This window comes from Micromys minutus (assembly GCF_963924665.1).
Source record: "Micromys minutus genome assembly, chromosome: 2".
Taxonomy (NCBI): domain Eukaryota; kingdom Metazoa; phylum Chordata; class Mammalia; order Rodentia; family Muridae; genus Micromys; species Micromys minutus.
In genome coordinates, this window is record NC_137971.1 from 63365593 (window position 1) to 63509771 (window position 144179).

General features: G+C 45.9%; 2 protein-coding genes and 1 pseudogene across 3 annotated transcripts; 1 reads left to right on the top strand and 2 right to left on the bottom strand.

Moving 5' to 3' along the window:
- Positions 1-5321: 5321 nt before the first annotated feature.
- Positions 5322-31208, top strand: MKI67 (marker of proliferation Ki-67; the record flags this gene model as incomplete). The annotated part of the gene is made up of 16 exons (XM_080912984.1): positions 5322-5413; positions 7105-7183; positions 7272-7387; positions 9954-10020; positions 12484-12529; positions 12904-13863; positions 15509-15684; positions 16503-16764; positions 16851-16969; positions 17071-17242; positions 19130-19285; positions 19967-20914; positions 21275-22771; positions 24716-27138; positions 28782-28961; positions 31137-31208. The coding sequence occupies 16 exons, from the start codon at positions 5322-5324 to the stop codon at positions 31206-31208; spliced, it is 7365 nt and encodes a 2454-aa protein (XP_080769110.1).
- A 3601-nt stretch (positions 31209-34809) lies between these two features.
- PTPRE (protein tyrosine phosphatase receptor type E) lies at positions 34810-116142 on the bottom strand. Its single transcript, XM_080912745.1, has 20 exons — positions 116049-116142; positions 75842-75960; positions 68414-68507; positions 68102-68175; positions 66155-66291; positions 60978-61068; positions 56981-57057; positions 56265-56301; positions 55020-55117; positions 52440-52559; positions 50917-51080; positions 50219-50354; positions 49206-49355; positions 48868-48961; positions 47392-47468; positions 46036-46170; positions 42333-42458; positions 41409-41575; positions 39303-39438; positions 34810-37565 (listed from the first exon to the last, which is right to left on the bottom strand). The coding sequence occupies exons 1-20, from the start codon at positions 116105-116107 to the stop codon at positions 37491-37493; spliced, it is 2166 nt and encodes a 721-aa protein (XP_080768871.1). The 5' UTR covers positions 116108-116142; the 3' UTR covers positions 34810-37490.
- Positions 116143-131874: 15732 nt separating this feature from the next.
- On the bottom strand, positions 131875-133883 carry LOC308416449 (heat shock protein HSP 90-beta-like; annotated as a pseudogene). Its single transcript has one exon. The product of its transcript is annotated as a heat shock protein HSP 90-beta-like (transcript).
- Between the last annotated feature and the right edge of the window lie 10296 nt (positions 133884-144179).

A 144179-nucleotide genomic window follows, 5' to 3' on the forward strand; every position in this document is an offset into this window, starting at 1 on the left:
TGGAGCCAGCAGGAGATTCAAACCACACCCCACACCAGCTGCTCTGGTACAACCCCAGCCCACTGTCCTCCTCTACTGCCCACTCCCCTCCAGTCTAAGCAGACCTGCCTGGGAGGAGAAAACCTAGGAAACAGCAAACCTTTCCCTCTCCAACTTATGAACACCCACAGGGTGGGGACCTTTTCTGCCTTCCCACTGGACTCACAAGGTCCGTCACTTCCTTAAGTTTAGGCTGATATTCTTTTTCCTTGGGGTGAAGAAGGAAGTTCCCATTTACGATGTTCACATCATACTTCACACCCCATAATGATGCAGAGATTCAAAACAGTGTTATCTATATAGTGCTTCCGACAGAATTATCGAAAACCGATTACGTTTTTCAGGGTATTTTTGCTTTAGGAAATACCAGGTCCCTAGTAGACATGCCATTCAATATGCTTTGAATCACTTTGGTTCTCCAGGCAGCCAGTGGCTATACTGATGCCGCCTCCACGGTTTTGTTTTAATTTCTAATGTCAAGATCTTCATTTTCTTTCCTTTATTTAGTACAAATAACATAATGTAATTTATTTTTGGTATATTCATTTAACATCTATTTGTATATTTTGTAAGCATTCATATGGTTTGAAAGTCAAATCAGCATGCACCACATATAACACACACACACACACACACACACACCAGCAAAATAAATTTAAGAAAAATGACCATTTCCTAACTTTGATGTTTCAAGGTAAAAACATCTGATAGGATGATAATGAGAAATTTTGCCAATGTCAATAATAAAGCTAAGTCCTTCTCATGATAATGGAAAATGAGTTGTGGAGCATGTCCAAAGTTGTTGAGGTGAAAGAAAGCATGGTCTGGAAAGATCTGTCTGAGCTACTTGTTAGATGCTGATCATGATTGCTGAAGACCAAGATTGCTAAGGATGGCAAATATCCACACACACCCTCAGGGAGTCTCCTGTTTATTTTGTCAGAATCTAAAGGGTCTGAGGTCTGTTTTCCAAAGGAGATGCTGCAGTGTACCTACCTCATTATATACCTCGTGGAGCGGGGCAGTGTTCGAGCTGCTCCTTACACACCCCTGTGCCGGAACTGCTCTCTACTAGTGACTTTTCTTGTTGCTGGAACCCAATAGCAGACAAGAAGCAACCTAAGAGACAGGGTGTTATTTTGGCTCATCCTCTGAAATTTGCTTAAAGAGCTAGCAAGATTCCAATCCTTGAGCATATCTTCCCTAGGTTGCCAACAAAGTCGTTCTCACTAATCTTCATTCTTCTGACTGACCCATTACATATTTCTAGCAACTCTACAGAACCAAGATGTATGTGTTTCTTAGACAAACCTGCCAGAAGAGCTTTGAGTCAGCAACAGATTACTAGGCAATGACACAGAAGTCTGACTGATGAGACATTTAAACATGTAAGGGTGGGTTTTCAAACAATGTTAATTTGAACAGATCAAATCAAAATTATTCTCCTTTTGGGACAAACTAATTAGCAGGACATTTTAAATGCTAATGAAGAAAAGATCTGGTATAAAGCAGGTGTTCTCAAGCATTGAACTTGGTGGAGAGACTGTGACAGTCCTTCTGGGAAGACAGCAGTTTGGTGATTGAAGTACGTTCTGCGTGATAAAAGACTAGATTTTGGAAGCTCTAAGGTCTGCATATCAAAACAAGATTGTGTCTCAGTATGTTTATCAAAGCATTGATTAGAATAATAAAATATTAGGGAAAACCATCAGTGCTCAAATAGAGGGAAGCAGAATTATCAATGTAACATTTATCTATAATAAACTGTTTTTAATACTAAATGAAAAATAAGTTTTTGTTTGTTTATATATATTTGTTTATTTATTGTGTATATGAAGGGTATATATGTATGTTTGCATGGATCAAGGCACACTGTGTGTGCAGGTGCACGTACACATGGGTATGGAGGCTGAAAGATGACATCGAACCCTAACCCTAACCTGAACCACCTTCTGGAGATATCTCTGACTTCTTGCTCCAGAGGTGGGCTGCCCAGTTTGAGAACTCAACTGCTTTTCTCGATAGAGAGAAAAGAGGAGCAGACATGTCTGCTCTGAGCAGCAGAGTGCTTAGAACCTGCCAGCAGGGAGAATTTAGGGGCTGAGCATTCAGAATTTCAGAATCGCCTGAGCATTCAGAATTCAGAGGACAAGGAAACAGGGGGCCCAGGAACATGTGTGGCCTCGGAGCCTGGCTGGACTCTGAGTCTTTCCTGATAACAATCAGAAGCTCTAAAGGAAGGAGCTGGGTAGGTAGAGGGTCAGGTGACCTGGCTCAGTCTGGAGTGATGATGGCCCTACAGCAGAGTCCTTGCACTGAGTTCTAGAGGTCACATTGAATCACATCCTGTTCAGTGCTGAGACAAAACAAGTGGGAAAATGGTAACAGAATTTGAGAGATGCGAGGATCATGGTCCCATCTGTGCTTTGGGAAGGTTGCCCTAATGGGAGCCCCATTTCCCAAAGAGCCACATGCAAGTTCAGGGGACCGAATACTGCTGGAGTTAGTGAGGAGCACTGCAGACCTGGTGAGGACCTGTGGGGTGGGCACCAGTCCTCCTGTGGCCCAACAGGCAGATACCATGACCCCTCCCTCCACCTTACTTTCACAGTAAAATCTTTTGTCTGTATTGGGAAGAGAAACTGAAGGGAGCCCAGTGACAGTGGTGGGGAATGAGGTAGGGCACCACATGCAGACAGAGCCCACCAGTGCCACTCAGGGTCCGCTTTCTTTGGTGATGTTGCTGGAAAAAACTCGGGGACGAGCCAGAGCAAGGCAAAGCAAAAGAGTTGAAGACCAGTGAGAATATATGCTTTAAGGTGAGCAATGAGGAAGAGAGTGTGGGGTGTTTTTACAAGCTTTACAAAGGCTTCTTATATGATCCCATGGGTGGGGCCTTCAGTGACATGGTCCTTACAGGCTCACATATTTGAATGCTTGATTCCCAATTGGTAGAACTGTTGGAGAAGTATTAGGAGCTGTGGCTCTGTTGGAGGAAGTATGTCACTGGGGATGGGCGTTGAGGCTTACATTATCCACACCATCCTGGGTGTTCTCTCCCTCTCTCCCTCTCCTTCCCCCTCCCTCTCTCCATCCTATGTGCCTTGCTCTTGTGGATCAGATGTAAGCTCTCAGCCACTCCTTCAGGGCCATGCCTAGCTGCCTGCCTGCATGTTCCCCACCATGATGGTCTCTAACCCTCTGGAACTGTGAGCCCCAAGTTAAATGTTTTTCTTATGAGTTGTCTTGGTCATGGTGTTTTGTCACAGCCAGGGAAAAGTGACAAAGACACCGTGGCTCTTAAAGTTACATCCCCCAAGGCTATAATTTAAAACAAAGCATAAAGCTTAAATTTTAAGCACATTAAAGAAAAACACAATTAGAAACATATGAATTGAGGGCTGGAGAGATGGCACAGTGGTTACGAGGTCTCGCTGCTCTTGCAGAAAAACAAAGTTCAGGCCTCATTAGCTGCTTCAGTGGCTCACAACTGCCTGCAAGTGCAGGAGATGCCATGCTCTCTACTGATGTACAGAGGTACTTGTACTCATATACACATGGTCAGACACAGACATACACATTCATTCACATACTCATGATAAAGTAACAATCATACGTGTATGAGTGTATGAACTGATTTGATACATATATGTATATATATATGCTAATTTGCTTTTTAAAAATCTAAATTGCATTTGGTAAATAAAATCGTGAGATGCCCTTATTAGGTGCATTGCTAAGAGGGTAATGCCCAAGTAGCTAGCTTGGATTCTGACAGCCCTAACAAGGCAGGTTGGACCACCCATCCTCAATAGGCTAATTAAAGAGCAGGTAACAGTGAAAGCCACAGAAAGGGGATGTATTTAGTGTGGTCCCATTGTAAGTAGGAACAAAAAGGCCCAGTGGTGCCCTAAATATATCTTTGAAGTCCTGACCAGATGTTTAGGTTTAGAAGCCAAGAGGTATGCTGTAACTAGCCTGATTCAGGGTAGTCTAACACACTGGTTCCCCAGGGTAAAATTTGGTGGCTTCATACTTCAGGCTTGTCCTTGAGACCTTTAGGAGAGGGTAGACATTGGTCATATTGCCCTAGGAGTGGAATTTTCACAACACCCTACTGGAAGAATACTGATCCAGAAATATGAGGGAGCATGGAGAAAAAAAAAAAAAAAAGGACAGCAAAACATGGGTACTCAATATTCATCTGACTGGCACCCAGCCTCAGAAAACCCCCTCTGGTGCCCCAGGATCCCTATCTTAGGATCTGCAGGTGTAGTCTTGTACAGGTTATTTCAATTGGCATTTTCTCCTGAAACAGCAAAGCATTGCAAACTGTGCTGAACAATAACTCTTAAGTTATGGTTTCGGAAAAACCATGCCACTAAGCAGGATAAGCAGGACTGTAAGATAAATGTTAATGATGTCCCTCACATTTTAAAGGACAGTTTGTGGGACACTGAAAAGGCAGGAGAAACAACCTCAGGTTACTTTTGAGGTTATGCAGAAACTACAGAGGAAGGGTTTTCATTTTAAAAATATAAAAGCTTCTAGCGCTGAGCAAGACCCGGCGTTGCTGGTTTTTGATTTCAGGAGAGGGAGCCTATAGGTAGCTTTTTACAGATCGGCCTTGTTTGTTTCCCTGACGCTGAAAAGCTGGGACGCTCTGCCCCGCCCGCCAGAACGGTGGGGGCCTGCCCAACAGCCCCACCCCGCCCTCCTTCTCCACCGCACCGGTCGGGTTCCGCTTCGTTGGCCAGCTCCTGGCCCAGCTCCGCCTACCGGGCTGGCCCCTCCCACTCATCCGGTTCCGCCCCGCCGCCTGGCCCACATCCTGGCTCCACCTCTGGACTGCCCCAATCCTCTGTCGCCATTTCCATTGGTCTCTCGCGGGCCGTCTGGCCCAATCACAGCACTTAGCGCCAGAATTTGAACCGCCGTTTTCGTTTGAATCGGGCGGGAGCGGCGGGCTACCTTGGCGCGGAACTTCCTTAGAGGACTCTCGGGACCGGGCGTGCGGGCGGCGGGCGGCGGGCACCCGGGTCGCGGGCGGCGGGAGTGCGGGTCGGGGCGGAGCGAAGGCCCCGGGTGGCCGTGGTCGGACCTCCGCGGCTGAGGAGCCGAGGGCTCTGACGCGGGCTGCACCCGCTGAGCGGCGGGAAGAGCTAACTTTCTCTGACTGGATCAGCTGAGGAGCGGCTTGGCGGCGGGACGGCGAGCTTCGCCGAGAGGCTGCTCCGCCTTCGGTCGCAGTCGCTGGCTCCGGACTGAGGCCCGGGCGCACCATGGCGTCCTCGGCTCGCCTGGTCACCATCAAGCGGAGCGGCGAGGACGGCGCACACTTCCCGCTGAGCCTCAGCTCCTGCCTATTTGGAAGGTGAGTGCGTGCAGTGGCCGAGGTGACCCTGGGCTGCGACCCCGCGGCCCTGCTGTCCTTTGGGTTGACAGGGCTGTCCCTGTAGCGTGTTCGGAAGTCACGCTCATGCATTGGGAGCTTCCCAAATAGTTGCGAGGCAGCCGGCTGTGGCTCTGGATGTTTCTGGAAACACGAATAGGGGAGAGCCCTGCTCCGGCGCTCTGGGAGAATTCTCCCTTTCTGTCCCCCTTCTGCCGGATGACAACCTTCCCTGAGGCCTTCTAGGCAGTTGCTTGCGTTGCCACTTTCGCAATCTTTGATCTTTATGGTACTTTCTGCCACTTTTGAAATGTTACCTGAGGTGCTTTAAAGAGAGCTTGTCTTCTCTAACACCATGCAAGTTGGTGACTAGGTTTCAGATTTTTGTTTGTCTCCCAGTAGACTAAAATTCCAGGGCAAGAGCTGCCGAGTTAGTGATTACATTCCCAAGGTCCCATATGGCACCTGACACTTAAGATTAGTCAGTGTGCCATACAGGGTGAGTGTCCAGTAGGAAGTTGGAGTTCAGATAAGAATGGTAATTCTCAGACATTTGGTAAAGTCTGGTGACAGATTTTCATGTCACCCTGAGAGGTGTCTGCCACTAGTATTGCTAGTGAGAAAGGACGGAGACTTGGTGTATTTGACAGCGAGCAGGAATTATCTGGTCCAGAATAACTGTGCTGTTCTGTATAGTATGGATTGTGGTGACATATGGTCCCTCTGCCTGGTGTTTTGATACCCAAAGCCTCTATTTTCTTGGCAGTAAGGAAGCTGTAAGACTAAGGAACTTTCTATAGTTATTGTTTTAAAAAAAAAGAACGTAAATATTCTTGTCACAAGTGTCATTCGTTTTGATTATTCTGCAGTATTAAATATTATTTTTAACAAGTTTAAAAAATTTAAAAGCAGTTTGCATGTGGTTGTGTGGTATTTGTAGTAAGAGATATGCCTAGACTTCAGAGGTTCATAGGAAAACAGACAGTATATAGAATATGTTCTGGCTTTTAATGTTCACAATGGAGCTGTCAGTGAAACTCCTGGTTTGTGGCTGGGTTAGAATCGACCCTTCTGTGCTGCACCACCACAGTGCTAGCTTTCTAAAAAGACATTCTAATCTAGATACTGTTTGTGATTTAGGGTTTGTATTGTGAGGACATCTGAGTCTGTCAACCCTCACATGGATTAACTGTGCCACACATACAAGTGCCACACAACTGTAGCTGAGTAGCAACACAGGTGCTGGTATAGACCTCTCTGCATATGAAGAAACTGAGGCATTGCTTACCCACAGCACATTTCATGCTAGTACCTTCCTTGTTCTTAAACACCCATATTGTTATAAACACATTAGAAAGTTCTCCTAAACTGACAGAAAGTTCTCTTGATTTGACCTGTAGTTAAAACTACTTGTATGACAATTAACTGGTTGTGTGTTCTAGTATTTTCTAATGTAGTTATTTTGAAGTACCAGAAGTCTCAGGGCTCGTCTATGGCTTCTTTGGCAGTACTTGTGAACGTTGTTTGCACTGCCTATGATACCTTGTCAGCCCTAGTGTCATTGCACTTACAGTCTAAACACACTAGTCAAATTCTGTTGACATTTTGAAAATTTGAGCATTTCTTCTTTTTTTAGTGGCATACCCTCACAAATCCCCCTTTTTTGTATTAAGGAGTATTGAATGTGACATTCGTATCCAGCTGCCTGTCGTGTCAAAAAACCATTGCAAAATTGAAGTCAAAGAGAAGGAGGTAAGTTGGCTTTGGAAAGCAACTCTTAAAGCTTTTGAGGTTGACTTGAAGCACGTCCTTAGTGTTTGCCTCTCCTCTCTCCTTGTAGGCAATATTATATAATTTCAGTTCCACCAATCCAACGCAAGTAAATGGGGCTACTATAGATGAGCCAGTGCAGCTGAGACATGGAGACATAATAACAATCATTGACCGCTCCTTTAGGTGGGTGAAAACTGGGTTAATTCTGAACACTGTGCTTTCCTTGTTCACACACAAGTACCACCATTGTTGATCCTTCTTTGGTGTTGATGGAAGTTGGAAATGTCTCACAGGGTGTGTGTGTGTGTGTGTGAGCACACTCAAGTGTGCAGTGCTTGGACCTGTATGGAGAATAGAGGATAACCTTAGGTGTGGTCCTGAGGATTTGGGTCAGTTTTTCTCTCCTTTTTTGAAACAGGGTCTCGAACTGGCCTAGGATTCACCAAGTAGATTAGATTGGCTAGACAGCCAAGCCAGGTGTCCCATCATTGCTTTCCTGGTGTTGTTGATGGCACACCTTAAAGTTCCTAGCTCCTAGTCCCTTAGAGAGTATGTTTGGCCCTTAAAGCACAGTTTTGTTAAACTGAGGCAATTGAGCTTTCTCTTAACCCGGGACTGGGAAAGATAAGCACACAGGGGAACAAGGGCACTGAGGGGAAGTGCTGTGAAGAGGCAGGAAGAGGGCTGCCAGTTCAGGAGGCCCAGAGGAACCATTCCTACAGATGCTTTGGACTTGGACTTCCAGCCAGAACTGTGAGCAGCAAATTTCTGTTATTTAAGGTACTCCGTCTGTGTTTTAATTGTGGGCGTTCTAGCTGACTAATACACCACAGCCAAGTAACAAGGGAAACTTCTACACCTTTGTGTGTGTGTGTGTGTGTGTGTTCTCTAATCACAACTTTTTCTCTTAGTAAGCCACTGTGGTGGCTGTAAGAGCGGTATTTTTGGACTCTTGCCACCTGTTTGTGGGTGTTATTAGTAGCATTTTAATAAGCGTGTTGCTGTGTTTTTCTTTTAACCCGGCTAGCTCCCAAATAATTGAGACTGGACTATTATATTTATTTAACAAGCTTTAAGGGTGCAACAACTGAGCAATATTACTCTATTTTAATTCTCTATACTAATCTGACTACCTCCCAAGTCAAAATCCCAGTGGTATTTGCATTGTAGTACGTATTGACTGAACTCTCTGGGTTTCTGGTGTTTCTCATGATGCCTCTTAGACTCTCAGGTTGCCTAATCCTCACCTGTCCCTTCTTTCTCCCCTCCCCCCTTCCCCTATCTTTCCTCCCCTGGCTGGATGGAAGCCCAGCCCTATTCTCTCCCCTTCTCAGTCACTAGCTGATAAGCTAGCATTGTTGACTAATCAAAGCATAATTGGAGAACAATGCTTACACAACACAGAGGCAGGAGATTCTTAGAATAAGGTTTGCAACCAGAAATGGGGGCACAGAAATCAGCATTGGAATAATACAACGATAATCTTTACACAGGGCACAATAACATTACACCTATATGTGGGACTCTAAATACTATCATTAGCATAAAATTTTATGTGTTTGTGTCTGACTAATGTTATTGTGTGTGTGGTTTATAGCATGTTGGATGTCTTTGGCTTGTTTTTTCTCACAGTGTAGGTATTTCATTAACATAGCACAGTATATATGTGTGTGTGTATATATATATATATATACATATGTAAATAAAAATACATATGTATAGTAACATGTAAGAGTATTCACAATTTATTCATTCTTGATTGAGAATTTGAGTGATTTCAAGTAGAAATCTGTCAAGACTTTCTTTGTGATCAAATGCCCTCCCCCATTTCCTGTATTTGAAAATGGTATTCTATCACTACTGAATGCAGTGTTGTATCTGTAAACCTGTTAAATTCTCTATTTTTAATAATTTTATTATTTCCATGCTTAATAGTCTAAGAGACATCCTGAAATCATTCATTGAGGATTTGCTTTTTTTTTTTAAATTTATTTTTCCTATTACATTTTGTTTTGTATTTTTTGATACACCCTGATAATGGTTGTGGACTCCTGGACCTAATTCTAAATTTTTTGTCATTTGAAATATCTCTTACTTGTAGTCACATCTTTTGCCTTAGTGATTCCTTTGGGTGATAAATATAAATACATTAATTTGTTATGCTTATATAGTATAGCTTTCAATTCTATAATTCTTAAGGCTTTTGTTATATCTAGAGACCTGATGTTGCATGGTTTAACTTAAATAGACTTTTTTTTAGATATAATATGTTAATGGATTTGCGTTTAAATCTTTATAAAATGAACTTTACCTCTTTGAACAACTTGAAGGACTAGATTTTGATTGACTAGACGCTTTGAAAGAGAGCTGGTTTAGCACTGTGATAGCTTGAAGAAAGGTTTCAGATGCTACCTGCTTCAGATCTTACATAGACAACATCTAAATTCAAGTTAAGCCACTTCCCTGAGGTACCAAAGTTTGTGTTGTCCACAGTAAAGGATCTCAGCTATGAATTGATCACCAAGATCTGTTGTGATTCTAGTGCCGTCTTACTATGTACTGTCCTTGAGAGAGTGAAGAGAGTGGTCATAATTCTGGAATGTAGCTTTGTAATTTTCCTTTATATAAGTTTTTAGTATTAGAAACCTTTATGTAAGCTAAGATTCTGAGCAAAGCCTAGAGTTTGATTTAGTTTGATACAACACTTGAATCTGGATGTTCACATTTTTCACCTGACTCTGCACTGAAGGTATGAAGATGGAAGCCGTGAGGATGAAAGCAGGTCAGCAGAGTTTCCAGGAAAGTCACTGGGAAAGGTGAGGGAAATACTCAGGTTTGACCTTCTTGTGTCCTGATGGGAACTAATACTTTTAACAAGTGATTTATCACTTTTAAACTGGTGACCAGGAATGGCTTTCTGATTATAGCAGAAAAATTTAAGTAATATGATAGGAGAATAAGTTGACCATAAGCACAGTAAAGTAACTGAAAACCATATTTCTTTTTGCTGTTCAAAAACAGAGTGCTAGCTTGGTTTTACACTCTACTATCCTGTCTTGTGATCTTACAAGCCCATGTTAGAATAGCCTGAATATATAGAAACTGTATGAAAAATAAAAAAAATTTATAAAAAGGAAGGTCATGACTGCTAGGTGTGGTAGAGAAGGCTTATTATAGATTGGAGAACATGGATAGAAACAGTCATCTGGGATTATACTGAGGGAACATGGCCTTGAGGTGGGCCATATGAGGGGGAGGGGAAAGAAGAGAAGAACCACTGATCAAGAGGGGCAGCCTGGGTCAAGAGACTGGCTAGCCAAGATGGTTGAGTTATATAGAGGCCAGAGGAGCTGGGGGAGGGCATGCCAGCCAGGAGACAAGTTAGCATGTGACAACCATCGTCCACTTGGATATGTTAATGGGTACCTCAGTTGGCCATTTGTCCCAGGTTTGAGACCTAACAAGTTAGAGACATCTGATGAGTTATTTTGTCTCCTATTCCTTGTTCCTGTCAGTTTCTGTATGTCTAAAGTAATTACATTGTGTGTACTGAAAAAGCTTCCTAGTTAAGTGAGTCTAGTGCTTCTCAGGTGAGGGGATCCTGTCATTTGACAGTATCAGCCACTGGTATCATTTACTAAAGTACAATTCTGTACACAAGGTTAGAGGCTCGGTGGGATTTAGTAACTTTAGGGTAAGTCCTAAGAGTCTTTGTCTCTCCTTTTAGAATGGTAGTCAAGCATGTACCATGAAGTAGCTGCAGTAATCCTTGGATTAGGAGCTTTAGGGTTTATCTACATTTAACAACAGGCACTCTTCCTTCAAGATTTAAATCTTTAAATAGTCATATCCATATTAAATATTGCCTCATCTTTAAGGAGCCCAGCACTCTTCGACCTCTGGTGGAAGCTAGTTTTTGAGGTATCCCACCCATTAGTCACCATTTAACCTGTTAATAGGTGCAAGAAAATATTCATAGTTGTAGATCTCTGGGATAGATAAGTATGACTTAATAGTCAATAAACTATTTGGTTATTAGTCTATAATAAAATTAAGCATTAAAATTCAATACAAATAAGTGTGATTAATAGGATTGATAGTAATTAATAGGAATTTTATGCCCTTTAATATAATCATGCAAAAATTACAGGACTGGGAATATATAAAATGCTTCTTCTGTAAGCATATGCACCTGAGTTTGATCCCCTAGAACCCATGTAAAACACTTTTGGGTATGGTAGCATATACCTGTAATTCCAGTCACTGAGAAGGCTGAGACTGGAGGGTGCCTGGTGTTTGGTGGCCAGCTAATTTAGACAAATTGGTGAGGTTCAGGTTTAGTTCCCTGTCCCTAGAAATAAGATGATAAGCATCTGAGAGAGATATTCAACATCAATTTTGCACACAAAACACATATTTTTCACCTCCAGAATAGTTCCATATTCTTTAATATGTATACACTGTCTATTGGTTCAGAGCATGTTGAATTTGATGTGCAAGCTCTGAAGTTAGAGTGCACATTGTTGTGCTGTCCTGGTTCTTAACTCCCTGTTCTCTGCTACACAACAAATACCTGCTAGGGATAAGAGAACAGGTGCTATCGGAACTGCAGTTTGGCACATTCCGAGTCCATTTCTGCTAAAACTTATGTTATCTATGGTTTGTGCCTGTGGTGAGTGAACAGACGGAAGAACTTATTTTTAATTTTGCTTCTTCCTTCATGTGATGTTGAAAGAAGTTCTAGAAAACTTACTGGGAGACAGAGGCCTGGAGAGAGGGCTCAGTGGTTAATAGCACTGACTGCTTTTCCAGAGTTTCTGAGTTGAATTACCAGCAATAACATGGTGGCTCACAACCATCTGTAATGGGATCTGATGCCATCTTGTGTGTCTGAAGACAGCAACAGTGTACTCATAAATAAATCTTTAAAGAAAAAGTTTGCTGCTCTTCTAGAGGACCCAAGTTCAGTTCCTGGCACCCTCATTGGGCAGCTCATAATCACCTGGAGTTACCTACACAAATGTGTCTAGATACATGCACATATACAAACATACAAAAATAAACCTTAAAGGAAAGAAAAGGAAGTTCTAAGTCAGCTAAGAAGTGCTAAAGTCATGACCACCAGCTTTCAAGTCACATGGCTGTATTTCTCAAGCTTCTAAATGTCATAAAGAAGCAATTTGACAAAGAATGTAATAAATGAAAAGTTTTTATTTTGTTTAAAAATGACCACACTAAATGAGGCACTTAAATTCCTATTCTTATCTTTTGATGTGTAGGAACCACCGCGGCGAGCCTCAAGAGATAGCTCCTGTGCTGATCCTGGTTGGTATTGGTTGGGTTCTATACTGGTACCCTTAGCATCAGGCTGCTATGACAGTGGCAAGGGTGAGATCATGGGAAAATACTAAACCAAATCAGAGAGTTGGGTAATTTGTTTCCTAGTGCTTGCTTTTTTAATTACCCAGTTAATCTTGAGCTGTTTAGTGGGATATATTACATCACTGGTTATTCAAAGCTAATGTGCTTTATCAAAATGAAAATAGCATAGTAAGAAAATTGTAAGGAATTAGTTAATTTGTGAGCTAAACGAAAAGCTGGGATCCAAGGCAATTTAAAATATGGTGCAAGATTCCAGAAATTTTAAATCACTGAGAAAATGTTGAACTTCTGTTTCTTATTTCATATTTATGGCCAAGATGGGAAAGGTCAAGATACCAAAGCTTCAAGAATGACTGCTTCAAGAAGATCTTTTGTGCATGCCAAGGGGCTCTCTGCAGTTAGTCCTGCCTCAGATGGCTCAAAGGACAGTGTTACCCAAGATTCAGCAGGGCATGTAGAAGAACACAGTCGCAAAAATACAGGAGAGCACACTTCTGGGGATCTCTTTAAGACGTCCAGGGCTACAGGGAGAAGTTATAGGGAACTGAAGTCTTCTGCACAGAGCCTTAGCAATATCAACAAAAATGAATCTCCCTTCGAGAAACTTTATCAATCAATGAAGGAAGAGTTGGATGTAAAATCACAAAAATCTTGTAGAAAATCAGAACCCCAATCTGACCATGCAGCAGAAGAATCATGTGAGACACAGCTGTCGGTGTCACGAAAGGCAAGACCAAAGTCTAGTGGAAGCATTCCTGTTACAGCAACCCCTTCACCCAAAGTAGGAAAGATCTTGACTGCAACACAGAGTGGTGGTATGGGGCCTGTTCAGACTTCCACAGAGACAGCCAAAATGAAGACCCCTGTGCGCAAGTCACAGCAGCTTAAGGATGAAGACTCTAGTGTTACTGGCAGAAGAAATTCTGTGAATCAAGATGAAAGTGAATGTGCCCAGGCAGTTCATAAAATAGTCACTCCTGGGAAACTGGTAACTAGAAATCAGACTGTGGTGAAAGTGAGGGATGTTGCCAACCCTGCTAATACACCAGAAAATTCCTCTTCCAAAAAGAGAAGAAGTATGCCTACAAAGGTAGAGGTTCCATCTGCAGAGACACAAAAGCGGCTCTCTTTAACTCAGTGCATTGCTCCAGCTGAAAAGAAAAGTCCCAAGGATTCCTTCAGCAAGCCTGAGAAACTGGCCACAGCAGCTGAACAGACGTGCTCAGAGATACATGGTCTTAGTTCCGTTGATATCAGCAACTTTAGTGATTCCATCAGTAAGTTATTTAATGTGTATCTGTATGATGGGCTAGTGAAGTGTTTGTTTAGTGTGACTAGCTGTGTGCTAAAGAACCCACTAAGTACTCTGATACAGTAAGAGGCAAGCTTTATCTGATATATGGGCACTGAAGACTTTGCCATTTATTGAAGCGTAATAGAGGAGGTGCAACTGGTTCGGGAGGGAGCCATATCACAGAAACTACTTCAGGAAAAACTGTTTTTTTTTTTTTTTTTTTTTTCTTTTACAAAATAAGGGGTATAATCATAATAGCTTTTTTGAATACCAATTATATCTTATGGGATTAGTTCTTGGGACTAAATCATGGTCAGTCCTTTGATCCATCAATGAACAATAGTAGCTTCTGGGTGTTCAAATTCTGTTCTCGGTCTCCCTCTTTCTTTTCTTTCTTTCTTTCTTTCTTTCTTTCTTTCTTTCTTTCTTGATTTCTTTCTTTCTCTTTCTTCCTTCCTTCCTTCCTTCCTTCCTTCCTTCCTTCCTTTCTTTCTTTCTGTGTGCGTGTTTTGTTTTTCAAGACAGAGTTTCTCTGTAGCCTTGGCTGTCCTGGAACTAGTTCTATAGACCAGGCTGGCCTCTGTCTCCCAAGTGCTGGGGTTAAAGGTGTGTGCCACCATTACTTGGTTTGTTCTCAGTTTCTTACTAGCACTTTATTGTAGACACTGAACTGGACTCAAGTTTCTACAATAGTCAAGTTCTGCATGCTTCCAAAGCATCAACATTTATTTTTTATTTTTGTATATGTGGGAAAGGGAACATAAGCATTTGCCATGGTGCTCACGCAGGAGTCTAAGGACAACTTGTAGGGGTCAGTTCTCTCCTTCCACCATGTGCCATCTTGGTTCCAGGGATTGACCTCAGGTCCCTAGGCTTGACAGCAAAGCACCCTTACCTGTTGGGCCATCTCACTACCTATAGAAAGCTTTCTCTTTATCTCTCTTTACAAACATGAAATGACCACCCAAGGCTACATCTTGAGCAGCCTCCTACTTGTTTCATGCTGGCTTAAAAGAAAGGAAAGCTCCCCAGGCTCCAATGCAAATAACCTTTATATCAGGCATAGCTTCTGTTGGTGACCTATTGGTATGGCTTTTTGTCAGTGACACTTGCACCCATCAGCTAGTGTTTGGTTGTGCCTCACAGTGAAGTGCCAGTCCTGGACAAGGAGTTTCTGTAGACTATTCAGGAAGTTGTATAATGGGCTTGGGTTGCATGAACTTCCACAAGCACAACCTGAGATATTTTGTTGCAGTTTACTCATAAGGTAGATCTGGGTCTGGCCCCTGTATGTGTGTCTTTTATCAAATTCCCCACTGGTCAGGTTCTGCCTCTGCTGGAGAGTGACACCTGCTGCTGTGGGCAGATAACTTTCTTAAGCTAAGTCACATGCAATTTTCAGTTTTAAGGAGAACCTTCATTCTCTCCAGCTGAGTGAAATGCATCTGGTTTCTCTTGAGATCTTTTAGGAAGTCCTGAGGCTGCTCTGGTTTCAGTTTTATGAATAAAGGTACCATATTTCAGTGCCTTTGAAATGTGCTACTTTTTCATGCTATTTTGATATAAAGCCTAAGTCCTGGCATGGCGTTTACATTGCTCTTTTCATGTGTTTGCATTCCTTACTTCAGACAAGAGTGAGGCAGTGCCTTTGAAGAGAAGACGTGTATCCTTTGGTGGTCATCTAAGACCTGAATTATTTGATGAAAACTTGCCTCCTAATACACCACTCAAAAGAGGAGAAACACCAACCAAGAGGAAGTCTCTTGGCATTCATAGTCCAGCTGTCTTGAAGAAAATCATCAAGGTTAGTTGGACAGTCAACATTGTGTTTGTACCTAATATTTTACAGATGGTTCACATTCCATCTAAAACTAGGCAGAGATAAAAGGTAACTGAGATCTTATTTCTCTACCACTTGTCTCATGCCCAGTAACAACCATATGGGCTCGCAGGTAGTTCTGGGAGGTGAGGCGGGACACTGGGCACTTTCCCTTAGAAGACCCTGACACATACAGGGCTATATGATTCCCTGGGGCACACTCGCATATTTTAAAAGAATCCGAGGACAGCAGCACTTAAGACCACAGGATTGCTTTGTTTTTTTGTTTTGTTTTGTTTTGTTTTTTTTTGGGGGGGGGCGCAGTACAAATGCATTGAGACTGAGGAGGAGGAAAAACTTGGTAAAGCATCTGTCTTCTGCATATGTAGCTCCTTAGGCTTTTAGCCCTTTGTCGCCATTCTGTTGCTTTTCCTTGGTGTGGCTCAGTTTCTTAAAAGGGCCCTGGAAAGCTTTAGTCTTTTAGTACCTAAAAGACTTGGAAGCATACCTAATACCTTTGTACCTTGTCCCACCTCCCAGAAGTGACCCCAGGGCTGGTGTTGGTAATGCCTTCTTCCACTGAGTAGTGTCTCTGTCTCTACCAGAAATAGACTCCACTGGTGCATATGTTCCCTTCCTCTGCTTAGGACAACTGACCCCTTTCTTTCTTATCCTTGAAAGATAGAGCCACTGGTGTTTTAGGATTTAAAAACTACATGGCTTGTTATAAAGGTTTTTAATAGGCTTCACAGAGATGTTAACCTCCTTAGTCAGGTTTTTCATAATTGGTTCTGCCTTGTCAGGAACAGCCTCAGTCTCCAGGGAAACAAGAGTCTCTTGGAATAACTCCACCAAGGACAAATGATCAGAAACAAAGATCAGGCAGGACTTCACTTGCTTCCAGTGGAAACAAGTTCTTCTCTGAGACAGACGTTCCCAAGAAAGCAGGTAGGAAGAGCGGCAACCTGCCTGCGAAGAGAGCATCCATCAGCAGAAGTCAGCATGGCATTCTACAGATGATTTGCTCCAAAAGAAGGAGTGGTGCTTCTGAAGCCAATCTGATTGGTTAGTGCTATTTTGGGGAGAAGGAGTTCAAATTCAACTTTCTTATGTTGGGTTTTAAAAAGTTCACCGTCTTTTTCTTTTGACAGTTGCAAAATCATGGGCTGATGTGGTAAAACTTGGCGTGAAACAAACACAAATGAAAGTTGTGAAACAAGTCCCTCAAAAGCAGACTAGCAAAAGACAAAGAAGACCCAGTACTCCAAAGGTACAGAGCTTCAGCCATAAACTGCTTTTATTTTCAGTTGTCTTAGGCATGTATTGATTGTTCATGCTGTGATCTTTTATCTGTCTTGCTTTTGTCTGCAGAAACCTACAAGCAGCCTTCATAATCAATTTACTACAGGCCATGCAAACTCGCCCTGCACCATTGTAATAGGGAGAGCACAGATGGAAAAAGTAAGCATGCCTGCCCGACCCTACAGAATGCTGAACAATTTGATGCTAAACCAAAAAGTGGACTTTAGTGAAGATCTGTCAGGTAAATGTCACATTTACAAGGCCTATAGTCACAGTCTTCTTGATCTTTCCGTTTGACTTTCTTGATGCTTTTTTCCTCCATCCCATGCCCCCTCTTACAACCTTAGAACCCCAGCTGGGAGCCCAGTAGCAGTGAATGACTACAGAGTAACCCATCAGGCCAGATTTCTGGTGTCATTGAAAGATGAAGTTATTGGGAGTAGAGGACAGGTCTCAGTCAATTTGGGGGAAGCTGTATTCTACAGGATGCAGGGATGGATGTCTCAAGTGCATGGCCTCTGGTGAGCAGTATGTGAACAGAAAATGGAAAGGTGCATTGTGGTGTGAGGATGATGGGTGTTACTCTTTTTTGGGCAGTTGCACTGATGGCTGTCCCAGGGAATAAGTTGATTTAGAGCAATACTAATGCTTCTCTAAGATTCACTTTTTTTTCCCCTAGGGAACTTAACTGCTTTCTGAGAGGAAGCTCTGTAAAAAAGGTTTTTCTGAGCTATTGATAATAGCTTTAATAATTGTTTTCACTGTCCTGAGTATCAGTGAAGGTGTAACTGGCTGGCTTAGACTTACTCTCAAGAAAGCAGATTTGTTTCATGTCACTCAATATGTGATAGTTTCTGGAAGAAAATTACGATTTGAACTGAGTAGGTAGAATCTTATTTTTATTTATTGCAGATTAGGGATTGAAAATGACCAAATACTTCAGAGTATAATGAAATTACTCCTAAAAGAACTGCATTTTGGATTAATTCATTTATCTTTATAAAAATAACAAAAGATAAAAACAAAAAATGAATCAAGTGTATGTATGTGATTGTAAATTGAGAACTATATATATATATGTGTACACACACACACACACACACACACACACACACATATATATATATATATATTCAAAAACTCAAAGGTAAATAAGATTTTAAATCTGAGACAGTGAATTGTCTTGAGTGTTTCTTCCTTCACTCATTCTTGGAATTTAGACAATTCTCATCTCTTGGTGTAGGCAGCTCCAATATACACACTTTTTTTTTCTTGAGATAGTTTTACTACTCAGGTTAACTTAAAACATAAAGAGATCTGCCTGCCCCTACTTTCTTGGGGCTACCATGCCTGACCTGGCAGCTTTCATTTTAAAGCATTAGAAGATAAACCCTTCAAGTAACCAAGTAAGGCCCGAAAGGCTATGGAAGGAGACTTACTGAATAAGCTAGTGTTGCTAGACACTTCAACAGTTTCCAGACCCATTCTGTAGTGATTGCGAGGAAGTTCTCATTCTGTGAAGTCAACAAGTCAGAAGCATGGCACATGAGCTTTTCAGGAAGCTTAATCATACATATGGAGTTATGTTACTACGGCCTTTTTGATGTTAAAGTGTGTGTGTGTGTGTGTGTGTGTGTGTGTGTGTGTGTGTGTGTGTGTGTGTGTGTGCGTGTGCATGCGTGTTCTTGATAGGACTGGAAATGGTCAGTGTTTTGTCAGTATTCCAAACTGTATAAACATACTATTTGTACTTAGGATTTAGATCTGAGAAATCTAAGACTTCTTGAGGACATAACAAGGCTTCTCGGTCATGGATTTCCAGATATCAATATTGTAGGGAGATGTACCCATGCCTACCTATTGTCCCCTTGTTGGGGCTTATATTTTGGGAAGTAGTTTAGAAAATTACAGAGGTCAACTAAATCACTGGATTTTCTTTCCCATAGGAGAGACTTAGAAATTGGATATATGTGGCTTTTTAAAATTAATTTTTTGAGTATATTAACAAAAGTTATTTTAATGAGATGATGTATACCTGGAATCTGAAAGCTTCTTTGTCATCTACATTGTTTTGCATGAGGAATGAGATAATAATGTAAGCCATGTTTCTAATATTTTCCTTTATCAGGATTAACTGAAATGTTCAAGACTCCAGTGAAGGACAGGCAGCAGCAGACAACTGACATGGGCTCCATTCTTTCCAAGTCAGAGGATTTGTCTGAAGGACAGTTACAAGTAACTAACTCAGGAGACACGCCCCTGCCCATCACCTCAGAGATTTTGGGTTTGTCTTTTTTGCTGTTAAACTTTAGAATGAAGACTTAAAGATAGCTTTTTTCTTTATATACAATACTAGGTTCATTCTCTACAGTAGCTTTTCCTGGTAAAATGCCATTTCCACCATCTCTGTTCTGTTTTCAAGCAGTTTTTGCAATTTTTCTGAACGTTAATCACTGACCTAGCTTGGTAGGTGGTATTATTCACTCATACGTCTAAATGATGTCCCTATACTTTTGGCTTCTTTGTTATAAGGGGATAGAGGTACAAACAGTACACTTGTGCTTCCATATATATGTATAGATTACACTAAATACATAAAAAATTTGATTTGGACCCTAGGTATGCACAACAGAACCTTTTACTTCATTACTGAATCAAGATAATAACTGTTTCAAATGTTTCAGAGCAAAAGTTGCCTGTATTTCAGGTACATGTCACACATCTTGGCATGCTTTAGAAGACCCTTCTTAGGATTCTTTACAATGGCTCTTCCCTGTTACCAAGTAACACTTACATTTAATAGATCTTAAATAGGTCAGGGTTGAGAAAATCTAGTAACTGCTTGGTAGAAAAAAAAAAGCTAAATTATTTGTTCTTAATATTCTTCCTAAAGATAAAATGCTAAGCTGGTATTAGGTGGTAAAAATGATACTTTTTTTTATGTACATATTTTTGTTTCTCATAGAAGAGAAAATGCTCTCCAGTACTCAGAGTGCAGGAAAGCAGCAATCTGATAGATATTCTGCAAGTCCTACCTTAAGACGACGGAGCATCAAACATGAAAACACAATGGAAACTCCTAAGAATGTCTATAACATTACACACCTTGAGAAGAAGACTCTAGACTCTGAGACAGAGCCTCTAAAGACAGCATCCAGTATGAGCAAGTTAAGGAGATCTAGAGAGCTCAGACATACCCTTGTTGAAAATCTGAATGAAGAAACAGAAGCAGTCCTTACTGACAGCATCACTGGAAGACATTTAAGGAAGATATCTCAAGGAAAAGAAGTAGATCAAGAGGTGCAGGACAGTGAAAATTCTTCACAAAGATGCAAAGAAAATGGTGAATTAAATGAAGGCTCAGAAAAGACATCCACTAGGAGATCAAGTATCAGGAAACAGAAGCCAACAAAAGACTTAGGAAGTCAGATTGTCATCCAAACAGCAAACTGTTCTGAGGAACTACTTAGTCAAGAACAAGGAACCATACAAAACCTAGAGGAATCCATGCACATGCAAAACACATCAACAAAAATTAAAGTTCAGTGCAAATCCCCACAACCCACAACAGAGAACATCAAAACAAGCATAAAGTCACTGACCAGCACATCTGGGAGTAAAGTAGAAATGAAGGAAGAACTTTCTGCCCTGACAAAGTTTACACATATGTCAGGGGAAACCAGGCATACTCTCAAAGTTCTAGGACTTGAGCATGGGGATATCAAAACTTTGAAGCAATCTGAAAATGAAATGCTGGCCACGATAGTAACTGGACACAATAGGCCTTTAGAAATAGCAAAGAAAAAGGCTCAGCCCCTGGAAGACCTGGCTGATTTCAAGGAGCTCTTTCTATCACCAGTCCCTGGTGACAAAATAGCCAAAATGCCTAGCAAATCTCCACTCACAGAACCAGGCAGAACCCGAACAAGCACAGTGAGAGTCTCCAAGACAAAGCTCAGTAAGGAGGATGTGAGAGAAGTTTCTTCAACACTTGGGAAACGAACAAAGTCACCAGGCAGAGCAGCAAGAACACCAGGACCAGTGCAGAAAGCAGATGACACCCCGACCTTCATAGAAACTCCGAAGCAGAAACTGGACTTCACAGGAAATTCAACAGGACATAAGAGAAAGTCACAAACACCTAATAGGACTCAGCCCCTAAAAGACCAGGATGGCTTCCAAAAACTCTTCCAAACACCTGCTGGTGTCAGTGACTCAGTGACTGTTGAGGAGAGTGCAGAGATGTCTTTGGAATCTTCACAACAACAACCAGTCAGAACCCCAGCAAGCACAAAGAGAGTCTCCAAAACAGGGCTCAGTAAGGTGGATGTGAGAGAAGTTTCTTCAACACTTGGGAAACGAACAAAGTCACCAGGCAGAGCTGCAAGTGCACCAGGACTGGGCCATGAAGAAGATGACACCATGGCCTTCATGGAAACTCCAAAGCAGAAACTAGATTTTACAGGTAATTCAGTTGGTAGCAGTAGAAGGTCACGGACATCTAAGAACAGGTCTCAGTCCCTGGAAAATCTGGATGGCTTCCAAGAACTCTTCCAAACACCTGCTGGTGTCAGTGACTCAGTGACTGTTGAGGAAAGTGCAAAGATGTCTTTGGAGTCTTCACAACAACAACCAGTCAGAACCCCAGCAAGCACAAAGAGAGTCTCCAAGACCGGGCTCAGTAAGGAGGATGTGAGAGAAGTTCCTTCAACACTTGGGAAACAAACAAAGTCACCAGGCAGAGCAGCAAGCTCACCAGCACCAGTGCAGGAAGAAGATGACATCGAATCCTCCATGGAAACCCCAAAGCAAAAACTGGATTTCATAGGAAATTCAACAGGACATAAGAGAAGTTCACGGACACCTAAAAGTAGGGCTCAGCCCGTAGAAGACCAGGATGGGATCCAAGAACTCTTCCAAACACCTGCTGGTGTCAGTGACTCAGTGACTGTTAAAGAGAGTGCAGAGATGTCTTTGGAATCTTCACAACAACAACCAGTCAGAACCCCAGCCAGCACAAAGAGAGTCTCCAAGACAGGGCTCAGTAAGGAGGATGTGAGAGAAGTTCGTTCAACACTTGGGAAAGGAAAAAAATCACCAGGCAGAGCTGCAAGTGCACCAGGACTGGGCCATGAAGAAGATGACACAACGGCCTTCATGGAAACTCCAAAGCAGAAACTAGATTTTACAGGTAATTCAGTTGGTAGCAGTAGAAGGTCACGGACATCTAAGAACAGGTCTCAGTCCCTGGAAAACCTGGATGGCTTCCAAGAACTCTTCCAAACACCTGCTGGTGTCAGTGACTCAGTGACTGTTGAGGAAAGTGCAAAGATGTCTTTGGAGTCTTCACAACAACAACCAGTCAGAACCCCAGCCAGCACAAAGAGAGTCTCCAAGACCGGGCTCAGTAAGGAGGATGTGAGAGAAGTTCCTTCAACACTTGGGAAACGAACAAAGTCACCAGGCAGAGCAGCAAGCTCACCAGCACCAGTGCAGGAAGAAGATGACATCGAATCCTCCATGGAAACCCCAAAGCAAAAACTGGATTTCATAGGAAATTCAACAGGACATAAGAGAAGGTCACAGACACCTAAGAATAGGGCTCAGCCCCTAGAAGACCAGGATGGGATCCAAGAACTCTTCCAAACACCTGCTGGTATCAGTGACTCAGTGACTGTTGAGGAGAGTGTAGAGATGTCTTTGGAATCTTCACAACAACAACCAGTCACAACCCCAGCCAGCACAAAGAGAGTCTCCAAGACAGGGCTCAGTAAGGATGTGAGAGAAGTTCCGTCAACACTTGGGAAACAAACAAAGTCACCAGGCAGAGCAGCAAGCACACAAGCATTAGTCCATGCAGAAGATGACACCATGGCCTTCATGGAAACTCCAAAGCAGAAACTAGATTTTACAGGTAATTCAGCTGGTAGCAGTAGAAGGTCACGGACATCTAAGAACAGGTCTCAGTCCCTGGAAAACCTGGATGGCTTCCAAGAACTCTTCCAAACACCTGCTGGTGTCAGTGACTCAGTGACTGTTGAGGAAAGTGCAAAGATGTCTTTGGAGTCTTCACAACAACAACCAGTCAGAACCCCAGCAAGCACAAAGAGAGTCTCCAAGACAGGGCTCAGTAAGGAGGATGTGAGAGAAGTTTCTTCAACACTTGGGAAACGAACAAAGTCACCAGGCAGAGCAGCAAGCTCACCAGCACCAGTGCAGGAAGAAGATGACATCGAATCCTCCATGGAAACCCCAAAGCAAAAACTGGATTTCATAGGAAATTCAACAGGACATAAGAGAAGGATACAGACACCTAAGAATAGGGCTCAGCCCCTAGAAGACCAGGATGGGATCCAAGAACTCTTCCAAACACCTGCTGGTATCAGTGACTCAGTGACTGTTGAGGAGAGTGTAGAGATGTCTTTGGAATCTTCACAACAACAACCAGTCACAACCCCAGCCAGCACAAAGAGAGTCTCCAAGACAGGGCTCAGTAAGGATGTGAGAGAAGTTTCTTTAACACTTAGGAAACGAACAAAGTCACCAGGCAGAGCAGCAAGTTTACCAGCACCAGTGCAGGAAGAAGATGACATCGAATGCTCCATGGAAACCCCAAAGCAAAAACTGGAGCTTGCATGGCATTTATTAGGGAGTAGGAGAAGGTCACAGACACCTAAGAACAGGACTCAGCCCCTAGAAGACCTGGATGGTTTCCAAGAACTCTTCCAAACACCTGCTGGTGTCAGTGACTCAGTGACTGTTGAGGAGAGTGCAAAGATGTCTTTGGAATCTTCACAACAACAACCAGTCAGAACCCCAGCAAGCAGAAAGAGAGTCTCCAAGACAGGGCTCAGTAAGGATGTGAGAGAAGTTCCTTCAACACTTGGGAAAAGAACAAAGTCACCAGGCAGAGCAGCAAGCTCACCAGCACTAGTCCATGAAGAAAATGACACCACAGCTTTCATGGAAACTCCAAAGCAGAAACTGGAGCTTGCAGGAAGTTTAGTAGGGAGTAGGAGAAGCTCATGGACATCTAAGAACAGGTCTCAGCCCCTAGAAGACCTAGATGGCTTTCAAGAACTCTTCCAAACACCTGCTGGTGTCAGTGACTCAGTGACTGTTGAGGAAAGTGCAAAGATGTCTTTGAAATCTTCACAACAACAACCAGTCAGAACCCCAGCAAGCAGAAAGAGAGTCTCCAAGACAGGGCTCAGTAAGGTGGATGTGAGAGAAGTTCCTTCAACACCTGGGAAAGAAACAAAATCACCAGGCAGAGCAGCAAGAGCACCAGCACTAGTCCATGAAGATGACACCATAGCCTTTATGGAAACTCCAAAGCAGAAACTTGAGTCTACAGGAGAGTTAACAGGACTTTGGAAACAGTCCAGAACACCTAAAGCAAAGGCCCAATGTTTAGAAGACATCACTAGTTTCCAGGAGCTATTCCAAACACCAGAGCACTCTGATAGCCCATTAGCTGTTGGCAAAACCAAAAACATATCTTTTAATTCTTCACAACCAAAGAGTGTCATAATCCCAAAGAGCATAGAGCGACAGTCTAGGGCAAGTATGAGTAAAATGGATGTTAAAGAAGAATTTTTAGAGGAACACCTCCAATTAGAAGAAGGCATTGATACACTTCAAGTACCCAACAACAACAACAAAGTCATTAGATCATCTAGGAAAGCTACTAAGCGTAAATTGGATCCAACAGCTAGATTGCCTGGCAGCAAGAGGATGCGACGTTCCTCAAAGGATAACACACCATTCCTGGAAGACAGGAGTGGCTTCCAACAGCTTTTCCAAATGCCCGTCTATGCTAAGGACTCTTTGAACATTGAAACCTCAACAATGCTTACAAAATCACCGCAGTCAGGACTAGTTGGAACCCAAATCCACAGAAAGAGTATGCCCAAGATCTGCCTGAGAAAAGTGGATATGACAGAAGAACTTTCAATTCTCTGGAACCAGTCACCAGGCACAGCCCCCACAGCACCAGTGCAGGAGAACAATGGGATCAAATCTACTATGGAGACTCCAAAGGGATCACTGCAAACTGCAGTGAATGTAACTGGGCTTACCAGACAGCCACAAACACCTAAGGAAAAAGTCCAACCCCTGGAAGATTATGGTGGTTTCCAAGAACTCTTCCAAACACCACCCTTCAGCTCTGATCCATTAATTGGTACCAAAAGAAAAAGAATGTCTTTAAAATCACAATCAGGACATATCAAGACCCCAGCAAGCACAAAGACACTGTCCAATACGAGTCTCATGAAAGTAGATGAGCTAGAACTTTCCATACATGAGAAACAAACACAGTCACCAGGCAGAGCAGCAAGAACACCAGCACCAATGCAGGAAGATGACACCATGGCCATCATGGAAACTCCAAAGCAGAAAGTGGATTTTGTAGAAAATTCAACAGGACATAAGAGAAGGTCACAGACACCTAAGAACAGGGCTCAACCCCTAGAAGACCTAGATGGCTTCCAAGAACTCTTCCAAACACCTGCTGATGTCAGTGACTCAGTGACTGTTGAGGAAAGTGCAAAGATGTCTTTGGAGTCTTCACAACAACAACCAGTCAGAACCCCAGCAAGCACAAAGAGAGTCTCCAAAACAGGGCTCAGTAAGGAGGATGTGAGAGAAGTTCCTTCAACACTTGGGAAACGAACAAAGTCACCAGGCAGAGCAGCAAGCTCACCAGCACCAGTGCAGGAAGAAGATGACATCGAATCCTCCATGGAAACCCCAAAGCAAAAACTGGATTTCATAGGAAATTCAACAGGACATAAGAGAAGGTCACAGACACCTAAGAATAGGGCTCAGCCCCTAGAAGACCTGGATGGCTTCCAAGAACTCTTCCAAACACCTGCTGGTGTCAGTGACTCAGTGACTGTTGAGGAGAGTGCAGAGATGTCTTTGGAATCTTCACAACAACCAGTTAGAACCCCAGCAAGCACAAAGAGAGTCTCCAAGACAGGGCTCAGTAAGGTGAATAAGCCTATGTATGTATCACAGAAAGTTGTTCACACACCCAAACTTTCAGAAGATCATGGCAAAGGGACCAAAGATGTGAAGATATCATCAGCTCCAATATTGGACCCAGCAGTACATGTCACTCGGGGCAAGAGGGAACAAGGGTTATGTAAGAAAAGGTCCGAGTCCCCAGAGGACCTATTTGGCTTTCAGGAGCTTTTCCAAATATCAGGCCATAAGAAGGACCCTGTGACATTGGACAATCTTCCTAAAATGCCCAGTAGGTCTCCACCACCAGAGCCAATAGACACTTTAATAACCTCACGGAGACATCCCAGAACTCGTATGAGGAAAGTTAATGTGAAAAATGAACTGTCAGAAGACAGAATGCATTCACAAATGTCAGAGGAAATTGTGGATTTATCTAGAGTACCAGAAGGTGAAGACAAAGTCATTAAAACAAGGAAGCAATCGGTAAAGCGGAAATTAGACACAGCAGTCAATGTCCCTGGCAGCAAGAGGCCAAGAATTGCAGGAACAGAAAATCCACAGACACTAGAGCATCTTCCTATCTTCCAAGAGCTCTGCCAAGCTCCAAGCTTGGTAATGGACTCAGAAACTGTTGAGAAAACCACTAAGATGCCTGGCAAATCTCCAGAACCTGTGGATACAACTTCAGAAACACAGCCAAGAAGAAGACCTAGGAGACTGGGTGTGACTGAAGAGCCCAAACCACAAAGAAAGACTACAAGAGTGTTAAGGCAAACCAGAAACACACACAAAGAGCCCGTAGGTGTCGATGAGTTTAAGGGATCTTCAACACAGAAACAAGACCCAGTCATAAGTTTAGCTGTCAGGAGGAACCAACCAAGGACAGTTAAGAAGACCCAACCCTTGGAAGAACTGGCTAGTTTCCAAGAGGAAACTGCCACAAGAATGTCTTGCAAATCTCCACAACCAGAAGAGAAGACAACCGTAGCAGACTTAAGGAAGCAGCTTAGAATACAACTATTCAAAGTGGGTGTAAAAGAAGAGCCCACAGCACAGCGAAAGCAACCAGCCAGAGAAACCAGGAACACACTAAAAGAGCCTGTGGGTGACAGTATAAATGTTGAAGAGCTTAAGAAGTCTACAAAACGGAAAATTGATCCAGAAGTAAGTGTGCCTGTCAGCAAGAGGCCCCAAAGGGTACCCAAGGCAAAGGCACAGACCCTAGAATTGGCTGGTCTCAAAGGACCAATTCAAACCCTAGGTCACACTGAGGAGTCAGCAAGTGATAAAGGACCTACACAGGTGCCCTGTAATTCTCTACAACCAGAGCAAGTTGATAGCCCCCAAATGTCATCAAGACGTTCCAGAACAAGACATGGAAAAGTAAAGGCAGATGAAGAGCCTTCAGCAGTAAGAAAGACAGTGCCAACATCAAGGCAAACTATGCGATCCCACAAGGTCCGTGAAAATGATGAAAATAGTACCCAACCTTCAAAGGTGCCTGTAAAGCAGACATTAGACACAGTAGCCGAAGTAGCTGGCAGCAGGAGGCAGCTAAGGACACGTAAGGATGGAGTTCAACCTCTTGAAGTCCTGGGTGACTCCAAAGAAATAACCCAAATATCAGACCACTCTGAGAAACTAAGACATGGCACTAATATCCTTAAGAGCACTCTTCAGCAAAAGCCAGACTCAGCAAAACCTCTGAGAACATGTCGAAGAGTGCTGAGGGCCTCTAACGAGGACCCCAAGGAAGTGTTGGTGGATACCAGTAACCTCGCAGCATTACAAAGCAAAAGCAACTCTTTCCAGTCCCCCCAAAAGTCTGCAAGAGATAGAAGCATTTTGAAAACCAGGGCTTCGCGTTCTGTAACACCAAAGCAGGAAGCAACAGATGAGAAGCCTGTACATAAGAAACAAAGGGCTGCTCCTACCAAGAGGCATGTATCACCTGAGCCTGTGAAGATGAAACACCCGAGAATCATGTCAAACAAACTTGGAAGTGTGGAAGAGCAGATTAGCACCATTAAGAAAACAGAAGAAATGGAAGCCAAAAAAGAAAACCCTGTCGCTCCAGATCAGGTGATGTGGGTGGACATAGTGTTTGTCAGAGAGGGTGTGTTTTGATGCAGTTGTGTGTGTATAGCTGGGAGTTTGTTGACATACAAATATTCATTTCCTTACAGTTTTATTTATTACCATTAATAGCTGTAGCTAGTGATCCCTTGGGGATTTGCACAAGGAATAGACTAACTCCTAAATGTTTTCCTCTCTGGAAAAGAGCTGATCAAAAAGTGGCTGTAGTTGCTCTCAGGAAGTGAATGAATTGAATGTATCTTTAGTTTGAAGAGTTAATCAGAACACAGGTGGTCAGTGTAGCTCTGTGTATGTGGCAGTATTCTATTAAGGACTTGGGTGCTAAGGTTTATATATGCTTGAGAAGGAATGAATCAGGGAGGTCATCATGGCATTCCTCAAAAACTGCAGGGCCTTGTACCTTAGTATCTTTAAAGGACCAGCAGTTCATTTACTGCCTTTATAATGGGCATTCTTCAGTAGTATGAACTAGAGTGGTTTTGATGTGTATTATGATTGATATGACATCCTGAATTTATAATTTATTAGTAGAGATTATTAGTTTTCCATAGGAACAGAGTACCAAGGCATTGCCTTGAATATCATAGATGACTCTTAGTAAATTAATCAATATAAAATTTGTGACTTTCTTTTTTTATATTTTTGCTTTTATTTTTCTGATGGATCTTTTAGATTTAACTAATCTTGTGGCTGTTTTCTCATTTCCTTAGAAAACACCCCAGAGCTCTAGGAACCAAAAGAAAACCAATGAAAAACAGCCAAGATCCAAGTTTGATATATCTGCAGAGAAGGTTGCGATAAAGAAAAACGAGAAGACTATGAGGACCTCCCAGGAGACAGAGCTGCAGAATACAGATAACAGAGCCAAGAAGTCTTCATCTCGGGGCAAAGTCAGTGGGGAAAGAACGTGCTTGAGGTCTAGAAAACAGACTGAGATTCCCAAGCCTTGTGAAGCAGAAGAGAAAACAAACAAATCAGGTGCAGAAAGGTTGATAAAGACTCAGAAAGAGAAAGGAATCTCTGGAGATTCAGATGTCAGGTGTTTGAGATCCAGAAAAACTAGAGTCACTTTGGATAGTGAACCTAAGCCAAGAGTAATTCGAGGTGCCACGAAAGATACAAAAACTTCAAAGAAGGTAAAGGCCCTTGCTGTCTTATATTTTATGAGACCCAGAACATTCTAACATTTATACCCAGATTGCAAAGGCAAATAAGGATATGTTAGCAGCTCCTGCCATGCTAGTGGGAGAAGCACTGTTTTCAGAGGAGTTAGGCATGATTCCTAAGACTCACATGACTCCAGTGCTAGGGGATCTGATGTTCTCATCTGACCTCCTTAAGCACCAAGTAGGCATGGGGTGCAAATACATAGGTGAAGGCAAATAATATAAAATTGAAAGGAATAGATCTGATTTTAAAAATAAATAAAAAGGCAGAATAAGTCCAGGATCATCTGTCTCCTAAGCACATAAATGGAAGTTGGTAAAGTCTACTCAGTAGGAAGTGTTTCAGCACTCTAAGCTCACACTAGCTAAGCTAGAAGACTAAATGCTCATGTGTTGTCTGTGCTCTGTATCTTCCCAATGGCATTCTTACAGTAAGCAGTAGTCTAGGAAAAATTAAAGATAAGGTGGAAATGACACATATGTGCTCTTAGCATACAAGTTGAACCTAACAGTGATTGTCCTCTATCTGTGGGAAGTTTGCCTAGGATACTTAAGTTTTTATCTAGGCCACATTCAATTTTTCTGAACGATGTTTTCTAATTAATCAATTATGTACAGTGATGGAGAACTTTTGTGAAAGAGCACAGAGTCTTAAGTTTTAAAAACTAAGTAAGAAACCAGTTAGGAAGAAACAACCTTAAGGTAAGCATTGAAAAGTAATTTCTAACTTTAATTTTTCTTTTCAAAAACACTGTTTGTTTCTTAATGTATATTGTGTGTTCTGCTGTATGTATGTATGTGTCTATGTGTTATGTACCATGTAACTGTCTGCAGAGGTCAGTCAGAAGAGGGCATCTGATTCCCTGGATGGTTGTGAGCCACCATGGGAATTAAATTTAGGTCTTCTGTAAGTGCAGAAAGTACCCCTAGACACCAAGCCATCTCTCCAGCTCCTCAAAGTTAATTTATAGATGAGAGAGACCTGACACCTATTAAGGACAAGGGGTTCCTCTAGTTGAGCTGGTCACAAAAATTGTTCCTTTATATTATTTAGGAGTTGTGTTTTTCTTCCCAAACAGGATGAAGACATTGTATATACCAAGAAGTTAAGAACAAGAAGTCAAAAGTGAAACTATGTAGCAAAGACATTTAAGAAGGAGAAATAAATTTGGCTTAGTGATAAATTCCAGTGTGGTTTTTACCTCCAGTGTAAAGGTGAACTGTAAATAACACTGCTCGTTTTTAAGGAAGGAAGCTTTGAGCTTTCCTGGTCATACTCTCTTCAAACTCCAATGGAAATCATGAAGATCACCAGGGATCTCAGAGCAATAACAGTTTAAATGTCTGGGGTTAAGCAGGCCCTTTGTCTTACCCAATAAAGCTTTGTGAAATTCACTGCCTCCTATGGCCTCTGAGCAGCTGTGGCTGCTTGTATCACTGTCACAACAGAAGGGAGGGAGGTGTTCCTCCACTCACTAGACATTAGTTATGCAGTTATATCAGTAGTGCTTACGCAGGATAACTGATGGAGCATTTGGTTTGTAGACTATGACCATTAGACATTGATACATGTCAGCATGATCCTTTGGGCCTTTGACCTTTGATAGAAACATCTGACAAGGGTGGCTGATGAGCTCACCTTCAGTGGCACAGGTTGCTATGTTAAAGAGTAGTTGGTGCCTATGCTTTTCATTGGGCATCTGTATTGAACAAGTTGGCTGCCTTGCTTATGGAACCTTTGCTGTTGGATAGTATGCCGCTCTAGTCTCCTAGCTTCTGCTTTTACTATGTGCTTTTTCTGGCCTTTTGCCTGGCAGCATGAGGCCATCCTGGTGTCTGGTATGAGATGATTATCTTCCAGTTCTCACTCTAACCCTAGACTCCTCCTTTCTGTTTCAGACCATAGACATAATGTATTGGCACTATGCGTTTGCAAATGCAACTTTGTACCAGTGTTGGAAGAGAGGCTAGAGTGTACCCTGGTCAGCCATTGCCCTAATCTTCACTGCTCTATCCCCTGTCTGAGATATAGCTGAGTATACAGGTGAAAAACATTGAGTGAAGGCAGGGATTTAGCATTTTGGGTGAGTCTGGGAGTTCTGTGATTTCATCTACCTCAGGAACTCTGTAATCAAGGAATATTCATTAGGGGACAATTGAAGCTTCAGAGGGTGGGTGACTGGGGCTGGCAAAAGGGATTGTGCACATCAGAAGGCACAGGAAGGGATAACCTTTGTTACCTGTTAGAGGGTGTGAGGCATGAAAGTGCCCTTAATTGGCTTGAATCCTAAAGTCAAAGTCTTAGAAGTAACAGGAGCCTTGGCTATGAATTGTTCTGATGTGGAATCAGAAATGTCACATGTATGTGGGAAATTGTAGTCAACTGCATGCTAGTTGAATGAAGCACAGCAATGAGGGGAAAGCCTGTTACAGGAAATTCTGCCTGAGCTATGTCAGCACATTTTCTCACTGAGGTAGCTAATACTTCAAGAGCGTAAAAGGGTTAGGGGCTGGATTAGAAAAGTTCAGTCAGGACTGAGGCAATGGCTCAGTGAAGCAGCTGCTATGCATGCAAAAAGCAAGAGCAGATTAGCAGAAACTATATTAGAGCTGGGCCTGGTGACATAGGTCTGTAACCCCAGCACTGGATATGAAGACAGGTGAGTTTCTGAAGCTTGCTAGCCAGCCACGCTAGGCAAAGTGGATCCAATAGAAAGATGTCCCAAATCAACATTACACTTCCACATCTGTCTGCTTGCATGGGCTGATGTATACATGCACACATGTGCAGCCATCATTCTATGGTGTTACCATTGCTCAAGACATTCATAGAATATATCCTTTATCTTTGTGTGAACATCTGAGAAAGACCTATTTTGTTGGCTGATTGTAACAAATATCTACCCATTCCTAAGTGTTTAGCTATGGTCTCTAGCAATGTCAGTTTCCCAGCTGAAAGCATGATGGGAGATTCCCAAGAAAGGGATGCTGTATTTTTTGCCTCCTAGATCCACTGTGACTCTTCCTGTTTTGTTGTTACTTGCTCCTGCCCCTCTCACAAACAACTACTGCTTTCTCTGCTGGGAACTTGACCCACCCCTGCATTTTGTCAGTATTATTCATTGGAATGTTGAGTTTAACTCCAAAAAAATTTCCTGGCCTCTTCAGCCACTGTCCCAGGTTGGGGCAGGTCCTTAGTTGTCCGCAGCATCTAGGCACCTAGTAAGAATCAGCATCCTAAGTGCAATTTTCAGCTCCTTGACTAAACTGATTCAGTTTAATAGCATGTAATCCCAGCTTGCCTGCTCATTGAAATGTGACTTAGGGCAAATCTTTTTCACTTTAACAGGCAGTTTTCTGGTCTATAGAATGATGTTCTCAGCACTCCATCTCAGGGTAGTTCGGATTAACAGAATACTGATTGTAGCTCTTGTAGTTTAGCAGTTGCTAAAGTCGATCATCTTTAGAGGACCTATACCTCCAAGCTGTGTTATGAGAGGTTTCTCCACTGAAAAGGTAGAAGGAAAATTTGGAACACCAAAGTCTCAGCACTAGGTTTTATGCTATGTCCTGAACAGAGAAACTCTAGGCCAGGAATAATAGAAAAGATTACACCTCTTAATCAACTAATTTTTCAGCCCCAGCCAGTCATCCATTGTTCCAGTAAAAGTTTGTTTTAGTGGTGCTGGACTAATGTTAATCATAACATATTTCAATCCTAGCTGACCAGAAACTACATAGTCTTAATTGAAAATATACAAACAGCCCTGGTAGTCTTTGCTTCCCTCTAAATCTTGACAAGTCCAGCCTCCATTTAACATACCTCAACTTATCTTTCAAGTTCCCACAGAATAGTTCTCAGTGTATAGTCCTGACCGGCCTAGAACTCTCAGGTCTACCTACCTTGTCTCTTGAGTACTGGGGATTAAAAGCATGTGAAAGCAGGCCAGCACTGTGCTTTTTAAAAAAACAACAACAACAACAAAAAAAAAAAAAAAAACCAGGGCAGAAAGAACTTGCTTAACTAGTAAGAAACATTAGCATTCGTAAACATAAGAGGCAGCCGCTAAAATACTAGCCCTAGCAACCACCACTACTGATGAGGTTTAGAGAGAAAGACTTTCACAAATATACAGGGCCATTTGATTTATTAAATCAATGCAAGAGAACCTTCTATGTTCCACACTGGGCCCAGGGGGCTGGAGAGTAAGAGGCTGGGTATTATATTAGCTGCTTCTCTCACTGTTGTGACAGAATACCTGACAGGAAGTAAACTTAGACAAAGTTTGACTTACAGTTTGTGGGGATACAGTCTGTCATAATGAAGGCATGGTGGCAGGAACCGAAGGCTGGGCTATAAAACTTCGAGGCCCATCTCCAGTCACCTATTTTTCTTAAAGGGTCAACAACTTTCCCAAATAGTATCACTAGCTAGGGACCAAGTGTTCAGGCCTATGAGCCAATGGGACCGTTTTCTGGTCTATAGAATGATGTTCTCAGCACTCCCTCTCAGGGTAGTTAGGATTCACAAAATACTGCTTGTAGCTCTTGTAGCCTTTGGCAGTTCCTGAAGTCAAGTTAATTATCATCTTCAGAGGACCTATACCTCCAAGCTATGTTATGAGGGGTTTCTCCATTGAAAAGATAGAAGAATTCACTCAGACTACAATAATGGGAAAATGGAAGGGGAGTTTAGAGAGGTGAGGGTTATCAGAGGCATAAAGAAGAATCCAGGAGAGATGGCAGGGGAGGTGAAACAGTTCAAATTTTCTGATTCTATTTGTTATGGACATCAAAGATTGCTACTATATTCCCTGGAAATTCTAGGGCTCACCTTTTCAGGTTCAGTCTTCCCTGGACCCTGACAGGACTCCTTGCACTGGGTGTCAACATCTGTGCCTCTTGTACGACACCTGCCTACCATTGACCATTAAGATATAATGACTGGCTCCAGTGTTAACTCCCCTTAGAAGCTGTTTCTGGGCCAAGACAGACCTACATTTTAAAAGCCTACAGTGGGATTGGAATAGTTCATTTGGTAAAATGATTGGCCTGTGATCATGAAGACCAAGTTCAGTCCCCCAAGTCTACATAAAGAACATGGGTATAGTGTCACACTTCTGTAATCCCAGCACTGGAGAAGTTCAGATAAGAAAATCTTTATTGCTCACTGGCTGGCCAGCCTTACCTAGTTGGTCCAGCTGCAGGCCAGTGAAAGGCCTTAAAGAGGGTGGGCAGTATTCCTAAAGATGACACCCAACTTTATCCTCTGGTCTCCACATGTTCTGCACACTTGAGCACAAATGTTCTTCATGCACACTCGCACACACACACACACACACACTTAAATGTGAAGACAGAAGCACAGGTACAGACTGGTAGAGGTTTATTCTTGCATCAGGATGTGTTCGATCTTGTAGTTCACATGTCTCAAGAATTCAGTGATATTCACTGGCATAATCAGAGCAAGATCAAACAGTAAATGTAATCAAGAAATATATGAGAGTTGGAACCATAACACATACACATATTATAAAGTTGCACATAAATTAAACATGGCATGGTTACAAACGAAAATATATCACTAAGTATACATGGAAAAAACAAAAACCATCAACGTGGCCAAATGCTGAAACATAGGTATCAGGCTCATTTTACAAAGTTTTTTAAAAACACATAAAAATACCTTGGAAAACACAAGTGTGCATTCCTCATTCATCTAGCCCACACACAGAGAAAAGTAAAGCCAGTCACACAGTGACCAAGGGACACACCTGATCAGAACACTCAGCTCTGATTACTGTTTGGCAATGAACACAACTGCATGCAACAGAGGACTGAGAAGGTTGTCAGTCTGTTTACAGGTGTACACCGGACCTTTTTTGACTGAAGGAAGAAGGAAAGGACAAGCCAGGTACACAGAGAAGACGCTGAGACCCTTGACTATGGCATTAGCCAAGAGACTAGAGAGACTGGCCCCTCCAAAGCCAAGTGCAGCCCCAATTGTGCCCGCCCACAGGAGCGAGGCTTCCATTTCTCTCTGGAATGGACAAGCTGTTTAGAAACAGCCAGGGTTCCTGCAGGAGAACTTGGTGCAGCCCCGAGATGAGGAAAAACACACATTAGAACACTTTTCTAGACATCCTGAAAAGATCTCCCCTAAGGCATTTCTTGATACAAGAGATGCCAGGGATTCTAAGGACCAGTAACTAAGTTGGGGCGCCAAGACCCATGGCTGAACTTTGGCTTGGAACTGTGAGGTCACCTTCATTCTTGCGGGCTTACTGCCCTCTGTCCCACTTCAGCTAAATAAAGCAAGGCGTTGAGCTTGGGGTCTAAAATGGAGACTGACCAGGGAAAGCTTGCTCTTCCTTGTCTTCTGCCTATGCTCCTTGCCGCTCAGAGGAGGGGAGGCCCCACAAAGCACAGGCAGCCAGCCCTGGCTGCAGCTGGTGGTGACAATAGCAGCCACTGTCTGCTTTCACCCTGCATGCTGGGTGCCAGCTTGCACCCCTGGATGGAACTCACCTGAGAGAGGCTTGGTGACCTGTTCACCTGTGTGAAGCAGTGACAGACCCTGGGGTTGTTCCCCGTACATACTATAAAGGAACAAAGACAAACTAGGCATGATCAGTCCTCCATGGAGATTACAAATAAGGCTTTTATATTTTCATTTCTCTTTTTAAAAGTTTTTTTAAAAAAAGTACCCAAATTGTGCACATTCAAAGCCTTCAGTTAGACCAGATGCCTTTTTTTTTTTTTTTTTTTTTTTACATTTGTGCTCATTTGCTAGGTATCTAAATGCCATAGGAAGATCATTTTTATTGAAGTCAATGTTTCTACATTCGTCCTCCCCATCTCCATCCTTCTAACCTGCCCCTCTCTCAGGCAGTGTGCCCATCACTGCCACCTGGGCTAAAGAGGCCTCAGCAGCATTTCCACCAAGGATTCTCTCTCTCTCTCTCTCTCTCTCTCTCTCTCTCTCTCTCTCTCTCTCTCTCTCATTTTTTTAAAATTAAACACCAAGAGGTGGGACATTTAAGACCAACTGTACAAATCTAGATTTTTTTTTTTTAAAGAATTGTTTTCTTACAAACCATCTTAACTTTTTACAAAGAAAATCTGACATAGCAAAATGGCTGTCAGGAAATTGACAGTGCAATCGTTTGTGGCTGTTTCACCGTTCACGCGCACTCGTGTGTGTGTGTGTGTGTGTGTGTGTGTGTGTGTGTGTGTGTGTGTGTGAGTGTAAGACAATTTATTTCAATGTGGAAGGGAGGGACATATCTGTGTGTTGAGCCTGTAGGCCTAATTAAGGTCAGTACAGGGGGCTGTGCCAGTGAGCGGGACACTGGAAATGAGCTTGGGTGGACTGTGAGACAGGCACACAGGCAGATAGACAGCGAGTGTTTCCAGGAACACAGCTCTGATGGCTAGTTTGGAGGATTCTGGAGGCCTGTGGGAATAGATGGCTTGGTACCAATCTCTTTATCAAGTCTACAGTGGCATTACATAGCCTTTCAGAAAGAAATGCCTTTAAAAACTCGTGAGAAAGTCACCATCTACCCTTGTACATCTGAGACCTGGATTTGGGTTACAAAATCCTCTTGGTTTCTGTTTTGCTTTTGTTTTTGACAGAGTCTCACTGTTCAAGCTGGCCTGGTCTGAACACACTCCTTTTGCCTCAGCCTCTCAAGTGCTAGTAGATCAGCTAAGGGCTGCCATCCCTAGTCCCTTCTCTGATCTTTCAAATGTAAGATCACGGCTGAGACCTAGGACTCTACCAAAGCCCCCACGTACACCGTTTGCCACACCCTGATGCCCTGAAAGCTACAGTTGGTGGGGAGAGTAAATGTGATTTGATTCTGAGTCCTCAACTGTTTTCTCCACAAGGGATTTCAGGTTTAGTGTCTTTTCACAAACACAGTTGACATTGACAGATGCATGATGTGTGACACTGCATGACACAAGAGGTGAATGGAACAGAACTAAGATACTGGCTGATATTAGCAGAAATATATATCTTCCCAGATAGTACTTCACCTTAGCATGTTATTCCAATTTTTAAAAAGGGAATTTACAATTTAATAACCTTACAGCAGGTAGCCTTTAGAACATAACAAAATATATACAAAGGAATCAGGAAGGATATTAATATCCACTAGGAAATAAATTAACATGATCCTTTTTTTTTTTTTTTTTTTACAAAATATACTGACCATTAAATTAAAAAATATTTTAAGGCAGGAATCTTCATTTGAAATTAGCATAATCAGAAAATATATCGATAAAATCTTGTACCACTTTGTAGCAGAATTCATATTGCTCCTGAAAAGAGAACAAGAATGTAATAATAATGTTATTAATATGCTGCTTTACACATACTTGATGCATGTAATCAGAAGGTGCACTAGAAGTCCAGTTGCCAGGCGGTCTGTTGATGCATCAAAGTCTGTGGCTCCCTCCCACACATCAGTTTCTGTTACATGTGCCTTTAAGGCATGAGGCATGTTCTAAACCAAGTTGTTTGCCCATACAGAAAACATCGATTTTTCAGGTTCACACTAGTGTATTTTCAGAACGGTCTTAGGAAAATAACTCTGCTTTTCATATTGACATTGGAAAATATTTTTGTGTATGAGTACATATCTGCATGTGTACAAGTACAAATGTGTTAGCTTGCATGTGGATAATAGGGTTAACCTCAAGTGTCCTTCCTCAGGCACTGCAAGCCTGGTTTTTTGAGAAGCATTTCTCACTGACTCAGAAACTGCCAAATAGGTTATGCTGGCTACCTGTGAGGCCCAGGAAGCCTGTCTCTACCTCCCAGGTGTGGGATCACAAGTACATGACATCAGATCCATTATTGTGTGTAGGGGTGGTTATTGTGTGTAGGGGTGGTTATTGTGTGTGTGTGTTTGTGTGTATGTATAAGGGTGGTTATTGTGTATGTGTGTGTGTGTGTGTGTGTGTGTGTAGGGGTGGTTATTGTGTGTGTGTGGAGGGGTGGTTATTGTGGGGGAGTGGTTACTGTGTGTGCATATGTGGAGGGGTGGTTAGTGTGTGTGTATTTGTGTGTGTGTGTGTGTGTGTGTGTGTGAGAGAGAGAGAGAGAGAGAGAGAGAGAGAGAGAGAGAGAGAGATGTTTGAAAGAGATGTTTGTTTTAAGAGTTTCATGTTGCTCATCCTAGCCTGAATTCCTACTGCAGCCTAAGATGACCTCAAACTCTTGATCTTCTTGTCTCTACCTCCCAAGTGTTGAGATTATAGGCATATGCCACCTGGAAGAAAACTATTTCTGAAGTGGAAAAAAGAAACTACCACAGTTCTAACACTGAAGAGTAAAGCTCACACTGCCTAAATTATAACTGCTAAGCAAATGAAAATCACATACTTTTATAATATAGATGTCATTAGGATTTGCAAGACTAAAGGTCTTAAGTCCACGTGGAGCCTTTCTACTGTCACCGCCACAGCCCACCTGTCTTTTGCACATAGGCCAGGCTGCCTGTCAAGAGCATGTAGAGAAACAGCAGGTGGGAAAGAAGTCCTCATTAGGAGGCTCTGGGAAATGACGGACTCAGCCTTTAAGACTGCACTTGCCCCTTCAACACGAAACATTTTGCAATTCGGTACAGACTCCCTCTAACCAGGAAGTGTGCACTGGCTAATGAAAGAGAAAATGTAGAGCGATCGGCTGTTAGGAGACACGCCCCTCCACCCCTCACAGGATCCTTGGAGGGGCCTGGAGTTGAGGGAGACCTTCCAAGGCAAACAGTGGAACATGGAAGGTGACAAGCACCCAGGCTTTGAACTCCAGGGCTGCTTCTGAACTCTAGAACTGTGATTCTAAATGGAAATACAATTTATGCACAAGCTCCTCCTCTTGAGTCTTGCTGGGAAGACTTAAGACTGGGGAGGGCTTTACTGTGAAAGGCTGCAGCTGGCTCAGGCACTCTGGGCCAAGAACCCTCCCAACCCTCCCTTACACGGGCGCTCCTTTTAATGAAACTGACATCAAACACATGAAACAATTCTGGAACATCAGCCCGATCAGATTCTTACCAGGGTTTGCACCATGTGTGGTCTCTGAAGTCTTAAGCTCTTCACAGCTTGAAACACATCTAGGAGTCCCTCGGCTTTCACTCGTTCCAAAATGTTACTGAGTGCTATGAAGGTACCTGTCCGCCCTGCTCCCGCGCTGTGGAGGGCACACTGCTTAGTGAGAGTGAAGCAAGCAAGACACACACAGGGAAGAGACCTGGGCACTTACTCCCCAACCCCAGGGGAGAGCTGAGGTATCAGTCACCGAAAGGCAGTCGAGTCTGCCTGCATCTTTGTGTGTGGTGCTGTGAATGTCCCAATGTGTGTGCATGTACGTGTGCTTGCATGCATGTAGAAGCCAGAGGTCCATGTGTGTTGCCTTCCCTTATTGCTTTGCATTTTCTTTTTTGACAGGCTCTTTCACTGCACCTAGAGCTTGTTGCATCTTGGCTCGGCTGGCTGGTTACTAGGCCCCCAGGGACTGGGTAAAGATGATCATACAGCCAAACACTATATTGGCTGAGCCATCTCCTAAGCCCCTTGACTGTGGCTTAAAGGATCACTTATATACACAATCCAACAAGATCTAGCACACAGAACACTGCTTCTGTCTCTAAGCTTAATGGTCAGAAAAGGATGGGGCCAACTTAGATGCTTTAAATTAGTGGTCACAAATAGTCACCCTTGACTGACTGTCAGCTCTGCATTGCCTAGGATGCATTAGAGATGCAAATCTTTTCTTTTAGGTACAGGGAGAAGAGACCCTGGCAAGTGCCAAAGCCTGGATTCTGGTGTATTGACACAACAAGGCTCTGGGATAGCATAGTAAGATGCCTCTGCTAGCAACAGTGGGTTCTCCTGAAGATGGCACTTGGCCTGATGAGCCAGAACTCACAGAAGGGGGCTGGGAGAGGCTAAAGGAGATTCGAGGCCAGTCTTTTCTAGTATCCTCTTGGGGGGGGGGTCGGGGAGTGGGGGTTGTCACCTGTCCTTGGGTCTCTTGGAATACAAATGGGCCTACTCTGAAGTTCAGGACTTATTGTGGTTCATCCCATGACTGCCACTTGGTGCCCCAGTCTTTCAGAACTCCTCTCCTCCTGTTTTGCAGAACAAAGAGCCACTCAGCTCTTTTCTAGTTCATTCTCAGGAAGCTCTGGAAAGGCCTCCGGGACTGAAAAACCAAGGTGTGATTGCCACCTGCAGGCCAGGCATAGACTACATTAGGTGGGTTATCCACACAGGGAGAGCATCCATCTCTCTTATTAAACAGGGGCTCCTTAGACACAACAGATAGGATAGTGGGTAGAAACAGAGGGCGTTCCAAACCGGGAGTCAAATGTTTAAGAAATAAAACAGCCACAGATCTGGCAGCTAGTGGGAATCGCCCGAGAATAAAATCATTCTAAACTGCTGCTTGCCAGGGATGGTGGGGAGCTGCCTGTCTGTCATACATTCACTCTTTCTCCACATGCTGGGCATGGTAGTGAATGCTTGTAATTCCAGGGCCAGAGCAGTAAAGACTAGGAGGATCCCTGGAGCTAGCTGGTTACCCACCACAGCTTAACCAGCAAATATGGAACCAAGTGAATGGCTTACACCTGAAGAACCACACCTGAACCTGACCTCTGACCTTTATGGGTTACATTCATGTAATCTCATAATCACTCACACAGAGATACCAGGCTAGAGCTGTTTTTGTGATGTCCTCATATTCCATCCAGTGCGTTTGTTCAGCTGCACTGAATGTTTTCAAAGCAAGGGGGAGAGGGCAGGGGAGGGGCAGCCAGAGTTAGAGCTGTCTTTCAGAGTGGACACAGGTAAGCCGAAGTTCAAGGGGCTTTGCCTGGGAAGTTTGTGTTACTTCAACGGGATACAGTCCCCCGTGTCTACTCTGCCTCAAATGTATGTACATTCTGCTCTTGAGCCCACCTGTGAAGTTGTGTGTGTGTATGTGTATGTGTGTGTGTGTGGTGTGTGATTGAAAGGGAAGGTAACAGGCAGTCTAGGTAAGCAGTCCTGGGAGAGCAGCTATCCAGTTCTCCCTAGTTGCAGAGTAAGTCTCTAGAAACCTCTGGCCTGCGTTTGCTGTCCAGCCAGGCCAGGACCCCGTTGGGGAGGGCAGCTCACCTGCAGTGCACGGTGATGGGGTGGTTGCCGGTCTGCTGCTGCTGCTTCTGCACAGCGGCAATTAGGTCAATCATGCCTTTGCCCTCAGCGGGGATTCCAACCTCAGGCCAACCGTGGAAATGGAACTGTCTCACCATGCGGACCTGCTCTTCCTGGCGGGCCAGGGGCTGCAGATGACAGAGAAATCTCAGAAGACTGCTCACATCCTGCCAGGGATCTGCCTGCCTTGCCCATGGCTCCTTCTGGGTCTTGAAGCCCCTCCTAGACAGTCCAGGGGCCTGGCTCGTGACTGTGCTTCCTTCTGGACCCCTGTTAAGCTCTGCCCAGCCCGGTCAGGAGTCTTGGTGGCTTTATTCAAAGATAAGACTCATGTTTATGGGAAGTGAGGTTCTGAGTTCCCATCAGGGGGTAGAGGCAAGTCTGGTGGCTCAGGCAGTCTACTACTGGGCAGGAGGGAGCAGGTAACAGCTTTCCTGAAATGACTGTCTTCACCTCAGAACTGACCCAGCGTGTGACCTCTTGTATTGCTCACTGAGCCAAACAGCCCAGACTTTGTGTGGTCAGAGGTCAAGGCCCAGTGTGGACAGGGACAGTGAGAGGTTCTGGAAGGCGCCCAGGAGGCCTCTCTACCTTCCTTCAAATCCATTCTTTCTCCATTCCCAGCTAAGGTCACTCTCTCCAGTGACTGCACGACTCAGGAAACAAATCTCTTAGCCATTGAACTCATTCCCAGCAGGAGGCAGGCGGCCACAGAAGCCATAATTCATAGGATGCCTACCACCAGATGCTTCACTGGCCTCTCATGGTTCCCTGGAACTTAGGTGGGTGGTGACAAGTTTAAGGCCTACCCTGGTACATCCTAAGCACAGTCCAAGGGTCGATGCCTCAGGCTCACTAGGGTTTGAGGGATCACAGCCATAATACCTGTTTGAAAGTAACCAGAAAGTCTCGTATGCTGATTGCTTCAGACAGGGTGTCACTCTTTATTTCTATAGTTATATCTCCATGAGTCACTGAGCCTTCAGTTGGCCAATACTGGTAGCATTTATCCTAGGGGGAAAAAATAAAATGTTTGGTTGTTGCCACTTAGGGTGCAGAAGTGATGTCGGGCCATTTCATGTGACCAGAAACTTGTATGTGAATAGGGATAGATGTCCTGTATCTGTTGACCATGAGTGGAGAACAGGTCTGGAAAGACCCTGATATTTAGAATGTTGATCCATGAGAGAAAGGAGAATTTATTCAATGGATGTAACTGGAAGATGAATTTGAATCTCAGAATCACTGGGCAACACAAATGCCACAGCTTCGCCTAGAATGGGGCCAGTAAACAAATCTCACTACCCTATATCGTAATCTTAACCTTGAATATTCTTTTACTTTGAAGAATACTTTTTGAGTCTTACAAAAACAAACAAACAAACAAACAAAAAAACAAAACAAACTGAAGGCATAAAAGACCAGGGCATCCCTAAGACAAAAGACAGAAATACCAGACTGCAATGAAGTTCACGTTCCTGTCACTAAAAGAGTAAAACAGAGGCTGCCGACTGAAGGGAGATGTGAGCCACATGAAAACAGCACAGATGAGCACCCACCATATGTAAAGAACTCTTAAAGCAACAAGAGGACAAAGAGCTCAGTGGAAAAACGTGGTTGATCTTGATTGACACATGGCTGGGATTTAGAATCACCTCAGGGATATACCTACCCTGTTCTGAGGGGTTCCAGAGAGATTCAACTGACTGCTGGTGGTACCACCCTGGGGCTAGAGCCTTGGCGTGAACAAACGGGAGGAAGCAAGAGAATCGAATCTGCCCAGCTGTCTGCTTCTTGACTGCTGATACAGTGGGGTCAGATGCCCTGTGCTCTGATTGCCATGACAGACTTACACTCCAATTATGAGCCAAAATAAACCTTTCCTTCCTTAAGCTGTGAGAAAGGCAACAGGTAAAGAGCAAGGGAAAGAATTTTATACAAGAAAGAAGACGTCCATAGGTATGTAAGGTGGTGCTTCACCTTGAAGGAACGAGAGAAATGCCAACCAAGGCCACAGAAAGCTAAATGAACACCCTCGTAGCAAGGATCAGGGTGCCTGGGGAACTCTAGACACTCCCAAAACACTGGGCAGACCGATGAATATCTTACTCACTTTAAAAACCACTTTGGACAGCAACCAGAAATCCTCACTCTTGGACCAACTCTGCAATCTCACAGTTTGTCCACTTGGCACCTGCTAACCCCTGGCAGCAAGAAGCCTGCCATCAGCAATTGTCATGCAACAGGTTGGGATTGGCACCATGGTCAAGGGTGGAAGAAGGGCTGAATACATGGACGAAAGATGTGTGTTCTGTGGAGTGGACTATAGTGGAAAGGGGGGTGGAGCCACAGTCACAAACAAAAGCATGGAAAAACAGCAAAGCCGATATTCTATCTGGAAAAACCACAGCCCGGAGGACTGCACCCAATCAAAGATTGCACCCAATCAAAAGCTTTATATAATAAGTTGGCAATGCAAGCAAAATAAGGTCTATTTATTTTGCAAGTATGGCTATTTTGCCTGCCCTCCCCCAAGGCATAGAGGCTAAGGCATAAGCTTTTTCAGCGGAGTCTACCATGAACATGTCTGGTTTCATGGATCCTCTGGAACTGGAGTTACAGGCATTTATAAACTGCCACGTGGGTGCTGGGAATGGAACCCAGGTCCTCTAGAGGAGCATCCAGTGCTCTTAACCTCTGAGCCATTTCTCCAGCTGCACATACCTGCTGCCTCTCCCCAAGTGCTGAAATTATACGTGGTGCACCATGTCCAGTGGATTTAATGCCCACCCTCAACAAAACAAATAACATAGCCACTGGGATAGCTTTAGTCAAGGGCACAAAACACCAGCGCTGTCAGGAATATGGAGAACCAGAGACCCTGAACGCTGAAACTGGGAATGAAAATAGGGGTGGGGAATCAGAGGCTAAGAGCAGGTGCCACTTTTTTTTTCCAGAGGACCAGAATTTGGTTCTCAGCACCCATGTCAGGCAACTGCGAGTTTAGGCGCTCTGGCTCCTTCTGCTGGTCTTTGTGTGCAGCTGCACCCCTGTGAACCCCCCTCCAAGTACATAATTTAAAAAATAATCTCGAAAGTATTGAATGATCAAAGCTCACGACTTAAGAGTTTATATTACAGAACAGTGATTATAAGGAAGCGATTTCACTCGTAGGTTTGTAGGTGAGGAACACAGAAGCTATTCCTGCACAATAACCAATGTCCACAGCAACAGCATCAAAACAGCCCCGGAGTAGGAACAGCACATGTGCCCATCAGCTGATGAACTGGGAAGTACGAACTGCACAACCATTCACATGAACAACAACAAAAATGACGTCTGCATTCAGCGCTCAGCCCTTAATGGGAAATCTGTATCAACCTCTGGCCCCATCCCAGCCTCATGAAGGCTCAGGGAAGGAGCATCACAGAAGCTGGGGCAGAAATACAAGCTGCGGAGGAGGGCTGTGAAATGCTGACTTCCAGACACGGCGTGGCCACTGTAGTCAATGAACGCACTGCAGCCATAATACTGGCTCTAGACCCACCCAAGAGCAAGCTAAGAAAACCAGTCAGCACCCTCACAGGCAGCACCAGTCAGGACTCAGTGGCTTACAAGGAAAAGGACAGAAGAGGAGAGGAGACGGGGACATGCCCTGTGGTACCTGAGGGAAGAGGGAGGGAAACTGGGGGGTGGGGTATGGCTAAGATACATTATTTACACATGTTAAGTTGCTAAGGGAAAGGATGAACTTTCGGTTTATGCTTTGAGGACATGATGGTAAATGAGCATTCACTCCTGAAACAGCACACGCTGCATTTATACAAGTGTCCAGAAAAGCAAGTCAGAGTCAGGAAGCTGAACAGTGGTTGTCTGGGGCTGGTGGGAGAGGGGATGTGGTGACTGTTAATGGAACAGAGTTTCATTTTGAGGTGGTGACCATGACTGGAGTTAGACAGAAGACATATTTGCCCAACGCTATGAGCACATTAAATCCTAACAAACTGTTCCCTTCAAAAAAATGGATTGCTTTCTTGGGTGAAGCACAACTCAATAAAGTTTTGTTTTTTAAAGCAAAAAAACCAAACCATAGATTCAGGGTTGTGGCCATGTCTTGGGGTAACACTTAGAGAGATGCTCTGTACTGGTAAAGCACATTTTTCTGAGTTTGTGACATTACTAGGCCATGCCTGGATCTCTGGGAAAATGAAAATCTGGAAGTCATCTAATTCATTAGGAGAGCAACCAGGGACATAGATCAATGCCGCCTTTACATCTAGCAAAAAGTAATCAAATACCCTTTGCATTCACAGGCTGTGACCTTGACATTAAAAAAAATCGGTGGGACATCAAGGCAACAGTAAAGATAGCCAAGGCCAGGACTATTAAGGGCCAACTACCCTTCCACCCATCTGAAGCAAGGATGAAGTATGATCTCAGGCGTTCCAACCCCCCTCTCTCCGTCTCTTCTTCCCCAGTTCTCCTGGCTTGGCCTCGCCCGCGTGTTCTCAGGCCCCACACTGCTGAGGCATCATGTCATTAGCTATCTTACACCAGGACTCGGAGGGCCCCTTCCCAGCCTGCTCACCTGCTCCCGCTCCTGCACCTCGGTCAGCATGACGATGGTGTGTGATTTCCACTCCCACACCATCCTCCAGAAGTCCTCGACGGTGTGAGCCAGAGGCCCCTGTGTGGCCATAAAGTAGTCCTTCTGCCTGTAGCCCTTGAGGGAAGTAGAAGTTAGGGGTTGGCTATTTGTCACCAGAGCCACCACCTCCACAGGCACTCAGGACAGCCCTAGGCTGACGTCAGCAATTCCAACGTTCCACAGCTGGAACAGCAGGCCTGCCATCACAGGTGCATGTCCTACCCTATGGATACACCCAGGAAGCAGGAACTGCCTCTTTATCAGGGTGTTCTATATATCTGGCCTCCGTGGCTGAGGTCATCTCTAAGAGCTATCAGAGGCCCAAGGTTACTAGGATAGCACTTAGTAGCCTTGATTCTAAGGGGTTCTGTGCCCCTAGCTAGATTCCCATCACAGTGGTGCTGAGGGCCTGCATGTGAAGCTAGAGCAGGGGCTTCCTGTATCAACATGTCTGTTAGTTCCCTCCAGCACAGAATTGCTAATAGCCACTTGGCCACAAAGTTCCTTCTTGTCCCTTTCTCTGCCAACTTCACTGTCCACTCTGTTGACCCGGCTATGTGCCAGACAGATAATTGCTCAGTCTATGTGGGTTCAAGTCACAGACATCACTCAACAGTGAACACTTGCTCTTCGTGTATATCTGTGGTGTCACCATATGCAAATGCAGAGAACTTCTCATTGTCGTGTGGAAGCAGCGAGTTCCAAAGTTCGTTATTTATTGACTTTTTTTTGTCTTTGTAAAGGTGTTTTTTAATTTTTTTGCTCTTTAATTTTATGTGTCTGTTTGCCTGCATGTATGTATGTGTACCACGTACATGCCTTGTGCCTGTGGAGACGAAAGTAGAGCTTTGGCTTCCTTGAAACTGGAGTTCCAGCAGTTATGAACCATTATGTGGGTGCTGAGGACAAAACCTAGGTTCTCTGCAAGAGCAGCAAGTGTTCTTAGTTGATAAAGTCATCTTTCCCTTATTGTGACTTTTTTGAAGCAAGACCTCATGAAGTGTAGGCTGGCTTCAAAGTCCCCGAATTACCCCAGGCTGAGGCTAGCTTTGAACTCCTAATATTCCTGCCTCTAAATCCCAACTGCTGGGATTACAGGTGTGCACTACCATACTCTGCTCACCATCTTTTGTTTTAAAAGCAAGTGCTTCTGCCAAGAAAATGGCTTCTTACTGTGTGGAAAGCAATGTTCACACTTAAGGGCACATACTTATACAGCAAGGAGTCACATGTCACAGTGAACACACACACACACACACACACACACACGCACACACACACAGCTGAGATACATACATCTATGAAGGATGCGTTGATGTAGTCCGTAAACTCTTGCCCTCTTTTCATGGACAGGATTACCCGATTGAAGTCATCTGCAAAGCAGGATTTTCTCTGTTAGTGCAGATCTGACCACGCCTTCTCAACTGTGATGTTCAAGGTTAATTGTGAACTTGATGAGATCTAGACTCACAGGGAGATGGGCCTCTGGGTAAACTGGTTGGGGATTATCCTGGTTACAGTAATTGATGTGAAGGCCCAACTTAATTGTGGGCAGGGCCATTCTTTGGCCAGGGAATCCTAGACTGTGTAAAATGGAGAAAGTGAGCTGAGCGGCAGCAGGTGTTCATTGCTCTCAGCTTCCAGACTGTGGATGTGATGGGACCAGGTGCCTCAAGCTCCCCCTGCCTTGACTTCTCCACTACAGTAGACTGTGCCCTTGAACCTTGAGCCAGAATCAACTCCGTCTTAGCTTGGTGTTTTGGTTGGGGTATTTTATCACAGTAGCAGGAAAAGGAATTAAGTCATAGACCGAGAATATTAATAAAGCCATTCCTTAAGGTAGTCTCTGTTATCAAACAGGTTCATAAAATGGTTCGGGGAAGGTCTGAAAACAATCCAATTATCATTTTCATGATTCAGCCATCAGTATAACGTATCCTCAAATACAAGCATGAAAAATATTGCATTTAGGAACAAGGGAAGCATAGCTAGATAGAACCTGCAGCTGCCAAGGAAGACACAGGTTACAGAGAAATAAGGGACGGAGGCTGGGGGTGAGTTATCTAGCCTCCTGAATCTCTGTTTCCAGAGAAAAGGTGGCCTGTTTACTTGGTGAGCAGTTGCTAAGCCTTGGCTGCATGGGGGACATGACAAAGCAGTGTGTGACATGAAATGCCTTCTCATGTGCTTCTCTAGTTGAGTTTGCCTGGTATCTATCTCCTCATGCCTTGCTTACTGTGGGCCTTTGCCTCAGTTATCCTGATCCTCAACAGCAAACTAGAGTTGATTATACCTCAGGCAAGTGTTATGAAATTCCCAAGGCAAGTTTTTTATGTTGTTTCTGGTTTGGTTTTGGTTTTTTTTTCCCCCCCTGAAGGGCTCAGCTGAATTCACCTTTGGTCTGATTCAGTATTTGACACGTGTATATTCTTGGCTATGTGATTCACTCCCCACTGTGTAAGTGGGGAGGGGCCTCCAGAGAGCGATAGTCACCAGGTCACATCTCAGGCAAGCTTTTTAGGTCCCAGGGAACCCTCCCTATACAGAAACTCCGGTGTCTTGCCTTTGAGCCAGGTTCTAGGTACCACTTGAGACCCTCAAGAGTCCATGGAGATCCCTCAGAGTGCCCCCCATACCCCAGGAGAGTCCTTTCCTTCTAGGATCGGACACAGCACCCAATCGCCCAGAACTGCATCCAGGGGCACCTGTCCCCTAGAATGATGAAGAAAAAGTGGGTAGTCCAGGGCGAGGCCCACATGCCCACTGCCTTACATGGGATGATCTGGATCACACGGGCCTTCTTCATGTTGGCAGGCAGGTTGCCCGTCCTCATGTTCTCCTTCATGATTCGCACGTTGGTCAGTTTCTGCAGCCAAGGAATGTAGTTAGAACAAAGCATGAAAACCTGCAGCAGGAGACCTGCTCAGAAGTTTGTCTCCATCCCAGAAGTTGCCTTGATGTTGGGAGTTTAAGTTATCCTAGGAGCCCACAGCCTGATACCCATCAAACTTTCTGAGCTCAAAAGGCTTCATTTAAGTAGATGCCCTTTTCCTTGGCTCCTCGGCTACCCCTGTCCCCTCGGGGCATGGAAGTTCCTTTGTAGCACTCACCCTGAACTCTTCCTCAAGCCCGATCTTGTCAAAATGGGTGGCTGTGCCATGTAGCGTCTGCAGGTGCCTCTCCAGGGAGGACACATCCAGTTCTGTGTCCCCATAGAGGTAGTATTCCAGTAAGGCTTGGTAGATGAATGTATACTGAACCTGCAAGGAGAAGGGATCACGCTGCTCAAGACTGCCCTGAGCTCAGAGGAGCTCTCACTTCTGCTTCTACTGGGGAGGTAAGGCTGAGGAGCAAGAGCCCATTAATGATCTTGTGGTCTGGTCACCTAGGGTAAGTAAGATGACAGGAACGGCCACTACCTCCGAGGGCTCCAGGGGCTACGTCAGCTGCTCAGAATCACCATCATGGCATATGAACATACTGAGGATCAGGGTCACCAGCCTTTGGGACTCCATGGGAGGTAATGACAGAGTGGAAGGCACACCAGGTCTGACAATGTGCATGCTCACAGGCTGTGGAGCCGGTGGTCACCTGCCTATTAAAACCAGACCTGGTGTTTTTTATACTGCAGACACTTGATGCACCAGGGTGGTGGGATTCGGGGGTGGGGGAGACACCCTCTCAGAGTTGAAGGGGAGGGGAGATGAGAGGAGGGACTCTGTGAGGGGGATTGGAGAGGGAGCATTTGGAAAAAAAAAAAAAAAAACAGTAACAACAAAAACTAGACCTGGTGGCACCAGTTTAAAATTCCAGTTATTTGGGAAGCTGAGACATAAAGATGACAGGTTCAAGGGCTGCCCAAACGACAGAGGCAGGTCAAAACCAGGCTGGGCTGCTCAGTAAGACCGAGTTTCAGGAAGTAAAGGGATGGCTGAGAGCACGGATCTGGGGTAGAGTGAATTCACATGACAGACCAGGTACAGTACCCGGTACTGTGAAAACAAACCAAACAGAACAAGAAAAAATGGCACCGAAAGTGCTTTTCAATGGGCCTGTGGAGCGGTGGGAAAGCACCCGAGTGCTCTGTGATGCCTAGGCCAGGGCAGGAAGACGCGCCACTCACATCTGTCTGGACCATCTGAGGGCGCTGATTGCGGATTCTAGACACAAACTCAAAGACGTCAACCTTCTGCTCCGAATGTATCATGTCCACCATGGCATCGATCACGATGAAGGTGCCAGTCCGACCCACGCCCGCGCTTCAGGGAGGAGAAAGATGCCACCTCGTGAGTCACATTCCCCTGAAGTAAATGGCAAGCTTGGGAAGATGCCTGAACCTGGGGGACAAAGGACACAGCCTAGGGCAAAATTAAGTAGGGTACAACTTGGAAGAATCAGAAGCGAATCTATAAATGGCCACCAGAGGGCACTGCTGCCTCTGGTAATTTATCTCAGTACTAGAGACATTGAAGGGGTGTGTGTGTTTCATTATCCCTACTCCCAAACACTGTCTTTGTGTTACCACTAATGTGTTTGTGTCTTAGTATGGGAATTGACCTGCCCAGAGCTCCCACAACAGCCATCAACCTGGGCCTGTCAGCCTTGAAGAGTTTTGCATATTGGGAGTTTGTTCAGACATCACTGGGGCAGGTACCCAGAGAGCAAGTGCGGCTAGAATTTCTGTCTCCACACACAGCTTTGGGTATAGCTGCTTCTAAACTCCACCCCCACTCCCACCCCCTCCCCAGCCCTAGCTCTGCCCACCCCACCATTGCCCCACTGGCTATTCCCCACATTGTAGCTGGTCCCTCCCTGACATACCTACAGTGGACCACAATGGGCCCAGCATGTGAGGGGTTGAGTGTCTTCACTTTCTTCAGGAACTTCAGCATTCCGATGGGGGTAAACGGCACCCCGAAGTCAGGCCAGCTGGTGAAATGCAACTGTGAGACCAGCCGTGGAGCTTTGCAGCTGTCGGGGAGTTGCTGTGAGGGATAAGGAAGAAGTGAGGTCGGGGGGTGGAGCCAGCCACCTTAACCTGACCAGTTAGTATCTCCTTCTGAAGGACAGCAGGGCTCATGCCAGTGTCTGCAAACACAGAGAACCCTGGAATGCAGGGCACCATACCAGATGTGATAATGTACAGCAAAGGGCTTGCACAGTTGGCTATAACCAGGCCAGGATCTCAGTAGCCACACATCCCAAAAGCTGGTCTTAATGCTCATATACTCCAGCTGAGAGGCGGGCCTGCCTGCTCTGTGTGCACAGTCCCACCTCCCTCCTGGGGACCTGAGTCATTGCCAGCATACTTAAGTCTCCAAGAATCAGTGTGGGAAGGAAGGACAAAGGGTCAGCCTACACACCGGAGACCTCCAGACCCTCCCTCAAAGATTTTCCTTTGCAGCATGGTTCTCCTGCCCCTGATGGTGGAAGATGACAATACCAGTATGTTTAGAAGTGTGTGTGTGTGTGTGTGTGTGTGTGCGCGCGCGCGCGCGTGCGCGCGTGCGCTTTGTATCCCAGCAAGGAATAACAATTTTGGAATGCCTCAGACATATGCTCTACCACTGAGTTAGACCCCCTTACCCCATCCTTTTGAAACCTTCTACAGTGGCTTCTAGAAACTTCTTTCAGATTTTTGCAACTTAATCACACCAATTGCTCTACATTTGATTCCTAATAAAACAATAGCCTGTCTGTGCAGTCTTCATTTTATCTGCTTTGTGCACGAGCATTTCAATTGCAGGCCGCCTTGAGATGAGCATAGGGAAACAGCAGGGAAATTCTGAACATAATTTTTGACAGCATTATAAAACGGTTCTGTCACCAGACATGGTGGCTCTTGTCTTTAATCCCAGACACTTGGGAGGCAGAGGCAGGTGGATCTCTGAAAATCTAAAGCCAGCGTGTTCTACACACACAGTTCCAGGCCGGCATGGGCCACATAGTGAGGCCTTGTCTCAAACAAGCAAGCAAGCGAACAAATGAACGATCTCGTTTCACAACGCAAGGGTAAAAGACTGGACCCTCAGTGGCATAGTGCCTGCTTGGTGCGGTGGGAAAGATCCACCATTGAATCCTCAACCTCTCTAGCTGGCTCACCCACCTTCTGGGGAGGCCCAGTACAGTTCCTGGGAGTCAAAGCGCCCAGCCCTTTGCAGATTCAGGTCCTTGATCCACTAACTCTGTTCCAGTCTGTCACATGCTCCAGCCCTGCAACCACAGCCTCTGTGAGAGCTCCTGCCGTGCTGTGAGTGGGTCAAGGTGGGGCAGCTGTTTACACTGTAACTGCCACACACCCCTGTCCTCTCTCCCAAGAAGCCCAACGAGACATTCGTGTGTACCGGATGAATGCAGAATTTGCGGATGGTGTAATCCACCAGGACCACGCAGTCCTCCACACACACCCGGATGTTTCCATAGGTCCAACAGCCCTGGTCTGGCCAATACTGGTAGCACTTCTCCTGTGAGGAACAAATGAAAGAAAAAGAGTTGAGACACAGTTCAGGACATGGTGTTCCACTGTCTTCATAAGGTCAAGTAACCAGTGTCAGCAGTCCGTGTATCATGAGCTGGGAGTATGAACCTGCATGAGCGTGTCTCTTATAAAGGGGAAAGAGAAGCCTCCAAGGTGGCAGATGTGGCTGTGGACCAACCAGAGTGGTTTCGGGGTAGGACACAGTAATATCTAATTTGCTCACCCCTCCATCTCTCATGGCCTATTACGCAAGCCATGGCTGTCCATGCTCTGAAGCCACTTTGGGAGCCTGACCCTAACGACCGTCTGGCTCAAGTGAGCTTTTTCTCCACACATTCAGGACTCCTTCCCTAGACATTTCCCTGGGGCCCAGCTCTCTGTTCTTTCTGGTCAGGCCACTCACTCTGTATGGCACAGTAACATGGACCCCTGAGGTGCTCCAGGCCACAGAGGCAGTTCTACAGAAGACAAGCCCCAGGTACCTGTGTTTCCTGAAGCCCCAGAGCTAATAGGCAGAAAGCGGTTCATCAGCACAGCCTATGAATGAACAGCGATCACCCCCATCCCCGGGGGAGAAGAGAGCCACACACTCTTCCTTGGAGAAATCCCTAAAATTTTACAAGCCTTCTAGGCACCTCACAGCTTGTCCTAGAAATGGCCAGTGAAAGGCAATACAAACCGGCCAGTTCTCCAGTATTGATATGATCCTAAAGTCAAAGGTGCCTGACTCCATGGAGACCAGCATTCTTGTCACAACACTATGGGATAAACATCACCCCTTCCTGTATCTTGACCTAAGCTGACCTATAGTCAGGGCATCAGGGCATCAGACGTGGCCTGTAGTGAGACTCAAAGGGTCTGGTTTGGGTGAGTCTTGATTCTTCTGGGGCTCTGATGACTCCCTGAAAGACTCTTGCAAAGATAGGAAACCGGTCTCAGACTCCAGTGAGCTCTTGGCTGACCCACTCTCAGTTCATAAGATACCAGCTGGGTTTCGCAATGCTCTGCCCAAGATGGGGACATCGTGGAGACCACAATGCAGGCCACTAAGGAAAAGGAACTCTCTTGAGCAATGACTCCATTTGAGGTAGTGGAAATGAAGAGAACCAGCAGGCAACCCCAAGTCATAGGAACAGAAAAATGTAGCAGGAGGCTCTGGGAGAGATTGAGCTGGGTAACACCATTAGGACATAGGGGGACAGAAGTCCTTAAGGCTCCTCCGCCTCTGCTTAGGGCTAAGCAACCCCTAAGAGACCTGGATTCTGTGGGCAATTGGTCACAGAGACCCGTGGGCTCTGGTGAGGGTCAGCCTCTCTGTCTACAGAAGCAGGAGTTTCTCTTCACAGGCCAGGATGGCTCTGGCAAGAGATCAACCATAGTTTCGCTCCTGTCTTTCCACTGGTGACAAGGGACAACAAGGGTCAATGTCATGCAGCAAGAAAAAGCAGTCCCCATTTGTCCCCCGTTGTTGTCACAACAACAAAACAGAGACCACCCCCCAATAAATCAGAAAACTAGAAATGGCCACTGGAAGCTTTGCCCTGTGCTGTTGGGCATGGAACCCACCAGTGGGGACAAGAGCGCTCTGCCGCCTGTTGTGTGAGTCTCATCCTCGTTCTCCTGTGCACCCTAAAAATGGTTGTTCCACCCAAATCCTATAAGACCCGCCCATGTCCTCAGCACATGGGATACTGTTAGGACCAGGCTAGTGCCACCTGTGGGGAGAGGCCCTGGGTGGAGGGCCAGGAGGCGGGTACCTTCTGCTAAGCTGAGCTTTCATGCTGGAACAAGCTAGAAGAAGCACAGTCTACCAGCTGAGTCTCTCCACCCAAGGAAGTTTCCCTCGGGCTTCCAATTCCCCCTTTACTTGGAAAAAAAGAGTTCTGTGTGAACAAGTCTGCCAGGCTTCAAGTCTCCCAGGGCCCTGTTGCTCTCCCTTTCAGCCTGCATCTGGGCCAGTTCCTGGCAATGGGAACGGAGACACAGGCTCAGTAGATGCTACCAGAGCCTGCTGTGATAGGAGAGCAGGCAACTGTCTCTCATTCTTAGCTGATGCTTCAGATTCGGCTGGAGGAGGCCATCTCTCTGGTCTCGGAAAGACCTGCTCAGTGGTGTTCACTGGCAGCCAGGCCCACCACATAGGAAACACACTGGCACCTTTCACTCTAAATTCTGCTCCTCTCCAGCAGGTTGGAGCCATGGGTGGCCATGCTGATCCGCAGACAAAGAAGGGAACCTTTGATGCCTTATGTTGGAGCAGGACAGTGAGGTGAGGACTGACTTCAAGACAGGGTTGTGGAAGGCCTGAGTGCTGTTTTCCCTCCACTGTTAGATGAGAAGTGTCCAGACAGAGGAAGGTATCAGGCCTCCCTGGTGAGTGTGTGTGTGTGTGGGGGGGGGGTGACAAGGAAAGGCTACAGGAGCAGTGCAGGAGAGGGAGGCTTACCTCCTTCCTTTCCTTCAGGTTCGTCAACATGACGATGGTGGCTGACCTTTGCTCCCACACCATCCTCCAGAAGTCATTCACGGTCTCCTGCTTAGGGCCTGTGGGCAGATCGGAGGGTTAGGATAAAGGAGCCATCTAAACTTTGTCCATGAGGGCCACGTTTGCTCTGCATTCATAGTGGCTGGGAGCCACCAAATGCTTGAGTCCCTCATCATTGTCACATGTCTCCTCCAGAACTGTTAAACTGGAATGTCACTGTGAGCACATGTGTGCTTAAGGGGGAAGAGAGGGACAGGGAGAAGGAAGAAGGGGAGGGAGGGACAGGGAGAAGGAAGAAGGGGAGGGAGGGACAGGGAGAAGGAAGAAGGGGAGGAAGAGACAGGGAGAAGAAAGAAGATGAGGGAGGGACAGAGAGAAGGAAGAAGGGGAGGGAGGGACAGAGAGAAGGAAGAAGATGAGGGAGGGACAGAGAGAAGGAAGAAGGGGAGGGAGGGACAGAGAGAAGAAAGAAGGGGAGGGAGGGACAGAGAGAAGGAAGAAGGGGAGGGAGGGACAGGGAGAAGGAAGAAGGGGAGGGAGGGACAGAGAGAAAAAAGAAGGGGAGGGAGGGACAGAGAGAAGGAAGAAGGGGAGGGAAGGACAGGAAGAAAAAGGGAGGGATCAGGAAGAAAAACCTCCTTTTCCCTTTGTCCACTTCCTGTCTGCATATGACTCAGTGCCTAGGGGCATAACAACTATTTTGTGCTTGTAAGGCTAAAACTTCTATGCTGAGGAGAAGGGGACAGGAGACAAAGAAATCCTTCCTTGCCAAGCTGGCGCTTATAAGAGAAATATAGGCTTCACTGATGTTTCCGCCAATGTTTGACAGGTTCTCTCTCATTTACAGAGGACACGGTAACGAGTCCGTCTATTTCTAGGAAATCTAGCCAGGGAGAAGGTTAGTTTAGTTTCAGCTTTTTTTCCCTAAAAGACAGCCTCTGGCAGACTAGAAGGTTCTCGAAGCCCAGGGTGGGACTGGGTGCAAAGGTAAGGACAGGACTTTGTAGCTGAGCCACAGATCTAACAGCCCCTCCATTCTGTCCTCCACCCAAAGTGGGAGCCTTTCAGAGCTCAGGTAGCAGAGAGAAGTCAGTTTGGGTGTTAGGGTAGCCAGAGTGTATGCTGTGTACGTCACATAGGGGCACACAGTGTGGGTGTCTAACACAGTGACACAATGGGGAACACACATGAGAACTGAACGCTTACCTTGAGCTGCTATGAATTTGTTCTTTTCTTTGTAGCCCTAGAAAAGTGAAGTCAGACCTGTGATTATCCAGGACTATCTTTGACTAGGGCCACAGAAGGGGAGGAAATTTTCACCCGAGAAAATGTAGAAAACAGAAAAAGTAACATAAAAACACAAAACAAAAACCTCAACTAAAAAAATCCAGCAGTCTCAGAAATAGCAGTCTCTTTCCTGTGGCCTTTACTACTGTTTTTGTTTTCCTACACACCTACACCTACACACACACACATATACATACACACACACATACACACACACACAAATGACATACCAATTGATGTTTTAAAATGGGTTCATTCGTATAAATCCCATTACTTCTTTATATTTTAAGTAATAAATTTAAAACTTTAAATGATATTTCAAAGATAACAATTCCATGACCCATTGTGGTTTATTCAGTCAAATGCATCTGGTGGGTTCTAGTTTGTCAGCACTGTAAGGATCTGGACGGATCTTACACCCCCAGCATCCACTGTGGTCATTAGCCTCGCTGGATTCTTTCTGACTTCTGGGGCAGATGCAAGTTGAAAAAGCACAATGGTCTCATGCTCTCAGTGTGACCACAAGTTCTCAGGATCAGAGTGTGGACACCTACACATCACAGTGTAGACTCAGCCCCTGAATGCCCAGTGTCGGCCTCATGCTAAGCCAGGGGAAAGGAGATCAGCCAACTTACATCTATGTAGGAAGCGTTAATGTAGTCAGAACAGGGGATTCCATCCACTTGGCTCAAAATCACTCTGCAATGATCATCTGGGGAAAGCAGAAAAAAAATGTGATGTTAGAACAAAGAGTTATAGAAGCCTGGGGACATAACCAGGCCTCCCGTTGAGGTCAGGGTGGGGTGCCTCTGCCTTGCTGAGCCCTGCATGGTCACTTGTCCCTCAGCTAGGGGAGGAAGAGGAGGCCCCATGATCACACATGCAGACAGCATCGAGTGTAGTGATCACGTTCTCACAGTGGGCCCAAACTTAACGACTGCAGGTGCACACAGCAGACCTCAGGATACAGAACTAGGTCTTTGCATTACAGCTTCCAGAGGTCATGTGGGGAAAGGGTTTCAGATTCTGAACTCCAGTATCCATCCTCTACCATTTACCCCAGTGCTAGAAGGAAGCTGGGTTTGCCCATGTTAGACCACTGACTATGGGGGTCTAGCTGGCTCCCTGGGGCACTCTCCAGAGTGGGAAGGAAGCCAGACATGTGTGTGTATGCATATGTGTGGTATTGTATGTTATGTGTTACACACATGTGATCTGTGTTAAGAATGTGTTGTATGGTATATATGTGGATGCTGGGGCATGTAAGTGTGTTGAGAATTAAATGTGCTGTTTGTGTGTGTTTTTGTGCATGATATATATATATATATATATATATATATATATACACATATATATATGTATACACACGTACTTATGTGTGCTAGGTATGTGTTGTATGGTTATATGTGCTGCATGTGTGTGGTGTATACATTTTTGTGGCATTACGTGCTATACATGCATGGTTTGTAATATGCTTGTGTGTTTTGTTTGGTAGGACATGCTGATTGGGACTTTACTGTGTGTGGTGTATGGTACAATGTGTATATGTGGTGTGTGGAGTGATATGTATTATAGCAGATGGCTCATGGTGTGTGTGAGATGGTAAGGTGTGATGTGGAGTGTGGGGTGTGGGGTGTGTGGTGTGTGATGTTGGGTGTTGTGATATACTGCATACCAGGGAGCTGGAGTCAGGGCTGAGCTATAATTGTGACCCATGTTCCTCCATAGGCCTTTGCTCCACAGAAGCTGCTGCTGTATCACAGCATTAACAGATCATGTGAAAGGTGGCTGACACGGAGCAGTAGTAGTCCCAGTACTGAGGCAGAAGGATTCAGAGTTCCTGGCTAGCTTGGGCCCTGGCTGTGGCCCTTTTTTACATAGAAGGCTGTGGGATGAGCTGTTGTGTTATCTCAGACTCCCTGAGTTTCACTGCTGAGCTACATCTGTCTGACTTGGCAGAGGTAGGGGATAGTACACCTCTGGGGACACTTACTAGCCCACACACACTGGCCAGGGTGACACCCATCAATACCCTCCCATCCCGTGGCTCAAGGGTGGAAACTGCTGCGTCATGGCACATGTCACACTGGCTGAAGAGATTTTAGAATGATTTACACCATGGGACAGTTATGGAAACACAGGGCCAAATGGTACCTGTGTGGACTTGGACTTTCACATCTTCCCACAGAGTCCCGAGTCTACATTCTGAAAAGTCACACTTTGCTGTCAAAACATTACTTTCTAAAATTACTAGCAGTGACATCCTTCCAGCAAAGGGCCACCAAGATGCTGGTCACAGAGAGTCCTTACAGGCATCCAAGCCTTTTGGACACAGAATGCCCAAATCTCTGAGAATCCCAAACTAAGGCCAAGATCAGCTCAGGGGTATCTTTGAACCTATCACAAGTCTTCCCTGGCTTGGGATATACTAGGAGAAGGAGGGGGCACCTGGAACTGTGGGCATTGGGTCCTTCCATCCCACCCTGCTGATCCAAATCTGGCTCCATGACATTCAGTGCACTATTGCTCCAGCAGGACCAACAAATATATAGCCAGGCATGTCTCTCCATAACTGGAAGCCACTATCAATCCTTGATAGTCATGTTGTTTCCATGCTGTAGAAAACCCAAACAACTAACAGCCCACTACCCCTGTGAAGCACACCACACACCCACAGTCCTGGAGAGTTGTCAACATCCCAGGTTAGGTGTTACTCCTGGGTAGGAAGGGATGAGGTTAGCCCTCACCCTGGGGCAGGAGCAGGGGAACTTATGGGGGACATTGAGCAGGACTGTTTAGAATGCTGCCACACTTTCACATGGGGAGAGGGCAGGCTGACTTTCTTCTGTAATCCATCCCAGCCTTGTGAACAGCGGGGAAGATTTTGGAAGGTGCCCAGGCTGTGCCAGAGTGATTTCTTGGTGAGCTTAGCACCCCACCTGTGCCTGTTGCTAAAGCTTAGCCATGAATTCTGTTCCTAAGTTCTCACCAGGAACTAGCATTTCTCTCTCTGTCTCTTTGTCTCTCTTTCTGCGTCTGTCTCTTTTTTCCCCCTTTCCCGGTCCATTCACTTCCCCTCCCCCGTTGACACGGGGTCTTGCTTTCCACGTAGTCCAGGCTGACATCTATCTGGAGAGCCTCCTGCCTCAGCAGGGAGGCTGCTAGGATTACAGCATTGAATTGCTACCTCTTTCTCAGAAATAGTCTCGGTTAAGACTTTGGGTATTAGCTTTAGGGGATGGTAGGTTTAATGATGAAGAGAGAAGTTAGGCAAGATGCCCAGAATGTCTTTGGCCCTAAGGTGGTCCTAAACACATGAGGGCCAAGCCAATGCATAAATTAAACTCATCAAGGAAGGTGAAGTATTAAATTAGAAGTCAAAATAGATCTTTGAGAATCACAATTATCCATTGACATGAACGTCTCTGAAGAGCCAGACACCTTCTTGCTCTTTGAGCTATTGAGGCACAGCAGTAGCTTCCTTGGATCTCCACAACCCACTCATCAGTAAAGCTACTGTGTCCAGAGTCTAAACTTGGCACAAGCAACCCTCACAGCCAGGTCCTCCTCCCTTGGCTCTGACAAACAAAACCCTATTAGTTAATTATGCTAGGTTTTGTTGTATTCTAGAATCATGGTTGGCTTCACAGGAAGAAAAAAAGTCACTTATAAACCTTATACATGAATGGCAGGAAAGAGCTACTTCCAGAAATTTCTAGAAATCTAGGATTATACATTGAACAGGTCACAGCTCCATGTACCCACTGAAGTTGACTGAGACCTGATTCCTGACTCCACCAGGCATTTCTTAAGAGCAAAGATCTCTGGGACCAGTAGAGGACTCTGTTCAGGAGTCAAGGCCAAGCTTAGTGGAGCTGTCTGAGGCTGCTCTTCTGTAGGCCTGAAGGGTGACACTGTGGTTGGGAGGATGGGACAGCCATGGGCTTGTCAGGGTTTCATAACCCTCCTGCACCAGCTTTTGCAAAGTCGGCTGGTAACACGCAGGGTTTGTCCTGGCGGTGAGACAGGAACCTCAGGCTTAGACTCAGCCAGCAACAGCAGGTCACAAGATGCCCAGACCACAGCAGCCTTCACCCTAACTCTGACACTTCCTTGGCAACCACACTCCCCAGCTCATGGTTGCTGTTTCCTACTGAAGTTAGAATTGGGTTTGTTTAGCACCTCAAGGGTGCCAAACCCATGTGGGCTTCTTAGTCTACCATCTTGGTCTTTGATTATGGACCATAAACCTCACTGAGGATTTGTTCCTGGTTCAGTCAAACACTGACTGTGAAGGAAAAGTGTTGCTCAAGGCCACCAACAGGCCTAGACTGGTACTCAGGACTGAATCTGGCAGGAGAGGCCTTGCCTGCTGGTGCCTAAGTCTGTGAGAAACGTTCCTGCCCAGCTTTCTTCCTGTATGCTTGGCAACCAGAGTGGCCAGCGGCAGCAAATACACCCACACCCTGTGCGGGGAAGGGGTACTCAGGCAGTGTGGCTCTGGATTCCCGGGGATATGCACTGAGCCGTCACAACACAATCAATCACCAGCGAGCTGCAAAGCAGTGCCAAGTGTAACCAGCATTCGTGCAAAAACAATGAACAACAATAATTTACAACAGCAAGTCTTACTGGGCAGAATGTTGGGGTATCTGTTTTTGTCTCTGTTTTCTTCTTTATTCGCTAGTTCAAACGTTCCTTGCACGTGTCCAGATGGCAATGACTGGAAAGAAACAGAGAGTTGATTGAACACTAATGAATCTAAATCAGGTTCCCATTAGCTTCCCTCCCAAGCCCAGGAATTAAAACCACCATCTTTCCACCCTTCACGTCTCTCTTCCGGTCCCACACTAGACACTGGGAAGACAATGGATATTACACAGAGATGAGCTTCCTTCGGGTTCTTCTGTCTAGATCGTAAACTTTGTTGGGTCAGGAACTCACTCACAACACAGGCAGGGACTCCTTGGGTACAGGTGAACTGATCTCAGAGGAGTTCTGATGCATGAGACAGAGAGCAGAGGCTACCAAAAAGAAAGTGCTGAGACCTCTGGACTGAGCTTCAGGAGAGGAGCAGGGTTCTGGAGAGTGACTGCAGACATAGCCTTCACCATACCCAGATTCAGCTGTCTCTGTGGATTAGGTCAGGTCAGCAGGGTCAGGCCCAGAAGCTCTCTAGAAATGCTGATTCTCCTAGTCTCCAAGGACCACTAGAAGTTTGGGACTCTTTGTGGCTTACAATGTACCCTGTTAATGACCACTGTGACCCAACCTAGGAGTATCAGTGTGAAACAGAAGGCTCACTTTGCCATGATGCTAAAACTGAGAACCATCATATCTGAGAGTAAAGTAGACATGTGGGTTTCTACTTCCTTCTACTATGGAAGCCACCTGCCTCTGATTTTTGGGTGCCTCCAGCTGTTTGCTCACTTCTGGGCTCTTCTTTGTGTTCAAATGAACCAGGGTAAAGAGAACCTTGAACTTCAAATCATGCCCTTCAACATTAAACAAGCCTTTGGTTGGACCAAGGACAACTGGGCTCCAAGAAAGAAGTGTTTGCCAAGCACAGATGGAATACGTAGCTTACCTGCCTTTCCTAACACCTAGGCTACGATCAGATGACATGGGACCAGACCAAATGAACAGTGTTAGGAATGTGCTCAGCATCACTTGACTGAAAAAAATAAACCTTGGTAGTATAGCCTGAAAGGACCTTCTTGCTCAAGCATGGGGAAACACGAGGGACTTCTTCTCCATGTCTTACTTTTGGGTACTGGGAGTTGGGGGTCTGGCTTCATAGAGCAGCCTCAGATGACATCCATGATGTCCTGAGATTGTTCTCATTTGATGTCTGAACACTGACCAACCTCTAGCAGGCAGGAGCTTTAGTGGTCAGCTCAGTTCCCACAGTGGAGACCATCAGGACGCTCTCCTCTGTTCTGGGTCCACCACATCTCGTAGCCACAGGCAGACACTCTGCCTGGGCCAATGTGGAAGGACCAATCAGAGGTCATGCCAGCAATGCCAATGAAGGGTTCTCAACTTTGTCCCCAGCTATGAACACCTAGGTTCCTTGAGCTCAGACTCACTACCAGAGCTGGCTTGGCAGTACCGCTTGGCACTAAGTGGACACTGAATTTGTGGTGACAGCTTTAACCCAGAACACAAAACTCAGGCATGTTAATGGAGCAGTGGCCCATGAAACTATGCATCTGGCAAACTTCACAGAATGAACAGGTCCTGGGGGCTCAGTGACAACCCTGCCAATGGCAATTATTAATTGTAACACCTGAACCGCTTCCCTGTAGAGGGCCCACGACAAAAGAACTCTGTCCGTGGGAGAGAAAGGGTGCACGGGGACACTCCAGTGTGTATGTAATATTTCTGCATACTTGGAACTGCTCTAAAAATAAAGTTTATTAAAAACAACAAACTGGATAAAACAAAAGAAGTGGTAATGTGATGGTCACCGGAGCCTGAGTACAAAGAGGAATTGGGCTCTGGCCACCCACCCCTTCCACAGCTGTGTGCCTCCGAGATGTGGGCCATAGAGATGAGGTGGCACACCCTGCCTCCCCTGCCTCCTGGAGGAGGGGACTAAGGAAGGTGGGCCGAGTTCTCTGTGTCCCCCATGAATAACCCCAGATCCAAGCAAGCTGAAAAGTTCCCTGCACAGGTTAGGCCCCACTGATTAGTTTTCCTGCTGTCAGGCTACCCAGCCCCTCAGGTTTCTCAGCTGCTTGGTAGCCCCAAAGAAGTAAGCATGCCTGGGGATGGTTAGCCTGCACTGACTTTTGGTGTACACTCTAGGAGGTCTAGTTTGTTCTTTCAAGACAAGACCCAGAGGATGACTCCGGTTTGTGTGTTGTTCTGGGACACACCAACAACTCCCTCTGTAGGTGTTGTATTGTCATAGGGAAGGTCCCAGGCTGGTGGCTTGACACAGCTTGCTGGGACAGGGCTGGGGAAGACATGCACCAGAGAGGGGTTTTCACTGCACAGGGGTCTCTGTTTCTGGGACTGAAGTCAGGAACTGGAAACAAGATAGAGATCTTTTCAGGAGGAGCTAGCAGATAGCATATATCCACATGTTACCTGTTACTGGTTTAAGTGTTATCAAAGCCCCATAGGGCAGGGAAAATTCCCACTACACAGATGAAGAAACTGAGGCAGAGGTTAAGGGAATGGCCCAAGTCTTCCAGGCCAGGGTAGTACACAGACAAACTGGTTCCAACATTCATCCTACTCTCCTGATGATCTTAATTAAACCAACCCCCTTTTTAATCCTCAAGTTCATGGTCACCTAAACCTGGCTTGACAGTACAGGAATAGCCAAATACACACTGAGAATTCTCCAGATCCCTTTTAGGAGAGGGTGTCAGACCAGAGAAAGGAGGGTAGGAAACTTACATGTGCTCTCTGAGAACTGGCCTGGCTGATTTGGAGGGGGGGGGGGATGTAGTAGGAAGAATGTGGCCACTGATTGGCTCAGCTCTTCACTGGAGGGAGGGGCCAGGCTGCATGCATTCTTACCCCACACTGTATCTCTACAGGCAGCAGGGCTCTGCACCACTGAGGGCCATGTAGAGGCAGACAGAGAGGGACAGGAGAGGGAATCATTTGTTTTGAGGATAAAATTTGCAGGGACTCCAGAAAAAAAAAAGCCTCTGAGGCACCATCTTTTCTATCATATGTTTTCTTGTTTAAAATTTTAGATGACATTTATTTGCTTGTGTTCACATGTGCACACACTGCGCGCGCGCGCGCGCGCACACACACACACACACACACACACACACACACACCATGCAGTTAATGCAGCGTTCAGAGGCTGATTTTCAACAAACAGCCTTGCCTTTTCATTATGTGGATTTCAGCGACTGAACTCAGGTTGTTGGGCTTGGCGACAAGCACCTTTACCTGCTGAGCCATCAGCCGCCACATCCTTTCTAAAATGCTGAGTGTTTAGAATTCATAATGGTGAAAAACATCCAACTGTTCAATAGTGGTAGAAGCTATAACTGCTCCGTACAACCCACGATAAAGCCCCAGGCATCAGGGAGGCACACAAACATGGTTGTCGCCTGACAGAGGCTAAGCTGATCCGTTTCCTTCACATCGCTTGCCTTTGTTCTGGTGTTTTCAGTAAGTTATCAAATCAGGGCCTGTCTTGCCCCTTGTGCTTTCTCCTGTCCTCTTGAATTCTGTACCAGCCTCATTCTGCTCGTGACTGACTCCAAGACCCTCCAATAGTAGTCTGGTCACGGGCACCCCACATAGGACAGCAGAACTGGAAGGGGAAGTGGGAGACGCAGGGAGGGACAAGCGTCTACTGGCAATGTGAGAAACAGCTATTTTTAAAAATGGAGAATTAACTTCTGGTGTTAAGTTGTAAGTCTGCAAAACAACAGTGCTTGATGCTGTCTTTCAGTATGACCTAATTTAGAAAAAGAAAAAAAAAAAAAAGAGGAAAACACATTTGGCAACAGTAAAAAGGGAAGCAAGCTAAAGAGGAAGGTGTAATGCTGAAAAGCGAATCTGTTGTGGCAGAGCCCACCATGGCCTTCCCATGTGCTCTCAGGCATCTTTGCATGAAGGGCCAGTCAGCACCGTCAGCGCTCGCGCTCTCTCTCTCTCTCTCTCTCTCTCTCTCTCTCTCTCTCTCTCTCTCAACAACCACATGGCACTATTTAAAAAGTTCATCATCGGGGAGGCTCACATCTGGGCTGTTGTACAGCCTCCATCCCCAGTTTGGTGGGATTGGAAGTGACCTAGAGTACAACAGCTGTCATGCCAGAGCCAGGCCAAGGCAGCCATCCAGCGACACCCACTCTTCTTGCTCAGGCCCAACATTCAGCTCCCAGCTCTGCACACAGGGTGAAGACTTGAACAAATCCTCATCAGAACACAAACGGTATGGGGCTCTGGGTCCAAACTAGCACTTCATGCCTACCCATCTGACACACATTAAACAGTCAGCAGCTTCGGGGTTGGAAAGATGGCTGAGAGATTAAGAGCTCTTTCGGTTCCTGGAGAAGGACCTGGGTTTGGTTCTCAGAGCCCACTTTGTGTTTTACAACTGCCCATAACTGCAGTTCTAGGGGATCTGATGGTCTCTTCTGGCACTGCACACATATGGTGCACGTGCATATACGGAACACTCACACGTACGCATAAAATAAAAAAATTAAAATAAAGGAAATGAGAAACTCTAAGCGTTGGGTGACCAATCTGTAGCATGTCTTGAGTTGAGTACTCTCTGTGACTACAGAGGCTGTCAGTGGGCAGAGGTATGACTCCGTGAGCCACTGCTCCTTAGCGGGTGTGGGCGTGATTCATCCCACGCAGCAGAGACTCACATGAATTACTGTCCTCTGTCGACAGTCTGTGAGACAGACCACTGAACTATGCCGTGATGGTCACTCAGGGACCGGTGCTGACCTGATTAGAAGCTGGACCTCTTGGGGACCATGACAAGATGCTTTGTGGGAGGTTCTCTGTAGCCGTCAGCATAAAGTTGCTGCCTGTGCTACGCACCACATGATAGAATAGTGTTTGCCACAGCTGTTGTCCAAGAATTGTACCCAATAATGGAGCTGGCAGCAAGCTCCAGGAGCATCAGGCTCAACCATTTCGCTTCATAAGGAACAAGGAGCACCAGTGAGGAGCACCACACCAGGGATCAAGCTCTCTGGATCCCACTTTTGAGCAGCATCCCAAGTTACACAAGGTCCCCAAATAAGTCCCTGGAACTACTGGCTCTGACTGTCCCACAGTTCCTTGAGAGGGCTGAGACCTGGGACACTCACATTGAACTCCTCGCGGAACCGCTTGCAGTCATCTGCAGATCTCACCCGGATCTCCTCCTCCAGGTGCTCCACGGGGATGGGGAAGTACTTCTTGGGACCCGATGGAGATCTGCTCAGCAGCATGACTCTCTGCTGCTCTGTAGGGCCAGGAGCAACAGAGAAGCTGCTTAGTTCCATTGCCCAAGGCTGACTCATCCCTCAGATGGTCCGACGGCATTCCTGATGGATCCGTACAGTGGGAGGGGACCAGTCCTCTCAAATCGTTCACCCTGGGGCTAACCCAGCCCTGAGCAACTGAATCAAACATCTGCTTCCCCACACACCCTATTTTCAGCAAGTGATGGCAGCGTTCCTGTCCATCGCAGACACTGGATTCTTGATCTTGCTTTCGAGCTCACCCACCACTCAGCCTTCCCTCTAGCCCGTGTTCCCTCCACAGCAGCTTTAAGCTGCAACCAGGTGCAGAGAAAAGTAATCACAGAGCTCTGGGAATAAGCCCAGAACAGATGGGGGTCTGCCAGGGTCTCTGTCTTGCTGCCTCCCCTTCTTGGCAACACATAGACCAGCTTCCTTAAATCTCCTTCATTACAATGCAGAGAAACAAACCATCTTCGAGGCAGGGGAGGGGTGGCCACTACAAAGGATAGGTGGGCTGTGGGGTGAGGGGCTTTAACTAACTACCCCTGAAAGCTCCAAATGCAGTGTGAACAGTGTCAGGGATTGACGTTTCTCTTCACAGAGAGGGAGCTGGCTCAATCAGGTCCGTAGAATAAGTCAGCTGTCACCTTTGCAAAAGGCCCTGTCCTATCTGCAGAGCTCACGGAGACTTTGCTCCAAGACAGCCTTCAGCTGCAGTCAGGTGAGCCGGGAGAAGCCTATGGGTTTCTCGCCCCTCCTAGCCACACTCTTCTCTCTGAACTGGCTCCTGGGATGTGCAGAGAGGTGAGAAGGGCAGGATGCAGAATGGGGATGCACTGGAGACATATGATGGTCCCCAAGCCCTGCAATGCCACAGGTCAGCCGAGTCCTCTCTTGCTCATCCCCACCCCATCTGTGGGGTTGTGTTAGTTCCGTTACTACCTCGGGGGGAGTTCTAAAGTGTCGCTTGAGTTCTGACGGCATGCATGTTACCTCGAGCCAGGCAAAGCTCTGTAGAAAGTTATAACAGAAAGCTGGGGCCACTGCTGTGAACCAGTGTTGTGTTTTGAATCGTCACTAAAACCCAGGGACTTTGCATATATGCTGGACAAGTGCTGTGCCCCTGAGCTGCATGCATCCCCAGGTCCCTTGGTCATCTGAAGCAAGACCTTGCTACTTAGCTCAGTCTAGCCTTGAACCTTTGATGCTTCTGCCTCAGCAAGTGTCTTCAAATACTGAGATTACAAGCTCGTGCCATCCCCACCCAGCTAGAACCTGCATGTTTAAAACCTCCTCTTTGTCTGGTCATCAAAACACAGAGAAAAAAAAAACCCAAGCTTTTATAAGCAGAATTTACAAGTTAGAGCACAGCTGGAATCTCAGTTAGGCATGTCCCCTAACTGACGCTCTTTCTTAAGAGTGAACAGCTTTGGCAGAGAAGTCAGTGTCCCTTTCCAGCTTGATACTCAGCCGTCAACTGGACACCTCACATCATGAGTTAGAGCCTTATCACAGGATGATTTCAAATGCCTCAATGAGAACTGTTACTTGGCAAAGCCTTGCTAAAATGACAGGATATGAACCGTCTCTTAAAAAAAAAAAAAAAAAACCACAAACTAAAATGTCTCAGACATCCGCTCTCCTTGCAGGGAAGACAACCTCTGACGCTAAGTTCCGAAATAGAGAAATTCTGTTTTACTAGCAAGCAGCAGTATGAGCCCAGGAGGAGCTGGAGAGAGAGAGAGAGGTAGGCTTGAGTGACAGCCCAATCAATGCCTGTCCCCTGTACCGAGACCCAGTGTACAATACCTTGTTCTTCTAGGATCCCGTTAGGCATCTTCTTGTCGTTGCTGCTGACCACGGCCTTCCTCTGCTTCCTGAACCTTAGAGGCACAAGATGAGTTAGGTCTCAGCACGGCGGAAATCCCCAAACCCCTGAGTGTGGTGATACCCACCAAGTGAGCCGGGAAAAGTTCTTCCTGGTGTTCATGGCGGAGCTGTGTGCAGCTCGGGCCTGGCCAGCAGTATCTGAACTGGTTGAGCCCACACCCCCTGCCTCTAGCACACTCATTTCCTCATAGGAGCTGGTTAGAGCACGTCAGTGCCTGGGGACACTCCTACCTGAAGAAGTAGGCTGCAAGGAGGAACAGGAGGAGGAGCAGAGGCAGCAGCAGCCAGGTGAGCAGCGGCTGGGACGCACCGGGGTCTGGAGGGCCTGTGGGTGGAAGGATGGTAGAGACCCTATCAGGATTCTGGGGAGGTGTAAGGACTTCCACAGCACACCCCATGTTATAGTTTGTAAATTATCTCCCATCAGTTCTTTCCTGGGGACAGAGGAACATAACTTGTTCAAGAACCCTGATGAAAAATGACCGCCTCGTACCTCAACGTACCCTGCTAGTCAGCTATTTCTCTAAGTACCCCTGGCCTAGTCTGTCTCTTCAATGGGGAGGTGGAGGAAGGTAGCTCCCCCTCAGGGGACAGTTGTGTCCCAGCCCAGGTAAAGCAGGAGCACCAGGTATAAGGGAATAGCCTGGTTCCAAGGTTTGGTACGGTTATTGAGAAACAGGTACACTGTGGTCTGGCCTTTCAAAGCAGTGAATTCCTTGTCATAGAGACGGCCAGCTTCCTGGAACCAACCTCCTAACCTTGTTTATCCATTCTTCACACCTCCCAAGTCCACCTTCCTCAGAGAGACACATGTTCCTGCCCTTGCACCTTGGCTTTGGTGACCTTGTGGTCATCAGCAGACCCATTCTCTCAACCTATTAGGGTGCTCTCTTATCTCCACAAAGCTCCCACCCAAAGGGCTCCATCAACAGCCTGTTACTTCATTTAACCAGTGTGACTCCTGTCATGAACTGGTCCAGAGAAGCTATGTTCTGCATTTGGTAAGCACATGCTACCAGGGGTGAGCAGGTCCCCCATGGGAAGCTCTGGAGGTCAGTAGCTAGACTGCCATCCTCTTGAGTTCCAGAAGTGCCAAACAGTGTTCCCAAGCTGAATGTGTGTTTCCGGGTTCATGTCCTTCCTTCCATGTGCCACCCTGGTCCATCAAGACTCAGGGCTCCAGGAAGGAGTTTGAAGTGTCATTGTTTTTCCAGCCCTGTGCATGTGATCTAGAGGCTATGACCCATGTATGCCATTTGTGGCTCTGGCCCAGAGGAGCTGATTTCCATCATGTACATATATGTCAGATATGTATGTATGTATGTATATATATATATGTCTCTCCCTCAGGGCGATACTCCAAACCTGCCCTCTGCCCAGCTGGGGCCCTTTAGGAGCAGCCTGGCCAAAGACTTCCATGTCTGTAGCTCCAAGGAATGGTATGTGCTAGTCTATGACCTGGATTAAATTTTAGGTGGGGCTGCTGAGAGCTGCCTAGCACTAAAGGGCAGAGCTAAGCCACTCTCAGGGAGTCCCAGCTGCTCAGGGTACCCTGACTCAACTCCATCCATTTTTGGTCAAAGGCCACTAGAAAGCATGGGCAGTCCTCTCCTTCTTTTCAGGAAATGCTCACTGCCTTTTCTCGGTCTGTTACCATGGTGAAACTACCTACTTCTGCATTGCCCAGAGGTCAGCCTCTGGCTCAGCCTCTGCTCTGCAGAAGCAGCTACTAAACTGGCTTGGCTACACGGTCCACTCCATCATAGACAGAGGGGCTTCGGCCCTGTCGATCCTCCCCTGGGCTCTGTCAAAGACTTGAAGGACCAGACTCTGTTGTCCATGTTCTCAGAGTACAGGCTGCAGTGACAGATGTGGGGACCCCAAAAGGCATGGGTTGGATGACAGGAGCCCTACATGGATTGTCACACAGGCAGAAGGATGGTTCACAGGGACTCATTATCCCTCAATTTGGCTTTTGTCACTTCTAATGTGATTTGTCCAGGAAGGCAGAGATCAGGACCAGAGCCTCTCAGGTTTCTCAAGGAGAGCAGAATACCCAAACCCAGGCTGGGTGGTGTGGGACACAGGGAGCTGTGGGGTACAGGGAGCCATGGGACATGCTCTGTCTAGTGTCAGAGCCTATGGGAAAATGGATCCAGACTACTTCTTGCCTCAAATACCACAAAGAAAGAAACCCATACTTTATGTAAATGTTTTTGAAATTGTAAATGCTGGTCAATAATTAGATTTAACATGAACCTTGATAAACATTGTGGGCCAGGAAATAATTCCTGGTGCATCCTGGGTAGTGTCCCCTTGGCCCCAGTGGTGTTCCCTCTAGGGAGTCATGAGGTCTCCCCGAGGATATCCTATGGTCACATTCTGTTTCTGGTTCACACTGATTCAGGGATGGGGTGGGCAAAAGGCCAGAGTGGGGAGGTGCTGATGGGTCTCTTTAGGTGGTTCGGACTTTTTCCTAAGTGTTGTTGGGTTTCCCAACCGTATGTGAGCAAGTACATGTGTGTTCACATAGACTTTAGGCATAAGCATACCTACATGTGTGTATACACACATTGCTTACACAGAATCTGGTCCTGACACTAGAAGGGCAATAGTCTGTATGTGCAGTGGGGCCTGACACTGTTTTTCTCTGGACACATTTCCCCAGTGACTCATCTGCTGTGTCAGAAGGACGCAGGCAGAAGCTTATGGTCCCATTTGGGGAAGTTCTTTCCATACCCTATGGGACTCTACACCAATGTGCAACAGACAGTACCCCTCTAATGAGGGACATTCTACAGGTCTAGGGGGTCCCAGTGGGGAGGCAGAGTTAAAGGAGGAAGAGGAAGAGAAAGAGGACAGACAGGAAGCACAGTGAGCAACTATGCTCTGAGGAGAGACAACCGTCCCCGGAGGACTGCGCTGGAGAACTTTCTGGGATTTAGTCCATAAAGCTTCCCTGGCCAGAGGCCTGTGATAAACATTCCAAGTAGCCCAGTCAGAGTGAGCACACACAGGTCGACTGTTTTGTTTCCCTGGCACGAAGCTGTGAGTGTATCTTCACCCTACATTTTCTTCTATGACGCTAAACTCATGAACACATAGGTTTGGTAAATAAATGAGACTCACTGCTCCCTCCTGTCATCTACAATCGCAGGACCGAAGGAACTGCTCTTATTTTACAAACTGTTAGGGAAGAGAAAAAAGCCCACCAGTGATTATAAAGAATCATCCACTTGATGACGTATCCCAACACTGGTGCTGTGTATGAAGCAACCTGATGAAGCACACACCTCTCTCCTTGGTCCTGGAGAGCTGCCATGCTAGGTGGGCCTCTCCATTCTGTGTCCTGGCTGCTTGCCATTCTATCCTTTGGACTGGCCCAGGTTGCATGGTTTTTTTTTCCCACTCTGCTGTTCCCTGTACTCCTACTTCTGGACTTAAGAAGAAGCTATATTCCTAGTGATGTGTCTGCCGGTGTGTATATTTCTTTGTGTATTTGTACCACATGTGTGCAGGTGCCAGAAGAGGGTGTCTGATCTCCCAGAGCTGAAGTTTCAGTCAGTTGTGAAGGGCCATGTGGGTTCTCTGGAAGAGCAACAAGTGCTCTTAACCACTGAGCCCTCTCTCCAGCCTCTAGCCTGTGCAACTTTGGTCTCACCAGGGTTTCTGTATGGCATCTTCTAAAAGTGGACCTTTGTGTCTATGTGCTCATTATCAAACAAGGGTAGAAATATCCAGATGGCCTCCCAAAGCTGGGGTTTACGAGGGAGACACTTTCAGGTAAAAGCGCAATAACATTTTAACCCGATTTTCTCTGATACCTAGAGAGAGTTTGGAACCTTTGCTGGATGATTAAAATGGAATCAATTAGAGACCTTGATTTTGCCTGGTTGTGTTTGACATCCCCTGATAGCGTCAGCTGTCAACTTGACACACCCTGGAATTACTGAGGTTTGCCTTGCTCAGATGGACCCATGCTCATGTTGGTGGCGTATTTTATTATTGGCTGATGTAGGAGGCCCCACATCATTGGAGGTGGCACCATCTCTACGTCAGGATCTTGGGCTGTATGAGAAAACTACGTGAGCAGGAGCCAGTGAGCGAGCCACTTTGCAGTGCTCCTCCGTGCTTTCTGCTTCAGTTCCTGTTTGTGCTCCTGCCCTGACTTCCCGTCATGGTGGACCATGACAGAGATATGTAAGCCAAGTGAGCCCTTGCCTCACTGGTGCTAGGGTCAGAGTGTTCATCATGGCCGCAGCAAAAGCAAACCTAAACATCATCCATTTTCCTACTGTGCTCTTTCACACGTTACAATTAAAGATTATTCCTGTACATATTATGGATAATAACACTTCCTCACAACTTTTTTAAACATATTTATAATGAATTCTTTGTCTAAGAAAATATATCATGATGAATATTGAATTCATTTTGGCCAGAGATGAAAAGAAACCATTTCCTGTTTTTCTGGCACATTCTGGCAATGTGCTAACTCTCAAGAGATACTTTGTGATTTTTTTTCAGGGGCCAGATCTTTTAAGGAGCACTTGCTCCCCCCACTACCCACCAAGTTGCAGGACAAAGGAGCAGTCATGTAACTTGAGACCTCCATAGCTCCAGATAGTGTAACCAGAGCTAGTGTGCTGAGGCCTGGAGGAGACCTAACCAGAGCAAGTTTCACACTTACTTCTGTTCTGGGTGCTTAGGTCATGTGACAGTCTTCTCTTTCCGAAAGCAACACTTCCTGCCCACAGCTATGTTATGAACCAATATATTTGCTCTCAAATGAACTTGGAAAGCCCTAGACTTGGATGGTAATGCCACCGTGTGGGAGACTCAGGTATCACCTGTGGGGCTGTCACAGGACTTCGACAGATCCTACCTCTCCCATGGGGAGAGAGATGCTCTGTCCCCGGGGCTTCAAGATGTTCACTAGGATGTACAGGCAGCTTTGCAGGCAGGTATCCCTAAGTAGCCAGATGATGAGTGTTTTTGTGAGGGATATGGGTTGAGAAACTTCAGTGAATGTTTTTGAATGTCACTGTCCTTGGGGCAGGTCTTCAATGTTCTGCGACACAGGACATGATGACCTGCTCGTGGAAAGCCATGTACAGAGAGGCCTGCACTGCAGAGTCTGGCTTTGTTTTGTTTGTTTGCTTGTTTTCTGTGGTTGTGAGTGTCAGAGAAAGGAGAAAGGACAATGCAGCCAGAGTGTTATCTCAGGTGTTCGATTTCATGGCAGGGCTGTGCTTCTTCCCTCCCCTTAGGGACACCACTGTGCCTATAGGAAATTAATCTATGGTTTGGAAACCCTGTAAAGCCCTCGAGTGAGGTGAAACTTGAACCCATGACCCACTGGGAGTGCACCAACTTTCACTGACTTCTAAGAAGCTTTTCTATAAGGATACTGATAATTTGAGTCTTCCTTGAGCTTTGCAATGGCTGATACCAAACATGTTGCTCAATTTCATGTGTAAACTTGATTAGGTCATGGCTTCAAAAACATTTTGCGACCACCATCGGAGGGGATTTTTGAATGAGGCTAACACTAGAATCTATACGTTGAATAAAGCAGATGCCTCCCCCCCCCCCCCCGCGTGGTAGGCCTTATCAGGAATGGAGCAAGTGTGTAGGAAGGGAAGGATGGGAATGTGGTAGGTGCAAAGATAGGGGCCAGCCTCTGTGATTGCAGGTTCGTTCTGACTTGGCCACTAAGACATGCTGCAGAGAATCCCTGCCAGCTCCTTAGGGAGCATCCCCGACCTCACTCATCTGCCCTGAGCCTAGCTCTCTCAGTGTGCAGCATAACCCACAAAAATCGCAAAGAAGGAGTTTAGGGATCGAAGCAACAGAACTGGCTATGGTAGACTGGCGGGATGACTGGCTGGCGCTTGCTCCCTGTGGAGCACAGCGAAAACCGATGCCGAGGATGGTCCAGCCTGCTTGTCCCCGTAATGCTCACTGCATCTGTGCCTCATGCGTCAGGGCAGAGAGGGACAGAGGGCACAGAGGAGGCACAAAGTGTGTGCTTCCAGGTTACCCAGCTAAAAATGAGCTGAAACAAGATTTGAACCCAGGCAGTGAGTCGAGAAGACCCATTCTTGTTTGGTTGGCTGTTTCCCCCCCCTTTCTACACCCTCCTCCTCACTTCGGCTTCACATAATATCCATTCATTTAATTGAGATGAAAGTTACATGTAAGACGAACTTGTTTTTGATGTATGGTGAGTATCTTGCCAGGGTTAGGCAGCTCTGACTATGAAGCACCTTTAGAGTAGTTCTTGTCTCCGGTAAGATGCCTCCTGTCTTTATCCTCAGCCCTGGAAACCGCCTACTACTCTCCCTGGCCATGCTTTTCAGATACCGTAGTCTACACCATGGGGTTTCTATGTCCACCTTCCATCAGTGGGAATGTCTCTGAAGTTTCTCCTTGATGTCACATGGGCACCAGTATGCTTTTTCTTCTTCCTTAATATTTAAACTACAAGGTGAGGGGACAGACTAAGAGTAATCCCCATCCCTGCCCTGGGGTGTATCTGTCCTAACTTTCAACCTTATCTTCTGGGAGCCATAACTCATCCAAGAGTGCTCCTCCTTCACTTAGAAAAATAACAACTGTTCTTTTAAAAGAGGAAACCTCACCACAGACCGATATTACAGAATATTAACAAATGACAAAACAAAACAATACATCCATGTTACATGACTATTTGCTCCAGATTCTCATGAAAGGAAGGCAGGGAGCTCACATAACACAAATCTAGAAGACTCATAAGGCCCTGAAGTTTTCCAAGCCAGAGACAAATTGCTTGGGGTGTGTTGGGGTGGAGGAACTCTTAAGGGGAGCTGCCTACAGGTTGCACAGGAGACTGTGATGATAAAGCTTTCGTGAGTTGTCACCCAGGCTGGGCTTTCCCAGTGAAGCGGCTGCCTCTGAGTCACCCGTGCTTCTGTAAGTAACCCCAAAACTTCCTGGTTCACCAAGCTAGACACAGACACAGTCATTTCTTGGGTCTATGGTGGGTGCCCTCTATTGAGTAATTAAGTGTTTTCTCATATCTCCTCAGGAAAGTTACACAAAAAACCTTCAAGCCAATATTTATGTTTGCTTAACTCCTGGTCAGTGTTTGGTCACAGTTGCTCCTGACAGTCTGACTTTCAGAATGTATTGTTGAGTTAATCAATTGTGTGTGTGTGTGTGTGTGAGAGAGAGAGAGAGAGAGAGAGAGAGAGAGAGAGAGAGAGAGAGAGAGAGAGAGAGAGAGAAAGAGAGAGAGAGAGAGACCACATATGACACAATGTACTGGTAGAAATCAAAGAACAACCTGCAGGAGTCAGTTCTCTCCTTTCTACTGTTTGGATCCCAGGGATCAAACTCAGGTTATTGGGCCTGACAGCCAGCACTTAGTCATTTGGATGGCCCTCTTCACACTTTCTCACTCCTCCTTTCACCAAGGTGATCCTTACCCAGACCCCAACAGGTGGAACAGCCTTCTTGAACACACTTAGATGGTTCTGGTTCTGGCTATATACTAGTGCCCTTGTTGGCACATGGGAAAAGCCACTGAGCATCTTTCCCAGCAGTCTTAGGTGCTTGGTGGGAGGTAGCAGTTTGTGAGGTGGCAGGGTCAGCTGGGCACAGATTAGGGGTCCTTACCTGCAGTTGTACTGGTCCAGTTGCTCTCTGTTGGGGTGGTGTCGTTGCCCTGGCCAGCTCTGGCAAGTGACAAGCTAAAACTTGCCAGCAGGAGTGGACAGAAGGGCTCCATGGCACACCTGTAAAGAGAGAAGGACCTGCTCAGAATCTTCCCAAATAGAAGGCCCTGGACATGACTGCCACTCGGTAGGGAGAAGAAGAAATAAGAGAGAGGCTCATTGTAGGTTTTCAGGAAACCAAGAACTTTCTCCATACTATGGTGGTAGCCACTGTCCTCTGCAGGTCCAGCCCAAGGACCCAAGGCTTACAGCTCCTATTGCTGTGGATGAACGAGAACGGAGTGGGATCAGACCCCAGCTTTATCCATACTGCCAGCCGAGAGGTATCTGCATGAGTCACCCCAGATACCACATCCCCCAATACCAACTGTTCATCTGCCTCCCTTACACAACCATTCTCTGGCCAAATTGTGTCTATGGTGACTGGTATCTTGGGCAAGATGACAGTGCCTTCTTGTGTGATTTTTAGGCCCCTCTCACTAGGGCAGCCAAATCCATTCCTCCCACACCCATCTCAGGAGCTCCTGACTAAGCAGCCTTGAGGCTGGCTTCAGGGTCCTTCTCTACCTTCGTCCATCCTGTGGCAACATATTCTTCCAGCCCACTTCAGTAGCTCTTTGCTGGCCTTGCCTCTAACTTCCTACTATCTACAGCCTCAGAAGAGAGCTAAGTGTTTACCAAGTTGAATGGATGCAGGGGACAGACTGATTGGCAAGGGGTTTAGCACAGAAAGAGCTCTTTCATACTAAGAACCCACTACCCTGTGGTGTAGAAAACCTTGCCTGAGGTTTTCTCCTGACTAATGGAGGCAGGCAACGGCACCTTCCCAGTGCAGATATGTGGTCCCTGTCCACGGACCCTTATCCACAGCCAGCCCAGGGGCTCTGTCCCATCCCTACTGAGAAAAATGTTGCTACCCAAAGCCTCCAAGAAGAGTGTGAATGGACCAGACCTCAGAACCGAGACCAGTAGATAGATGCCCAGCACTCACGCTGTTCCAGTAGGGAGAACTGATGGTTGTAACTACTGAAGACATGGAAGGACCAGGGCAATCCCAGGGTTTCTCAGTAGGCAGCACATGAAGGGGAACCCAAGTACATTATAACAATAACCTCATAGAAATTACTCTTCTCTTCCTAGTTCCCAAATGCACATTATAGATTTATAAGTAACAGACACAAACAGCTCTGTGCTTTGTGCTCCCGCTCTAGCTGGGCACTTGCATGGGTGCCGTGTACACATTAACCCCTCAAGGGCTGAGACCACTGGCTCCCGGAGGGTGAGAGACTGATTGAGTCAGACTGCAGGATTATAAAGCCCATGTTGGAAAGCAGGACTGATGGGGACACACATCCTCAGCGGGATCCATGCTGCCCAGGCTGTCATTTGACAGGCAGCTTCACACATACTGCCACACTGCCTTTCCTCTTTCCAGTCTGTTACCGAACACTGCCACAGTATTTTGCATACACTAGAGGAAACCGCGGGGGCATCGGCTGGGAATCATTAATTGGCTTAATCCAACTCCAGAGATGCAGAAGTCCTGAACATAGTGATTTATCCCAAGCATTAATAATTTTCCCCACCAAGCAATCAATGATCCAAGAGAAGGCTAGGCCAGCACCCTTGGGAGGACGAAGCCTTCCCTCATGTGTGTGGATGGCTGTCTGCAAGTACTCAGAGCTGCACTTCCTGACGGGACCAGTAGAGGGAGATAAACTGCAGACATCAAAACCTGTCCAGCCATCTGGCGCCTCCTTATTATTCCACTTGTATTCTAAGGCTAGTAACAACTTGTCGGAGGCTCCCTGGCCATCCCCTCTCAAAAACTTGCGCAGACTACTTAGTAAGCACAGGCACGGATCTGTGCAGAAAGAATGTGTGAAAGAGGAATTAAATTTATGCCGAACTCCAAGGATTGTCGCTGAGTAGTATCTCCTGCGTGCCTGCCAAGTGCTACGCACAGGCGGCCCAGGGAGCTTGTGCAGATCTGCAGAGCTGGGATGAACAAAGCCTTCTCTTCCCAGAAAAGCACACTTTATTTTTACTCTACTCAAAAATCCACCCATCTCTCAATATGACTATAAAACTAGCATTCTTACTCCACTGAATACTATTCCAGTACTCCCCCACAAGGTTAAACAAGACTGCTAAGATGTGGACACACAAAGCTGAGTCAAGTCCCATCCATGAGCACGGAAGCTCCCGGAGATGGAAGGGCAGTTCAAGGGCAGAGTCCCAGCAGCCCCCTGAGAAACTGTGGGGGTGATGCTGCCACTATGGAATGGAGGCAGTGACCACACAACCAGGCTGTAGGTCATTGCTCCCCAGAAATGAAGCGCACAGCCAGGACCTTCAGCAGGCGGGATGACACCAAAGCCTGAAGGAAGCCATCTTTGTTTCAGCCCACAGGAGCTCTGCTTCCTAGGGAGACCTGAAGAGCAAGAGTGGGAAGTCTGGGGCTGACCCAGACTTTGAGAAGACCATGCTATGATGCCTTAGCCCATGACTTGTTCTCTCTGGATCACTTTCTACTAATAGCCCAGACGACTAAAATCACATGGGGGCTCAATATCAGATATCAGAAATCTACACACCTGGAAAGTGATGGATTATCTATGACAACGTGCGAAGACTGCCATGTCTCTCTCAGCTTCCTGGGGCGACCATCTCTACACCAAAGGAGTATGAACATAGACATGGATCTCATTCTTAGGACCACTACCCATTTCCAGGCTCCTTCACTTTGGCTCACACATCATCCATGGGTCTCAGTGAGGCAGGACAGCGAAGGTTCTGGAGGGAGGCTAAATTTGATCTATGACAAATCCCACAGTGGGAGTGTTCTTAGGAGGATTAGTGTTTCACTCTCACCTGTAGCACAGGTGACTTACACCCATGGGTGCCAGTCACTAAGGCTGGCCACCCTGCACCCATGGCTGCAGTTCAATCCAGGAAGTCCAGAGGTAGGAAGGAAGGCACCAGCACTTCGACCTAATGGCTGGTGACGCCAGCTACTCTTGGAGCACAGCAGAGTTCCCAGGCTTGGTCCTTCCTGCCTTTGCTACACCTTATAGGATCTCAAACGGGATCTCTGAGGGCTTAGTCGTCTGTGTGTAATGCACATAAATACAGTGACCTGGGAAGCCATAGGAGGGTGTTAGATCCCTCGGAACTGGAGTTGCAAACTATTGTGATCCCTTTCCCTTAACCCCATGTGGATGCCGGAAAGCAAACTTGGGTCCCCTGCAGAAGGAGTGTGTGTTCTTAACCACAGAGACATCTCCCCAGCCCCCAAGTATCCTTTTTTTCTATATAACTTTTTTCTGTAAACTCAAGACAAGGTGACCCACCTAGCAAGATAATTGTTTTTAATGTTCCAGGAAAAAGAAAAAAAAAAAAAAACTCAGATGAAACAATGTCTTTCCACAACAAAAGAAACAAAGCCCAGAAGGCCTTCCCTAACTTTTAAGTGTGAATGTGTGAATATACTTAAAGGATAAAAGATTCAAACAATTGTGTGGCATATATATATATATATATATATATATATATATTCATTAAAATCTGCAGAAACAGCATGTTTCAGGTGTATCTGAATGACCTTGCCTCTTTGAAGATGGCTTTGCTTATTAAGAAGAAAAGATGCTCACAGGGAGTCCTCAGCTCAGTGGGTAAAGGGTGGAACTTAATGGCACTTGAACAAAGGGAATTGAATGTCTAAATGCAAACATGGAAACATCTTTAAAAAGATTTGGCAAAGGGGTCCTCACATTAAGATAACAGCAAAAGCAGAAGGGGCAGGCAGGGAAGAGGGGAGAGGAGAGACTTGGTGGTGGGTGTCCCAGCCCATCTGTAAGTCACCTGGTGCATATCCTCATGGTCTGCGCAGGGAACTGGCTGTCTAGATTGGTAAGAGCTGACCTACGGGAGACAGAGTCATCCTGGGCAGGAGAAGATGCACAAAAAAGGATGGCAATCAGCTACTGGCCACTGGAAGGAGGGAATAAGAGGGGGAAAAGATGGAGAGAGGGTCGAAAGGAGGGAAGAGAGGAGGAGACAGAGAAGAAGGAAGAGAGAGAGGGGGAGGAGGAAGAAACAGATGCAGAGGACTAATATCCGACCCAGCTTACCAGGAAGGACTGTGAACCTGAGCCTGCTAGGAACAATTTCAATCCCCTACGTAGTGTGTGCTAATTTGCATAATTCCAATTATTCACCGAGCCCTCTTGAAGAGGAGTAAGAAGTGAAGAGGCTCTTATGCAGGAACTCATTCTTTCCTCCAGGAGACAGGACAGCGTGACAATCATGGCTCACACCCAGCAGCACATTCTCGTACCTGGACTCATTTCATCAACAAGCAGCAAGTGTCTGGTCCAGTCTGGCCAGGCACTGGTTTAGAGAACAGGAGGCTAGCGCCACCCCCTCTCAACAGGTAAGCTGTTGGGGGGAAAACCCCAAACTTTCTAACCTGAGAATCCAGGAAGATCCTGAAAACCTACAAGTGGCAAGTGCATGAAGAGTACCTAAGACTCATGGATGGGGGTCACAGAGCAGTGAATGGGGGTCACAGAACAGTAAATGGGGGTCATAGAACAGTGAATGGGGGTCATAGAACAGTGAATGAGGGTCACATAGAACAGTGAATGGGGGTCACAGAACAGTGAATGGGGGTCACATAAAACAGTGAATGGGGGTCACAGAACAGTGAATGGGGGTCAGAGAGCAGTGAATGAGGGTCACAACAGTGAATGGGGGTCACATAAAACAGTGAATGGGGGTCACAGAACAGAGAATGGGGGTCACAGAACAGTGAATGGGGGTCACAGAACAGTGAATGGGGGTCATAGAACAGTGAATGAGGGTCACATAGAATAGTGAATGGGGGTCACAGAACAGTGAATGGGGGTCATAGAACAGTGAATGAGGGTCACATAGAATAGTGAATGGGGGTCACAGAACAGTGAATGGGGGTCACAGAACAGAGAATGGGGGTCACAGAACAGTGAATGGGGGTCACAGAACAGTGAATGGGGGTCATAGAACAGTGAATGAGGGTCACATAGAATAGTGAATGGGGGTCACAGAATAGTGAATGGGGTCACAGAACGGTGAATGGGGTCACAGAACAGTGAATGGGGTCACAGACAGTGAATGGGGGTCACATAGAACAGCAAATGAGAGTCATATAAATTAGTGGCTGGAGGCTGGTTAGATCAGTGAATGGGGCCTCAGTCAATTCCTCACTCTTTAAAAGTTACAGAGAGGCCTTTTGATTTTACTAAGCTCAGTTTTTTTTACTAGTGAGTAGTTATTGATGATTAAGGAAAAAAGAAACCTCAATATCCACAGATTTAAAAATGAGAGATAACCAATAGGACCCTGCCCTCAGCACTCTCTCGGTCTCTCTTCCTCTCGCAATCAGAAAAGCCCATGGCACTGACGGAAGGCACTGGCCGTCATGTAAAGGAAATCCGAACAGAGATGCCCGCGCTCGCTCACTGGCAAAGGAGCTCTCATTACGCTCTGTGCTAGTCAGCCCTCAAAGGCTGTGACAAGACACCCGAGGAAAAACGACCTAGGGGGAGCTTCACCCCAAACACCCCACCAGGTTTTGAACCCATCAGGATTGATTAATCAACCAATGAGAGCCCTTATGACTCTCTGTGGCCCATGGGTTTGGACGAAGACCTTCATCAGTGTTTGGAAGTGTATGTCGTGTTTAAGCCACAATGGTTTTCACTCTCACCGCCAGTGTGTCTTCAGTATTAGTAAGCATGTCCAGATGTGCACATACCTGTGAAGTTGTGTCAACACGAGGAGGTGTGGCTCTACAGTGAAGGCCCTCTTGCCTCAGTCCATTTCTGTTTCCCCAGTCCCTTGCTCACTTGGCTATCCTGAGAAGCCACCTCACTGTCTCCTGCACTGGCATCCTATGCCTCCCGGGCTCCTCAACAGCCACTATGGATGCCTGCTTTTCATAGCAGCCCTCCACACTAGGCAGATCACCCTGACTTGATCACTCATGGCAGCTGTCCATCTGTCTTTCGGCCCTTGCCCCCAGCTCCCTGTCAGATCCTCTCTGCACGTGAACGTGTGGTTCTGTGAGTCAGAGCCACCTCGTGGTCTTGTATTACCCACACAGGTGGTTGGAGGAAAAAGAAAGGCTGAGTCTCAACAGCACCAGTAAAAGTGTTAGGGGTGCTGTCCGAAGATAGGGAAGCAGGTATCTGTAGCTGGGGAGCCAGTGTGTTCAGAGGGAGCAAGACAAACACATGCTGTTCCTTCAGACCACTGGCGCTCATGCTCAGACAGCTCCTTCTCTGAACCTAAACTGTGGGAGTCCCAAGAACATAGGCCCCAAGCTAAGCTGTGGGGTTCTGCTTTGGGGGACAAGAAGACATGGGAGGGAGTTCTATTTTTCACAAAGCCTGCAGGCAGCCTGGCCTCGCTCCATTTCCTCTCTGGTCACATCCTATGTCCTGTTCATGAAGCACCTTTTGGGGAACAGGTGTGCCAGCTGCACCTGGAGTCTTGGGAAGGACAGCCGTGCAATGAGACCCGTGTTTTGGGAGCCCTCCAGGGATTCATACAGACACTTTCAATGGAAGAGTCAGGAAAAGATCACTTTCTCCCCCTCATGACTTTTATTTGACTTTATCTAGACAATAAATCAACTAGTGATATCCTTCGATCAAGACCCATAAATAAACCAACACTTCCATTACTGCTTCCAGGGGAACTCGCAAGCATTTTGATAGACTAATGTTCTCCATGCTGAAATCAGCTTCTGCCATCTCAGGATAATTGCCTCAGCAAATGTGACAATCACTTTGGCACTCAGCTCTACCAGTGTCCAGTAACTGAATGTGTGTGCCAGGCCAGAAGGGGGTGTCTGCTTCCCTTGGAGCTGGAGTTGTAGGAGCCCAACGGGAGTGCTGGGAACCAAACTCAGGTCCTCTGCAAGAGCAAGATCTCTTAACCACTCTCTCCCTTTCCTTTCCTTTTCCTTTCCTTTCTCTTCTTTCCTTTTTTCCTCTCCTGTCTTCATGCATGGACTTCCTAAAGGCCAGCAAGAGCCTCTAATTACATATAGAATGACGTCTGTCATCACCTCGCCTCCTGCCTAGTTCATCTGTCAGATCCACTACCCTAGGGAATGGTTGTCATCAGCAGAGGTTTCAGCCAACCCTACTCAGCTTCCAGAAGTAGCAAGAACCATCCACATGAACAGAGACACAGAATATGGATCCCGGTTGGGTCAATGAGACCTGTTTTAACTGGACCACAAGACAAGAGATTTAAGTGGCACAGATGACAGGAATGTGACCTACAGCTAGAGGCTGCTGCACAGACACCATCGATTTACCTGCCTGCTGCAAAACTCTGTGGGAAGAAAGCACAGGAAGCAGCATGGTGATTCCCACTCAATTGAGGCCAAGAGGACACAGGCTGGGGAATTTAGGTTTGCACCCTCATCCAGGCCCCAATGGGCTGGCCCATGCCCTCCATAGCCACTAGGAGTAGAAAGTTCTAGAAAGCATATGCAGGAACTATAGTCTAGAGGTGAAGGGATGAATATTATTTCCTGTGACTGTGAAATGAGCAGCTTATCCAAGTGCCCAGGGAAACAGTCAGTGTCCTTGATGGGTGTTTGGGGGACAAGAGAGACATGCTTTTGTTAAAATCCATCCAACCTTTGGCTTGAAGTTTACCCTTATTATGTAATACCATCCCTTGCAGAGAGATGCTTTCAGAACACAGTGAAGAACTGGGCATGTAGCTCAGTTGACAGAATGCTGGCAGCATCCACGAGACCCTGGCTATCGTCTCCAGCATGAGACAGAAGTTCGGTGAGGTCACATGCACACCTGTAACCCAGGCACTCCAGAGATGGAGGCAGGAGGGTCAGCAGTTCAAGGTCATTCTTGGCTATGTAGTACATTCAGTGTCCCAAGGCAGTTCGAGTTACAAGAAACCCCATCTCAAAACAAAACAAACAAACAATCCACAAAAAACCAAAGAGACCAAAGCCAGTGTCTGTCTTCCTTCTAGTCAGCAGCTTCCAATTGGTAGCTTCTATACTATGATGCATTCTCAGTCATAGATAGGCACCCTGACACCCTCGATCTCAGGTAGGGAAACAGCTCTCTGTGTGTCTTGAGGGGATTGAGGGGTCAGGCAGAAAGGATGCTATACAAATGCTGCTGGTATGAATACATTGCTGTAATTCTATCTTGCCTCGCTGGTGGACTGCACTAACCTTTAGTGGAAACTGTCACATGTTTCCTGACCTCTTTTGTTAAGAAAGGGTTTGGTACAAAGGAATGATGCTCATCTAAGCAAATGTACAGTAATCTCATGCCTACAGATTCACTGACCACCAACTATATGCTACTCAGAGAGTGTGGTCGTCTAAGCAGTAGAAAAAGACCTGGGTTTTCTTTCCCATGAAATGGGGGAGGAGTGGTAGGGTGAGGTAGCAGCTCTGGATCCTCTACCCTTCTCCAGGAGCATTCAGGCTGGGCTGGAAAGAGGCTGCCCAGATCAGCCCAGGACTTGGGCAGGTTGGGCCTCCACAACATCCCATGCATCACAGAAGCTGTGCGTGTTCAATGCTCACACAACTGGATGTGCCAGAGAAAGTCTGAGTTATAATCGGGGACATCATGTTTCCAGCTGCAACTTGGAATCAGATTTTTGTCACCAAATAACCAGAGGAGCAGTTATAAATAATTCATGCACGTTGTTTGGCTCAATTAACATTGCTCACGTGGCAGAGGGAGTCCTTTGAAGTCAGTTCTTTCTTGAGGGACAATGACACACCCCCACTGGACCAAGGCATGTTTCTGCCCTAATTAGATATTTACACAGGAGACCCGAGTGAGGAGGCTGGATTTATTTTTAATAAAAGAAGATTAAAACGCGTGCATTCGCAGAAAATTAAGGGAGACCAAACTGAATTAAAATTCTCCCACAACTTGGCATGGTGAGGCTCTGAAAATGAGACACCTCGCTTGAAACCATGAAGGGATGTTGCTTGTGATCAGAAAATAAAAATTAGGCTTTCCTTCTCCTCAGCTCCCTTTCCCAATGTCCTATGGGAATTCCAGCGAGGGTACCATGTGCCCTCCGCCTTCAGAAAGCCATTGTAAGCCCAGCCTGCACATCCACCTGTAGAGCGGCAGCTGGAGGCTGTAAGTAAAGAGGCAGAGAGGGGTGATATGTCAAGATATGGAGTGAAGATGGATCACTTTGGGTTACACAGTGATTTGGGTCACACCCAAGTTCCTCAAAGAAGGCTAGGGCTCTAGGCTTCATGTGCACGGACGTACTTTCCAATCCTCCAAATCAATCTAAAATCTTAAAAACTCACGTAAGAACCTCTCACGGTGGCTCCACACATAGATGTTACCATCCAATGCAGAAACAGACTCATCCACAGAAAGCGGGAACCCAGGTGTTTCCAATAGTTTTGTTCATTAAAAAAAACCAAAAAACAAAAATATGAGAACTAGTGCATTTGAGTATCAGGAAGGAAGGGGTTAAAGCTACTCTAAGAATTAAGTGTGTTGAAAAGAAAAACAAATGTAACCATCTCCTCTTGCTCAGGGTTGAGCTCAGAGAGGATCCTGAGAAAGGACAGAGTGAGCAGTTCCCCAGACTTGCCTTTCCAGCATCATCATCAGCTCCTGCCTCAGAAGCATCCTACCCACTGCCTCTTAGCAGCTTTGAGTCTGTGCTTGAGACCAACCACAACAGTTCCTCCTGATTCTTCTTCATCTGTCTATCCTATGCCCTTCCTGCAGCCCCCACCGCAGACCAGGGCACTTTTATTTCTAGTACTAAATTACCACCAATTCACCACCTTCCTGCCTGGGACACAGTGCACAGAGGGAACATGTGTTCCCCATGGTCTTCTTACTCCCGAGGTGACCACAACCCAGAGAAACCATAACTTATCTGGCCCAAGTCATATCTAGAGAGTGAAAGAGGGAGGGGCAAATTCTAGTCCAATCCAAGTCAGCTTGTGGTAGCTTCATCCATCCATCCATCCATCCATCCATCCATCCATCCCTCCCTCCATCCATCATCCATCCATCCATCCATCCATCCATCCCTCCCTCCATCCATCATCCATCCATCCATCCAACCATCCATCCATCCCTCCCTCCATCCATCATCCATCCATCCATCCATCCATCCATCCATCCCTCCATCCCTCCATCCATCATCCATCCATCCATCCATCCATCCATCCATGCGTTCACCCACCCATTCATTCATATGCAGTCACTCAACTACTTAGTGGCACCCACTGACTGTGTCTAAAGTTGGACAAAATAAAGGAAGTCGCTCAGCCCCCTTTACAGTTCAGGTTATTGAGCAAGGCACCTCAGATTGTATGGCAGATAAACAACAGAAACTCCTCAGAGTTTTAGGGTTTCCAAATCCCAGATAAAGCAGTCAGCAGATTCAGTGTCTACAGAGAATCAACTTCCTGGCTCTGCCTCCTAATTCTGATTTCTGTCAAACTCCTTTCTGCCCGTGGTTCATAGTCCTGCTCATACAGAGGATTCATGGGCTGGGTGTGTCACTCAGTAGTAGATCATTTGTCTCATAGGTGCAAGAACCCAGGTTTAATCTCCATCATCATAAAAAAATGCAAAACCAAAGAAACACCCATGGAATTCCCTCTTATTATCACAACAGGTCCCCTAATGGCTGTCCTTCCTATGATTTGTACAAACTGAATTCTGCAGGACAGCTTTGCGCTCCTGGTCATAGTGATTAGGATTTCGGGGAGGAACGTCCTTTTGCCTCCCTGGGCCCCAGAGCATCATCATAGGGCTGCATATTCTGAGCAAGAGCAATCTTGAGAATGAGAGTGGGGGTGGTGCAGTGTGAGTACGTTAGTTCCAGGGTTACTTTTCATTTTATTGACGCTCTGTTGGCAAACTACAATCAGCACCATATAATTATAGAAAATTATAACAGCAGCACGGCAGAGAACCCAAAAGCTACCCCTTGAGAATATTAATAAGTAGACACTCTCCTCTTTAGTAGAAAATGCACAGCAATTTCATAAAATGGCTGGCTTCCACACTGGGGAAGTATCACGGAGCTCATGTATTTTTAAAGAAATGCTGATTTTAGTATGACCAGGAGATAGGAATAAGGATTGTTCTTTATCTGCCCAGGATGTGTTTGTTCATTGGTTCAACAGGTGTTTTCCATATCATGGAAGGAGTCTAGTTTAACTGTCAAGACTAGACAAACACGCTCACTTTACAAGTTTCTATTCTAACAGGTGTGGGTGTGGGTGCTCTCGAGGTAGATGACTTCAGTGAGTTTGAGGTACTCCTGCCCCTCCCCCATGCGCCCACCTAAATCAGCTAGGTGCCCGAGAAGCCATGGTGACTGAGTTTACATCTTCAGTTTCAAGGCACTCCCTGGAGTATGAAATACTGCTCTTCCCAGCCTGGCCTGTGAGAAGAGGCCTGCCTACATGGCTCATGAGCTGATCAGAGGGCTGCCTGGAGAAAGCCTTCCCAAGGCCAAGAGCCCTCACCAGCCCTCCCTTGGTGGACAGACAGAATGATGTTCTTGATTTTTTTTTTTTTTTTTTTTTTTTTAATTTGCTGTTAAGCCAGGATGGGCAGCAATACCGAATACTATCACTATTCATCACAAGGCGATGCTGGTCTGCATCTCACAAGCCAAGGACAGGCCGAAGTTATGTTATCGCCTAGAGAGGAGCTGAGCTCCAGAGAGGTTTCATATAGAGCAGCCTGGAGCATTTTAGTCTTGAAATCAGCATGGCAGTAAGTACGCTGAGGACAGGGAGACAGATGGATAAATCACATACCTGGGCTCAAGACCTGTCACCCTCTAAGTTGCCTGCCTCTCAGACACTTTACCTTCCATAATCTGAGGCTCTGTGGCCCAAGACCCCGTGCCAGCCTTAGGACACATGGGAGAACCCAGGTGAGCCCTGTTCATGATCTGCTCTGAGCCAGCAACAGGACAGTACCTCATGCATGCCACACACATGCTCACAGCACACCTCCGTCCCAGCTCATCTGGAGCACCCACAGCTGAGCATCTCCCGAAACTGGGTTCAAACATGAAGACACTGGGTGGGAGAGGGGACTTAAAGATCTCACTGCCCAGTGGGGCAGACGCACAATAGAAAAGTTCTGAGTGCGGAAGAGGAAGCTGACGGGTACCCGAGAAAGGGATTTCATAGGAGTAAGGCATTATTGGTTAATGTGTTATGGCCTCTGCTCAGCTTAGTACCTGAACTTGAAAGCATCCTCAACGCAGCTGTTTATTATGCACTCCCAACACTTGACGCTAGAGTTCAAATGCCAAAACCAACCAGCAGATGGCGCCACGGGAAAGTCACAGAAACATCGACCCACATCAACCTGCTGCTGCCAGATCAGCTCAGCCTTCCGCACAGCTTGCCCCCAAAGGTCACCCTCTGACCAGTATTTCTACAGATTTGCTTTATAAATGTGGTTTCTGGTCCCATCATTACCCTACTAACGACCACAGCGATGCTGTGTCAAACTTCTCAAACCCTCCATTCACACACTGGTGAAGCGATTAATTAGGAATTAGCCCTTTAAGGCACATCCGAATCCCCCATCCCCCAGCCAGCATGCCCCTCACCCCTCATGCTCTCATGTTAAATTCAATTCTATGATCCGTGGGTCCCTCATAGAAATCTAACACTCCAGTTAAAGTCCTTTGACTGAAAGAGCTGGGAAGAAATTACCCATCAAATGGCATGGCCCATCCAGGATACAGGCTTCTTCCCACAGCATCGATTTTTCTATACATATTAAATTCAATTCTTCTCAAGACTGCAACTCACACTGCATGCACATACATATCCGGGAGGCACTGAAGATAAGGTGGCAAGGGCTCTGGGGACACCTGCTTTCACCTTTCCAGCTGCTAAGTGGATCTGCTGTTGGCTACTTCACACGCTGACAAGGACGGCCACAGGGAGAGAAACTGTTGGCAGCATAGCCTCTTCCCAGATGTGTAGATGGTGCCTTTTCTCTACGGTGTGGGCAGCCTTGTTATTTTTCAGCCAAGGAAAAGGGTTAGTTCCCAGCCAAGCTTTCTCTGAAGCGCCAGGCACGTGGCAAGAGCCTGGTTTCCAAGTCCTTTGGCTCTACCATTTTTCAAATGCAAGAGCAGCTTGGGCAAATCAGAGTTCTGTATAGGAAAACACTGATAACATGAGTGAGTCAGGCCAGTTGTGCTGAGCCAATGACAGGGGTTCAGGGGGGTGGGAAAAGTCAGGACACATTGCCAGCCTGCAGGGGACCTCACATCCGGGGACTGACCAGAAGGACTTACAGAATGGGTGAATGAATGAATGAATGAATGAATGAATGAATGAATGAATGAAATAATAAATGACCTCCAGTATTGTGCTGTGCTCTTTCAACAGAGTGACCATTTCTTGTTTGCCTTGGACTGTTTGGCTTATGGCTATGGCTACAATAGTTCACCCTCTTTCTCTGTTTCACCAAGGACTTGGGGAGCCAATCACAAGGCCCCTTTGACTATGTGCCACAGAGGACTGATAACCATCACAGAGAAGTGGGATGAAAATTCTGTTGTCTTTATAGGGAAACACACCACCAAGTAAATAACCTTTACTATTTTAATAGTAATATCTAGAAGACTAAGGAATTGAGGAATCCTAAGTTTAAACCAGTGTCTCTCTAACCATGGCTGCTGTCTCTGCAGCATGCTCACTGGAAATGCTTGGATCTCAAAAACTGAAGATCCTGGCTGCCATCCCTAAGCTAAGTGGCCTTGGACCAGCTTTGACTCTCTCTGGAGAGATAAAGTGGGCAAATAGAGCCTAAACTCTTGTGTCCAGGAAGTTGATGCTGCCTTCTGCAACAAAGTACTGAAGTCTAATGAGGTGATCATGTGATCAAAGTCACGGCTCCGGAACTCGTTCACCTACTCTCCTGAATAAACTGAGATACAGCGGCCCTGCTGCTGCTGAAGGGCCTTTCTGGAATGTAAACGGATACTCTGAAATGGATTCATCTCAAAGGTGACCAAGGCCAAGACAGCGTCATCCATTGTACTTCTCTGTCTTTTTGTGACTGCTGGTGCTGAGCAGCGCATCTGGGGGAGAACCTATACTTGTAGTTCCAAGGACAAAAAACTCCCAGAACAAAAGAGACATAGAGCCTCCTAGATGCCAGAAGGGACTCTCCCCTCGGAGCATATAAACAGGATCCAGCAGGTGCTACATTGTAGCCGAGCCTCTGACCCTTAGATACTAAACAAATCCGGTTTGGAAAGGCTCCTGTAAGACCAGCAGAGAACACCTAGTCCCCACCCCAAAAGACTAGAGTTGAGTCTTCTTGACCTCTCCTACCACTCTGGAACAGTACAAGGCTTTGGCTCATTTTACAGGGCACTATGGACCAGAGAGGTCAGGCAGCCGGCCCATTGACACTCAATTAGTAAAACGACCAAGCCTGAGTTCAGACTTGGGCAATCTACCAAGTGCCCAGAACACAGAGTATGGCTACTGTTAAGGGTTGCTAGTTGTGAGCATGCTCTTGCTTCTTTGTAAGGTTTCATCAGGATGAGTGTGGGGCACATCTAAACTGACAAACATTTCATTTTAGGACAAACGGATACACATTTTGTAAATTCCAAAAAATTAACTGAAAAATATTTACTGACTCCTCCAATCCTCAAGAAAAAAAAAATATCCATTGCTTCTTTTGGCAGAAGCCAGTGTTAGCATTTTGTGGGTCCGGGACTCTAAACATCCGCATGCAAAGCTTCATTTATCCTGTTCTACCTGGGAAAAGTCTCCTCATCCTTAAAATAGGTACTTAATAAATATTTGCCCAGTGGGTGAATGAAACAGCTTTTACTCCCCACACCCCAGGGCCAACTTGAGTTTTCTTCCCCTGCAACCAATGTTTCTATAAACACAGAGCCCAGTTGCCTTAAATATTTATCAACAGAGACTCAAGAATACTATGTCCTTTGAGAGACAGCTCCTTGCTCTGTTAAAAGGGGACGAGACCACAGTGGAAGGAAATGTCACAACCCACTAGGAAGAAGGGTAATAAGAGAAGCAGAAACAGGCTTCAATATTCTGAGTTTAGACCACTGTGCTTAGCAATTGTCAAACCAGGGTGGGACCTATGAGGATCGGGAGGGTAGGCAAGGGCTGGGACTCAAACCTGTGAACACAGCATCTTTTCCATGTCACACTGTGCATGTGAAGAGGCCAGGAGGAGCAGACAGGACACCACAACAGGGCAAGACAGAAATGCTCTTTTCTAGTAAGAACCAGACATTCTTGGACTTGATGGGATCTCGGGGCTTGGGAGAGACCCCTCAATTGTCCCGGCATAAGCAGTCTCTGTTCTGTCAGCCATTTGGATATGCCAACCTGAAACCTCTCTCCTAAACCCAGCTCCTTCTAAGCGAGATAGCAAGATAAAGGGCACAAGCCCCACCCTCTGACATTGTCCAACTCTGTGTCCTCAAGGTTTCCACAAAAATAGATCCTCAGAGGCGTTGAGATGGTTCATTTCGTAAAGGTGCTCACAGCCAAGGCTGCAATTGAGTTTGTAATTGAATTTGTTCCTCAGGACCTTGATGGGCGAAAGGAGAAAATTGACTCCTGAAGGTTGTCCTCTGCCCTTCATGTGTATGTCATGGCATGACCGTGCCTGCTCATCCACACACAAACACTGATAGTAATAAAACCTAAGACACAACCTTGCACTAACATGGCCCAAATATTGCTTATTCTCTCATTTCCATTGGAAACTATGACACTCAATCAAAGAATCTTTAAATGCCACCAACCTCCTGGATCATGCTTCGATCAGACTGAAGGAAATAATAGCCTTCAATTAGGCAGTGATTTTCTAAGCTAGTCAAGTACCTAAGAGGGATGAGAAGTTGATTAAGCATAAAATCCTTAATGCTCAGACTTAACCTTGCCTCTGAAAATCTCTCTTCTTCTGTCTCTGAAATGCCCTGGGGAACATGGATTAAGGCGAGTATTGCAGAGCAGAGGCAGAAGGTAGTCTTGGAAGCCCCCTCCCCTTATGGGTTTGCTTAAGACCTTCAAGGATAAGGACAGGCAAAGAGTAAGGGGTACCAAGTCTCCCAAGCTCATGTCTTCCTGGAACCTCTCACTGTGTCCTTATTTGGACATAGGGTCTCCGTAGTTGTGGGCAGTTAAGATGAAGTCGAGATGCCCAGGTCCACTGACTTGCTTCTGTAAGAAGGGGAGAAGACACAAAGTAGGGGTTGGGGCAGCTAGCAGAACAATGAAGCAAGAACCCAGGAAAGCCCAAGAAAGCTAGGAGCCCTCAGCCTAGCAGTAGCAGAAAGCAGAGCTCCTCCCTTTAAAAAAAAAAGAACAGATTTATTTTATTGTTGGCTGTGTGTATGTGAACACGTACATGAGAGTTCAGGTACCTGGGGAGGGCAGAAGTTATCGCTGACTTGGAGTTGGAGTTACAGGTGGCTGTGAGCCTTTAGATGTGGCCCTTTTGAGTCATTCAGTGTGGATGCTGTGATCATAGAATTGTGTATAATCTACCATGAGGTATGTAGGTGCCCCTAAAGAAGTGAAAACAGGTATTCAAACAAAACGTGTACATAAATACTCACAGCCGCATCTCTTAAGACCCAGAAACGAGCTGAATGCCTGCCTAGCTGAAGACAGTGGGTAAACAGAACGAGGCACTGGTACAGTCTCCAGTCAGGACAGAATGGTTGCCAAGCTGACCCATAAATACACTGCAAAGGAAAAAGCCAGACTTCTAAGGCCACAGATTGTGTGAGCTCATTTATATAAAATTACTAGAATGTGTAAGTTGACAGGTATGCAGGGCAGATGGGTGGTTGCCAAGGACTGGGAGGAAGGATGCTTCGTGGGAGAATTTCCCTTTGGGCTGATTCAGATATGTTGGAACTGGGCATGGGAGACAGACTCACAAGCACCTTGCATGAACAGAAACAAATGGCGTATACACTTTTGAGTGGTTAATTTTACCTCAAGAAATACAAGTCACCTCCAGGATTGTGTCAGTTGCTTTCTGTTGGTGCGCTAGAACACCATGACCAAGGCAACTTGGAGAAGAAAGAGTTGGTTGCTAAGGGGACCAGGTTCATAGCAGGTCCCATGCTGCCCTGCCTTCCTCCCATGATGGACGATACCCTCAACCCAGGATCTAAAGTAAAGCCTTGCCTATGGTCATAACACAGGAAGAGACAGCCCACACACGCAAAGTGGTATGCAGGTTACTCCTGCCATGACACGATACAATCTGGGGTCTAGGGTGAGAATGACATTGCCAAATCATACCATGGTGTTCAGACATTTTATTTCCAGAACTATAAGACAAAAATCAACCTCTTTACTTTTTAAAGCTTGGGAGTTTTTCCTCACAGCGATAAAAAACTGCCTCACACAAACACATGCTCTGTTTTGGCATGAGGGACACTCTCCTTAGCAGAGGGTTCAAAAATATCTCAGGCAATAATATTTATGATAATGAGCCATGCGTGTTGAGTGCTGTGTGTTACATCCTAAGTGCTTGTCACCACCCATCTCTTCAACTCTCAACAGTAAGATATTAGATCCTCATTTTCCTTATTAATATATTATTTATGACTATATATAAACATAATTATATAATTATACATTATGATGTCTTCATTTTCCAGATAGGAAACTTGAGGCACATAAACACTGAGGTCCTTATGAAGTGAGTGGGTGACATTGCTTCCTCTCCAGGGACCAGAGATACACAATAAAGTATGACAGAACTTCTGGGAATGATGGGACCTATAGTATCTTCTTTTGAGCACCCACAGACCCCCCCCCACACCCATCCAAAGGCTGGGGACCTAAATTCTGTTCTTGTCTATATTCATTCTCAGTCTTGATTAAATATGAGTCCTACGTTCTGAGGGCCCCATTGTGCTAAATTACATGGTGAGAACGTATTGCAAATTGCGCTCATTATTAGAAGCTACCCGGCAACATCGATACTAATTAAGTAGGGATCATTTCTTTAGCTATAATTTTAAAATGCTGGCAGTACTCCAGAGCCCTCTGTCTGCCTGTGAACAGACACAAATGGGTGGGAGACAGTGTGTTTTCATTTCCAAGTACTTCAAATCTTACCTTTAAAACTGCTTGCTAAGAGAGCTGGAACAGAGGTTCAGCAGTGAAGTGTATTTAATGGAACCTAAGTTCAGTTCCCAGCACCCACGCTGGTTAGTTCATAACCTTTATTCCCAGCTCCAGGATTTAACACCTTTTCTGGCCTCCCCAGGTAACTGCATTCATGTCTACATACTCCCACATATATACACTTAACATAGTTAAAAATTATATATGAAAAAAAACTGTCTGCTAATCTGAGTCTCTTTTTCCTTTTAAAAAATACTTATTTTAATTGTGTGTGTGCGTGTGCACACACAATACCCGCAGAAGTTAGAAGGCATGAGGTCCCTGGAACCAGAGTTACAGGTTTATGAGCTACCATAGGGGAGCTGGGAATAGAACCCTGGTCCTCTGCAAGAACAGCCAAGGCTTATAAGCACTCCGCCATCTATTTCTCCAGTTTCCTTTCCTTTTGTTTAGCTCACACTACTCTCAGGATAAATGGAGCAGAGTATAGTTTACACACAAAAGAGCTCAAAAGGCTTTCAGAACTTTCAGTGCTCATATGTGCTCACAGTGTGTGTGTGTGTGTGTGTGTGTGTGTGTGTGTGTGTGTAGGGTGCTATGGTATACCTATGTGTCCATGTAAGCATGTAAGTGTTCAGGTCCATGGGCATGTGCATTTGTGTGCACATGTTTGTGGAGGCCAGAGACCTTCAAATGTCTTCCTCAGTTGTTTTACATCTTATGTTTTGACACAGGGCATCTTATAGAGCATGGAGCGCATTGAATCGGCCAGAATGGCTATCCGCTGAGTTCTGGGGATCTACCTGTCTTCTCCTTCCTACTCCACAATTACATCTGCACTCTGCTTTTATGTAGGCCCAAGGGATTCGAACTTGTGCTTTCACAGTAAGTATTTCGCAGTAAGCATTTTGCCCACTGATTCATCTCCCCAGCTCCAGTGCTCATATTCGCAATGCGCTAGAAAAAGGTTCTTAAAATTACTGTCCTTAAATAAGAAACGACTACATCTGGTACCGTTCAGAGACTGCAAACAGATACCACCTACTGCTCTCTCTCCCCCACCCTCTGTCCCTGTCTCTACCCCCCCCCCCATAGCTGTGCGCTGGCAGCCTGCTCACAGGCAGTGTCCTGCTGAGTGCCATACAAGGGGTATCAGGGAGGCATAGAATACATTACAGAGGTCAAGTTACTTCTACCTCTCAGCAAGAAAGTGACAAGCTGGGACAGGAGCCAGGCATCAGACCAGAAGGCCACTCTGCTTCTCCATACTTGAGCACAGAGAACATGTACAAATGCATGTAAAAAGCTGAACCATGCTCTGTGAGACCCAGGCTGCCACAGTTCTGCAGAGCAAGTTGATGTAGCTCCACTCACCCACCCGGCTGCTTGAGCATGTCTGATTCTGTGATGCACGGACTGCCTGTGATGGTTTGTATATGCTTGGCCCAGGAAGTGGCACTATTAGGAGGTGTGGCCTTGTTGGAGTAGATGTGTCACTGTGGGCATGGGCTTAAGACCCTCAACCCTCAGCCTATAAGTTAGTATTCTGCTAGCAGCCTTCAGATGAAGATGTAGAACTCTCAGCTCCTCCTGCACCATGCCTGTCTGGATGTTGCCATGTTCCTGCCTTGATGACAATAGACTGAACCTCTGAACCTGTAAGCCAGCACCAACTAAATGTTGTTTTTATAAGGCTTGCCTTGGTCATGGTGTCTGTTTACAGCAGTAAAACCCTAACTAAGAGAGTGCCCAGAGAGGGGCACATGGTGAGAGGTGTGGGTGCCTGCCCTCCCTGCATGCATCATTCCTTTCTCGGCCTTGCCCTAATCCCACCTGTTCCTAATAGCAAAGGCCCCTGGAACTAGAATGTAATGCTCACTACCAACTTTCCCCCAGGAGAATACTGCTTTAACTAGGGAAGTCTGATTACGTATCTACCTTTATAACCTAAACTTCCTAGAAGTTAACTTTCCCATTTCCCCACCCCTGGATGGGATTGCTGTTCTCAGATCTGGTTCTCCCATAGCTCTGAGGTTGAAAAACTGAGCACTTGGGAACAGCCCAAGCTTAGCTGCAAATTACACAGTCACAGCTCTGCCCTTGCAAAACAGGACACATCTACTGTGGATTTGGAAGCATTCTGTTGAGAATTTGGCTATCATGAATGGCCACTAAGGTGCAACTGCTTTCGCTGATCTGAGAACTCCCCTGTGGTTACTGCTCCCCAGAACACTCCAGCAACCCCAGGAGGTTCAGAGCATCAGGATATAATGAGGCCATTTCCTCCAGTGCCAGGCCTGGGCAGGTGTGCCAGTCCCCAGTCTGTGAAGCCTGAAGTGTAGGGGTGGGATGCATCCTAGGTTCATGTAGCAATGCCGAAAGGCCTCTGGAGAAGGGATTCTGGAGTGGATGTGAGTGGCTATCAAAACAATGGAGAAACATCCCAGATACATCCCCACACTAGAATATCTTGCAAAGACAGCCCTCGTAGTCTACCCATGTTCCCGACTCAGTCTCTGTGAGCTTTTCTTTAGCACCCTAAGTGGTCAAGCCAGTCTTTGGGAGCAAGTTCTTAAAGCCAACATTTCTTAAGCCTCTTCAAGTTCCACATAACACCCTCTCACCTTTTCCTCTGTCTGTTCTGCCTACAGAGCGCACATGCACATACATCCACAAACCGAGTCCTACACTCACACACACGAGCACCCATGTGGAGGCTTCTCTTTAATACAGAGCAGTTATCACAGATCCTAAGCTCACAGGTAGGTAACAGAAGTCCCATTGTCCTCACTAGCCTTTGCAAACATACAACAGTACACTACAGATCCCGATAGAGATGTGCTTCTTGGAGGCTCACATGTGCAGGGATCCCCCCATTATCCACGGCTCCCAGGGAGGTTGTCAATACTGAACAGCAGTTTCCTATCTCTGGACCCTGTCACCTATGGACACTGAGTATGGAGGCCTCCGAATGCTGCCGCTTTGTATTTCTGAACAGGGCATGAATTCTAGCAGAATTCTTAGAGTGCACCATGGCAGCAGCTAAGCCTTTTGGTGGAGAGTCAAGAAGTTGTAATGCTTTCTTGGCTTTGTATGGTAAAAAGACTGAGGCTTACAGATAGACTGACTTAAAGAAATCACCATGCACCATGAAGCCTGGTATTCACTCTCAGTGGGAAAGCTGATCTCATAAATACACAGAAGCACTTCTCAGGTAAGCCAGAGTCTGTGCTGCTTAACCACACAGCAGTATCGTTAGCAACTTAGAAACAGTCTGAACATGTGCAAAACAGTCAAGAGGAAGGACGCAGTCTTAAGCCATAAACAGTGTGATTTTAAAAAAAAGAGAGGAAAAAAAAAAGAAAAACAACAACAAAATAAAACCCAAATAAACAGCAACAAAAACCTTCCTTTTCCAGTGTGGGAATTTCAAATCATGGCTCAAATCATGTCTGCTTCCTGTTGGACAGTTCCTAAACAATCTGCAACATTTTTATCTTAGTCCAAAATGTTAAACCTCTCCTCTTAGCTTAATGGTCATTTGGGCTGTTTGGTTTGTTTGTTTGAAATGGGGTTTCTCTGTGCAGCTCTAGTTGCCCTGGAACTCACTCTGTAAACCACAGAGCCTCTTGCCTTTGCTAGCTGGAATTAAAAGCATGTCCCGCCACTGCCCAGCTGACATTTGGCTCTTACGTTTTGATGACTTACATGTGTGTAAGTCTAGGAGACAGAGGTCAGCCTGGTCTACGTCGTGAGTTCCAGGCCAGTCAGAGATCTGTAACAATACCTGGTCTTAAAGAGAGGCCGTGACAAAAATCCAGCAGGGAGCATTTACAAAAGGGAGTATTTCTTGAAATAAATACTTGAAAGTAAACTCATCATCCAATGCATCTGTATTAGTCAGGGTTCTCTAGAGTCACAGAACTTATGGAATGGCTCTGTATATTAAGGGAATTTATTGCAGTGACTTAGAGCCTGCAGTTCAACTAACCCAGCAATGGGCAGCTGTGAATGGGAAGTCCAAGATTTTAGTAATTGCTCAGACCTGAGGGGCTGGCTGTTTCAGCTGGTCTTCTGTAGAAGTTGGAATCATGAAGAAGTAAGCCTAAGCAAAAGGTATGGCCCAGATTAAAGGTATGTACCACCCTTTCTGGATTTGGAATCTGCTTACCTTAAGTCTCCTGGGAGTAAAGGTGTGTACTACCTTGCCTGGGTCTAAGCTTTTCACAACCACTATGCCTCAAGATCTGGATCAAAAGCATGTGTCACCCATGTCAAGATCCAGATCAGAAACCTGTGTCTTCCAGCCTCAAGTTCTGGATCACAGGTGTGCCCTTCATTTCTAGATTGTAGTTCATTCCAGACATAGTCAAGTTGACAACCAAGAATTATAGCATCACATGGATTAAATAAAAGTTGTAATAAAAGATGGCAAAAGAGAAAATACGGTGTCATCCTAGTGAACAGTGTCTCTGATAGTTAGAACCTTCTGCTCACCAAACAGAGAGCAGTGGACCTCAGGAGGGCCTCGTGCCCAGCCCACAGGGACTGAGTAAGCACAATGAGAGGGCTCTGTCATGGGATCCCCCTGGGGTTTCAATTCAGCTCAGAATGAAAATCTGTGCTCACAGGTTCCCTTGCAAAGGACTCTCTCTGAGCAAAGCTCTCTGAACTGCCACCCAAAATGAAGAAACCTTGAAGCCGAGAGTGTCCTGGGCACACAGGTTAGCCTTTCTCCTTGAATGTGGTCCAGAGATATTCCCCTTTATTGTAACACACTCTCCTTCCCTCCCTCCCCCCCCCTTAAACAAGCATTACCCTTTTAAAGATGCTTGAGTGGATAACAGACATGAGTGAAGCATCGTGGGCTTGAGGCACCGTGCCAAAACCAAACCCTCCATCCACTGACTGACGCTTCCCACTCTCCTCAGCTTAGAAAACACTTCTGTTTCAGACGTGACCTTGGAGAGATCACTTCTCCTATCAAAATCATCTCTTGCCTCTCCCACAGCACATCTGAAAATAAAAAGGGAAATGAGCTCCCACTTTTCTCATCCTGGTCTCTGGAAGCCTGAAGCTCCAGAACCACCTAGTCTTAAGGAACCCCCGCTTCTCCTGTGATGTAGTGGATCATTCTTCAGGTAGGGCTTTTGACTTCAGCTTCCACAAGTAAACTCAGATTTCATCAAATCTCTGGGAACACACAACTTCGTAAAGAAGCTACGCTTCTGCGTCTCCGAGCAGTACTGCAGGAGCACCCCAAATGTGTATTGAGAGTTCTAACAAAGCATCGGACCCTGCAAGAGAAACAGGGACACCCCTACAGCTGCACTTCATCCCTCCAGGAGAGCTGCCTGCTGAAGTACCCTACATTTAATGTTTCCAAATTATTACTGCTCTTATGAGCAATCTAGGCACTCATTTTAATTTCATCCCGAGAATCTGAAGAAGTGTGCACTGAAGGCTTTCCGTGTACTGTGGGGGCATTGCATATTTATGTGTTCTCTCACCTTTGGCTCAGCTAGTACTTCTGCCTCCAATAAGAAAATGTCCAGAGTCTCTAATGGCCACAGGGGTTGTCCAGAGTCATTCTATGTGGCAAGGATAGGGACTAGGCTTCTAATAACCAGGGGACAGCCCTGAGGATGGACTGTCCTGGGCATTTGCTCCTCAGCTGCCGAAATTGCTGCCTTGCTTTCCTCCGTGGCTTATATTATCACATGAGTTGTCTGTAAATCCATTTATTTTCTCAAAATTTCCTTGCCTGTTCGTTTTCTGTCCATAAAGAAAGTCTGAAGCAATCACTGAAAACCACCTCTACTGCAAACCACCAACGCTGCTGATTGCGAAGGGATCTGAGATCTCTTTTATTCCCGAAGGGGGCCATTATTTCCACTGGTTGCCATGGTGATGGCTGCAGTATATTGCTGCTGTGTGTTCAGTTTGCAATCGCAGTCACATCTCACACTTAAATCAAACTATTCGCCTCACATGGTATAGGCTTTTCTGGAAACAAACAACTCGTCATGTACAACATCATTAAATGGACTCTTAGCTCTATCCCACAGTGTTGAAGGGCAGCTCAGAGGACCATGCATGTGCATGCTGGCATAAATGTGATGGATGCAGTGGGACTTGGAAAAGAACATAACATCTTAAAATGTATCAACATAGTCCCTGCATTCAACGGTTAGGGAAAACGGTTGGGCCACTATCGATAATGTGCAAAATAGTTTTTAAACAGGAGAAATAGTGAAGTAAGAAAGAAAAGCTACATGTCTTCTTGTTGGAAAGTCTGCCAAATTCACTCAGATATAGTTTTATTCCTGATGCTATGATAAGGCATCCTGATCAAAAGCATCTTAGAAGGGGAAAAGGCTCATTAGCTTTACACTTCCAGGTTACAGTCCCATCACTAGGGGCAAGTTAAGGTAGGAACTCAAGTAGCCGCTCACATCACATCCACAGTCAATAGGAGAATACAAACACACCCATGCTGCCTGCTTGTTGCTTTTGCTCAAAAAACTTTCTCTCCTCTTACACAATTCAGGACCCAGCCTAGGGAATGCTGCCACCCACAAATGGGTTGGGTTTTCATATGACGATTAAGAAGCAAGACAATCCCCACAGACATGCACACGGGCCAATTTAATCTAGGCAAATCCCTCAATGGAGGCTGTTCTCAAGTAATTTTAAGTTGAGGAAAGTTATCATTAAAAATAAACTACCACACACTGTTCAGTGAATAAGCTTGGTTCTACCCCACCTCCATCCCCACTTCACACACACACACACACACACACACACACACACACACACACACACACACAGTATTTAGTCTACCTTAAGAAATATGAAGGTTATTGAACTTTTCTGCCTTCAGTGTCCTGGCTTTCTGAGAGATGAACCAAAGTCCAAACTGGACCTTAGCTCCCGATGGTAATCCTCTGAGGGTCTAACCCAAGGATTCAGTTTTTCAGTAGATTTCTGGTGGCTTAGCCCAGCAGCAGCTGCAGAGGGCAGGGGAAGCTGCCTTGAGTGTGGCCACTGAGAGCTTCCCTTTACTCTTCCTGCCAATCAGGATGCTCAGGGCAGTTGTCAGCTTCCACGTCAACAGGGGGTGTTATTAAAAAGGGAGAAATACCCTGGACATTAGTGGCTGCTATTTGTAAAAAGCAGGAATTATGAAGTTGGACCCCAAAAAGGAAATTTAATGTTTAAAAACATTAAATCTATGTTTTTATGTTTGACAGAAATTAAGTTAATCCAAATTTGAATCATTTTAGTTATGGTCTGCCTGCCTGCCTGCCTGCCTGTCTCTGTCTCTGTCTGTCTCTGTCTCTGTCTCTGTTTTTCTCTGTCTCTCTCTGTCTCTCTCTCTCTCTCTCTCTTTCATTTTTGCTTTGTGTCCCTCGCATCCCCTTCCTGAGTCTCCTCCCTATGGCATGACTGCAGGCTGAGAAGTTTTGTTGTTTTAGAGACACAAAGAAAACATTCTCCACATAGGAAAGAATTCTGTAGGAACCTCAGATGCAGGCTGCCATCATAAATGGACACACTTCTTACAACACCCACCTCGAACAGGGTTGCGACATTTACAGTAATTCACAGCAGCCTGGACATGTTAACCCTGTGCCTGAGTGCACAGCCTCCCTCCTCCCCCCTCATTAGAAGTGTTTTTGTGAGCACAGCTTCTGTCAGAGAACAAGACTGAGAACAGAGAGGAACGGTTAGGTGGTGGGCTGGGCAGTTGGGAGTTGACTGAACCACCCCCTGATACAGTGGTGCAAAGCGGGCAAAAGGCAGTTATAGGCATATACTCAGACGCAGACCTTTGACTGATACAGTATTGTTGGAAATGAGGGATCTGACGAGGCTGGGGAGATGGCAGAGAGAGAGAGATTACCAAAAGAAAGGATGGACAGATGGATGGATTGATTGATGGATGGAAGGAAGGAAGGAGAGAGCAACAGAGGAAGATCCTCAGTGTCAACAACTGGCTTCCACACAAGTCTATGCACAGGCATCTTCACACAAGTGGATACACACACACACACACACACACACACACACACACACACACACGGATGGGGGTGGAACACACTTTAACCTAACAGAAATATGCAAGGAGAACGGGGCTAGCCTGCCGCCTTCACACTTGTGTGTGGGCATGTGCTCTGCATCCAGCCCCCACCCACAACTGCTCTTCAGTGTTTACTTTCTACCGTGGAAGCAGTGATTTTTAACAGGGCAGCTTCCAGGTTCTCCCCTTTACATGCGGTTGTCTCAGTATGTGTCTCCAGCCCTTTAAAATGTCTTTACACCGGTAAAGTTCCATGTTGCCAGGCAACAGAAGCTCCCAACACAGCACATCCTTCAAGAAGCCCCACTCCTTTCCAAATAATTAGACATCATTCACCACTCCATGTCCACACTGGGAATAACATGAGCCTTGACATCACCCTGGAATGAAAAGTCAATCACACTGAGTCCTGGCAACAAGATGTCCTCGACGTGAATTTTCCAAGAGAAATGAGACTCACCCCAAGACTGACATCTAACACGGGGCCCAGCCAGAGGCAGATAGTTTGCTGAATCCTGAAAGAAAGCTCCCTCTTTCATGATAAGGCACATCTTATAAATAGAGGTCAAATCCCTTTGGTTCAAGGTGAACTTAGATAACTTTTTAGTCAGTGCATGTACGGCTAGGATAAACATGGACAGAATGCAAAATGAGGCAAGGAGGGATGATTAGGGTCATAAATAGACGATTTTCCTTTGGCACTCAGTAAATGTAGGTGGCGCTCTCACTGTTGCTATCCCATGATCCCTTCAAAAAAAAATAATTGAATATAGCATCATCATTGGAAACAAGTTTTCCACGTGGGTGTTTAGGACAACCGACTACAGATGCTGCTAATTAAATCATAGAAGGCCATGGGCCCCATCCAATTCAACAGTTCAGGTTCAGTCTTTAGACCATCAGCCTAACCATCAGGGGCAACTCTGTGGTGCTACTTTGGATCTATGATCTTAAGAGTATGCAGGCCTTGAGAACCTTATTGAAACCCAGTTTTAATTGTGTGTGTGTGTGTGTGTGTGTGTGTATGAGTGTGTGTGTGTTTTACATGACTTTTGTTAACTTTGGATGCCAGAAGGGGGCACTGGATCCTCTTGAGCTAGAGTTCCAGGTGGTTTTGAGACACCTAACATGGGTACTGTGTTTGAAAACTGTTCCTCCTCTAACAGGAAAGTGGAGTAACCCCCAGTTACCCCCACAAAGTTTCCCAGTGGCGTACTTCTCTATTCTGCTCCGTGTTGGCCATGTCTGCATTAGCTGTCCCACTGACAACAGTCCTTCTAGCTTGCTCTGGCTTAGGGACAAGTTTAGCAGGAAGCCATACACATCCTGATCTTCAAGGAAATGAATGGGGGAAACTAGGCATCGGGGCTCAGGAGATCTTGAGTGGCCTCCCATACCGTGAACTTGGTGGCTGGTCTGTACCAATGCCAGCCATACCTTTCCCCTCATTTTTGAGTTCAGAAAGTAGATGGGCTGTGGGTCCTCAACCCAGAGAGAGATGTGAGAGCCTGCTGGATGCTGACCTTTAGAGCCATGCTGCCCTGGAGGCCTCTCTTACCACCCCACCCACATGGGAAGAGGAAACGCAGCACTGGTACTGAGAACAGGTTTGTTCTCTTCGTTAGGTGAACCCCCCACATGATTCCAGGGTCTCTTTTTTGTGGACACAGGTTTAAGTGAATAAACACATCAAGACAGAAGAGGTCAATGGTAACACGTGGCTTTAATCAGTGGGCACACCTATTAGCTTTTTTGAAAGTGTGGAAGTGAGGCCTGGGAAGACAAGAGGCATCAAAGCTCCAAGTTGAACGAAAAAGCAGAGTGCTGGCCAGCATGGGAACTGCCACAGAACCAGAGCGGGGCTCTTCCCTGTGATCGATCGAGAGATACCTGTTTGTACCAACATGCCCACCTGACTCCTGCCTGCACAGTCACAGAACAACGCTATTTACTTGGCCATATCCTGCAAAGAGATCACGGGAGCCAGTGACGCTGACAAGGAGGACCACAGAAGAGCACCCGAGACACATGGGGTGTTAGCTGATTTCAGGCTTTTTTTCTATCCAGGTTCTCTGGGTCCACCAGTGTGTGTGTGTGTGTGTGTGTGTGTGTGTGTGTGTGTGTGTGTGTGTGTGTGTTTGAGGGGGGTTTCCATCCAGTAGGCCCATGGTCTCAGGATGAGAGGACAGACAAACACAGCAGGCCTAAGCAGTGGGATGTGTTTTCCTAATTCCATGATGAAGTAGACAGAGAGCCGGAACATATGCACTAGGCCTTGGGTGTTGGGTGTGACAGACAGGGAAGACCTTCCAGAAACAGGCAAGAAATCAGGGGTCACTAGGATCTAACTGCAAAGATGCTCTGGTTTCTCCCACCCTATGGGTGAGCACTCAGCAAGCTGACCACCATTCACCCGCAAAATGCAGGCTCCAGAGGAGTGTGATCAGGAAAGCCCTGTCGAGAGGCCTAAAGCTCCGAACTGTTGCTTTGAAATCCATTCTAAATGTGTTATCATTTGATTTGTGTTTTGCAGTTAAAACGGCCTGCGGTGGACAGCCCATGAACTGGGTGTTCTGATTCACACCCTGTCCACGATCTGCCACACTCTTTGGGGCTCATCCTCTACTGTCTGCCCCTTCCCCTAACCACTCTGCAGAAGACAGGGCTTAGGCACAGGGGAGTGGAGGTTGTGTGGCTTCCCTCCTGTCAAGCCCAAGGCCTGGGAGTGCTCCTCTGCCTGAGGGAGTATGATATCAGAGAGAAGTACAGTAAGCAACACTGATTAGGACAGGACCAGAGGGGACAGAGAAGAAAAGAAAGGAGCTTTTCTTCAGCGCCCTCTGATTGAGTGACCCTGAATTTGATGCGTCTGGCTCAGTCACTGTGAGTGCTGCCCTGGGCTGAATAAAGAATGCCCTCTCCCCATGCCAGTCTGCTCATTTTTCACACAGTCACAGATTAGTTTTCGAGCGTTCTCAGATCTGCTAGGTGCTGGGCAAGTCCTGGGGACTCGGAGACAATGAGTTCATTCACCAGTGATGGCCCCTTGGCCTCATGTCATAGTCAGATGGGATAAAATAGATGTTCCTCTGCCCTGGGCTGTGATCCGACCGAGCGTGATTTAAGTTATGAGTCACATACTATAGAAAATTTGGATTGAGTAGGAAATGGGAAACAGGAAAATAAGTCCTGCCTTCAGCTCTAATGCTGGTTCTGTGTCAGTGGGTCAGGATCCGTCCCGGGTTCGCCTTCTCCACCCTGTGGTATTTTATTCTCTTTCAGCAATGACCTTCAAGGAGGGAGACCTCTGACTGTTGGCCTGAAGACTTCAGAAATTACCCCCAGTATCTTACACACACACACACACACACACACACACACACACACACACACACACACACAACCTACGTTGGAAGCAGCAGGTTATCCATTCCTTTCATTCTTGTGGCTACTGACTTTCCAACTAAAACATAAAATTGTATCACAAGGACACCGCTGTATGCATGGCAGACCCATTCAGAAACTCCAAGTTCAAAGTAAACCACGTCTCACTTCTAAACCCTAAGAGGTTTAGGAGGTTAGCACATGGGCAAAAGATGGAGGCCGCTGTCTACGGTTACAGATGCCTGGCACGGAGGCGTGGCTCTCTGACACCCAGGGAAGAGAACCCCCTGTCAGTGCTTGTTGGTTTTCTAATCATCTCTTGGGCTGGGGTACAGATCTAGATGCAGCCGTGGTTTTGTGGTTCCTAGGCTTTTGAGGAGGACTCCAGGTTTCCAACTCAGAGCTTGGTTCCCTGATGAGGCATCTGGATTTCCAATGAGGTGCTTGGGCTTTAGATACAGGTAGATGAGCATCTAAAACCCAAGAGGAAGAACTAGGAATAAGAACAAGAGGAAGGCTGTTGCTCCAGCTGACTGTCTTTCTGTTAGCATATAAACATGTGTCTCCTGGGCTCCAGTGTTCCACACTGGCACCTCCTGAGCCTGGCCTCTAGATGTCGGGTTAAGAATAGAGTGGTGTATTGGAGGAGGGGAGAGGAGGGAGTGGGGCTCAAGAACAGAACTCTTTCACTCTCCTGCACCAAATACATAAAAAGCAGTACACCTTCAAAGCAGGACGCCCTCAGCTGCTGCCTTTGTAGTTTTAGGAAACTTCACTTGTAGCAAGATTGCTTTCTGAAGCATTGCTTTCCCCCGAGGTATAGCTGTCAGTGGTCTTATTAATAGCATTTACTCTGGGCTTCTTACAAACATTTAGTATGTGTGCATGTCTAGGTGTGTGTATATGTGCTTCTGTGTATATGCATGTATGTAGTCCAAGTGTGCGTGTGTGTGTGTGTGTGTAGTGTGTGTATGTGCATAGTGTGTGTGCATGTGTAGTATGTAGTGTGTGTTGCATGTGCATGTGTAGTGTGTGTGTGTGTGTGTGTGCATGTGTTTGTGTGTGTGTAGGTCAGAGGACAAACAGGTTGAAGGAGCTGGTTCCCCCCTTTAATCAAGTGGGAATGAACTTCCTTCACCAGGCTTGAGCCAAGCACCTTTACCTGCTGAGTCATCTCACTGGCCCTCATTCTTGCAAATGCCACTTTTTCTTCATAATCCCCCACCCCCAAAGAGCAGGCCACTTGCTCTGCTCACCTTGCCTCTGCCTCTTCGAGCCCTTCTGTGGCTGAGTTTATCACCCTCCTGGATTCCCAAGCCCACAGGTTGCACTGTGAAATATGATACTGGGGTCTCACTGAGTTGGTTAGGCGGAAACACTGGGACCACTTATCCAGCAGGCCCCCTGCTCAATGCTCAGGCCAGCGAGGAAAGTCTCCTATAGGAGAGATACTTGGCAAGAGAGAGTTTGGCAAAAGAGGAGACCAAAGAGAAGAGGAGCGGCTCTGAGGGATGGGTGTGTTTCTGGTGATGATTTTGAGGAAGGTCATTACCTAGCTGAGCAGACCGAAGCCACATGGAGCGAATAACAGACAGGAAGAAAGACCTACAACAACAGGACAACTGGTGTTCTGGCGAGGCTTTCCCATGGGGGATGCCTAGCATGAGGGTTTCCAAGGGTCTCAAGATTAACACTAAAAAACCATGAAAGCTCTTCTTAAAAATTACAAAGCTCTGGAAAACACTGTGATGAAAGAAATGGCTTGGCTGTTTAAGAGGCAGTGTCCTCTTTGGAGAACAGCACAGCACACACTGCCATTTCCCAGGGTAGGTTAAAAGCCATCCCTTCAGGGACGTGGCTGGGTCCCTTTGTCTCCACAGCTGAGCACCACATTGCTCCGCTGATCTCACAAATAATGTTTTAAAGGAAACATGACTGAATACTCAGCTCAACAGGAGGAAAACACACGGCCATGGACAGTGAATCACTCATTAAAAATTAAATCAGTCCGCCCACAACAGGAAACAGCATAAGAGGATGTCAGGGCTGGCTTCATATGGGAAGGAAGCCAAAATAGGTTTGTGAACTAGAAATTCCTGGGGCTGACGGTGGGCACGAGGAACCTCTAACAGTTTTCAGTCTGACCTGTGCCAAACTCCCCAAATGTGGGACAGGGCAATACTGGGGTGTCCATGGTTTCTAAGCATATTAACTAGCCTTTGCAGTGAACCACACCCATAAGTGAAATAAACCACCTTGTGGCTCCCAGAAGGATTCCGTAGACTGGATCTGAGGGCAGCGGAGAGCCACCGTCTTGTTCTGCATCTCTCGCGATGAAACCCTGAGCCTCTGGCACACTGGACAAGCGCCTGACCCTCCAGCTACAGCCTGGGCCCACTGTGTAAACTCAGTGTTCACAGAACCCCAGTGTTTGTTTTTTCTTGTTGCCTGTTAGCAGCAGAATCGGTAGAAAACTGACTGCTTTTCAAATAAAAGTTTTCCATCAACAAAACCTTCCTAGGGTGCTTTTTTTTTCTTTTTTTTTCTTTCTTTTTTTTTTTTTAAAGCAGTTTAAGAGCAAATAGAAGCAGACAGAGGGGGGCCTCAGGATAACTGCTGTCAAAACAGAGATTATCATCACAAAGATAATAATTTGCAAACCCACCCCAGTAGGGACTAACCTCACAGGTCAGAGTCATGGTTGACATACAACGGTCATTATCTGTCGCTGGCTCAAATCCAGCTATCACAGAGTTTTGTCTTGATGAGACCTTTGTAAAAATCCTCACCCAGTCCTTCATATCTTAGACAGGGGAGGTGTGACTTGGGTGAAGGAACATATCCAAGTCATTTGGCTTTTGTCAATCAAAACCATCAGTTTACCAGGTTACTGGGCTCCACCGGCTTACCATCTGCCCTTAGCCAGGTCTCCTGTAAAGTACAAATTTCACATTCATTCTTGCTAGAGCAAAACCTCAAGCACTAGCCTTGCAAACTAAATCAAACCTAGGGTCTAATACACATGTGTGTGTGGGTGTGTGTGTGGGTGTGTCTCCCTTACTTTTTTTCTTGAGGCTGAGTCACTCACTGAACCTGGGACTCACCGATTTGTCTATAACGGCTGGCCAGTGAGGCTCAGGAATATTCTGGTCTCCACATCCCTGGTACTTGGATTATAGGTGTGTGCCACCAAGCCCAGCTTTTTATGTGAGTGCCAAGGATACAAACCCAGGCCTTCATACTTGCACAGCAGGCCCTTTCCTAAGTCCTCTCCCAAGCGCCCCCCCCCCCCAGTGGACTTGGTTTTTGTTTTTGTTTTTGTTTTTTTTTGAATCATTTATAACTATGAGCCTGCAGGAGATACTGATAAACATTCGGTGAGGGAGTGGACAGGCTGTGCTGGAAGGAAACCCAGTAAGGAAGGGTGTGAAAAGAAATTGGAAGACTGAGTTTGGTTAGCAGATAACATGCGGAAATCTCTGAGAACCCTCGCCAAAATCAACTTGATGGTCATGAGGTTGTTCCAAAACACAACGATCCACCCACCAGCCATGTGCATGGCCCATAGAATGCTTTGATTTGTCAGTGTGCTCTCTGTAAAATAATATTTTTTCATAATGGAATCCCTTCTCTCAGCATGCATGACCTCACCCTGGGTGATGGGCTGACTGACTTTTAAGGAAGAAAAGGACTCTGCCAGCTAGAGAAACACTGGGAAGGATTCGCTGGCTTTCTTGAGTAGATTTTAAACTCTGCAAGATTTGTCTATTAGTATGCTTTAGAAAAAGGCACATAGTTCACACTCAAGGTAACATAGGTAGGGACTGGAGAAAGGGCTCAGTGGTTAAGAGTGTATGCTGTTCCTATAGAGGACCTGGATAGTTCCAAGCACCCGTGTCAGATGTCTCACAACTGCCTGTAGTCTCTGCTTCAGAGGTTGCCTCTGCCACCCTTGGATACCTGCAATCATATGTACACACACACACACACACACACACACACACACACACACACACGAAATGCAAACTATAATGTTACCATATTGCTAACCTCCCCAGATCTTACTGCCTGTCCTGTTGACTTACTTCTTCAGCCTGCCTGGGTCTGTTTTCTGTCTGTCTGTCTGTCTGTCTGTCTGTCTGTCTGTCTGTCTCTTCTCTCTTTCTCTTTATCTCTGTCTCTGTCTCTCTCTCTCTCTTTCTCTCTCTCTCTCTCTCTCTCTCTGTGTGTGTGTGCGTGTGTGTATGATTGATGTGCATGTATCATACTAATGCAGGAGTAGAGATCAAAAGAGACCCTTAGTTGTACTGCTCTATCTCTCTGCCTTATTTCCCGAGATAGTCCCTCTTCAAATGCGGAACTAGGCTACGGCCAGCACGCTGGAGGAATCCTCCTGTCTCTGCCTGCATAGCACTGGGTTTACAGGGGCTACAGATATGTGACTATACTTGTTCTTTTACATTGTAAATGGGGATTTGAACTCAGCTCTCCTCTAAAGTGTACAAAATTCACACTTGTGAGGAATGGGCTCTTACTCATTGACTATCTCTCCAGCCCCTGGTTCTGATTTTTAATCTTCAAGGCAGAGGCGGTGGCAAGGCATCCCCAGACTGTTACCAAGCATGTATGAGGCCCACATAATAATACATTTGAACATGCTTTATGAACTGTCAAGTGTCCTATATTGGATGCGCCTTCTAATAAATGAAATTTGTGCTTTAAGCATAAGGTATGTAAATCATTTAGCAAAACAGGTAAGAGACCAAGGCCTGCTCTCCGAATCATTACTTATCAAGATCAGAATGCTGTTCCTCAGCAGCCACGCAGTGATATGGCAGCTTTAACAGACAAACATCTCAGCAGCTCACTGTGTAGCCTAGACCCGCCTCGAACTCACATTCCTCCTGTCTCAGTCTTCCAAATTCTGGAACTACAGGCATACGTAGTTCCCTGCCTCATTTATCTGCACAATTTCTCATTGCAGACCAACCTGTGGAGTTGTCTGGAATCAACAACATGTTCTTAAAAGGTCGCCGAGAACCGACTAGCCCTCATCAAAAAACAGTCCGAGCCCAGTCTTTCTTCCAACATTTGCTTATTTCTGTTAAACTGTGCAGAGAACCCATGATATGATGCCTCTTTGTTTAGCAATTCCATGAGGATCCTTCCCCTAACATCTTAAATACCTTCTACTGAACTTCACATCATACCGGGTTCCAGAAAGTCAGTTCAGATTGGCAGGTTTTGCAAAGATGCTGTCTAATCTATTGCTTGATGTCTCAACTGCCAAGGGACATCATCTTATTGGTAGAGATTCCCTACTATGTATCTGTTCTTGCATTTGGCACCTTGCTCCGAATCCAGAGGTCAGTGGGTCTGAGAAATCTCCCTGTAACTCACACCCACAATGGGACTCATACACTTCTTGTCTTTCCAACATTGCATTGTGAATGGTACCACCCTCCAGGCAGCTGCTGCTGGTCTGTTGTTGTTCACACCATCTGTTCCTACTATGTGAGCTCCACAGACAGGAAAACCTCACAGGGCAAGGGGGGCTGGCCCTCACACTAAAGACACACATCTTGAAAACCTGGCTCATGCCCTGCTTCAGGTACCTCCTCCTCCTTTCTCGGTGGGCCTCTTTTAATTACTTCCCAATCCCAAAGAAAGATATGAAAAGGGCACGCCCTGATAATAAAATACCTAGGTGACAATAGGTGAAAATTGTTCAGGTCACTAGAAAGAATAACTTCACCTTTGATTCCTGGTAATCTGATGGCCCTCCAGACCCTTCCAGGCACAGAGAGAGAAGCTCCTTGCTGGGCCCGGTGTGTGGCTACCAGCTTGGGCTGTTGTGGGACCAAACTGGCTCTGGGACAAACCCCAGTTTCCTGCATAGGGCTGGACAAAGTCAGCGGAGGCACTTGCCAATTAGCGTTTAGTGAAAGCCTTGATAATATCCTTTAACCTAAATTTGGGGTACTTTAGAAATCATGTGACAAGCAAGCATGATGGAAATCTAAAAATGACAAGGAAGGCTCCCCTTGGATTCCTTCTTTACCTCTTGTCCAACTGGGACGATGCATGGCAGCCATCCTGGCCCTGGGGAATCCATGTTTCTCTGTCGGCTGAAATGGATTTTGAGATGAATGTCAAGGTCTGCCGTGGGCGCGGTGACGAGACAGGAGTTTATATGGAAAGCCCGAGTTCCCTTTTCCCTTCAGGTGGAAAGAGTGACTGATGGGGATTGCCTGCCTCTGTGTGACAATAGACTTCCTACCAGACTCCTCTGGGAAGCACTTCTAGAAAAAAAAAGGTGGAAGCTCCCTAGGGTTTGGGACTGGAAGGCCATGAGTCACCCTCTGTTCCCAGAGTGCATTCCAGACCTTTGCAGGCTTTCAAGGGGTCAGCAGTGGAAGGAACCTTTCATTGCTTCCAGAAGCTCTACTAATCCGAGAGGAAGTTCAGGGAGCCAGGAGCTAACGGAAAGCCAGAGCACATGCAAAGGACTCACGGAGGGTACGAGCCACACACCCTACAAAGATGCACCTCTTCCTGTGCTATGCTTACTTACTCTTGCTCCTTCCTGTGATTCCAAAGGCTAGCTCAGGGCATGCAGCTCCTGCTCTGCCTACCAAGGTCACCCCAGACTTCCACTTAAGGGTGCCCCCACCTCAAAGTTCCAGGGACAGGAACTATTATTTGAAAATTCAGATTATTGTCTTGCTCTTATGGTCATACATACCACCACCAAAAAAGCATTGACTCAGAGGAGAAATCAAAACATGCTTTGAAAGTGTGAAGGGCAGAGTCATAGGTGAATTGGTGAATGCCCAGCTGCTAACTGATATTAATTAGCCTTTTCCAGTTTTTATTCCTTTGGTGTTTCCATGAGCCAAAGTGAGACCTCCACTTTACAGAATTATTTGCTTTATCATGACTACCCTTAGGTTTTAAAGCAGAGATGCTCCTTGAGTCAGAAGAATGTGTTTAAACCTTAATTATCTGTCTTCCATAAATTCTTTACTCTCACATTTCTTTGCATTGGATTTTGGACCACAGGAACCCACTCAGCTGCAACACTCTCCAGTTGAAGGTCACAGATGAGCATGACCCAGCTACTTCCACAAGGCCACTGGTTTTGTCTGTTGTGTGTTAGTTTATGTGGTGTGTGTGTGTGTGTGTGTGTGTGTGTGTGTGTACCTGTTTGTGTGTGCCTATGAAGGGGACAGAGGTCCACATCAGATGTTTTTCTCTATTGTTTTCTGACTTATATTTGAGACAGGCTTTCTCACTGAACCAGGAACTCACTAACTGCCCAGGACAGCTGACCAGTAAGTCCCAGGACTGGGGCTTGTCTCTGTCTCCCTGATGTGTACCTCTATGACCAGCTGTTTATGTATTTGTTGGGAATTGAACTCAGCTCTTTATACTTGCATAGCGACTAATTTTGATTCTTTTTTGAACGCCAATATTAATATAGTTATTTTAAAATGGAAATTCAAAAATGATTCCAGTAAACTGAAGACCTTTTGACATACAGTATGGTGCCTACATATACCAAGACCCAATCCTATGACTCTTTAGAAGTTGGAAACAGCTGTCTTGATTTGAGTTGATATTAACATGGCAGCAGTAGTGATCATAGTAGCTGGGCTACTTGAACTTTGCTTGGGTATATATCACCCTTAACTATCCCCATCCTCCTGGGCAGAGCTGGGCAGAAGAAAAGAGGTGTGATGGGGCTGGTGTGTCTATTGTGCTGGGGTTGCTGGCCCAGCTTCTCTATAACCATCACACAAAACACAGACAGTTTCCAACTTCAGGGAACTTATCTGAACTATCCAAGTAGACTTTCCAAAGTTCCAAGCCACCCAAAAGAACAGTTTCAGAGGCCAGAAGTTAGAAATCATTCTCTGACCAGTCACTGAAATCCTGAAGCTCTGTGCCTAAGTCTCTAATGTTTGCCAATGGAAACCAATCAGGTCAGAGAATCTTGCCTACAACCCACGAGGGAGAGTTCCAATGAAGGCAGAAGAGGTTACCCTGTCCACTCCTCAAATATGTCTCATGTCAAAGAGAATGATTCCTGAAATCAAAAGTGTGTGTGTGTGTGTGTGTGTGTGTGTGTGTGTGTGTGTGTGTGTGTGTCTGTTTGAGAGCACTTGCCTTTGCTGGCATGGATGGAGGCTGACATTGGGATATCTTCCTCAATCATTGCACCTTTGGAAACAAGGTCTCTCACTGTACTTGTAGCTTGACTGGTATTCTGCTACACTGGCTTGCCAATTAGCCCTCAGGATTCTCCTGCCCTGGCCCCTCCCGGCACTGCAATTGCTGGCACTCACTTCTGTGCTTGGCTTTTTCTGTAGGTGCTAGGGGTTGGGAATTCAGCTTCTCAGATGTATGCAGAAGACACTTGACCACAGAGCCATCTCCCAGCCCCGTATGTTCAAAGTCAGGGACTTGAGTCTCAGACTCAAGCAGCATAGACCCAGAGTCAAAGGTCAGGGCCAAGGGGAGTAGAGCTGCTTCCTGGGTATCACAGATTCACACAGGAAACACAGACACACAGAAGTCAGTGCCGAGCAGGAGGTCTGGGCTTCCAGACCTCTTGCTGGGTTTTAAACATGGCTCTTGGGAGAAGAAACTGAGGCCAGGCTAGCAGCTGTTGTCACAGGATCACTCATTCGGACAGCTGCCAGATCACTGCTGGGCATCAGGGCAGTGGACCAAGAGGCTCGGAAATGCTAGAATGGGAGGAAGGAAGGCGAGCTCTGGACAAGCCAGCACAGCCTGAAGTGCCAAGGAGCACAAAGGTCACATGCTTATAACCAACCAGAATCTGTGTCCCGTGTTTCAAAAGACAAATTCAGGAGGGGGCCTATCCTATGAATACTTTCACTCCAGCATGGCAGACACATTCAAAACAAAACAAACCACTCAAATCCACAGTGTTGTGTTTCAAGTTCATCCACGCCAACATGCACAAGCCAACACCTCTGGCTTCTGTTCCGAAACAATAGGGATTGCTGACTTGGAATTAAAGTCTTATACAAATGATTCCAACGAGCCTCCCCTTTGTTCCTGATGTCTCCATTTACCTAAGCAGATTTGAATGCCACTCATAAAACATGCCGTTTAGCAGCTACGCAACAGATAACAGGGCCATAAAACTCAGAAAGGACAAAGGAAGGCTTCCTTCTTTCTTAGCGTGATAAATTCTGGATCATCATTAATCCACCTTGCCAAAATAGAGAAACAGCAATCCAAGTAACCTACTTTTGATAAAATCAGGCACAACTGCACCCATTTATGTTCCAATGGAGAAATACCAATGAAGGACCCCTTCCTGACAGAGGAAGCCAGCCAGGCAAAAGAACCAATATAACAACCTTAAAATCAGGAACACAGTACAAGTTTATTGTACTTCCTACTCGACACCCTGGTGACGACCATCAAGTGCAGCATATCAGCTGAGCTTTCTGTTCTCCTCTTGTGACCGCACTGCAGCCATTTCTAAACTCAGATTCTGTGGGGCTTGGTGGCATGTGCCCTAAACCTCAATACTTAGGAGGCAGATGCCGGAGCATCATATGAATTTATGCCCAGCCTAGTCTACATAGTGAGTTCTAGGCCAGCAAGACCTACAGTCTCAACAAGTAAGCAAACCAGCAAACCAACAAAACTCTTAGACTCCCCTCTCTTCCTTTTTTCTGAAAAGGGGAACAACCTTAAGTTGATTTAAATGATTTTGAAAAAGACTATGAAGGGCCCAATGGTGGTAGAGGCCTGGAATCTCATCTCTAAGGATAACAAAGCAGAAAGGCCGGGAGTTTGAAGCCAGCTCTGGCAACATAGTGAGAGCTTGTCTGAAACAAGACAAACCAAGATATGGGCCACAGTGTTTAAAGTTGTATTTTCTTACAGGCATTAAAGAAGTACAATTCGGCTGTTACCTGGACCCCAACGGTGTACAGTGCAAGATCCCATGACACCACTGCATCTTTACCGAAAGTGCCATTCAGAAAAGCACCTTCTTAGTAGTGCTCCCCCACCCCCAGTAGATCCACTTATGAGAAGGAATCCCCATGAGGCCACTGCGTGCCGCTGTGCACCCTAATGGGCGTTGAATGTGTGCCTCAGAGATAAGGTTGTGAAAGAAACCACGGGACAGAGAAAGGAAAGCACGTGGGAACTGCTCGCAACAATACATCTCAGGACCTTGAGTGGCTGAGCTGCATTTCAAATGCCAGGAGGAAAAAAAATAGTAATAATAACGAAAAGTATGATGTGAACCATTGAGCAAGTTAAAGCACTAAATTTGCATGTCACCCTCTGGCCATATGGCTGTTTCTCAACAAGATAAGCCTTATATAACAATTAAATCCCAGGCATTTAAAGCTAACCAATCATACATTAGAAACAATTTTTAGAAAATTATGTACTCACCGGGGGGAAATGAGGGCTATAGTCTGAAAGAGAAAGAAGAAAATAAAAAAGAAGAACATTAGTTTTCTGGTGACAATGTTGGTCACTCGCTTGGGTCTCCTATTTCCAGCAGTGCTAGTCAGTCCCTGACACCCTTTGCAGTGTTTTCTGGAGACTGCTTGACCTTGCTGGTAATTTCTTCTTGCTACATGCATAGGCTTTCAACACCTGTGTTCTGAACTGAATCTTCTTGTGTTCCCCGGCAGCCAACTGAGGGTGGAAAGTGGCTCCCCAGGGTCTGAAGTGTTTGACACCCAGCCTTCAAGACCTGACTTCAATAGGTTGCTGTCCCTAGTGAGCGGTGTACAGATCCCACTTGAGGCAAACCCCCATACCTTCCCCGGAGATGGTCTTTCAACCTGGAGGCACCTTGTCACTCCACGTCCCTGGTGTCATCTCTGCTAAGCTTAAGCCATGTGTTCTTTCCATCGACAAGATTTATTAAGATATAATTTACATAAGTAAGATTTTTTTCCCCACTCAGAATGTACAATTTAGTGGTTTCTAGCATACTCCAGTATTTAATAACCCTCATTAAAATCTAATGTTAGAGGCTAAAAAGATGGCTCATCCAACAGCTTGTTGCTCTTGCAGAGAACCAGGGTTTGCTTCCCAGCACCGACAAGATTCACAGCCATCTCTAACTCTAGTTCCAAGGGCTATAGCATCTTCTGGTTGCCTCAGATTCTGCACACATGTAGTACACAGGCATACCGTGCAGGCAAAACACTCCATACACATTGAAAAAGAATTAATTTAAAAAAGACTCTAATGTAAGATTATTTTCATCATCCAAAAAGAAAACATACACTCATAAGTTCACTGTCCACCACTCTGGCCTCTCCCTGGCCTCTGACAACCACTTAGCTACTTTCTGTGGATTTCTCAATCATGTCATTTTGTAGAAATGGACTCCTATGTAGAAATAGGCATTTTGCAATGAGATTCTTTCACTGAATGTAATGCTCAGAGTCCCATCCATCCCACAGAATGCTCTAGTACTTCACTTGCTTTTACAAACAACTATTTCACCCCTGCAGCCCGTTTATCCATATGTCAGCTGATGGATACAAGTCTGTATTCCTGTTGGTGAAGCAGGCAACCTCGCATGAGGCTTATCAGACTTTCATCTGCCGGCGGATGGAGATGAGGCTGGGTTACGATTACTCACTTAAACAGTTAAAGGGTAGGATTGAGTTTCAGTTGTCTCTATTTTAAAATAGCTGGCTCACTCCATGCTGCCTTCTACCAGATTGCTTGTGATGATAGTCCTGGCAAGGCTAGGTACTTCAAAACAAATTTAACAATGTCTCTGCAGTACGAATTATAACATATTATTATAAATTATTATATGATTACAAATTTAGAAGTTAACTTATGAAATAGTCTTAAAGCCACAGAAGCAGAAAACGAATCCAGGTAACTAAGAAATGTTAAGTCTGTTAAATCTACAGGGAAAATCTGGACTCACCATACTTCCAAAAGGATATCAGCTTTGGTTATTAATATGTAACATTGCTCTGGGAATCTTAGCCAATGTAATAAAGCAAGGGAAAAAATACAAGACATAGGAACTAAAAAGACAGCGTATTTCTGAGGTGGCATAATGGTTTATGTAGAGAATCCTAAAGAATAAAAAAGCCCCCATTGCTAAGACATGCACTTAACTCACAGGACAAAGACAGCTCACCAATATTAACAGCATTACTCAGGCCAACAGAACGCTGCTGAAAGAATAATGGTAATTCTGTACTTAGGGAAGCTGATAGTTCCAACATCACACATTCATTTATAAACAACAAACCAACAGCATTCTCAATCTATTTGTAACATCTGGCACTGTGTGCTAACACGTCATTCTCTAGGGAAGGAATCAAAAATAACGAAGAGGCAGCATAGAGTTACAAAGGGTTCCCAGCATGCCACAAGGCCCCATATAACATAACACCCAAGCCCAAGGCAGAGGCTGAGTGTTGGGCAGAAAGTGGTTAATGTGGATAAACTGTCATTTGCAGAACAGCTTATTATAAAACTTCATCCTTATCACTCACCCTAAAATACCCAAAGATGATGCTTGCCAGAGTGCTTGCTTGGAGTCAGGCAATGGGAAAAGCCGAGATGGGCATAGTCTCCACGTTCACGGGGGTAACTGACAAAAATGCTCAAAACCACCTTCCAATGCTGACTGGTTTCAACATGAAGGAGAAACCAGGAACACACAGGGGCTTCTGGGACAGGACTATAGCTGGAGGCACAAGGCTGGTTCAAACCAGACTAAAACTACAAAGGAAAAGGCTAGTTTGGTGTGGAGGTGCAGGCTGCTTTGTCATTAGCCAGGTAAACAACCCAAAACAAATGATAACTCGAAACCGAACTTTGAAGTAATATGTTGTTGTGTTTTTTTTTTTAAAACAGAGCTTGACTCCCCAGAAATTCAGACAGTACAATGGGCTCAGCAATCTTGGTCTGTGCTTCATGCATGATCAAATAACTATCTGTTCCTCTAAGAGCAAAAATAAAGCAAAGCCACCCCCCAAAACAGGCCCTAAAATAAATCTTTACCAACTATCCATTTCCTTTAGCCTGAGGCCTTGTAGACAGTCCTCATTTCGCTGAGCAAAACCTTTAAAAAAATGCACGGGGAACATTTAAAACCTAGGGACTGAGGTGGCAGTTGATATGGGCAGTTTGTTCAACATCCTTCCACAAACTAGAAGCTTCCTGCTCTTATCTTGAAAGCCAGCATCCTCCAAAAAGGAGAAGGAGGGAGGAGGGGTGGAGAGATAGGGGACAGCGTCTGTGTTTCCTTCCCTCCATACCTCACAGCTATCCTATGAGGCAAGGGGGTGTTTCCTAAAGATGGGGACCCTGCAGCCTGTGGTTTGAGGAAGTAGGAGAGTAGGAGCTCCTTCAGCTTTCTACTCTTGGCTGCACCCCCTGCTGGCTCATAGTTTTGGGTGGTAGCTCTGTCCGATAAGCAAAGCTGTAATTCCTTCAGGGCAGCCACAGTCTTCCCTCTTAACTTTCTAGTGTCCAGGGAACTGCTTGCCACAGCCTGGAATGATATTCTGCTACAGGCAGATTTATTCCTCAAAATTCCGCCCAGTTCCACTGTGTCTTTTAGTCTAGAAATACCTAGAAAAAGCCAGGCAGGCCACATCGCTCCTGTGGGAGACGATAAGTCTTTGAGAGTAGTGTGAACTGACCAGCTACAGAGGAAGAGCTGGGGTTGGTAGTGCCTAAGAACATAGCCACATCCATTCAGAACAGAGAGGGAGGAAGCCTGGCTTATCCTGAGAAAGAGGCTGGTGACAGCATCAGAAAAGGGGAAATCCACCCTGAGGAAAGTCCGAGGGCAGGCAAGGTCAGGCCCAGGAAGAGTGCTCCCAAAGGAAGTGAGCAGCAGCTAGGCTTGGTTCTGATGGTTCCCAAGATAGAAGGACCCAGCAAATGGAGTTACTGTGTAGCCAAGCTTCATAAAAAAAGACAATCGAGTGTAGTGTTAGAAGGCCCCTGGAACTGCTTTGGATGAGGATAAAGTTACAGTTGCAGTTGAGGTGGACAGAGAGCCAGCCAATCATTCTGAACTCAGACAAAAGCAAAATGTCTTTCCATACACCAGTGGCCCACGTGTGTCTCAGGCAATGTGTGGGCAGCATACTGCTGCCTGCAGCTTATCTATCTACAGATTTTTTTTTTTTGAATGATCGGTAAGATTTTAAAATTTGTGTTTTATTTTAAAACTCCTGCACACATTTTTCATATGCACTGCATATCTGAAATGGGAACATTTCTATAACAGTTGAAGATTCCATAAAGCAAAAGGCACACAAAACTCTATGTGGGGAAATACCAGGGACACTGGCCTTGAACAAATCTTACTGTGAATAATCAGACCTTGCCAAGTTCCTCCATTCTGGCTGCCTTCTCTTGAGATTCCAGTTTTCCCAGAAGGCACTGGTAAATGAGTCAAGAACACTGGGGTGGGGGTGGGTGGGGGCAAAAATTGCTATCCACTGTCAGCTGTAGTAACCCTCCAGCCCAATCACTATACCCATGAATCTACACAGACCGGCTAAACAGCAGGGCCTGCTAGAAATAGAATAGTAACCAATAGTAATCACGAGAACCGCAGGCAATGGGGGATGGCTGTGCCCCAGCCATGCCTCAGGCTTGCCTGCATTCCATCAGACAGCCACATTATGCTGACAGGGGGTGTGGAGTGCTGAGAGCATGTCATGTTTCCTAATCATCGAGGCTGCGGATCGTACAGATCCCACACTGCCAAGTCTCACAGCTTTCTTGTTTACCTTGTAGATACCACCAAGGCTGCTGCTTCTCCGTCTTCGGATACACTGAAGAACAGGGAAGTGCAGCCAGACAGAGAGGAGGAAAATCTCTCCCCACAAAGGAGTGTGGTAAGATGTTCCTCCGCCTATCTCTTAGGTTCAAGCTGCCCAGACAGGAAGGAGAACCTTTGCAATGGTGTCACCAAGGTAACATAATCTCACTACCCATTTGTCAACCCAAACAGACAAGCAGCACGCTTTCCGAACGTTGGACAATTTCTAGCAATTATTCCCAGGCAAGACACCTGCTTGCTCTCCACCCAAGTACATATGACAGTTCCCTAACTGCTCACCGTGGGGTGCCCTCTTTGCATATTAGTAAGCTAGGGGAACCCTCGTTTGCAAGCACTGAGCCCGGTATTTTCCATATTGCTACATCTGTCTACAGTGTTGTGATTGCCCTGGAATTTTAGGAGCATGGCAGTTTGGATCTATTCTCTTCAGAGGCACGGATGCTCTAAGCTTCAGGCGAATGCTAATGATTTGCTCCTCTCTTGGTGCAGGGCACACACACTTTTCAGGTGTATATATATATATATGTATATGTATATATATATATACACACACACATATATATCAGCAGTCACTGTCACAACTTGAACCTGTGTTGTTGTTGATTGCTGCTTTTTCCCTCATTTTTATAGCTGCTTCCTTGGGGGCTTCTGTCCTTGAAGGTAAAACAGTGTGAACAGCCTTGTCAAGCTCCCTGGAGAGGCACCACAGTGAAGGCCAACTTCAGCCTCTCAGGACTCCCAGGAAGAATCCATTACTAGCGCTGCTCTGTAGACAGAGAAACTGAGGCCCAAACATAGAGCCACTTGCTACAAAGAGTCTCACCACTGAGCAGGGCAGTGGTTCCAGAGCTGGTTTACAGGCTTCACTGCCTCCTTGGGCTCTTTATGGACAGAACTCGATGCATGAGGTCATTAGAAACAGAAGGACCCTCTGCCTGGCCTGCTGGTGCTTGTTCATGCTCCAAGCTCACCTAGACTGAGGCTGCTCACCTGGGGATTTGCCTTCTGACAACAGCCCATCTGCACGGCTCCAGGAACAAACCCCATCACCTCTCAAATCCACAATTTTGAATTCCAATAATGCAGAGCTGAGCTCTGGGTCTTGCAGGGAGATTCCAAGCATCATGATGTGGGTGTGACTTAGGAAGACAGGACCAGTGAAGCTTCTGAGAAGGTGCATCCCCACAAACTCTGCCAGCCCACTTTGAAAGGACCCAAAGGGTAAAGAATAGAAACCTTCTCTAGGTGGAGAAATCCCCGCCCCCCCCAGCTCCTCCTTTAAGGGTTAATGCAGTGGGGCAGACCAGGGAAAGTGGGTTCATGTGTGTTGGACAATGCAGTTTTCCTTCCCATAATTCCTACACTCTAGCTCTGTCTCTATGAGTAACTATAAGGTTTGTCGAGGTCTGACTCTGAAAAGTGTAACTGTTTCTTTTTCATTTGGATGCTGGCCAGAGCCTAAGTATGCTTCCTAGCTCCCGGAGGCTTTGGATTTCCTTGATTCCTTTTTAAACTGCCTTCTTTGCTGTGTATCTGTTTGCCGCCAGGTGGCTGACCTGCCAACGTTTCCCAAGCTGTGTCATCTTCGCTCCTCCGTTCTTCTCTCTTCCAGCATCTGCAAGATTTACAGCTTGCTAGCCCTGGGCTTTTCCTTTTAAAGGCCAATAAATTGTCCGAGAGCTTCCACTTGAATCTGTTCTTTGTCCTCTTGCTTTTAGGACTCTTCTTTTATTAATGAGACTAAGAACCCCAAGAGGGAAACCCTTATTTCCCAGGTAGTAGATGATGGCTCCCCAAGATCCTCAGCAACATTTCTTTCCTGCCTTTTAATTCTTTAACTGGCAGAGGAAACAAACTTGTCCCTGTACCCTTAGACAGTATCCCAAGGACTAAAAACAGTTTCAGAATTTAAAGAAAAAAAAACATAACACCAACTCTACAAACAATGGTTCCATTTTCTCTGCAGCAGTAGACAAGCCAGCACTTCTCCTACAGAACCCACCATGGGTCCTTGGGCTGAACCATTCAGCTTCATTGGATATCCACCACTTGCTTCCACAAGAGAGTCATTTGTCAACTTGTCCCTTTCCCCTATTTCCAGGTTTGAGTAACACCTATGACCAAGCCTGTTTCACTGGCCATACTTCATTAAAGAGGGCCACAGTCCCCTACACCCATGCCCCGCAACTGCCCATAGACATCCTACTTCCTGGATGTTACTTCCCATCCCTTTCCCCTTACCCACGATGCCTTTAAGAGTGGGAAACAGCAGAGCTCAGCTATCTCTCATGATCCTACCATTTAAGGCCCTTCCTACACTGCTCTCTTTATTGACAGCTTGCAGGCTCCAGTTTTTTGCCCCAGAATCCTCACATCTTTACCCCAAGAAAAACAACAGATACAATGCAATCTTTTCTCTGCTACTTTCTGCTTGTGTATTGATACTGCTGCGTGGGAGAAAAAAAAAACCCTAAGACTATTCAACATTCACAGAGACACTAGGAATCTGCCAACTGAAGTGTGTTTTTCAGCTTGTTGCCTAGGACACGTGTACATGGAGAGGTGCTTCCTAAAGGACTCAAAGAGCTAGACTTCTCCTAGTGAGGCTGGTGAGATGATGCTTGGCCCAGGAGAACTGTCCATGGCCTCTGCTTCCCTTACAACCATAAAGATTGGTCTCATGCTTAGGTGTTTTTCTAAAACCATGCTGGAGACTGTGTGGATCCAGGCCCCAGTGGCCACCTTGAGTTAAGCTGAATGTCTTCCTTAAGTGACAGATTGGGGCAGATAAGAAGAGTATAATGTATAGGTCCCTTTCAGAATCTAAACACTCCCAGGGAAGGGAGATATCACCATGATGGTCTCTAGAGGCCCCTACTCACAGGGAAGACAGAACCCTGCCCTCTGAGCACACAACCGTGTCTGGACTTCCTCTTGCTATACCGTATCACCTGACTCTGTCAGATTCCTCTCTTCTGCCCCGTCTCTTGATCTCATCTGTGTCCTCCAGACTTCCTGGATCCCCCACTCCTGGTACTCTTATCTTTTTAACACACACATACTCTCTCCCTCTGCGGTTTTGTTTTCCAACAGCACCTCCCTAGCTGCACCTCACCATAAGATGGTGAATAGCAAGAAAGCCACCTTTGTCACCACTGAAGCCCCCTCTATGGGGGGGGCGGGCGTGATCCACATTTTACAGGTGACGAGAATGAGAGTCAGCCATTCGCTGACACAGAAGTTTAGGTCGGTTTGGGGAATCTCTGAGCAGGAACTGCAACCTCTAGAATCTCTTTTAGGGCCTAACCATTTCTGAGTGCTTACTAGTAGCTCAGAGCATCATGAAGGATGGATGGATAAAATGCCTAGGCTGGTATTTAACACATTCTGGATGCCTGCTGTGTGATAGCCAGGCAGGCCAACTGGTAAGGACTGAGAAGTTAAAAACAACAACAACAACAACAACAAAAACACCCACAGAACCTCATGGTCTTAAATCTGAAAGAAATGCTTACAGATGTCATTGTTGTGTGGCATTAAACACTAGATGGTGGCAAGCCCTGGGTGGAAAATGACACTGAAGCACCTAGGTTACCTTGCACCATGCAGGCTTCCGCCTCAGAGGCACAGGGACCTGATGAGTGTGGGCTGCACAGCATTCCCCATAGGATAGGTGTGCAGGGATATGACTCAGGGACTGAGATAAGACATTCATGTCACAAGAGAAGGGGAAGGCATCCTGAACTCACCTAGAGCAGTTTGTAAGACATTTGTGAGAAAGATTTTGACAGTGATGAAACCATTTAAGAGGAAGATCTGCCAATCAAGTAGTATTTAGCAAGAGCACCCTCAAATATTTTGGTGCAGCTTTCTACCAACTCCCATTTGACTCAAGCCAGGGAACCAGTTCATTACAAAATTCACAGAACTGAGCCTCAAGATAAGAGAGGGAAAGAGCAGAAGGCACAGTGAGCGTCAGCTGCATCGTTTGGAGAGAAAGCTGTGTTTCTCTGCTTAAACGGTTCTTAATGAAACATACGTTTCCAGGGGATTACAACCATGGAGCTGTGAGCACCTCCAGTCTTGATGGGTTGTCACATGGGACAGGCACCTACACTCCCCAACCCTTCTGAGAAAGTTCTATAAGCTCAGCAGGAATCCTTTCTCCTCCTCCTCTTTCTCCTCCTCCTCCACGTACAAGAACACTGCTATATTCATCGGACAACAAAAACTGCATTATGACAAAAGTATGCACCACTCCACGCCGGAACAATACGCTGCAATGCGAGCACAGATTTTTTTTTTTTTTTTTTTTTTTTTTTTTACTGAATTCTGCTTCCATCACCTAGAAAGATCAGCTGCCCTCTTCCTTGGCCAGGCAGTACAGCCATAATTTCAAAGAAAACTGGCTTCTTTAAGCCAGAAAGTCATCTCACATATGCACAAGCTGCTGGCTGCATAGCTGGTGGTCCTGGGCCTTGGCAGAAAGCAAAGATGTCAGAGGTCAGGCGGAGCTGGGCTGCTGGGTGCCTGGCTTTTGACTGCCTCCCACTAGTCTGGGAGTCCTTTTGTGGTCCACAGTCTGAGCAGAGCAGCAAGAACCAGTCTTGCCCATGGACACAGGGAAGCCTGGGGCCCAGAGCAGAGGACCTGACTGCTCTAGTCTCTGTACCTGAGGTCACTGAGGCAGCTTTGCCATGATTGATCCAATACGACAGCGTTGTGGGAGAGAATTCAGAATCTGAGAGGAGAGGCTGAGAGATGGAAAAGGGGGTTGCTTATTTACCAAACCTAAGCACGTTTATTAGGACAATCTAGAATTCTATCGGGTGTGACCACAATGTAGCTCACGGGGCTTCATGCTTCTGAGGAGGGCTGTGAATGCAGTGGGGGCTCATCAGCTTAGTTTAAACTTTGAGGGGTTTTGCAAGTTTATTTGTAGAACTCCTCTGTGCAGTTCCATGGTAATGCCCTGCACAGATGTCTAATGCTGGGTATACCAAGTTTACCCAGTATTCTACCTGATCCTCTTGACAAGTCTGAGGTAACTTGTTTGAGTAAGAAAACTAGCCAGAATCCACATCCAGTCCAGGATAAGTGGAAAGCTCCCAGTCTTGTTTGTTTTGAGACAAGGTTTCTCTGTGTAGCTCTGGCTGTTCTGGAACTCGTTCTGTAGACCAGACTGGCCTCGAACTCAGAGACCAGTCTGCCTCTGCTTCCCAAGTGCTGGGATTAAAGATGTGTGTCACTACAGCTCAGCAAAAGCCTCCAATCTTAGGAAGACCCTACCAGACCTGTGGGGCCAGGACAGGAACCACTTCCTGACACAAAAACTGTGCCAGGAGGACACTTTTCCAGGCAGAGCCAGGGGAAGTGGTCAGTACCCAGCAAACAGAGGAAGGGCTCTGGCCATGACACTTCCCTCCCCATAATATTCTGTGGTCAAACACCACCACATCCTTAAGGGACCATTTACCAGTGGCACCCCCAATGAAAACAAACAAGTGTTACCCCAAATCACCAAAGACTCAAGACTGCATTCAAGAAAAGTCCTCTGCAGAATCTACTGAGGTCCAGCGGTCGAGCTGGGTGAAAATTCTGAAAGATGAATTTGGGCAGCTGCATGAAGTCCAGTGCTATGCCTAAGGATGGTTGAGTGGTGTCAGAGAGTGCTGACGAACACATCTCCCTGACCGTCAGCAGAAACTTACCTGGTTTGAATGAACATTGCCCGTCTGGGATCTTGAGCCACTACAAAGCTAGGTACACAGTATTAGGACTGGCCTTTTCTACTACACATCCCTCATACTCAAAAGTCTCCCCATGAGCCACACTGATAGGCATAGTGTCCCTATATCAGTAGTTTTGCTATCTGAGGTATCAGTTAGTCAACTGTGGTTTAAAATAGCAAATAGAAATTTACAGAAATAAAGACTCCACACATTGTAAACCCTCCTGAGAGTTAAGAAATCTCTTGCTAGCCTGTCAGGGGTTTGAATCACATCTCTGCCCAGATTATCTCTGCTGGGTTCACTGGTCATATAGTAGCTACTTCCCTTAATGGATTGACCCTTATTTTAATGATCAGATCCCACAGTGAAACAGGTATTTTTTTAATCACAGTATGTTGTTGGAATTGCTATATTTTATTATGAGCTATGGTAGTAAATCTCTTATTATACCCAATTAAAAAGTGAGCTTCATCATAGATATGAATTCATAGGAACAAAACCCATAGGACTCATGGGCCTTGCTGATTATTCAAGCTTTTAAGCATTCACTGGGAGGCCTTAGAATGTATCTCCAAGGGAGATGGGGCTTGGTGTGTAACGTTCATCACAGGACTAGATGTGAGTTTGCCATGACCATCCTCATGCAAACACTTGCTCTACCTAGGCACTGATGTCTCAGGCACTGAAACCACGACAACTACATGGCCTAGACACCATGTACCAGTCTCTTGTTCTTTTCATGTCTTCACCATGTGCCAATCACCAGGCAGGCACCATCATGCTGGTCACTTGTTATACAATGAAGAGCTGAGAAAGACCTTCTCCAACTTAGAAAGGAAACTCCCGTTGTGTGGTTGTGTCCCCAGTGGATATGTTAACCTCTGTCCCAACTATCCCATTGGTCTGTCCCCACAGACTTGAATGTAAGTGCTGGAAGTTAACTAGTGTTGTCAGCCCGTGAGTGTCACATTAGTATAGCAAATCCTCGTCACCAGTGACGTCCACACTCATGTCAAGATCCTGCTTAATACTTCAATTCAGTATGTTATAAGCAGGACCTATGTGTGTGACACAGGACACAGTCTTAAGGTGCTGTGTGTAGATGGGGACATCTCCAAGGTTCTGGTACAGATATAGGACAGGATGATGACTGAAAAAATTTCTGCAGCATGAGGTCACTACAACCACACAGAAGTTCACCCGACTTCAGCTCCGGCTAAATTGTACAGGGTGTGGGGTCATAGGCCAGTGGGTAAAGTACACAAGGACCTGCATGCACACTCTCGGAATCCATGTAAAACCTGATGGTGTGTGTTTGTAACTCCAGCACTGAGAAACAGGGCATAGAAGGGTCCCTGGAGCTCACTGCAGTGTATCTGAATTAGTGAGCTCCAGGGTTAATGAGAGACCCTGTCCCGGAATATGACAGAGAAGGATTGAGGAAGACATGTAGTTTCACCATTGATCTCCACACGCATATCTGTACACACACACACACACACACACACACACACACACACACACAAAACGAGCTCCTCCAACAGATGTTCCTCATAAGTAGGACTATTACCCACCTAAGAACAAGGACAATACCAGGTTGTTTTTGTGAATGTAGTCCCAATGAGGGTCTGCACGTTTTTTTTTTTTAACAAACTCAGCTCAAAGTAAGGGGAACAAAAGAAGACTCAAAACCAGAAGTTTCAGATTTGGAAGAGCATGTGGCTTTGTAAGAGTGCTCAGCCATCCTTCCATTTAGGGTGTGGTACGCCACTGATGCACCAGCAGCCTCACATCCCCCATCTGCTCCACTAGATTAGAGGAGCTGCTCTCGCCTAAGCAAAACTGTACAGGGTGTGCACTGCTGGTGGTGGTGAAGGGGAAGTTAGTCCCCTGGTACAGGTGATGTGGAAGGAGAAATGGGCTGGCCACAAAAAGCAGGCACCCAACCCTGGTGGCATAGACTGTGTGAATGGAGCACTTAGCTTTGAGCTGTGCTTCTGAGTCATTCTGAAAACACCAACCAACTGCCACCGTGCTGTGGGTGATGCAGGTACCCTCAAAGCAACTGCCTGCCTGCCACTGGCTAGCTTCTGGGACTGAGAGTACTTCTGGGGACACCCAGCATCCCAGTTCCATAAAGCCTCAGTGTGGTGAGGCAGCGCTCTGTGGTTCCCCACCTTTGCTTCTCCTGGTGGAGGCCTGTATGTGTCAGAGGGACACACTCATGCTCTTATGCTATTGTGTGTGTGTGTGCATGCACACACTGTGTTTATATGTGTGATAGTGTGTATGTTGTATGTATACATAATATATGTGTATGAAGTGGTATGTGTGTATGTGTACATGTGGTATGCATGTATATTTGCCTGCATGTGTGAGAGTGTGCATGTTGTATGTGCATGTACTATGTGTGTATGTAGTATATATGCATATGTGTACATGTATGTGTGCATGTGGTGTGCATGTCCATGTGCTTTCATGTGTGCATGTTTGTGTATGTGTGTTTGTGTTTTAAATTCCTCTATAAAAAAAGGCATATGATTTTAGTTAACCTTTCACACTTTTGGCTTGAAGTTGCAAATAAAGCCAAATTTGGGGATTTCTAGGCAAGGAGAGAGAAAGAGGCATCCTCGCCTCCCAGTGCCAGCATCCCTGGAAAGAAGGCTCCTGGCTTTGCCTTCTCTGGCCAATAGCCCTGGGAACAAAGCCATGATGCTGGAACCCACAAGCTCTTTCATAAAGTGACAGCAGCTCCCTCAGGTCTCAGCTCAGTGCCAATGTGACTTTCCAGCACAAATGACCCCAGAGTGACCTTCTCCTTCACAGACCCCAGTGAAAACAGTGAAGACCGTCCAGGTGTCCTACCTCACCTACATCTTCCAAGGCTCTAGAGCCTCAGTTCTCAACCTGTGGGGTAGGTTGAGACTCCTTGAGGGGGTCGATTATCAGATTTCCTGCATATCAAATATTTACATTATGATTCAGAAAGGTAGCAAAATTACAATTATGAAGTAGTAACAAAATAATTTTATGGTGGGTGTGTGTGTGTGTGTGTGTGTGTGTGCGGGGTGTCAGCACAACATGAAAAACTGTATTAAAGGGTCACAGCATTGCGAAGGCTAAGAATCACTGCCCTAAAGCATTTCCATGATCCCTGCACTCACTGAGCCCCACAGTAAATGGAGCCAATCAAACAGGATGGACAGCGCCCTCCCTCTCGGGATCTCCCTCCTCCCTCCCACCACTTTCTGCACATTATTATTGTAAGGCAATAAAAGGTGAAAAGATGGACTAGCCCATCACAGTCTTGACTCCATTAGCCTTCCAATTTGAGTATCGGAGTACCAAATCTCAGGTTAGCAGCTTCCATCAAAGGGCCAGCACAAGCTTGCTGCACAGCTGCAAAGGAGAGATCTGGCTTTTCAGTGGGAGAATGAGAGGACAAGAATCATGGTTGCCAATCCTAACTGCTTACAGCATAAAAGTTGTCTCGGACCATAGTCTGTAGAACCAGAAAAAACGCCTGCATTTCCCGAAAGCTTAGGAACGTTTCTTTCACCTGGACTAGAACAATACAAGCCCTTGTTTCACTTCAGCCAGGAAGCTCAGGACCCGACTTAGGCCTGATTGCAGGCTTGTCTCATCTCCAGGGAAAGGGACCTGGCTCTCGCTGAGAGCCCAGACCTGCCTGGTGCTTCAATTTCCATGGAAGTGTTTCAATATAGTGCTCTCAGCTACCCAGTTACTTTTACTATAACCGAGTAGGTTATGGGACTGTGGAACGAAGCCAGGAGCGAGTCGGGTAGGCAGCAGCATCTAACCCCAGATCCATTTAGACCAATATACAGCTGGGCTCTCTTTCTCCAAAGTGCCTAGTAGGAGAGAACACAAATCGCCAAAATCCTGAACAGCCAGCAGGATGGAAGCTGGGTTCCCGGAGGGGCCATGGTGGGGGCGGGGAAGGGTAGGGCGGGGTTTCCTTCCCCAGCCCTCCTGTTGGCTCCAGGCATCAGAGGTGGAGCCCACAGGAAGATTGGAGGAAAGCTGAAGCACTTTAGCTGTGCAGAGGAGGCTTGGTGGTTGCGCTTTCACTGAACATCATGTCTCTTGTGGTGATTGTCACACAAGATGAATTATTTGTGTGTGTATGCATCTGTGTGGATGAGTGAGTGAGTGAGTGTGTGTGTGTGTGTGTGTGTGTGTGTTTATGCATCTATGTGCATGTGTGTGTGTGTGTGTTTATGCATCTGTGTGGATGAGTGTGTGTGTGTGTTTATGCATCTGTGTGGATGAGTGTGTGTGTGTGTGTGTGTTTATGCATCTGTGTGGATGAGTGTGTGTGTGTTTATGCATCTGTGTGGATGAGTGTGTGTGTGTGTGTGTGTGTGTGTGTTTATGCATCTGTGTGGATGAGTGTGTCTGGCTATATGCATGGGTTCTGGGGACTGAACTCAGGTACTTGTGCATGAAAAACACACCCTTTTTAAACCGAGCCATTTCCTCCACAGCCCCAGACAATGGCTTCCTAAAACCACCTCCGGCTCTCCAACACCTAGGGGTGGCATCGTTCACTATTGCTATGTTTACTCAGAGCACAGAGAAGTGAGCTCAAGAAACTTCCAGACAGCTGAGAAACCCAATTACTCTGTTGAATTAGTAGATACACAAATTCCAAATGACTCACCCTCAAGTGTGATGCCATCCTGAGCGCACAGATGTGAGTTGGGAGCTGTGTAGATTGGGATTTAAAAAGTCATAGTAGAGACCATCTTTCATACTATTCACTCACAGATGTGCGTGAAACAGAGATGAAAGCACATATGTAGACACACGTATGCACACACATATGTACACAAAGATGCAGACAGACACATACACACAGAGACCCATATTCACACATAAACATATAGACCTCACACACACACATACATATACACACATACATATTACAAATACATATAACCCCTCCTCCTATGCCTGACTTCTGTGATTTCTAGCCCCTATGATGAGAAGATGCTTCCTGTTAGTTAGTAGGGCACTTCCTGTTGGTGTCACACAGAGCTATGTCCACACTAACTGTGATTACACACACATAGCCTACTGGGATACAGCCAGGGAAAGTCATTTGAATCCACTGGAAAGTCATGTAATGCCTTGCACATAGCAGGTGTTCAGTAAACATAAGAAGTAAATCATATATGTAACTGAAGTGCAGGCAACCATTAACAAAGAGGGGGAAGGGATAATAATTATAGCAACAGGAGTCTTGGGGTAAGGCTTGGGCACCCTGACTTTTGTGGTCTAAAGTGTTAGATCCACAATGGCTTCCTGTCAAGTTTTCATGCATTTGTGTGCCCACAAGTTTCTGCAAATAGGTTGTATTTCAATGAAGTTTACAAAAATTAATTTGAGTTGACATTTTGGTAAATTACAACCAGTATTTGCTTTTTTAAAAAACTGCATCTTCTTTATTTTGCATACTTTTAATTTCAGAACAAAATAAAACAAACAGAAATAAACCATAATACACAACACCCAATCCTGCTATTCTGTGGGAGGGGATCTTCCTGCTTTAAGGCACAAGGCCAGGATAGAAGAGATTCTTGTAGACATGAGCAGAACCAGGCCAAGTCAAGGCTGTTGGGGGAGCCACAGGGATACTATACAGAGGGCACAGGCTTCCCAGGAGCCTTTAATCCACTTCTTCCATGTGAGAGGCATCCTCATCACCCTCCAGTGGGGGGAATCTCATCAGGAACAGCAGCACTGAGCTCTTCTGCAGTGACCTCATCTTCATCAATGCCCAGGCCTAGTTCAGTCATGCGGTAGATATGGTTGGAGTGAGTTTGGGGATCCTCACTTGGCCATCATGTAGCCCACTGTAGAGCTGTCTCATAGTGCCTGGGCCTTCATGATCTGTTCCATGTTGGATGTTCAGCCATAGGTGCTGGTCACAATGCAGCAGGGTGAAGCCACAAACCTATTGGACATTGTCACTTTTTCAACTTTCTTGTCCAAGATCTCCTTCATGAGCTTGCAGAGATTCTCAAACTTTGCCTTGCTCTCTTCCATTTTCTTCTTCTCCTCATCCTCTGGGAGCTCTAGGCTCCTTAGTCACTGAGACCAGGCTCTTTCCATCAAATTCCTTGAGCTGCTGCACTCAGTACTCATCAATAGGCTCAGTCATACACACCACCTCAAGCCCCATTTCCACACACGCCCCACAAAGGCAGCGTTGGCCATTTGCTCTTTGCTTTCACCAGGATATAGTAGATGGACTTTGGGTCTCCTTCATCCAAGACACATCCTCTGACAGGGAAGTTACCTCATCTCCAGACTGAGAGGTATGATAGCGAAGGAGCTCAGAGAGGCGGCGATGGTTAGTGGGATCCTCATGGATTCCTAGCTTCAAATTCTTGGAGAACACCTCATGACATTTCTTGTAGTTCTCTTTGTCTTCAGCCAACTCAGAGAAGAGCTCAAGGCACTTCTTCACAATGTATTTGCAGATGACTTTCAGGATCTTGTTCTGCTGGAGTGTTTCTCGGGAGATGTTCAGGGGCAGGTCCTCAGAATCAATCACAGCACGGATAAAATTGAGGTACTCAGGTATCAGCTCATCACAGCTGTTCATGTTAAACACATAACGGACATACAATTTGATATTCTTCTTCTTGTTGTTCTCAAAAAGGTCAAAGGGAGCTCACCAGGGAATGAAGAACAATACCTTGAATTCCAACTGACCTTCTACAGAGAAGTGCTTGACTGCCAAGTGCTCTTCCCAATCATTTGGTGAGGCTCTTATAGAATTCACCATATTCCTCTTGAGTGATGTCATCAGGATTTCTGGTCCAGATAGGCTTCCTCTTATTCAGCTCTCCCTGGTCAATGTACTTCTCTTTGATCTCCTTTGTTTTCTTTTTCTTATCTTCGCTGCTGTCATCCTCCTCATCAGATCCCACATCCTCGATCTTAGGCTTCTCCTCATCTTCCTTATCTCCCTCCTCTTTCTCACCCTTCTCTTCCTCTGCCTCATCATCACTGATCTTATCTCATTCCTTCTCCAAGTAAAGGGTGATGGGATAGCCTATGAACTGTGTTTCTTCACCACTTCCTTGACCCTTCTCTCCTCCAAGTACTCTGTGTGGTCTTCTTTGAGGTGAAGGATCACTTTGGTACCCGGGTCAATGGGCTCACCCTGGTCTGCACGGATGGTGAAGGATCCGCCAGCAGAAGACTCTGGGCACACTGCTTATCATCATTGTGCTTTGTGATCACAACCACTTTCTCTGCCACTAGATAGGCTGAATAGAACCCGACACCAAATTGCCCAATCATGGAGATGTCTGCACCAGTCTGGAGAGCCTCCATGAACTCCTTTGTACCAGACTTAGCAATGGTTCCCAAGTTATGAGGTCAGCCTTGGTCATGCCAATGCCTGTGTCCACCAAAGTCAGCATGCACTCCTGAGGGTTTGGGATGACGTCAATTTCCAGCTCTTTCCCACTGTCTAACTTGGAAGGGTCTGTCAGGCTCTCATACCGAATCTTTTCCAGGGAATCAGGAGCATTAGAGATCAACTTCTGGATGAAAATCTCCTTGTTTGAGTAGAAAAGTATTGATGATGAGGGACATGAGCTGGGCAATTTCTGCCTGAAAGGCAAAGGTTTTCACCACTTCATGGTGCACTTCAACAGGCATCTTGATGGAAAAACCAAGTAGAAGTACAGAGCAGGGTGGGCCCAGACCATGTCTGACTGGCATGACAAGCCTGGGCTGAGTGAGGGTACTCAAGAGACCCAGTATTTGCTTTTCATTCTGCATATACCAGGGGACAGATGAACAACTTGTTTAGTTTGTCTTAAAACTCAATTTCAAAATATGGCCAACTGAGAGTTATTGCTGTCATCATCTAAGTGTGTGAGCCTCCCCACTGGTTGGCAGATGACCATCAGAGTCAAGAGACCTAATGGGTGTCACAAAACAGTGTGGCCTCCGATGTCACCCTAGAGTGTGTGCTGATTTATCCACAGAGCCTTATTATTGATAGACCAAGATTTTTAGCTAGAGGCACAAATTGTGTGCCTGGAGACAGTTTTCTGATTGAAATCATATTCATTTTTTAAAAGAGAAATTCTGAATCACAGGTTTTCACATCAAATGGAAGAGTTGAGATATGATGTCTGTTGGGAGGAGAGCTCCTCTCACATCCATGATGGAGCTCAGTGTGCCATAGCCACTAGGCTTTCATTCCTTGTCCTACGAGTACAAGAATCCTAGGAGGCAGTGGGCCTGCAGGCAGAAAACTATCTAGCCTAGTGTTTCATCTGAACCCCTGGGGCCTCTGTAGCTTCAGGAATCAAATGAGGGTGCTCTCCTTCAGGGTGGCAGAGATGTTCACTGTCCATCAGCAGATCTACTCTTAAGCAAGTGTGGAGCTGTCAACATGTACACTGTAGCCATCTGCTCAATGGTGGGCACTGGTGACATTGCAGAGGCATCTATGGTGTCCTGGGGGACCAAGACACCTTAAGGTAGACTAAAGAAGCTGGAGGAGCTTGTGTGGATAGTGAAGACTATCCCCAGGTGTTCCGGGCTGGCTGAGTCACCAGTACCCTCCATGTCTCATGATTTGTTGCAGGACAAGGTAGGACACTGACAGAACTGTGATCCTGCAAAGCTTTGACACTGTCCACCAGGAGCTAGGTTGGGTGACTGGAGGGCAGAGCTTCAAACCTTAACTGCACTCGAGGGTCTCTATGCTTAGTGAGAAGATAGCCAGTGTCATCTTCTAACGACAAACAGCTAAAGTGCACTGCACACCATACTTAAGAATTAAATATAAGGGGGTAGAGAGACAACTCGGCTGTTAAATGCACTGGATGCTCTTGAAAATGATCCAGGTTCCCAGCACCCACATGGCAATCTGTAACTCCAGTTCCAGAGGATCCAACCATCTTCTGGTCCCCTACTAGCACCAGGCATGAACATGGCAACAGACATACAGGCAGGCAGGCAAACACACACAAAATATAATTAAGTAAGTCTTTGGGAAAAAAAATTTCCCAACCATAAGCTGAATTAAAAATGGAACCATTTATGAGCTTGTGTTTTAACGTAAGCTACACAAGGACAATAAAGGGAAGCCATTATTTCTTTCTCATAGAAAGAAACAATCACTTCCCATTACAAGCTGGCTGTTGCCTCCTGCAAACACCAGGGATGTCATTGAAGGAGCAAGATTCAAAAAGGCTCTTCAGCCCCTGGTGACGTGGGCGTGTACATTCCATGCTCTCCCCCTCCTCCATTTCCACAGGGTTGCCAATCAATTTAAGGACTGAAAATAGCCACAGACAGGGAAGGAAGAGATCGAGATGGGCTGGTTACCATGGGAGTTACTAATGAGGTTCTTCTTCTGTCTTTTAAAGATCCTTGCTATCCTCATGACATTTGGAATGATAAAATTAAGGAAGGCAGCATCTATTTCCTGCCATTTGATAGTCGCAAAAATATCATCGAGGAACTTTTGAGTTAAAGATGCTTCTAAAGTAGGTGCCACTTACCGTAGCAGTGAAGCTCTCCTTAAGCAATCTGACCTTGGGCAGACCTTCAGAGATCGAGGTGCACTCTCCAAAGGGGTCTGAGAAACTCTGGGAAAGGGACTTGTACGCCCAAATCCATCATCCCTGGAGGAGGGCTGGCGGCTGGTTCCTGTCACTCATAGAGACAGCAGAATCGTGTCCTTCCAGCACAAGGCTAGTGTCCTGGAGCCTCTGGTCACTGTGCTCTACAAAGTTCCAGGTGATCACAAACTCTTGCTAAGAATGAAGGACCATGGCCTTTGCTAGTATAAAGAGCTTTTAAAAGAATCACTAATGAGTCCAGAGAGATGGCTCAGTGGTTAACAGTGCTTGCTTGCTGCTCTTCCACAGCACCTGGGTTTAATTCCCAGCACCCACACAGCAGCTCATGGCTGCCATTCCAGTTTCAGTGTATCTGAAAATTTCTTCTGGTCTTTGTGGGCACCAGACACACATTTGGTACACAGACATACATGCAGGAAAAAAAACCCCTCATGTATATAATAAATAAATCATTAAAAAAATTAATAGATTTTCTGTCCCAAAGCCAGTTTCAACTGCCATCAGCCTCAGCTCAGTGACAAGGATTTGTTATGTTCTGTAGGATGTAAACTGCCCCTCATGGTATATGTACTATATCATGAGTAACATTTGGTGGCACTGTGTTGGGAGTTGGTAGAAACTATAGAAAATTAGGTCTGGCTAGAGAAGTATGCCACCAGGGTTGTGTGTCTCTGAGTGGGACAGCTGGACATCATACTCTCTAGTAACTGTCCTCCAGAAGGTGTGCAGCCCCCACCCCCTGTTCCTTTTGTCATCCCCTGGTGCATTCGATAGACTCATGGGGTCAAAGAGCCGTGTACTATACTCTCCCAAACTGTGGGCAAAATAAACTTTCCCTCTTCTGAAATTATTCTTTCAAGTATTTCATTCACAGCAATACAAAAGTAGCTCACGAGTGCTGTCTAACACAGCGCCTTTGGCTGTGAAGTGGATTGCCCAGGCAACGCTGTTTATTAATAAAGATGAAAATCCTTCCCCTCAAATTTCAAATTGTCCATGGGTAGGCAAGGGATTAAAACAAATGAAGTGAAGACTTTCATTCATTCTTAGAGACTGCTAGAAACATTGTCTCTAGAAATACATTCCTAGAAGGTTGAAGCTAATAATTTCTACTGGCATCCCTGCTGGCCCAAGTGAGCTGGGGGATGTGGTTCTCTGGGCTCAACTGCAAACACGATCAGCTTTTCAGAATGGGCTGCACAGCAGGGAGGTAGGAAGATTCCAGAAGGAGGAATATGGGAGACTTTAAGTGACCCTGGCATTGGCTTTCAAAGTAACTGAGGATCTCTGCAAAGGATACGAGGGAGGAGACCTTCAAGAGATGGCACTTGGATTTCCTTCCACATCGGAGAGCAAAGTCAGGGTTTAGCTGCAGGCAGCTCCAGATACACACACGCCACCCCACCCCACTCTTTCCCTGACCTGGACATTTTTTTTCCCCGAGATAGAACTGCCTAGGGCCTTGGTTTTTCCAGGAACCATGAATGAACTGTATTGGTAAATGACTGTAAAGATACTCTGGAGGTTTATTGCTGACTAGCCCAGCTTACCATTTCCACACTTGCAAACACATGCACCCCTACACATGCACACACTCATACACGTTCACCATCACCTCCCACATTTGTATACCCACACACAGTTAGGCGCGCTCATTCATGCATTCACACTCACTCCTACACAAACACACCTACATCCACTCACACCTATACATTCACACTGTCACCCACCACACACACACTCCCTCTCTCATCTCCCCCTTCCCCACATACATACCTCTCACTCACAACACGCCACCCCAGGTGAGGTCAGACTCATCCCCTGTGATTAACCGCCCCAGGGTCAAAGGCATCTTCTCTACCTCCACGCATCTGCTCTATTCTGTCATCCAAGCCGGATGCAGAGAACTATTATTGCCATCTTTAAACTATATTTTACTCCTGCCTATGTGTGCATGCTCACATGCATGTACCCGCACATGTGCAGATGGAGGTCAGAAGTCAGTGTCTACTGTCTCCTCAATGACCCTCCACTTATTGGGCTAATCTAACTGCAGCTTCCTCCAGGGATCCCGTCTTCTATCACCCATGGGCTGGAATTACAAGTGGGGATTTACATGAGTGCCGCCGTCCAGACGCTGGTCCTCAGCAAGCGCCTTTCCCACTGCAGGAGACTCGTTCCTCTCAGACACTGTACACTCATTCAAAACGCATTGCTGAGCATCTACTCTGAGGGGGGCTTTGCTTTAGGATAGACAAAACCTGAAGCTGGCTGATCGTTTTGTCATGCTAGAAATTAATATGTACTTAGATACATGTCTTAGGGAAGATACCTCCTGGCCTGGCCAGCAGTCAGGGAAGGTTTCCAGCAGGAAGTGAGTACATCCAGACCTTGTTGTTGTCATGTGACAGGTAGAGCAAATGAACCACAGCCACCACAGCCTTGACTGGTGCAAGTCACACTACCCCTAATGCGTCCTACAGGAGAAAGGCCCAGAATACACAGATTAGCTGTTTGTTCCCATATCTCTGGCCTCATATGCCATCTGTGGCTTCCTCTACAACTGGTTCTCAGATCTACATTTCCTCTCCATTGGTGGTTTGCAACCTGGGGTCCCAATTCTATCTTCACAGAAATCTGAGGGTACCCCAAAATCATTGTATTTAAAGTTTCTAACACACCCTGCTGTCCCTTAGTCTTTGGATCCTGTTGGCAGACAGCCTTCTTACATAGCTGGGTCTTATCACAGCCCAGTGCTTCTTGAAGTAGCTACTATGGTTTCAACAAGATAATCCTTTGTGTCCCCAGCCCTGTCCTTTGAAGTTCTGAACATCAGGACACATATCATCTACCCCATCTTGTTCCCCCACCGTTTCCATGCAGGTCTCTACTCACATTCCAGTCTACCCAACCCAACCCACAGGGAGTTAGCCTCTTCTCCATTAGGGGATGCACTGAATGTCACCATCCGGTAGTGGAACCACTAAGAACACATGACTTGCCTCTCTGGGTAGGGCAACCTTTCCCAACTCACACAATGTTATGAGTGTTTTAAGAAAGAGCTCCCTGGCCTGCCTACCAAGCCCTGGGAACATTCTACCTACACAGTCTGTCTACAGGGGTAGAGTGGTTAGGTACCCAGACTCTGTTCATCTTCTTACCCCTACCAAATGACTTCCTAGTCTTAAGGGGCAACTTTCTCCTTGACTCCTGGGCTCCAGTGAAGGAAAGAACCAAGCCTGTCCTGTATCTCTCATCATTTAGAATTAAAATGTCCCAGTGATACACACAGGGCTACAGAGTCTCTCCCCCATCAGCATCTTCGAGAAGCAGTTTTATGCCAAGAATCCAGCGGGTTCCCTCCCCGCTCTCACACACACTCTCCCACTCATCCATCCATGTCTGCCAAGCACCCACCACATGCCTAGCCCTGCCAGCGTATGAGTGAGACAGCTCAGCTTCTCCCCAATGCTGCTGATAGACTTGTAGGAGATGAGAATAAATACATCAAGGTAAAATAAAAACAGCTTCGCCATCTCTCATCCAAAATGCTTGGGGCCATAGATGTTCCTGCTTTTGTTCTTCCCCCAGGATTTCTATTTGAGTATATCTAATGAGTATATCTAATGAGTTAGCTTGGGATGGAACTGAAGGCTAAGCATGAAATTCATTTATGTCTCACATGTATGGAATACACAGGTATTTAGGTGCTTTTGTACAAGTGTATGTGTGTGTGTGTGTGTGTGTGTGTGTGTGTGTATGTGTGTGTGTGTGTGTGTGTGTGTGTGTGTGTGCATGTTTGAGAGCTTAGGGATTAGGGGGAGCTGTAAGCCAGAGGTCAGTCTCAGGAGTTAATTTCTCAAACACTTCAACCTTTTTTGAGTTTTGTTTGTTTGTTTGAGACAGGGTCTCTAACTAGTCTGGAGCTTGTCAACTAGGCTAGTGAGCCCTAGAGATCTGCCTAGCTGCCACCTTGGTATGTGATTACAAGCAGGGACACCACACACAGCTTTTTCTGTGCATTCTGGAGACCAACTCAGGTTCTCAGGCCAGCATGGCAATCACTTTACTGGGCTCCCATCCAGTCCCAGAAGACGCCATTTCATCTGTTTCTCTAGTGCATCTGCATTTTGACCAGGATGTTACATCATGTGAGTGTGCGTTTTCCACATAAGAGTATCTTGTCTGAATTCAGGATGTTTGGAAGTTTGGAGCATTTAGGGTTTTCAGGCAAGGGGGCACTTAAACTGTATAGACTACCAAGTGCGGTGGTAGCTAGAAAGAGACCCAGGGGCGGAGAGAGTTACACTCACCACTGCAAAGGACAACCATGTCCAATGGTTGTTCTAGCCCCAGCCATGCCTGGTACCTGCAGCCTATGGTGTTCACATGTGAGCTGTTTACTTGCAGGATGGATCCCATACAAAACGGTGAGGAAGATCCATCTCATCCCTAATGGTCAGCCACATGGGATGCTATTGCTTGACCATTCAATAAGAGCTGAGTGTCTGCCTTCCTTGGTGAGTATACCAACACTCTTGTGCTTAGCAACACAGTTCAGTTTCAAGTTCAAGGCTATCTTGGAAGTCCTCAAGAGACCTTCACCCCTTGACAGCCCATTTTATTGCCCAGTGGCAAAAAAAGAAGTCATCATCTGGTGTGGGGGGGGTTGCCAGCTGACAGTATTTACCAGCCCTCACCCCACTGTACCCAGTTACGCCCCCAGAGAAGCCTGTAAAGATGCATTTTTAATTCTCCACGCTGGGAGCATTCCAAGCAGCTTCCCAACAAGCTGACACTGTTCTCACCATACCTCTGCCTGCCCCCATCCAAAAAGAGGACACTGTCCTCAGTAACGATGCTAAATAATCAGATGGCAGCTGGGACATCTTGCTGAATGTCTAATGGTTTTCATTAGTGAGGGCTGAAGTAAGAACATCTGGGCCTCCAGAGAAGGTCACATGTGTGTGGGACACGTGGGGGAAATGCTCTAGGCTCTAGGAAACCCATTGCTCTGTACTGAGATGGCAGTCTCTGGCTAGTCCGAATGTTCCTGAACCATTGGAAGAGAGGCTGCTGTGGATGGCTTGTTTCTGGGTAAGAAAAAGCCCTGCAGTTTGGGTAAGCTGGGATAAGAACCCAGGCAGAAAAATAGGATACACACAATGCTAAGATTATTTCTGAGCTATTGGGTCCAAAGATAACTCCTGCCCACTCCAAGGGTTATAGTAAGAGGCATGTGGGGTATCCAGGAGTCAGGTGAAGTACAGAGGCAGACAGAAAAAGGAAGCAAAGAGTCTGGAAAGCTGAGTGTCAAACAGCAGGTCAGATCCACGGGCCCAAGGCAAAAGTGTTGCCAAAGGGATTATGGCCAGAGATGCTGACCAAGCAACTGGAAAGTGACCGCAAAGGCACCCTAGGTATGAACCATCTCATCAGGGAGGCAGTGGATGCTGCCCTCCTGCTACTGTTACTGTCCTTTCTGAAGTTGACTATTGATATCTGCGGTATAGGGGTGCAGGGTAGAGAACAGACGGCGGTCAAGAAGACTTGGCTAGCTCTATGATATACAGCATGTCAGATGCCACCGCCTGACTCTTCAGGGATGGGACCTGAGTCCCCAGGCACCTACAAGCCTGCACAAGGAGTGGATCTCCTTTCTGACCTGCTGATGTCAGTCACTAGTTTCTCTACCTCTCCTTAGATCCCATCTTGTCTGCCTCAGTCAGAGACTTTGTTCTCTGCGAGGACAGATGCCACTCTTAACCTCCTTTCATCCCCCACAGCACTGAGGACAGTCCCAACATATCAACCTTTGAGCAAATCAAGAAATATGAGTGACACCATCGCTGGCCTGGCAAGCACAGTGTGAAACACTTCACAGCATTTTCCACCTGCCCCCAAACCTCATAAGCAGCCAGGAAGGGTTGAGTTATTATGCATATTAGTAGGAAGATCTGTTGGCAGAGCCAGGCCCACAGAGGCAGGTCTGACTCTACAGCTGTGTTCTGTACCTGATGTCCCCAAAGCACATCTGACACTAAAAAGTGAGTCACTTTAAATACCACCTTCCAAACGGTGGTGGGTTTGCAATATTTTTGCTTTGTTCTATCTTGGTTTTGTTTGTGCTCCTCAACAGGGTTTCTCTGGGTAGCACTGGCCAGCAAAGGGGCAGAGGGACACCCTCAAACTGAAAAGGGCCATTCACAAAGCACCTAAACCTGACTTGCTTGATGCTGACAAAACCAGATGTTTGCCTATCAAAACAGGAACAAGGGGAGGACGCCCTTTGTCTCACTACTCCATTTCAACCTCAGACCCAAAATTCTAGCTACCGCAAGGAGAGAGAGAATTAAAAAAAATATAAAAGCATAAAAAATTTAAACAATTAATTAACCAATGAGTCTTCTAAAATATATGTGATTGGCGCCAGATTTTTAGCCCATGAGGTAAATGTAAAATTTCCATAATTTTTAAAAACTATAACGGAAATAAACAAGTGATATTCGGAGATAAAAACATAGTACTGTTGATATTAGCATCCCAAATTTAAATATTCACAAACAAGTTTCAAGGTATGTATAAGATCAATATAAAAGTTAGAACACTTGACTAGAAAGTCAAGAGCTCAATAAGTAGAGAAATGTCATGAACAGGAAGATCTAAAAGTGTCAGATCTTTCAGTCAGTGAACTCTCAATCAAAATTGCCAGCAAATTATCCTGTGGTGACACAACACAAAACTCTATTTTAACCCAGTTTGTCTTAGAACAGCAAGTGGCGTTTAAACGCCTTCACTGTTTGCAACCAACACCACTCTTCCTCTCCAGCAGATTTTAATCTTCCCAGACAAAGCTTTACCTGCACTGAGCACCAACTCACCTCTCTTCCTCCCAACCTCTGACACGGCCTTATTCCCCTTCCTGTCTTCACAGTTGATTAGAGACTTTGTATAAGTAAAGTCACGCCGTGGCTTGTTTATCTTACTACCCAGCATCAGCACAGCCTTTATTGTGAACACACAGCACATGTGAACTTAGTCTTGAATCCGACATTATGCCACACTGTACCAACGAACGAGGCCTGAACAATCCCAGTTCGGACTACAGACTTGAAAATGTTAGAGACTGCAGTATTCTTATGGACACACAAAATTTTCTGCTGTTAGAGAAACATAATGGTCCAATGACAGAAAACAAAAAACATTAAATATTTTTCTGTGGTCACTGCTCAACATGTAAATAATACTGGATTATGTTGTGTTAAAATTGCTTTTGGAATTACTGATAGAAGTTTTACTTGAAAAAAATGTTCTATGATTTTTTTTTTTTTTTACTTTTGACTAAAAAATGGCTCTAAACACATTTATGCAAAGTGGCTGTACAGGCTAGTTTTATGTTAACTCTATACAAGTTAAAGTCATACAAGAGGAGGAAATCTCAGTTAAGAAAATGTCTCCATAAGATCAGGATTGATGGGGGAGGGCACAGCCCACTGTGGGTGTTGTTATCCCTTGGCTGCTGGTCCTGGGTTCTGTGAAAAAGCAGGCTGAGCAAACCACAGGGAGCAAACCACTAAGCAGCACCCCTCCAAGGCCTGTCCTGCTTGAGTTCCTGCTCTTAGAGCTTTGATGATGAACTATGAGTGAAATTAACCCTTTCCTCCCCGCACGTTGCTCTTTATCATTGTTTTTCATCAGAGCAGTAACAACACTGACTGAAACAGTGACATTCCCAGCATTAGCAATTATGAAATAAAAATGTCAATCAGCTCCGTAAAGTACTGTAGAAGCTCCTGTCCTGAACCAAATATTCAGCCATGATTGAATTCCTATGTGAAAACAAACAAGCACACAGCCTCATTAGCATGCAAATCCGCTTTCATCTCTAAAAAAACAGTAAACATTATTTTAGAATAAAATTCATTATGACTTATTATCAGTAAATGTTTGATGTAGGACTTAGTTAGGGTTTCTATTGCTGGGATAAAGCACCATGACCAATCCAACGTATGGAAAGTTTATTTGGAGCTTACAGTTCCAGGGGGCTGGGATCAGAATGGGGCGAGTAGTGGTTAGAGCTGGAAGCTGAAAGATGAAGGCTCAGATCATCTGCAAGCAGGAAGCTGGGAGAGTGGATGATTTGACATAGTGTGAGTGTTTAAACACCATGGTTTGACACGGTGAGTACTACCCCTGTCAACAACGACACACTCCTTCCAGCCAGGCCACACCTCCTAAGCCTCCCCAAATAGCACCAACTGGGGACTAAGTATTCAAATGCCCGAGACTGTGGGGGATGGTTGTGTGTCATTCACACCAACAGAATTTATAATAGAGGGATATTTGATGTTGT

Coding starts and splice junctions, on each gene's coding strand:
- PTPRE (XM_080912745.1), bottom strand. CDS start 116,107: ATGTTCTTCTTTTTTATTTTCTTCTTTCTCTTTCAGACTATAGCCCTC. Junction 55,118..56,264: donor CAAATTCATAGCAGCTCAAG/GTAAGCGTTCAG, acceptor ATCTGCCCACAG/GCCCTAAGCAGGAGACCGTG. Junction 49,356..50,218: donor CTCAGATGGTCCAGACAGAT/GTGAGTGGCGCG, acceptor TTCTCCTTGCAG/GTTCAGTATACATTCATCTA.